Here is a 134,666-nt window from a genome sequence, read left to right on the forward strand (position 1 = left end):
CAAGCCTGGACGAGGGAGATTACATGGTATCGCTGGACATCAAGGATGCTTACCTACATGTCCCCATTTACCATCCTCACCAGGAGTACCTCAGGTTTGTGGTACAAGATTGTCATTACCAATTCCAGACGTTGCCGTTCGGTCTCTCCATGGCTCCGAGGGTCTTTACCAAGGTAATGGCGGAAATGATGATACTCCTTCGAAGGAAGGGAGTTTTAATTATCCCGTACTTGGACGATCTCCTGATAAAGGCGAGGTCCAGAGAGCAGTTGTTGGTAGGGGTAGCACTATCTCGGGAAGTGCTATAACAGCACGGCTGGATTCTAAACATTCCAAATTCACAGCTGGTCCCTACGACACGCCTGCTGTTCCTAGGGATGGTTCTGGACACAGAACAGAGAAAAGTGTTTCTCCCGGAGGAGAAGGCCAAGGAGCTGTCATCTCTAGTCAGAGGCCTCCTAAAACCAAAACAGGTGTCGGTGCATCACTGCACGCGGATCCTGGGAAAAATGGTAGCTTCCTATGAAGCGATTCCATTCGGCAGGTTTCATGCAAGAACCTTTCAGTGGGACCTGTTGGACAAGTGGTCCGGATCGCATCTTCAGATGCATCGTATGATAACCCTGTCTCCAAGGACAAGGGTGTCTCTGCTGTGGTGGCTGCAGAGTGCTCATCTTCAAGAGGGCCGCAGATTCGGCATACAGGACTGGGTCCTGGTGACCACGGATGCCAGCCTTCGAGGCTGGGGAGCAGTCACACAGGGAAGAAACTTCCAAGGACTATGGTCAAGTCAGGAGACTTCCCTGCACATAAATATTCTGGAACTAAGGGCCATTTACAATGCCCTAAGTCAGGCAAAACCCCTGCTTCAAAACCAGCCGGTACTGATCCAGTCAGACAACATCACGGCAGTCGCCCATGTAAATCGACAGGGCGGCACGAGAAGCAGGACGGCGATGGCAGAAGCCACAAGGATTCTCCGATGGGCGGAAAATCACGTGTTAGCACTGTCAGCAGTGTTCATTCCGGGAGTGGACAACTGGGAAGCAGACTTCCTCAGCAGGCACGACCTCCACCCGAGAGAGTGGGGACTTCATCCAGAAGTCTTTCAAATGATTGTAAACCAGTGGGAAAAACCACAGGTGGACATGATGGCGTCCCTCCTAAACAAAAAGCTAGAAAAATATTGCGCCAGGTCAAGAGACCCGCAGGCGATAGCTGTGGACGCTCTGGTAACACCGTGGGTGTACCGATCGGTTTATGTGTTCCCTCCTCTTCCTCTCATACCAAAGGTACTGAGGATAATAAGGAGAAGAGGAGTAAGAACTATACTCATTGTTCCGGATTGGCCAAGAAGAGCGTGGTATCCGGAACTTCAAGAAATGATGTCAGAGGACCCATGGCCTCTACCGCTCAGACAGGACCTGCTGCAGCAGGGGCCCTGTCTGTTCCAAGACTTACCGCGGCTGCGTTTGACGGCATGGCGGTTGAACACCGGATCCTGAAGGAAAAGGGCATTCCGGAGGAAGTCATTCCTACGCTGATAAAAGCTTGGAAAGTAGTAACCGCGAACCATTATCGCCGCATATGGCAAAAATATGTTGCGTGGTGTGAGGCCAGGAAGGCCCCAACGGAAGAATTTCAGCTGGGCCGGTTCCTGCACTTCCTACAATCAGGGGTGACTATGGGCCTTAAATTGGGATCCATTAAGGTCCAGATTTCGGCTCTATCGATTTTCTTCCAGAGAGAATTGGCTTCACTTCCTGAAGTTCAGACTTTTGTTAAGGGAGTGCTGCATATTCAGCCCCCTTTTGTGCCTCCAGTGGCACCTTGGGATCTCAACGTGGTGTTGGATTTCCTAAAGTCACATTGGTTTGAGCCACTGAAAACCGTGGATTTAAAATATCTCACGTGGAAAGTGGTCATGTTGTTGGCCTTGGCTTCGGCCAGGCGTGTTTCAGAATTGGCGGCTTTGTCATGTAAAAGCCCTAATCTGATTTTCCATATGGATAGGGCAGAATTGAGGACTCGTCCCCAGTTTCTCCCCAAAGTGGTATCAGCTTTTCATCTGAACCAACCTATCGTGGTGCCTGCGGCTACGAATGACTTGGAGGCTTCCAAGTTGTTGGATGTAGTCAGGGCCCTAAAAATGTATGTTTCCAGGACGGCTGGAGTCAGGAAGACTGACTCGCTTTTTATCCTGTATGCGCCCAACAAGTTGGGTGCACCTGCTTCTAAGCAGACTATTGCTCGCTGGATCTGTAGTACGATTCAGCTTGCACATTCTGCGGCTGGACTGCCGCATCCTAAATCAGTAAAAGCCCATTCCACGAGGAAAGTGGGCTCTTCTTGGGCAGCTGCCCGAGGGGTCTCGGCTCTTCAACTTTGCCGAGCTGCTACTTGGTCAGGGGCAAACACGTTTGCTAAATTCTACAAATTTAATACCCTGGCTGAGGAGGACCTTGAGTTCTCTCATTCGGTGCTGCAGAGTCATCCGCACTCTCCCGCCCGTTCGGGAGCTTTGGTATAATCCCCATGGTCCTTACGGAGTCCCCAGCATCCACTTAGAACGTTAGAGAAAATAAGAATTTACTCACCGGTAATTCTATTTCTCATAGTCCGTAGTGGATGCTGGGCGCCCATCCCAAGTGCGGATTGTCTGCAATACTTGTATATAGTTATTGCTTAACTAAAGGGTTATTGTTGAGCTATCTGTTGAGAGGCTCAGTTGTTATCATGCTGTTAACTGGATATTGTATCACGAGTTATACGGTGTGATTGGTGTGGCTGGTATGAGTCTTACCCGGGATTCAAAATCCTTCCTAATTGTGTCGGCTCTTCCGGGCACAGTATCCTAACTGAGGTCTGGAGGAGGGTCTTAGTGGGAGGAGCCAGTGCACACCAGTAGTCTAAAAGCTTTCTTTATAGTTGTGCCCAGTCTCCTGCGGAGCCGCTAATCCCCATGGTCCTTACGGAGTCCCCAGCATCCACTACGGACTATGAGAAATAGAATTACCGGTGAGTAAATTCTTATTTTATGTATCATATGATTGCGTTTTTCTACTTATAGGATTGAGATGGATGATTACCACATATATGTGGAAATTTTATATTGAATTTTGTTGTGTATATACTTAAATGAATTGTAAATGAAGGTGGCTCCTCCCAGCAGACCACCACATATGCCTTGACAAAAATCAGAGGACTGATAGAAACGCATTGGTTAAAGGAGGACAAGTGGCCCTTTGACCCGACTGGTAGAAGACCGGTGTCCATGTGGAGTTGATGTTTTCCCGGGACGTGAAAGAACTACCCAGTTTTCTATAGGCACCTCTCCAATCCATAATGTATTAGGAGGCCACCCTCATTAAGTTCTGGATTGTTTTATAGTTTTTATGTGATGTCCTTGCATGAAACTATTTCTGAATTTTTATAAAAAAAATTCTGAATACAATTTATCAATCTCACCTGTTGAATTAAACATATGAATTGCTATAATTACACTTTGATGGTAATTAAGCTTGATATTTGCCTGTTATGAACATGCTGCACTAGATTATTTTATTTATATTTTAACATGTCCTACAGATTGGGTAAACTCTCCCTACCATAGCAAATAACTGCGAGGATTACAACTGATAGCAACAAATTCAACAGAATACACAATCACAAGATAAGTGTTTGTTCTGCTTTGATTATTTTTAGTTTGAGGCGCAGATGTCGGAGATACCCCATAAAATATTTTTGAAAATCTGTTTGGGTGAGGATAACACCCTTGGGGTTTTTTTACCCTTCAGCATCTGTGCGTGATTTGTCTAGTGCGCAATTATAAATATTCACCCACCATTGATGTTGCACATTGTTCCAGTTTGCAGTTGTTGTCTCTACCATTGTTTAACAAAACACATGTTTTTTTCCCTAAAAAAGCCAAAATTAATGTTTAACATATTTACATATGTAATTTTTTCTAGAAAACATAGATTACTTACTTATAATGTTTATGTTGTAGGACCATCATGTCCACAACCACTCAGACCACCAGTTGAAGAGTGACAAGAAGCAGCTGCTGACTAAGTCCTGGTGTTGACTCCCATCGACACGCTTGATCTTCCAGATGTGGGTAATGTTGATATCCAACAGCAACAACAAACAACAAGACCAACCACACCTACACCACACCGCACTACATCTGTGGAGGAATTTACGCTGTCATTATACTCTTTTAGGAACTCACAGTTGCAATTCATGCAGAGGCAAACTGGCCAAATTGACTGCACGATGCACCACATGAGGAACCAAATTATCATTGTTTGAGTAGCCCAGGGTACTAGTATGCAAGTGGGCCATAATATAGAGATGTAAACACAGAGCCTTAACTAAAATCTAACAGGCCAACTACAAAATCTGACCCAAGCTATTCAGGCCCAAAGTCATGCCCTGGTCATACTGAATTAGTGGCACAGAGGCTTAGATCTGAGGCAGCTTCAAGAAACACAATTAGTAGTGGGCCAACATCATCTGTGTCATTGTCATCAACTATTTACCCACTAGCCGCTGACTACACACCTGTGATAGGGAAAGTTAAGGGCCAGGGTAGAGGGAGAGATAATGCAGGCCAAAATGCGTAATGTTTTTGTTTATGTATTGTGAATTTTGTTATTGGTCATTTTTTGATAATTACATAATGTTGAAATGTTATATATTCAATACACATACCCAAAAACTTTGCATACTTTACTGCAGAAACTGACATATTTCAGTAAAAATTTATGACAGACAAAAAAATGTGTTTTGATATTCTTTAATATAGACACAACAAAGTATAAAATTATTAATTGGTGTTGATGTCAATCGCTGGACCAGACAGGAACCAGTAATACTAGAGCCAGGCTGGAATCGGAAATGCTTGATCAGTCTGGAACTGGTATTTTCTGAACCGGGCTGGAACTGGCAATGCTGGACCAGACTGAGACCAGTATTATTAGAGCTGGGCTGAAACCAGAATTGCTGGACCAGACTGGGGCCGGTATTCCTTGAACCAGGCTGGAACCGCTATAACTTGAACCAGCCTGGAACCAGTATTACTGTGACCACACTTGAAATGGAATTACTTGGACTGCACTGGAACCGGAATAGCTGAGACCAGACTGGAACCGGAATAACTTGAACCGGGCTGGAACCGGAACTGCAGAAGTACAGGAACTAGACTGGTACCGGAATTACTGTGATCGAACTGTAACTAGAATCACTTTGACCGAGCTGGAATCAGATCAGCTGTGACTGGACTGGAACTGGATTAAATTGAACCTGGCTGGAACTGGAATTGCTGAAGTTCTGGAACAGGGCTGAAACTGGTATTGTTAGATGTACTAGTGCCGGGCTGGGACCAGTATTGTTGGATGAACTACATCAGAGAGTATGGTAACTGTAGTTCTTTTTTTAATACCGTCGCCTCTAAGTTCTCCCCATTTAATTTGTAGGTTGCATGGTTACTTTTAGTCCCAAAGTGCATAACTTTACATTTTTCTATGTTAAACCTCATTCTCCATTTAGCTGCCCAAACCTACAGTTTATATAAGTAATTCTGTAGGGACTCTGAATCCTTATGTGAGTTAATTACCCTACAGAGTTTAGTATCATCTGCAAATATTAACACTATGCTTTCCAGACCTATTCCTAGGTCATTAATAAATATATTAAACAGTAATGGCTTAAGTACTGACCCTTGCGGTATTCCACTGAATACAGTGGCCCAGTTGGAGAACATCCCATTAACCACAACTCACTGTTCCCTGTTATCCAGCTTCCCAAGTACAAATAGCATTTCCTAGGCCGAGCTCTATTAGTTTGAAAATCAGCCTCATGTGCGGCACTGTATCGAAGGCTTTAGCAAAATCTAATTAGACCACATCAACTGCGTTTACCCGGTCAAGATTATCACTCACTTTCTCATAGAAGCTTATTAAGTTAGTTTGGCATGACATGTCCCTCCCAAAACCATGCAGATTCCTATTAATAACATTTGAGGTATCCAAGTATTCCTGTATGCTATCCCTTAATATTCCTTCCAATATTTTCCCCGTTATAAATGTTAAACTGACCAGACCTGACCAGGATGATTTTCATTCCCCTTTTGAATAACGGGATTACCTCTGCTATATGCCAGTCCTTTGGTATCATGCCTGTTTTAATTGAATTATAGAAAATCAAATATAAAGGACTTGCTAGTTTTGAGTTAAGCTCTATATGAACCCTTGGGTGTAGTCCATCCAGACCAGGAGATTTATTAATCTTAATTTTGTTTAGTCTAGTCGCTCACGGACAACTTCCTCACTCAAACAAGTACTCAGCAATGGTACATTATTATTACTTGTTATTCACTACCTCCACCATCTGGTCCCCTCAGGTATGTACTGATGAAAAAAATGTGTTCAATATTTCTGCTTTTTTCTTGTCATCATCAATAAATACTCTCCTTTGAAGGTCTTATATTTTCTTTTGTTGACCTTTTATTGTTTCTATTAGCACCACAGTCAATTTGATTTAACCTGTGCTGAGCCATAGATATATCTAAAACCTGGACTGTTTGGGTGCCTTGAGGACCGCACTTGAGAACCTCTGCACTGAGAGTATAGCAGCTTGGAATCACTATTCTCAGCAGATACTGGAGTTAGAGAATGAAGCAAAAGGCAATATGGAATTCAGAAGCAATGCTGAGTCAAATCTGGGATTACTTTGTATGTAGAAAATATGCGCTAAATGAATACATGTTACATAATAATATTGTTCATGTTTTAAGTATGTTTTTATTTTATCTGCAAAATACAATTTTTTGTGTGGGTAAACCAGACTAATTTACATTCAGACCAATCACATAAGATTATTATTTAATTTCTCTATCTGAGACTAATTTATCTAATATAACAAACTTTACCTTTTATGATTGGTAGATTATATAATTGCTGAGCAACTTCCCAAGGTTTCAGCAGGCAAATAGCACGTTGGATCTTTTTTTTGTATAAAGTGCCTGTGGTGTTTATTCTCCTTGGTTTGGTATGATGTCTGTGAGGCAAAATGGGACCTACGCCTGTTTGCAGACTGCAGCTTGTGATCATCTTTGTGGAAGTGTGACTTTTAACCCTTCCATAAAAGTTTTATAGTACTTGTGCAGCAGAGGTGGACTTGTGCACTACATGAGGCCCTAAGCAAGTCACCAATTTGAGGCCCCTTCCTCAAACAATCCATAAAACTATATATTCAGTCCTGATTTATTTTCCTTACATTATTTTTTGTTTTTCTCCTTATAGTCAACTTTTTAAATCTCCCCTGCGCAAACATCTACTGCCACATCCCCCCACCTCCCCCCCACCGATGTTGTGCATCTGCCGGTTTTAGGGTGGGCGCTGCGGCCTGAGGGCATGGCTGCATTCACTCCACCAGCGCCATTTGAATTAAGTGTGCCTGCCCACAGCACACTGACCGCATGCCACCTCCTGCTGCCTGCACCTCTGATGGCCGCAGTGCACCCCCACTACTCACTTCGCAATGTGTATAAGAGCCACTCTCTGGTGCAATGTGTGTAAGGGGTTACCTGGTGCAATGTGTATAAGAAGCTCCACCTTGTGCGAAGTGTATAAGTGTATAAGGGGCTACCTGGCACAATATGTATTATAGTCTCTTCCTGGCTCAATCTGTATAAGGGGCTACCTGTTGCAATAGGTATAAGAGGTTCTGCCTGGTGCAATGTGTTTAAGAGGCTCTACCTGGTGCAATGTGTATAAAGCACTACCTGGTGCAATGTGTATAAGAGGCTCTACCTGGGGCAGTGTGTATAAGAGGCTCTACCTGGGGCATTGTGAATAATAGGTTTTACCTGGTGCAATGTGTATAAGAGGCTCCACGTTGTGCAATGTTTCTAAGGGACTAGCTGGTGCAATGTGTAAAAGGGGCTACCTGGCGCAATGTGAATAAGAGGCACTATCTGTCGCAATGTGTATAAGGGGCTACCTGGGGCAATGTGTATGATAGACTCTTCCTGGCGCAATGTGTATAAGGGGATATCTGTTGCAATGTGTATAAGAGGATCTGTCTGGTGCAGTGTGTATAAGGAGCTCTACCTGGTGCAATGTGTATAAAGCACTACCTGGCTGGCGCAATGTGTATAAGAAGCTCTACCTGGGGCAGTGTGTATAAGAGGCTCTACCTGGGGCATTGTGAATAATAGGTTTTACCTGGTGCAATGTGTATAAGAGGCTCCACTTGTGCAATGTTTCTAAGGGACTAGCTGGTGCAATGTGTAAAAGGGGCTACCTGGCGCAATGTGAATAAGAGGCACTATCTGTCGCAATGTGTATAAGGGGCTACCTGGGGCAATGTGTATGATAGACTCTTCCTGGCGCAATGTGTATAAGGGGATATCTGTTGCAATGTGTATAAGAGGATCTGCCTGGTGCAGTGTGTATAAGGAGCTCTACCTGGTGCAATGTGTATAAAGCACTACCTGGCGCAATGTGTATAAGAAGCTCTACCTGGGGCAGTGTGTATAAGCGGCTCTACCTGGGGCATTGTGAATAATAGGTTTTACCTGGTGCAATGTGTATAAGAGGCTCCACGTTGTGCAATGTTTCTAAGGGACTAGCTGGTGCAATGTGTAAAAGGGGCTACCTGGCGCAATGTGAATAAGAGGCACTATCTGTCGCAATGTGTATAAGGGGCTACCTGGGGCAATGTGTATGATAGACTCTTCCTGGCGCAATGTGTATAAGGGGATATCTGTTGCAATGTGTATAAGAGGATCTGCCTGGTCCAGTGTGTATAAGGAGCTCTACCTGGTGCAATGTGTATAAAGCACTACCTGGCGCAATGTGTATAAGAAGCTCTACCTGGGGCAGTGTGTATAAGAGGCTCTACCTGGGGCATTGTATATAAGAGGCCCTACCTGGTGCGATGAGAATAAGGGGCTAAATGGTGCAATGTGTATAAGAGGCTCTATCTGCTGCTATGTGTTTAAGGGGCAACATAGCACAATGTGTATAAGGGCCTCTACCTGGTGCAATGTGTATAAGGGGCGACCTTGTGCAATGTGTATAAGAGGCTCTACCTGGTGCAGTGTGTATAAGGGGCAACCTGGTTCAATGTATATAAGAGGCTCTACCTGGTGCAATGTATATAAGGGGCTACCTCGTGCAGTGTATATAAGAGGCTCTACCTGGCACAATGTGTATAAGAGGCCTCCTGGCGCAATGTGTATAAAAGGCTCTACCTTGCACAATTTGTGTAAGGGGCTCTAATATAGCATAATGTCTATAAGGGATACTACTGTGTGGTGCAATGTGACTGACAGACATTACTGTGTGGTTTAATGTGAATTGGTACTATTCTGTGGCCATACCCCTTCCCTGTGAAGCCACGTCCTGATTTTAATTTGGTCGGAGCGCCAAAAGAAACATTCACTCTGGGTGCCACAAGGTCTAGAACTGCTCCTGATCTGCTCCACAATAGGTGCAGAATGTCCATCTGAGCCTGAATGTGAGCAATTAAGCCTCTAAATTCACAACCAGTTCAGAAACACACCCATGACACTCCCATATCTTGCCTATACTATGGATCATCTACAGTAAACATGTCTGAATACTCACCTTCCAGGAACATCCAGCACATTTCCAATACATTACTGATACCGTACACACAGTCGGCGCTACCTGCTCAGCGAGGGTATGCAAAGCAGGGAGGTGCCAAGCTGAAGAGGCGCTCTCCCTGCTCTGCATCCCTGCTGCTGCCAGCTGTCGCTGCACCTGTCACGCTGGATGATAGGCAGCAGCACTGACAGTGTGTAGCATGGCACCCTCCCCTCCCCAGAGAGACTACGTGTGCAGTGCTGGGTCTCAGCTCACACACAGTGCCACTGCCAAGAACATCCAGTGCTGCTTGAGAGGACTGCGGGGCCGGGTAAAATTTTTGGGGCATGGCCTATTCATAGAGATGTGTGGCCATGCCCCTTATGGAATTTTTTTTAAATTATATTTGCAGCGTCGAGCATGGTGGTGGTGGTGGTGGTGAGGTCCGGGGGCGGGGGTTTTGCCCATGAGCCCCTCAGCCAGGGTCAATTCAAGGGAGAAGTGTGATCAGTGTGATCACTTTCCCCACTACCTGAACAACAGGCAAAGACTCAGAAGTAGCAGCAGCATCTCTGCCTCACTTCAGCACAGCACACTACAGCATGTGCTGTGCTGCCAAGATGACAGATTATGCTGCTGCTGCCCAGTAAGGAGGGAGGAGGTAGGGAGTGCTGAAAACCAGGTCCCCTGCCAGGCCCCTCCATCAGTCCCAGGCCCGGGTAATTAGTACCCCATACCCCCCCTCGGCATCACTGCCGACATCCTAAAGAGCCGCTGCTGCTGGGGTAACTGAGCCCGCAAGAGACAGGAGGAGGAGAAGGCAGAGGAGGAGCAGCACCAGAGCCACAACCTCCTGCGGGTACTGGGACCATGCTGTGAAGGGAATGAGGGCTGTACCTGGCATGATTTATATTGAAAGAGACAGCATTATGCTAAGAAGCCATTTTGTATAACAGTAGCCATTTTTGAGTATATGAAGAAATGCTTTTGCTAAAAACTTATAAGTAATGTTGACATTTCATAAGTTAGAAAGAATTATCTGTTAAACACAAGGTTACTGGAACATATTGTGAGACAGTTTACAGGAGAAGTACAGACTCATTCCCAAGGACAGGAAGGATGGGGGTTACCACAAGAGCAGTTACCCAAAATCAAGGTTCCCTGTCTCTCAGAAATGATTCTTATGTTTTGTCTGTGACGTAGAAGTGCTTGTGTAACCAGCTTTTTGCCTATATAAACCCTAGACAAATAAAATAACGCAGCCTCAGTCTGCTGAACAGAACCTTGCGTGTTGTTTACTTACTGGGTTTCCCAATCGATTGGTAAAGGTATTGAACAGACAACTGAAGGAAGTTGCTACATGAGTCTATCTCCAACATATAAAGGCTGTACCTAGCATAATGTGCTTATGCGGCTCTACCTGGCAAACGTTTATAAGCTGCTCTACCTGGAATAACATGTATAAGGTGCTCTAGTGTGTGGCCTAACATTCATAAGGGGTACTACTTTGCGGTGTAATGGGAATTGGTACTATTCTGTGGGCATTCCCCTATATTTTTGGTGCACACCTTCGGCGTGCACAGTCCCTGTTTTCAGCATGGCCAGCACCAAAGGAAACTTTTGCTCTGAGTTCCTCAAGGTCTAGAACTGGTCCTGTCACCAATTTAAAAATATTTTTTTATTTTCAAATGTAACATGCCCCCACTTCAATACAGAGGAGGGGCGCTGACCTTGTTCTGGGCACCATGGCACTTAGCTACACCTCTGATAAGGGGCACTACCATTGGCTTTGTGTATAAGGGGTAGCACTGTGGGGCATAATGTGTATAATACCCTATTCACACTGCACAAATAACCCACTATCGACCAGATATTTTGCCGGGTCGACACGGGTTGCTGTGCAGCAGTGTGAATGGGTCACTACTAAATTCCCGGTTCACCTGGCCAGGTAATTCAACTCGGGAATAAAGAAGGGTTATTCCCAGGTTATTCCAGGGTCAAGGTACAGTGTGAATGGGTTACCCGGGTTGATGTGACCCAGCACCCGTTAAGAACATAGGGAGAGGCAGCGTGGAGATGATCTCATCTCCAGCGCTGCCTCCACACCCGCCCGCAATGCCGCTGTGGTTCCCACCTCTGGATGGCAACCCAACCCGGCATATTGCCAGATCAGGAAGCATGTTCTCATGGTCCAATGCCGGGTCGCAACCCGGAAGGACCCGGATCCAATTCCCGGGTGCGACCCGGCAATTGTAATCTAAACGGGGTATAAGGGACACTACTCTATTACGTCCCATGAATAAGGGGCACTACTTTGTGGTGTAACATGAATCAGGGGCACTATGTTTGGGGTAATGTGAATAAGATTGTAATACTGTGTGGCATTATTTGAATTGTGTGTACCATTGTAGCCACGCCCCTTCCTTGTGTGACCACACCCCTTTTTGCAATGCACGCTGTCCCTTTTTTATGGATGGGAGGGTGCAAATTTATCATTTGCAGGTGGCTGCCAAACACTCTAACATCGGCCCAGACCATACATCTCAAGCACAAATGCCAGAATCCCGATTGTCAGCATCCCGAACGGTAGTATGCTGGGGGGGTTAAGGTTGAACTGCGGGGGATGGGAGGGAGGTGAGGTTTAGGCACTAGGGGGTGGATTAGGGTGAGGCTTATGGGGGGGAGGGTTAGGTTTAGGCACTAAGAAGTTAGGGTGAGGACGTGAGGGATGGTGAGGGCTAGGCTGCAGGTAGGGAGGGTTAGGGAAGTAGGAGGAGATGGTTACTATACTTACTCACCAGGATCCTGACCATTGGCATGGTAAGTGCTGGGATCCCATTCCCAACATATGAGGTACACTCAGCATTCCAACCAGTAGGGCAATGCTATTATAGAACACAAAGATGAGCCTGCTCTGGTGATTCTCCTCAATTTCTGTCAAAATTCATAACTCAGCATTCAGGGAAAAAGTTGGGTACTGCATCATTATGATTTATCCCTGAGGTCTGAGGCTTCACAGCAGAATTTTGCATGGGTAGCAATCACTTCTCCCCTTATGGAGCTCACTTCATGTTTTTAATAAGCACAAGATTCTAAATGCAGATGAGGCGTAATGAAGTTCTGGGGTGAAGCGACGATTCTAGAATCTTCTACCATGTGTGATATTATGAAATACTGCATGAGGTGATACGCCAATATTTGTTCATATTTTGGAAGCCAGGCTGTGGTCATTACACACATCAACATCTAAACCAGGAAGCCACTCTTTACATGCTGTGTGCAATTCTCCACTTCCTTTTAATTTTTATGCAAATCCCGCTGTGCCTATTTCCCTAGCCAAACAATGGCAAAAATAAAAATTTTCAGAAGGTATCTCTTGCCAAAGAACGTCAAAGAAAACAGAACTCTTGGCACATTGTCATATAGAAAAAGGTATAAGTTTCAGTTCTGCAGTGGGAGACTCACAACACAAGAGACACAGAAGATACAAGATTTACTAATCTACATATTACTGCAACATCATTAACCATGAAGCTTGTCCCCGTCTTCATAACAGTCATCGCTGGATTTATTGCTACAGGTGAGTGATTAAACCATTCCATAATTTTATTGCTGGCAAATTAGTTGTCTGCCTCAGACTTTATAGCATAGATACATATATTCAAGCCAACTCTGTTTTGGTTGTGCAAAGAACACATCCATAATGGAGATCAATGCTCTCAAATATAGCTGTTCAATCAAGCAGTATTCACAGGAAGATTGCAAATAAAAGCACCAAGGACAAACATGTTTGGATAACACTGTACTGGAGAGAAGAATACAGTGACATAAGGACAGTACTGTATCTAAGTCACTACTGGTGCTACTTGAACTTGTGTTAATGCTTTACCTTAGTGTTACAATAATTTAGTGCATCAGTGACCTGTATATAGTGCTGCAGCCCTTCTCTGTGATATAAAGAATTGTAACATAAATAATACTTTCTCATTATTTTGTTTTAGGGAAAGCTCTGAGCTGTAACACCTGTAAGGCGTTTGCTCCGGACTGTATAGGGGAGTCTTGTGAATGCAATAATGGAGAAGACACCTGTGCAAAAGTGATTGAATACAACACTGTTTGTAAGTACTGAAAAACATGTGGTCTATGCAATTTTCTGACAAAACAAGTAGAAATGTACAGTAGGCATGAATGTACAGTCTATGGTGAACATAATAGCTTAGGTAATTAGGATTAAGTATTTTAAAAGCAGTCCAGACACAATAATGCCCTTTATTAAATAGTACTATGCTAGGCATCATATTGTTATCTCCCAGTTGAGGTTAAAACCAAATTGAAGGAATTGTAACCTGCTTCTTTGTTACCTGCTCTGACATACCAGCTGGGTACACACCTAAAGATTTATCTGTCCAATCTATCCGCCCTTTGCTGATAGATAAAGTCTGCCTGGTTCCGCCAAGCTGTGGATATGAGGAGGACGGACGAGGCCCCAATTGATAGAGTCAAATAATTACCTTTTAACATAAGCTATATACTAATACCGTGTAGCCGTAATGGCCGCTAAACCACGTGCACGTGCTGCGTACTTTATACGCAGTTTGCGTATAAAGAACCGTACGTGGTACGCACGTTGCGTACACACGCTGCGCTGAGTGTATGGAATACACGCAGCGAGCGTACACACAGTTGTTAACCTTTAAACCTTTTTCAATGAACACTGTAAGGGTATGCTTATACTGTAAACCTTAGTACTGTAATATTACCACAATGTAACGATGATTAACCTTTGTTATATGAAAGCTGTTTGAGCGATTGAGACGCTCAGAAACCCTCTATAATGACTGGTGAAACACACACTGCTTGCTAAGGTTCCAACACCTTTATAGATGATATTTCGTACGTAAAAAGGGGAAAACAGTTACAGCTCATACACTACAGACCTAACATTAATACCTAAAACAGAATAACTAAACAGAAATATAAACAATAGTGAACGATCACAAATACACATAAACAGAAAGAGAATAAATGGCAAACACTTAAAGGATAACAAAAAGAGAACAATTGCATACACACAGAGTAACGAAATGGCCACAGAGAAACTTACACACGTGGGAATGACTCGCAGGAGCTATCTGGAAACCAGCCCTCAGCTTTTCACCATGAAAACCTTTGTAGAGAGAAGTGAGTGCTGGTCTAGCTATGGTGGTCTTTATATACACATCCTACAGTACAATACAATGGTCCCTACAATCTCATTGTTTATTGGACACAGGAATGTGTCTCTGCATTATAACAAAAGGTCATAGGTGGATTTGAACAGGTGGGCTGTGACTATTTCAAACTGCTCAGGTGGGAGGTATCCACAGGATTCCCGCCGCATGGATAATGAACTGCAAATACAGTAATTGTCCATAAACTTCTTATAGGCATAACTATACGCAGGAGCGATTAATCTCTTCCTAACCAACACCGGAATGTTTCTAATAAAATACTCTTTAGTTAGACACTAGACACCACCGTTCAACCTTTGCCTGACCCTTCGTATCATGCAAAGAGGAATCCCTGAGTCCACGAACAATTTATACTAATTATACTCGCAGACATTATTAAGGGGACCATTATCTACAAAACGCACTATATTAGTTAACTATGCTATAAACGAGTCGCCCGCTACAAGCTCATAAACTCTACCGTAAATACGCATATACCGCGCGTAATCGCCGGAGCGAGTGTACGCAATTTGCGGACATGTGCACGTATGGCAGACTGAATGCACGAGCAGCGGGCATGTGCATTGGGGTTAGTATAAGACATTGTGGATTACGATATTTTTCGACTTTGACAGTCCACCCTTTGGCAGTCAACAATAACTGCCACTTTCTAAACAATTCAAACAGAAAAATATATATGTCATCGTGGAATACCTTATTATGATTGGGTAGAGGGAGGAGAGGAGAAGGTGGGAAAGATATGACCTAGTGAGATAGTGAAAGCATGTGTGTATGAAATCCATGTCTGAGGGGTCATGTACGTGTTCTAAATCAAGCTTCGAGGTATTGCGAAGTATACATTTGAATCCTTCTTATCCTATATTAAGGGTCTGTGGATGGGCTGTCAAACTCTACCGAGCTCTTTTCAGCTTTTGGTTACAACAAATGGGGTGCACATTAGTTGATGATACATGAAAGGGGAGAATATGTGAGTGCTAATATGTGAAAATCACCTGTTGACTATGTGGGATACTACCTGGAGGTTGTAGAGATGAAGATAAGAAACATGCGTTATAAATGCAGTCATGTATGTGTTCGCCGATTGGGGTCTTGTTGATGTCTTGTCTGATGTCTTGTCCGGATCATCGTATCTTTACTGTAGCTTTGAGGTTTATTGGCAAACAAAAAGCTTCTTCAAGTGTCCATAAAAAGAATTACAGTCTCTAAAAGCTCGTTAGGTGTCTGTGACACAGTTCATCAGTGGTCTTGTATAGGGGGTCATCAAATTCTTCTTCCAGGCGGATCTCTTGGTACCTCGGAGAAAATCAAAGGAGAAACGGGTGAAAGAAACGGACCGTGGAATCACATTTTATCACAACATCGTCTCGATTGACGGGTCATAAATTAAATTAGTTGTTGTTACAATGCCCTCACTCCTCAGACTCATCAATTTGGTACTACGCTTGCAATTTGTTAGAATCCGAACACATCTGAATACCAGACCAATCAGTACGATAACTCCCAGAATACATAGGAGGAACTTCCCTACAGTAACGATAACATTTTGAGCCCATTCTCCTAAACCTGAGAACCAATATCGTGGGTTCAACCATGATACCCAGCTGGTTAGTTCATTACCCACAGAAGCAAGGGTTAGGTTGTGCCTCCTTCGGAACTCCCACTTCAATTGCAAGATATCGTCCATCTTTTGATCTATGACCTCTGTTGGGTCCTCAGTGCTGTTTGTGATATATGTACAACATTTCACACCATACTGAGTTGCTAGGGTGAAACAATACCCTCCTGTCACTGCTGTGAGGTAATTTAGAACCATCCTGTGTTGTACCAGTTCCGTTTTGTAAGCTTGCAATTCTCTCCCGGTATACCTGAAGGTGTCATCATACATCTCGGTGATATTATCTAACAGGTTCGCTAGCGCAGTTATATACCTATAATTTATAACTCCTCTGGCGGTACGGGTGATATCTAACGCGAGTAGGAATTGAATCCCGGTGGATTCGTGAATCAAATCAGAGGCCGCATGCTCTGTCCTATCTACAAGGTGTCTCTTTACAATGTGTTCGTAATGAGTGTGAGTGTAAGGAGCTTGGGCACTGCGGTGAATGTCTTTCATTTTGTTATGGGTAATGGTCATTATTTCTGGCAACACTTTTCCAACGTAACACAATCCCTCTGAGTTTGGGGCAAGCCACTTATACGCCTTTCTCCCACATATGAAATATGAATCTCGGGGAGAACATATGGGATAGAAAATGACATAACCATATTACAAACCTTCCATGAAAACAGTCCTATCCCTAACTCTCTCATTTGTCTAGTACACGTATCAGGCTGTATGACATGTGCACAGTATCCTGGTGATACTTCTCCAACTTGCATGATCCTACTTCCTAGAGTGTACCTATACCGGAAATATTTTCCACTGTCGGCTATGTGGCGTATAAGCTCTGAATCTATGGGCATTCTGTCGGCTCTGTGTGAAAATGTCATGGTTTGGTTGTTCCATGACACCTCCCAATTTCCCGGCTTTCGGGGATTGGAAATGTTAAAACATATTAGGGACCTATCTACATGGTATTGTTGGAGCTTCAAACTAGGAGGACTAGAAATATTAAATCTCTTGTCCACCGGTCTCCCACCCTTTAACTCAAGTACCTCATCTACCGTTAAAGGATATGGCACTAGTCCTGACTTTCTATGACCTTGAGGTACTTGTGAGCATACCCAACAGTCTGTCTGATTTAACACTTTACCCACCAATGAGTGATAGTCACTCAATGGATGCCGGTCCATGTTGATATTAAAACGGGACTGACATTCCTTGATGCAACCGTCCTCAACTATGTTGTCACAATTTCTACAAATACAATTCTCTTCAGCTAACAATCCTTCACAATGTCTATTAATAACATGGCTACTAGATCGTTTTCTGATACTCGCCTTTGCTCGGTGATTGTGTTGCTCTTGGAATTCTCTGAACCATCTTGATCATCAGAACCCATTTCAGATCCCTCTTTGGCCTCTCTGGTACTCTCGCCGAAACAGACTGCTCTGGTCAACAACAGGGTCAACAGGAAAATCCGGAACACAGTCTCTTGGGGCAAGTCCATCTTAGAGGAGGGAAAGGAGAAGAATAAGAAGGGGGGAGGAGAATAGGAGGGAGATGGGAACTGGAGAAAATAACAAAAGGGAAAAAGAAATCTGGCTCGACAACGGCCTCCGATCTTATTGTTTTCAGCGCTCAGGTGTCGTTTCAACCTTCCTGGAACAGACACTCTAGTGATACAATTTCCTCTACCGTCTGTTCTTTGTCACGGGACCTCTCTGGATCAGCAACCTTCTTACAGTGAGACGAATGAACCCAAGTCTCTCTCTCGGCAACCTTTAACGCTGTTGTGCTGGTCAATAAGACTTGATATGGTCCTTCCCATCTGTCAATAAGGCAACCTGAGCGTAAAAAGTTTCGAATCATTACATAATCCCCAGGTTCAATGTCATGACAATTACTGTCTGGCAGATCAGGAATCACTAGCTTTAGATTGTCATTTTGATTCCTTAACTGCTTACTCATCTTAACCAGATATTTTACAGTTACTTCATTGTTACATTTCAAATCATCCTGGGGGTCAATTATTACATGAGGTTGTCGACCAAACAGAATCTCAAAGGGTGACAGGTTAAGAGGGGACCTGGGAGTGGTTCTGATGCTATACAATACAAGTGGCAAAGCTTCCGGCCACAACAATCCTGTTTCAGCCATCACTTTGCTCAATTTGTTCTTAATAGTGCTGTTTACTCTTTCCACTTTCGCACTCGCCTGGGGGCGGTACGGAGTATGCAGCTTACTATTAATTCCCATCAATTTACACATTACCTGAAAGACTTCACCTGTAAAATGGGTACCCCTATCGCTTTCAATTATCCTAGGGATACCATACCTGCACACAAATTCCTGCACAATTTTCTTTGCAGTAAACGAAGCGGTATTTGTGGCAGCGGGGAATGCTTCAACCCAATTTGAGAACACATCAATACAAACCAATACATACTTTAAATTTCTACAAGGTTGTAATTGTATGAAATCAATTTGTATTACCTGGAAAGGACCATCTGTAGGAGGGATATGTGATGGCTCTGTTGGTATTGCCTTTCCGATATTCTTCCTCAAGCAGGTGAGACATGTCATCGCTCTTTTACCCGCATGGGAAGAAAATCCTGGTGCGCACCAATATGCTCTTACCAACTTACACATTCCTTCTTTGCCTAGATGAGTCAGCCCATGTGCCGCTTCCGCTAGACTTGGAAGGTATGCTCTGGGTGCCACTGGCTTACCTTGTCCATCTGTCCAGAGTCCTGAGGACTCCTGGCCATATCCTTTTGACCTCCAAACTGCCTTTTCTTGTGGTGAACACAAATTTTGCATTTCATACAATTTCTGTGTGTTTACAGTATTAAATACCATCAGTTGAGTGGTGTCTGTCTGTATGGGGGTACTGGCTGCTGATTTAGCAGCTTCGTCTGCTCGGCTGTTACCAAGTGACACTGGGTCTTGGCTGTATGTGTGGGCTTTACACTTGATAACAGCCACTCTGTCAGGTTCTTGTATTGCTGCTAAAAGTCTTTTGATGTGGGTTGCATGTGCCACGGGTGTGCCAGCTGCCGTCATGAAATTTCTGAGGTGCCATAGGGCCCCGAAATCATGAACTACTCCAAAGGCGTACCTAGAATCTGTGTAGATATTGGCTGACTTACCTTTAGCCAATTCACACGCTCTGGTTAGGGCGACCAGTTCAGTAACTTGTGGTACCTTTGTCGTCTACGACTGCGTATCCAGTACACAAGTCTCCTGAGTCCGTCTGTCTGTGACAACTACCGTCAGTGTAGAAAGTAAAATCTACACCTTCTAGTGGATTGTCACTGATGTCAGGCCTTGCCGTGAAATTTTGGGTCAAATATTCCATACAATCATGTGAGTCAGTGTCTGTACTAAATCCTCCTTCGCCATCATTCTCATTCCCCACCCTTTGTACCTGTCCAGGCACAACTGGGAGATACGTTGCCGGATTTAGTGCACTGCATCTCTTTATGGTGATGTTTACAGGGGCCATTAGTGCTAATTCCCACCTTGTAAACCGTGCGGATGAGACGTGTCTGGTTTGGGCAGAATTTAATAAGGCTGACACTGCATGAGGTGTATGAATTGTGAGGTTGTGTCCTAGCACTACATCTTCGCTTTTACTTACTAGCAATGCCATTGCTGCAACACTTCGCAAGCATGTGGGGAGGGATCGCGCTACCGTGTCTAGCTGAGCGCTGTAGTAGGCTACCGGCCTGCTGGCATCACCGTGCTTCTGGGTTAAGACACCTGCCGCACATCCAGCATTGTCCGTACCGTACAGTTCAAAGGGTTTTCCATAATCTGGCATACCTAATGCTGGTGCCTGCGTTAGGCACTGCTTGAGTCTCTCAAATGCCAGTTCAGACTCATCTGTGTGCGAAATCCGATCTGGTTTGTTTGATGAGACCATTTCCTGCAAAGGTAGGGCTAGTATGGAAAATCCTGGGATCCAGTTACGACAGTACCCACACATTCCTAGGAACGTGCGAATCTGTTGCTGAGTCTGTGGCAGGGTCATGTCATGAATTGCCTGTACTCTATCAGTGGTGAGGTGTCTCAGTCCTTGTGTCAAACAATGCCCCAAATATTTTACCTTGGTTTGGCATAATTGCAACTTGTCCTTTGAAACCTTGTGTCCTGTATCAGAAAGATGAAACAGAAGCTGTTTCGTGTCTCTCAAGGACGATTCGAGTGAATCAGAACACAGCAGTAAGTCGTCTACATACTGTATTAATAGTGATCCGCTCTTAGGTTGAAAGGATTGTAAACAATCATGCAAAGCCTGCGAGAAAATACTTGGTCTGTCGATGAAACCTTGTGGTAAACGAGTCCAGGTGTACTGTACTCCTCTATATGTAAATGCAAACAAATATTGACTGTCAGGGTGCAGAGGTACCGAGAAGAAGGCGGAGCAGAGGTCAATTACAGTGAAAAATTTGTCAGTGGGAGGGATTTGCATAAGGATGACAGCTGGATTTGGCACTACGGGGAATTGGCTCTCAACTATTTTGTTGATCCCCCTTAGATCCTGCACTAACCTGTAACCCCTCCCCCCACTCTTTTTCACAGGGAAGATGGGACTATTGGCAGTGCTGGACGTTCTAACCAGAATGCCCTGTTGTAGCAATCGCTCTATTATTGGGTAGACTCCTAACTCCACCTCTGGCTTCAGAGGATACTGTGGGATTTTTGGAGCTATCCTACCATCTTTTACTTGAACTACTACAGGAGCTACATTTGCCATTAATCCAGTGTCTTGTCCATCCTTAGTCCAAAGTGATTCCGGTATCTGGGAAATCATTTCCTCTACCTTGGACGGACACCTATCTGTAACAGCAGTATGCATCATTAACCTTTGTGGGGAATCTAGCATTTCCTGTACTTCCTGAGCATGATTCTCGGGAATATCTAAGAACACACCTCCAGGAGTACAATATATGACACACCCCATCTTGCACAGTAAATCTCTCCCAAGTAGATTAGTCGGAGCCGATGCAGCTAGCAAAAAGGAATGCTTGGTCTGCAAAGGCCCTATCGTAATCTCTGCTGGTTTGCTTAAAGGGTAGTGTTGTACTACTCCTGTTACTCCCATGGCTGGAATTGTCTTACCAGTGGTCTTCATACCCACTGTTGAATTTATCACTGACTTGGCCGCCCCCGTATCTACAAGGAAAGGTAGAGATCTACCAGCTACATCAATTGTGACCTCGGGTTCACTGCCAAGGCTCGCAATTAATTTCACTGGCTGTAGACTACAGGTGTGGCCCCACCCCTATTGTATGTGGTGACCTCCCCGGAGTGCGTTGGCAGCTACAACATGTGAAGGGGGTACCTGGGCATTATCAGAGACTTGCCAGTCTCTTTTTGGTGGGTACCTTTTTTGTTTCCCCTGCATGTGGCTCATAACTCCGTCTCTGCGGTCCCTGATCCCAATTACGTGTGTCTTGTCGTTGTCTATGGGGTTGATATACCTTGTGTGTGTCTTTAAACATACAATTCCGTGCAATATGTCCCTCTTTTTGACAGTTGTAACATTTTATTACATTTGACTTACCCACAGGGGTCTGAGGCCTATACTGAGGTGGCTTTGTTGTAAGGGCTTGTATCTCACTGCCATCAGCTTATCGCCCTGTGACTCCCTGTGTCTCATGATGTTCCGATCATGATCAATAGTGGCCTCTCTCAAAGTAGCCACCGACAAACCTCGCCAACATGGTTGGGTGGTCTGTACCCTCGTCCTCAATGCTTCCTTTAAACCATCCATTAACACAGAAACTGCTACTTCCCTATGATGCACATTTGTCTTAATGTCTTCTATTCCTGTATACTTAGCCATTTCCTGCAATGCCCGATGGAAGTAATCAGAAGCCATTTCACCCTCTTTTTGTCTTATGGAGAAGATTTTGTTCCACTTGACAACAGCTGGGAAATATGTTCCTAACTGCAGGTCTATGCGTCTTACATTCTCCTGATTGTACTCATCAGTGAGGGGCATTTCTTCATCTAACCCACAATCAGTGATAAATCTCACAGAGTCAATGTTGGGGGGCAAACATGCCCTCAACACTGTTCGCCAATCTTTGTTATTGGGTTCTGCGGAGTTACCTAGTTCTCTAACAAACCTTTGACATGCAACTAGATCTTTCCTAGGATCAGGGAATTCAGACATAATTGCTCTTAATTCTGTCCGGGAAAAAGGGCAGTGCATCGCAATGTTTCTGACGGGAGTGACTCCCGAAGTGTCAGTTTTCCCATTTGGGACCGCAATTACCCTGACAGGATTAAGTTCAATAACGTCCCTCTGGGTTGATTCTACAATATGTGGTGTAATTGTTTCTGCGTAGTGTACAGTGCCGAACTTACCTGCCGACACGACCTCACCTGTCCCTCCACTAGGGGCCTTTGCTACTCCTCTTACTGGTTGGGCCGTGCCCACTGTAGTCTCTGCTATGGTGGCTGCTAGAGAGAGTGCCGATCTTGTGGTAGGCTCATCTTCCTGCTCGCAATCCTGGGGGAAGTTTAAGATGGGATACAACTTGCACGGGTTAACAGTAGTATCAATACACTTATCCACTTTACTCTTATCACTAACACATTTATTAAGTACATTTTTATCATATACCAGTGTGCCATTCTCTGCAGCCATTTTCTCTCCTGTTATGTATGGTGGTGGTGGTGCGGTAGCTATCAGTTTCCTGATAGGATTGGAACCAGCTGCTTGAGCTAATCCTCTTTGAATCTCACCTTCCTGTTGCCATAACTGTAAATAATCAGAATGTCTAATTCTTTGCTTCCCAGACTTTATTAGACATATCCTTCTTCTTAAATTGTGCAACACCTCAGGATTAAAACTGCCCACCCTGGGGAACTTTTCCCCATCGTTCACAGTCATTCGTTCCCATTCATTGCATAAAACCTCGGCGTGTGAACCATATTTCTCACACATTATGTACCTGGCCGACCCAGCTGGTCGTGGTACTGAATCAACCTGAACCTTGGTTGATCGCCCCTTACTTGAGCAACTGGCCCCCATTATTTTGCAGGTATTTGCTTTTTAGCGAATTTCCTACAAAAACAACCAAGTTCCCAGAGGTAAGGCGACGGTGAAAGTTCAACGAGTACCTTCACTCACTTCTCGCCCACGTCGACCAATATGCCCACACACTGCCTTAGCGCTGGCGTACTCAACCCAGGGCCCCTGCAACCTGAACCTCTATTTACTGGGGCGTGTGGGAGTATGCTACCCTCCCCAGTAAATATCAGTTGCTGGAGAATTCCTGTGTGATCAGCGAACCTCCCTTAAAATAAAAAAAACCTACACAAATCACGTTAGAATGTACAAATAGCGTTTATGATCCCACAAAACTGAATGGGTATCAAGGTAACCAACTAATGCACACAATTACGTGCGGTACAGTCGCACTGCGGTTAAGTAACTATTACTTATTCGCCTTACGACCAGCGGAATCGGTTGTTTAGGCTGCAAAACCTTCAGCCGGAGCGTATTCTCAACACGGGCCTATATGGGTTTTGCGTCAACCTCTCTGTGGGTTGCGCCCACTACCTCTGACCTTTCTTAAGTCAGGGTCTACCTTAGCGACCTTCTGGTCTGCTGTAACACTAATTGCTCCTTTTACCTTAAATCACTGTTAATGTGAGATGGCCTTCTCCCACGCCACCACGTGTTCACTTCACGGGTGTACTTCTACGAGATCTCGAATTCTCTAAAAGTTCACCCAATAAAAAGAAAAATTCACTTGCATACACACGCTTCTTTTACTTTGATTTTTCTGTACAGAAAATTTCTTTCATTCAGGTAACACAGATTAATCCCAGAGGAGCTGCAGCAAGAGAAGGATCTTTTTTAAACTAGTTTTGGGAACTGAAAGAACTTGTGCTATTATCACGTGGCTACTATACCACCCACACTAAAACAATGCTATCGTGTGATTTGTATCTAGTGACCGTATCTGTATGCACGTTGCGTAAACACGCTACGTGTGTACGCCTTTGCGTCGCGTACGCTTGACTCGCACTCGGTGAGAGACACGTGTACACAGGCTGGATACATCTACAGTAACACAAATAACACGCTTCTATAAATGTAAGCGATATTTCACTATAATCACTTACCGTACACCACACAGTATCTTCTATGCTGTGTGCGTGTTTTTACAATTACTCCCTTAAGTATTACTGTTTACTTTTAACTAAAATAGCAGCAAATTTTCTCAGTACGTTATCAAATGCAAATGGAAAACAGGATGGTGAGATATGCGAAAAATACACAAAATGAGAATACAGGTGTGTGCGTGTGTTGCGTATGCAATTTGCACCAATACAGAAATTTAAACCAGAATTAAAACAATAGCTGTATGTTCTTACCTTTCGGATCCGGATCCCACCAGCATTCCTGCAAACCGAGCGGAGAAGACGCTTATCTAATCAGCACTACTGTATCCCCAACCACAAACACGGATACAAGGGATACTACCTTTCCGCCCTTTGCTGATAGATAAAGTCTGCCTGGTTCTGCCAAGCTGTGGATATGAGGAGGACGGACGAGGCCCCAATTGATAGAGTCAAATAATTACCTTTTAACATAAGCTATATACTAATACCGTGTAGCCGTAATGGCCGCTAAACCACGTGCACGTGCTGCGTACTTTATACGCAGTTTGCGTATAAAGAACCGTACGTGGTATGCACATTGCGTACACACGCTGCGCTGAGTGTATGGAATACACGCAGTGAGCGTACACACAGTTGTTAACCTTTAAACTTTTTTCAATGAACACTGTAAGGGTATGCTTATACTGTAAACCTTAGTACTGTAATATTACCACAATGTAACGATGATTAACCTTTGTTATATGAAAGCTGTTTGAGCGATTGAGACGCTCAGAAACCCTCTATAATGACTGGTGAAACACACACTGCTTGCTAAGGTTCCAACACCTTTATAGATGATATTTCGTACGTAAAAAGGGGAAAACAGTTACAGCTCATACACTACAGACCTAACATTAATACCTAAAACAGAATAACTAAACAGAAATATAAACAATAGTGAACGATCGCAAATACACATAAACAGAAAGAGAATAAATGGCAAACACTTAAAGGATAACAAAAAGAGAACAATTGCATACACACAGAGTAACGGAATGGCCACAGAGAAACTTACACACGTGGGAATGACTCGCAGGCGCTATCTGGAAACCAGCCCTCAGCTTTTCACCATGAAAACCTTTGTAGAGAGAAGTGAGTGCTGGTCTAGCTATGGTGGTCTTTATATACACATCCTACAGTACAATACAATGGTCCCTACAATCTCATTGTTTATTGGACACAGGAATGTGTCTCTGCATTATAACAAAAGGTCATAGGTGGATTTGAACAGGTGGGCTGTGACTATTTCAAACTGCTCAGGTGGGAGGTATCCACAGGATCCCCGCCGCATGGATAATGAACTGCAAATACAGTAAATGTCCATAAACTTCTTATAGGCATAACTATACGCAGGAGCGATTAATCTCTTCCTAACCAACACCGGAATGTTTCTAATAAAATACTCTTTAGATAGACACTAGACACCACCGTTCAACCTTTGCCTGACCCTTCGTATCATGCAAAGAGGAATCCCTGAGTCCACGAACAATTTATACTAATTATACTCGCAGACATTATTAAGGGGACCATTATCTACAAAACGCACTATATTAGTTAACTATGCTATAAACGAGTCGCCCGCTACAAGCTCATAAACTCTACCGTAAATACGCATATACCGCGCGTAATCGCCGGAGCGAGTGTACGCAATTTGCGGACATGTGCACGTATGGCAGACTGAATGCACGAGCAGCGGGCATGTGCATTGGGGTTAGTATAAGACATTGTGGATTACGATATTTTTCGACTTTGACAGAGTATATGACAATCAACGATTTTCTCCCAAACACAGGATAATAGATGTAACCCCCCCCCCCCTTTAATCCGAGGGGTATATGGGGTACCTACAATACTGTCAATGTGCCTCCAACCAAGTATTGCAAAGTATTTATGGGCCTACTTGGGAAAACACATGTGTAATGGTACCATCGGAATGTAATGGTGCAATAAGAATTTTGTACAAGAGTACACAGTTAAAGAAACCAATAGTGGTGTTTATTTTCCACTGGCCCCTTTAGCTGACCTATTCTCAGTAACCGCTAACACGTTCATGCGAGAATCACATTAACAGGACATACAGATATTTATAATGGTTTGATGTATTCTGAGTAAATCATAAACTGCTTACTATTCATATTTGTTATGTATTCAGTATATAGCAGAATGTACTTCTATAGGTATAAAGCTTACATTTCAACACAATGAACCTCTGAAAATATAATGTTGCAATTAAACCCAGGTTTAAATTAGCCTCTATAGGTACTTTAATAACTTTAGTGCACTCGTTGGGGCCCTTCTTTTTTGTAAATCCAATATAGATGTGGCTCATGACCAATTGTCATACGACTTTAGCTGAAGAAATATGTAACATTCCCATATCTAGGGTTACTCCTGCGGGTATATTTACTAAAAGTCGATTTTGATCAATGTTTGGATGATTTTTGATTGATTTTGTCTTTAAGGGTCTAAATCGCACATTTACCAACAGATGATGTTTGACATTGTTTTAAAAAAAATTCAAAAATCATCTATAAGTAAATGTGGAATTTAGACTTTGAAAAACAAAAATCGACCAACCATCGACCAAAAATCTACACATATTTGATTTTTAGTAAATACATTGATTACCACATTTACTAACATATGCTTTTTGGCATATTTTTTTAACAGGATTTCAAAAATCATCAGTTAATAAATGTGTGATTTAGACCCTGAAACACAAAATCAATCAAAAATTAAAATGAATTAAAAAAAAAAACAATAAATAAAAATTGATCAACATCAACCCAAATTGACTTTTAGTAAGTATACCCCCTGATGTCCAGATAAGGTCTAATTCTTCAACTTTAATGCATGTTTTTGACATTCACAGAATACATTTGTGTTAAAGATTTTCTTACTCTAAGCCATTTTTTTCACTTTATATGTCTCTGGTGCTACTGAGAGTGTGAATTCCAGGAGACAGAATATGAATTTGCCATCAAAACATATTTGGATAGTGTACAAAATCTGTATTAGACATAAAAAGTTATATTAGTTGTCTACACATATGGTGGATTGGGTATGGGATCCCAAAAGTTAGAATGCCAACCAACGGTGCAAATATGCGGGTACGCTCGGCTATGGAATACCCATAAGAATTTGGCAGCGGGTACTCAGTACCACCTGCCACACACTTTGCCATAACCACAATTATAATGTGCCACAAAGCAACAAGACCATGGTGCTTGGCAGCATGACGGCACCTCCCACTTTGTCAGGGTTACTGGGAGTGCGACAGTGGCTGTATTTTACTGTTATAATGGAGGCTTTACTATCTATTGTTATTAAATTGGGGGCATTGCTATATATTTCTATTATACTGGAGGTATCACTATATATTTTTATTATACTGGAGGCATTAGTATATATGTTTAGCCTTGCCTCCAGATTTTTTAAAAAAAAGGTGCTGTCATGTGGCCACGCCGCTAGTGTCATGTAGCCACTCTCACTAGCAGCGTGTGGCCACGCCCCCTCACAACACATGACCACGCCCATTTTTCGGCACTCAGTACCACTAAGAAAATATTTCTACTTGCACCACTGATGCCAGCAGTTAGAGGACCGGCAGCGGTATCCCGACTGTCAGAATCCCAATTTTTTTTAGTAGGTACTGTATGCTATCCATACCCCTTCCCCTAACCCTCCCTGCCCACAGTCTAACCCTAACCCTCCCACAGCCTAACCCTAACCCTTGCTACCTGTAGCCTAACTCTTCCCTCCCGCAGCGTAACCCTAACCCTCCCTACCTGCAGCCTAACCCTAACCCTCCTCACCACAGCCTAACCCTAGCCCCCCCATCCCACAGCCTAACCCTATCCCTCTGACAGCCTAACCCTCCCCTCCCACAGGCTAACCCTATCCTCCCCTCTAGCTGCATATCCCTAACATTCCCATCCAGCAGCCTAATCCTAACCATCACTACCTGCAGCCTAACACTGACCCTCCCTACCTGCAGCCTAACCCTAACTCCCCCCTACCTGCAGCCTAACCCTGCCTACCTGCAGCCTAACCCTAACCCTCTTCCTACTGTCTAACCCTAACCACACAGAGCTGTTTCTTCCAATGGGCTTAATGGGTAGTTGCGCGAAGGTCCTAAGAATTTCAAGGACCCTGGCCGATACACGCCACACCCTTACACCCGACATCACAGCTGACTATAGCAAATCCACTCACTGCCCCCGCAGATTGCAGCAGCGCAGATCAGTGAGAGCTCCAATCTGTAGCGGAGGGGCCCTTTAAGGAAAGGGGTCTGGGGTACTTACCCCCAGGCCCCCTACCCTAATCCGGTTCTGGTCTGCAGCAAAAGGGCATCAGAAAAGTAAAAAAAAATGGTGTCCCTCACCCGCTGCTTTTGTAGCTCTTCTGCTACCTTCAATGTTTTCTTATGAATTATATTTTTAATATTGCGAATAAATTTGTTATCTTTTAATAACTGGCCAGCTGACCTTTTTCTGGGTGATTCTTTTTTGGTGTGAGGGAATCTCTTGCCTCTCTACCTGGTACTGGATTGGATCAGCAACATAAGAGGAATGGCATATCTATAAGGAAACCGTATATATATATATATATATATATATAAAAGAGAAATTACCATCTCTATGGATAATTAAGTGTAATTTTTTTTAAATATTTTTTAAATATAACTTAATCTCATTCTACTATTTGTATGTGCACTTTGGAAATGTGTTTGTGTCTATCTATTTTTTGGTCCCTACTAACAGAGGTTCCTCCAAGAGTTGCAGCTAACTTACTAATCAGGCACGAGATAAGGGTATTTTGTTGTGTGTGTATGTATGCAGAATATATATATATATATATATATATATATACATACATACATATACCAACATATGACTTTCTGTAATTTTACAGGCTGTGTTTCAAAGATAAAAGGATTTTTCTCATGCACTCTGTGGGCTATTAGTAACAAGAACTATATACTATATAATAATAGAAAATTTAGAGCTCTTCAGTACATATATTTTGCAAAAAATATGATAAGACTCCAGTCCACTTCACGGCGGCTCTATTGGTGGAGGGACCTCCAGCAATAGAGCCGCCGTGAAGTGGCCTGGGGGTTTATCATATTTTTTGCAAAATATATGTAACAAAGAGCTTTACATTTTCTATTATTATATAGTATACAGTTCTTGTTACTAATAGCCCACAGAGTGCGTGGGAAAAATCCTTTTATTTTTCTTGTCTAGAAGTAACCCCCTCCGGCAGCACCTGAGGAATGTTACCAGTTTGATTAGAGCAGTTTGCCATTATATATGTGTTTCAAAGATGATGGGAGCTGATTATCTCTCCCCAAGTGTGTGTTTGGTGTATGACCTGCACTAGAACTGTTTTACACATGTTGTTATATGGTGTACACGTGTCTGAGGAATGTTCCCATAGTTTCCCTTATTTTACAATTGTTACACAAAATAATGTTGCTTTTTAACAGGAAAGGAAATACAGGGCCTTATTCAGACCTGATCGATGTGCAAAATCGAACGGTGGCCATTATCAAATGACTGCGCGGGCATACAGATCGTAATGCGCAGGCGCGAGGCCAAACTGTGAAAAAATCCTGCGTCTTTTTTGATCGCTCTGCAAATGCGGTTTTATTGACAGGAAGCCAATGTCTGGGAGGGGTATCTGCCCGGTTTCTGGGAGTGTCAGGAAAAACACAGGCGTTCCCAAGCGTTTTTATGGCGGGTGTGTGATGTTATCTCTGGCCCGATCAGCTTGATTCTATCGCACTGTAGGAGTAAGTCCTGGGCTATGCACAGACTGGAAAAAACATTCGATGGTGAGTGAGTTGCGAATGGATTTGCAGCTGACCGGCGTTTGCAACGTTTTTTGCACTGCATATGCAGACATGCACAGGGCGGATTTTCACTCTGAGCGGCAACTGTCTGATCGCAAACCTCTGCAAATTCACACAACAGCGATCAGGTCTGAATTAGGCCTACAATTAGATTCAAGTTACAGAGCGATTTACAGCAGATCTACAAGATGTTGCTCTTTGTTTTTCTCCCAGATGATGACTTGATAATCACAGTGAAGAAAGGATGTTTGAATGGTAATATGACTTGCGGCAATTACTATGGTTTGGATACATATGGCTTTTACCTAGATATATACACTGAGTGCTGCACAGGAGACAACTGCAATTGTGGTTTAATTGAAGGTGAGTATTTCACTTATTCTACTCATCAATCTGTAAATCTGCTTACAGAAAAGTGGCATTAATATTACATGGGCTAATGTGTACAAAACATGTGAGGGGTCAATGGCAAATCAATAGTAGTGTGCCTCATATCTCAGTGTGCCTCATGTCTCCACAAGGGAACAATGTAGCACATAAATGTTTCAGAACTGGTAAAAATATTTTAATGATGGAGGAGAGGCAAACCTATACAGACAGGCAGCACTACACAGACAGGCAGCATTATGCAGATATACAGACAGAGAGCACTATGCGGACAAGCAGCACTATGCAGACAGGCAGCACTACACAGACAGGCAGCACTACGCAGACAGGCAGCACTACGCAGACAGGCAGCACTATGCAGTCAGGCAGCACTATGCAGTCAGGCAGCACTATGCAGTCAGGCAGCACTACACAGACAGGCAGCACTACACAGACAGGCAGCACTATGCAGTCAGGCAGCACTATGCAGTCAGGCATCACTATGCAGTCAGGCAGCACTACACAGACAGGCAGCACTACACAGACAGGCAGCACTATGCAGACAGGCAGCACTATGCAGTCAGGCAGCACTATGCAGTCAGGCAGCACTATACAGTGTTATGAGCCACGGCAGTGGCTCATTCCTGTTTTGCATTTTGGTTATGAATCACAAGCAGTGGTTCATTCCTGTCATGTATTTCATGTTAGAGTTCTCTTGCAGGCCAGGATTTCCCTTTGCTCTGGTTTAGAAGATTCTTGTTTGCTGCCGGTGGTGAGTCTGTGTAATTGCAGCCTGTTTCCATGTGTTTAGCCTCACCTGACTGTTAATTGCACCTGTCAGTTGTGCAGCAGGGCAGCTGCACAACATAATTAATTAGGTTCTCTGCAGCTATTGGAGGGCTGCCTGTTATATTCTGTATCAGTGCATTACACAGATGCCGGTGATAGTTTCTGTCCAGTTTCTGTCTAGCTGCTTCCAGCCTTGAAGCATTCTGATCCAGTGTCTGATCCAGTGTCTGATCCAGTGTCTGATCCAGCTTCTTGCCTTGAAGCGTTCCTGTCCTGAAGTCCAGTGGCTGTTCATGATCCTGATCCCGTATCCTGTTCCTTGGTGTCCACTGCTCAGTCATTGGAACTCTGCCTATCCTCCGGTCCTGAGAGCCTGTGTCAGCTACATTGGGGGTTCCTGTCCGTTTGCCAGTATTTGTACCGGTTTCGTGAGTAGCGGCTTTGCCGTGTCCGTCGGCCAAGGCCGCTGTATTCTTTAGTTATTCTAGTTACTGGTGTTTTGCAGAGGGTTCTGCATACGCTGTCACCGCCGGTACACAACAGTATTGTGTCGGCGTGTGGACAGCATTACCTTGGTTGTTGTTTATCCTGGCTGCTGTGCCGCATGGATGTTTCGTTTTAGGTCTCTTTGTAGCCCCTAGCTCTCAGTTTGGTTTAGTTAGAGGTCCCCTTGTTATCATCCCATCTCGGTTCACGCCTTGTCTCACATTAAGACCTAGGGGCATCGGAGTTGGGCAGACTTAATCCGCCCTTCAAACGCAGCTGCCGGAGGCCCAAGAAACCATAGTCTCGCAGGCGCGAACTGACCACGCGGGTGAAACAATGGAGGTAGGTTGCTAGGGGTTACCATCACACCTGGCCATTACTTCAGCGTCACATTCTGGTGCTTTGGAGTTGCTACACTACACCTCTTTGTAAAAAGAACCAAGAATGTAACATACAGAGTCAGACAGGCAGCAGCACTACACAGACAGGCAGCAGCACTACGCAGTCAGGAAGCACTATGCAGACAGGCAGCACTACACAGACAGGCAGCACTCATAATAATAATAGCACTATAATTATACATATGTTACCTTATACTGTACAGGACTATGGGGGTAATTCCAAGTTGATCGCAGCAGGATTTTTGATAGCAATTGGGCAAAACCATGTGCACTGCAGGGGAGGCAGATATAACATGTGTAGAGAGAGTAAGATTTGGGTGGGTTATTTTGTTTTTGTGCAGGGTAAATACTGGCTGCTTTATTTTTACACTGCAAATTAGATTGCAGATTGAACACACCCCACCCAAATCTCTCTCTCTCTGCACACGTTATATCTGTCTCCCCTGCAGTGCACATGGTTTTGCCCAATTGCTAACAAAAATCCTGCTGCGATCAACTTGGAATTACCCCCTATGGTGTATTTTCTACAGTGCATTTGTCATGAAGCAGTGATTGCCGCGCTTACTGCTGCATCCCTCCCTTGGTGTGCGGCGGATGTTTGGCGGCTGCAGTGGAGGTAGGCATCCTTCCTGCACCTCTGTGTTTGGGTCCGTTGGCGGCTGCGGGCCTATGTCGCAGCCATTGTCCCAGCGGTTAGCTGAACATAGAGGCCAATCACAGGGTCCAGCAGGTCATGTGACCTCCTGCTCCAATGCGAGTGGGACGGGAGGTTTAAAGGAAGTGCTGGGCAGAGCCTCGACGCCTGGATATCATCGCTCCCCAGCTACAGTCAGGCTCATGCTGGTTCTCTGTTTATCCCTGGAGGATTCTGTTGTATAATCAGTTGTATTCAATACCAGTCCAAATCTCCGTTACGCTACCAGTAATACTAGCACCCAGCACGGTTCTCAATTTGTGTTGCCAGTCATATCCGGTACCCAGCCCAGTTCACAGTACACTACCAGTAATACCGGTACCCAGCCCGGTCCACAGTTGCGTTACCAGCTGTATCCGGTACCAGCCCTGATTTCAGTACACCACCAGTAATACCGGTATCCAGTCCGGTTCCCAGTTGCATTATCAGATATACCGGCACCCATCCCGGTTCTGAAGTTGCGGTACCAGTTATATCCGGTACCAGCCTGGATTGCAGCGCACTACCAGTTATACCGGTACCCAGCCCGGCTCTCAGTTGTGTTACCAGCTATATCCGGTGCCAGCCTGGATTGTTGTGTGCTGCCAGTTATACCGGTAATCAGGCCAGTCTAGTTCTTTCCGGTGACCAGCCCTGTTCAGTCCTATCCATTAACCGGTCTTGAAAAACAAAAGGTTTGAAACTAGCGCTGTAAGGAGGCTAATGATCTATAAGAAACTTTGGATACAAAGTGGAAGAAATGATTCACACTGAAATGGAGACGTGGATTCAATTATCCTCATTACCTGCAAAACATTGTGTTCTTTTCTTATTGGAATGGAACTTACATTGCGTTCCTTCCACGAATGCACATAAAGGTATCTTTCACTCAGCTCAAAACTTCTATTCTTGGAATACAACAGGGAGATATCATAGATAGATGACACATATCATTTTTGTCACGAGTGCATGTAACAGTATCTTTGGTTTTTCTAATCACAGAAACGTTGATCCTCATAAGGATTTTTTCAAAGGAATTTAATAACAAACAGGGTTCCACATAAAATCACAAAACAGGAGCAGAGAATGTCAGTGTGTGCCAGATCCCTTGGAGCGTTTTGGGCTCACACATACGTCTTGGCTGCAGACTCATAGTGAAGATGACAAGAAAAAGTCCAAATCCTCCTGGGTATTAGTCTGATACACACGTTCCTCCTCACACGGACAGCTTCAATGCGTTTCTGGGATCACTATCCCCTATGTCAAGAAGTGCTGTCCCACTAACAGAGCAGGGATTTTATCCCTCCTCACTCCCGTCACATGTCATCCTTCAATTAAAAACACCTGATCATATTATCTCGGCACAATACAATTCTCATTTTAGCTTCTTTTCAAACCCTAGTTTGATTTAGTGCCAGTTTTAGTGACAAGCTAGAATGGAATAGTTTTTCATTAGATTAAAATGAGAAATACTCCGGAATTAACCCTTTAAAATCGTAGATACATTCCCATTCCTACTTCTAGTAAAAATAGTATACTACATCCTCCTGCATTTATAAAAGGCGGTGTAGAGGGATTTATTAATATTATTATAAAAGTTTTTTAAGAAAAGTTCTTCTTATATTTTTTTTTTTAAAGTAAGTCTGCGCAGATACCACGTGACTACTGGCAGCCAATCAACAGGCTTGAAAACAGCTTTACAGCATCAAATACAAAGTATAAATACAAGTAAAACATAATGTATCACTTTTAAACAAATTCCATTTTTTTATTTATTACACATGTATCCAAATATACACGTGTATCGAATTAAAAAACCTGCCAACATAGCAGGACTCAGGGAAGTTCATTGAGTACTCAAAACGGCCACCCGTGAGTCTCCCCTGGGCCGATAGTAACATTAGTCCCGATCCACTTTACTATTGGTATAAAGAAATACTGAATCCATATTCAAAAACAGGATATCCATACAACATAAGATGGTTTCTTTCAGATGTGTATTTAATCCACCAGTCTGCTACAAACTTAGTATGATCTTCATAATGGACATATACTGTCCCAAACAAAAAAGGGTTGATTTATAAAAAGGGGTAAAAAAAATATATGCCGTAAAAAAAAATATACAGTATTTTTGTTTCAGCTGGCTTGAGGATTACATATCCATACATGATATAGCATATACAAACATTAGCATGGATATTATATTTTCTGGATGTATGATCTTAATATCCTTTTCCAAATATGACATATCGAGTTCGCAGTCCATTAGAATGGTGCACCTGTAAACAGCTCATTTGATCATGAAAATATCGACAGACATACATATAAAGAAATTCTGTTAGTACACAGTGGTAAACTAAATTCATACAAAGGGCGGGATTCAATTCTTTTCACCCATTTCCACACCCGTTCTGTTTCTGCCCTCAGGGATGTTGTATCATTATTTCATCCTGCTACTTCCGGAGTAGCGAGGCATCCAACCCTTTACACAGCTAAACCTGATTACTATGGGCGCAATATGCGCGATAACGGAGATCATTTGAATCTCACCCAAACAATATTTTACAAGAACCATTTTGTCTCAAAATCCATGTTCAGGCCGTGCGGTGTAAGTGTCTTTAACTCATAAATAGTTCGCATTTCTAATTTGGCCAATGTTTCTTCCGAACTTTTTACCCTCCAATTCCCTTTAGCAAATCTGATTCCACAAAAACTGATTAGGTTCCAAGAATAGAAGTTTTGAGCTGAGGGAAAGATACCTTTATGTGCATTCGTGGAAGGAACGCAATGTAAGTTCCATTCCAATAAGAAAAGAACACAGTGTTTTGCAGCTAATTAAGATAATTGAATCCACTTCTCCATCTCAGTGTGAATCATTTCTTCCACTTTGCATCCAAAGTTTCTTATACATCATTAGCCTCCTTACAGCTTTAGTGTCAAACCTTTTGTTTTTCAAGTTGTTCCTAGAGTTTCGGGTGTACTCTCTTTTTGTTTGAAATCTGATGCTACTTTTTGCTATAGGGGCGCAAGGCTTTTTCCATTGTTTTTGTGATTACTCATTAACCGATCTTGTCCAGTCCTATCCAGTAACCAGTCCGGTTCAAAGTCTCCAGCTTCCTCTCCAGTGCCAAGCCACTCCGGGAAGCTCATGGTTAAGTTATATTGAGTTTCTGCATGAAGAAGACTTACATCCGACCACCCCAGTTCCGTCATGACACCAGTTCCTCTTCCCGACCATCGGAAGAATCCCAGAGTGCACTAACACTTACTCCTGTGACAGCATTGCGTTACTAATCTGGTACATTATCATGCATGCACTAGCAGTATTTACTATATGTATTTATAAAGGGGTTCAGCCCACGTACCCCAACTAGAGATTGGCCACAATCCTAAACTGGGCAGCACTATGCAGTCAGGCAGCACTACGCAGACAGGCAGAGATCATCTTAATTATTATTTTTGCTCAGTATTCACTACTGAAAGAGAGGGGAAGGGGCCACAGTTCAGTTGCTGGGATATTCAGGAAAATGAAGTACATTTACAGAGGAGAAGGTCCTAACAAAACTCTCAAAGCTGAAAGTGGACAAATCTATGGGGCCAGATAGGATACATCCAAGGATACTAAAAGAACTTAAAGAGGTGCTGGCAGCACCATTAACAGAATTATTCAACCAGTCATTAGCTACAGGAGTAATTCCAGAGTACTGGAAAAGGGTGAACATAGGGGGTAATTCAGACCTGATCGTAGCAGCAAATTTGTTAGCAGTTGGGCATAACCATGCGCACTGCAGGGGGGCAGATATAACATGTACAGAGAGAGTTAGATTTGGGTGGAGTGTGTACAAACTTAAATCTAAATTGCAGTGTAAAAATAAATCAAGCAGTATTTACCCTGCACAGAAACAATATAACCAGCCAAATCAAACTCTCTCTGCAAATGTTACATCTGCCACACCTCCAGTGCACATAGGGAGTCATTCCGAGTTGATCGCACGCTGCAACTTTTTGCAGCCCATGCGATCAACTTGACGTCACCTATGGGGGAGTGTTTTTTTGCATAGCAAGACTGCGATCTCTTGTGCAGCCCTGCTACGCAAAAAAAGTTTTGTGCAGAACAAGACCAGGGTGAGTGTTACTTACCCTGTACGATGAATCCAGCGTTGAAGGTCCCGGATTTGACGTCAGACATCCACCCTCCAAATGCTTTGACATGCCTGCGTTCGCCATACTACTCCCAGAAAATGGTCAATTTACGCCCTGGAACACCTTCCTCTTGTCAATCTTCTTGCGGTCGCTGCTGCAACTGCTTTTTTTGACAGTATAATCACTGCCCAGCACCGACCGGCTGCTGTGTATGTGCAGAAATGACCAGTACGCACCACTGCGACAAACAGCAGCGTGCAAATGGGTCAGAATGACCCCCATGGTTTTACCCAACTACTAACATTTGCTGCTACAATCAGGTCAGAATTACCCCCATAGTCCCACTGCACAAAAGAGGGAGTAAGGAAGAGGCAAACAGCTACATACCAGTGAGTCTTACTTCAGTAATAGGGAAATTCATGGAAACACTCTTCAAAAGAAAGAGTTGTAGATTATCTCAAATCCAGCAATTTACAGTATGTCATGACTGTGGTTTTTGTGAACCTGGCATGTTTATGAAGTCTGTGCGGGTAACTGGAGGACTATGTGTATATTTGGCTGGTCTGTGGGAATCAGTGAGATGAAGTAGCAAGGAGCAATCCCTGACCGGGGATCGGACCCAGGCCTCGGCAGAGGGAGCTGTATCCTGACCACTGGATCACCAGGGACTTGGTGTTGATATCAGGATGGTGAATGTATTGGTGAGAATGAACTGGATATACTGTCACAGAAGTAGGTGTTTGTGTAACTTTGAAATAGGTTATCTGGAGTTGCGCAGATCTGGGGAAAGAGCTGAAGACGAACCAGACTGGTTACCGGTGAGACTGGAACTGGGCTGGTTACTGGCCAGACTGAGAACCGGGCTGGTTACCGATGAGACTGAGAACCACATTGTGAACCAGGCTGGGTACTGGTATAACTGGAAACGCAACTGTATGTAGAACAATGGCTGTAACTTTTAGATGAGGCTGAAGATGAACTAAAGACTGTGGCTGTGTCTTTAAGACGAGACTGAAGAATACTGCAGCTGTAGCTTTAAGATGAGACTGATACTGGATATAACTGGTAACAAAACTGTAATCCAGACTGGGTATCGAAAGAGCAGAGTTTTACAGGAACTAGTACGTGACTGATCAATACTTTGGCTGTGGCTTTAAGACGAGACAGATGAATACTGCAGTTGTGTCTTTAAGACGAAACTGATGAATACTGCAGCTGTGGCTTTAAGAAGAGACTGAAGAATACTGCAGCTGTGGCTTTAAGACAAGACTGATACTGGATATAACTGGTAACACAACTGTAATCCAGACTGGGGAATGAAAGAGCAGAGTTTTACAGGAACTAGGACGTGACTGATGAATACTGTTGCTGTGGCTTCAAGACGAGACAGATGAATACTGCGGTTGTGTCTTTAAGACAAAACTGAGGAATACTGCGGCTGTGGCTTTAAGACGAGACTGAAGAATAATGCAGCTGTGGCTTTAAACCCAGGTATCCACTGCCTACAAAATTGTGACATGCCTAGAAATGCGCGCACATCTGTCTGTGTTCTAGGTAATGGATGTTTTACCATCAGCTCCACCCTCTGAGGGTCTAACTGTTTTTGGCCTGGGGCCAAGTAATGACACAAATGTTTAACTTTGTCAGTACACAGCTGAATTTTGTCCTGCGACACCTTGTGACTTGTTTCTGCTTGACACCTTTTGACTTGTGACTTGTTATCTGACACCGATGCTTCAAAATGATTTGAAGCACATCAACAGGTCATTCACATACTGGAAAAGGACTGAGACAGCTGTTGGTACAAAAGATTTCAGGTTATTTTGCAGGTATTGCGAATGCAAACTTGGGCTATCTATATAGCCTTGACTTAATCGTTTCCAGGTATAATGAACTCCCTTAAAGGTAAAAGCAAACAGGTATTGAGAATCAGTATGTACAGATGGAGCCTCCTTTATCTTTGCCTGCCAGAATGCAGGCGTGCACTCCCGGCGTGACTAGGTGATCCGTTTGCTTAGTCACACCGGGAGTGCACAGAGCCACTTTTCATTGCATTCTCATTGCTTCTCATTCTCATAGGCGCTCACGCCTGGATGGAGACTCTCTCCATTCAAGTGAATGGGGTGCATCTTTCATCTGGTCGCGCACGCCCGTCCAGACAGAGATGCTCACAGCGTAAAGGCGTGGTCGCACCTAGTCACAGACAGAGCCACGACTAGTGTGGCTCCATCTGTATTGGCACTGAAAAGGCACTACATAGATCTATAACCATGAAATACATATGGGTCCACGGTTATCTTGGCTAGTTTGCTGTGCCTAGGCACAACATGGTTTATTAACATAAACCCTTCATCTATTGTTCTCAGCTGCAATACAATACAGAGAACAATACAGCAGGGGATTAAGTCCGACTGGCCAGTCTCAGTTAATCCTATTAAAGGTCAAGATAAAAATGGACCCATCTGTATGTAGTGTCTGTGGGAATCTGCATCAAAATGGTGTCTGGATTAGGCACCACTGGAAAATGCAATTCCACCATCTTATTCAAGGCCCTTAAATCCTGAGTAAGACGCCATTTAGTTGGTTATCTCTCTACAAGTCTTCTAACATCTGCCATTATTAGTCCATGGGGTATATGCAATTGTGGTCGAATTCTGGCTGGAATTCAACCGTTTTTGGATTCGACACAATTCGACAGGCGAAACTCTCCCGCCGGGACCCGAATTCAACATATTCAGTAAATAACGAATTTGACAGTACCACTGTCAAAAAACGGACCAAATGACGAATAGTGTGTGGCTTGGATTCGACTTCATGGACGGCACAAAAGTGTTCAATAAATCCAGAAAAAAAATGCGTGGAGTCCCCCCTCCTAAGCATAACCAGCCTCGGGCTCTTTGAGCCGGTCCTGGTTGTAAAAATACGGGGAAAAAATGACAGGGGTTCCCCCGTATTTGAACAACCAGCACCAGGCTCTGTGCCTGGTCCTGGTGCCAAAAATACAGGGGACAAAAGACGTAGGGGTGCCCCATATTTTTAACACCAGCACCGGGATCCACTAGCCAGAGAGATAATGCCACAGCCGGGGAACACTTTTATATTGGTCCCTGCGGCCGTGGCATTAAATCCCCAACTAGTCACCCCTGGCCGGGGTACCCTGGAGGAGTGGGGACCCCTTAAATCAAGGGGTCCCCCCCTCCAGCCACACAAGGGCCAGGGGTGAAGCCCGAGGCTGTCCCCCCCATACAAGGGTGGCGGATGGGGGGCTGATAGCCTTTTGTGTCAAAAAAAAGAATATTGTTTTTTGTAGCAAAAATACAAGTCCCAGCAAGCCTCCCCTGCAAGCTGGTACTTGGAGAACCACAAGTACCAGCATGCGGGGGGAAACGGGCCCGCTGGTACCTGTAGTTCTACTATAAAAAAAAATACCCAAATAAAAACAATACACACACTGTGACAGTACAACTTTAATACATACATGCACACCAACATACATACATACATACATACTTACCTATGTTGACACGAAGAGTCGGTCCCCTTCTCCACGTAGAATCCATGGGGTACCTGTAAATAAAATTATACTCACAACAATCCAGTGTAGATTGGTCCTCTTCTTGTTTGTAATCCACGTACTTGGCAAAATAAAAAAATTAAAAACACGATCCATGCACTGAAAGGGGTCCCATGTTTACACATGGGACCCCTTTCCCCGACTGGCGGGACCCCCCGTGACTGCTGTCAAAGAGGGTCCCTTCAGCCAATCAGGGAGCGCCACGTCATGGCACTCTACTGATTGGCTGTGCGCGTCTGAGCTATCAGTCAGGCGGCGCACTCGAGATACAATGTAGCGCATAGGCGCTCCATTGTATCCAATGGTGGGAACTTTGCGGTCGGCGGTAGACCACAAGAGTGACCCCACATAACCTTGCGGTCTACCGCTGACTGCAAAGTTACCACCATTGGATACATATTGTATCTCGAGTGCCCCGCCTGACAGCTCAGATGCGTGTCAACATAGGTAAGTATGTATGTATGTATGTATGTTGGCGTGCATGTATGTAATAAAGTTATGCTTTCACGGTGTGTGTGTGTATTGTTTTTATTTGGGTATTTTTTTTGTAGTAGAACTACAGGTACCAGCGGGCCCGTTTCCCCCCCGCATGCTGGTACTTGTGGTTCTCCAAGTACCAGCTTGGGGGGGAGGCTTGCTGGGACTTGTAGTTCTGCTACAAAAATTTTTTTTTACGCAAAAGGCTACCAGCCCCCCATCCGCCACCCTTGGATGGGGGGGACAGCCTCGGCCTTCACCCCTGGCCCTTGGGTGGCTGGAGGGTGGGGCCTTGATTTAAGGGGTCCCCACTCCTCCAGGGTACCCGGACAGGGGTGACTAGGTGGGGATTTAATGCCACGGCCACAGGGACCAATATAAAAGTGTCCCCCGGCTGTGGCATTATCTCTCTGGCTAGTGGAGCCCGGTGCTGGTATTAAAAATATGGGGACCAATACGTCTTTTGTCCCCCGTATTTTTGGCACCAGGACCAGGCGCAGAGCCCGGTGCTAAAATACGGGGGAACCCCTGTCATTTTTTTCCCGTATTTTTAAAACCAGGACCGGCTCAAAGAGCCCGAGGCTGGTTATGCTTAGGAGGGGGGACCCCACGCATTTTTTTTCTGGATTTTTAACCATTTCACACCCCTTCCAACTGAAAACATGCACTGATCTCTCCATATTATTGTACTTAGTAAAAAAATATATATATTCTTTTAAAAATCGATTAAATAATACTTGTGGCTCTCAAATAGACAAACCAAGTAGATAATCCCTTCAAATATAAATAGATATGCTATTAGCAATAAAAAAGCACCAAAAAATACATGTTTTTAACAAATTTTATTAGATCACGACAGAAAAATAAGGCGGAATGAAATTGACGAAATGACTGTCGAAAAGCACTGTTGTCAAATCGACATTCTTCAACTGAATATACTTTTGTCGAAAAGCCGCATTTTAACATTGCAGACATGTCGAATTGAAAAAATGTCGAATTGCCAAAAGTCGAAAATGAAACGGCAGGTTTTTTGTCGAAAAGTACTGTATTGAATTGTCGAATCAAATTCAACAGTTTTTTTGTGTCGAAAATGACCCGTTTTTCGACATTTTCGGCAATTCGACCGCAATTGCATATACCTGTACCCCAGTGATCTTTCCAATCTCACATATTATTGGCTTTGACATACACTGGTTGTCCAAACAAGTACTGTGTTGAAACATGATCCAGGTTGATGGGATCAAAAGTGCTATTATTTGTGATAATTTGTCAGGTAATTAATATGTAAATCTATAGAAAGAGTCTAGACAATTCTTATGTACAGCAATTTTTGTTAAATATTGATATATAATCAGAGACTCATTTTTCATATTATTGCCTGTATTAGACAAAAGTAGCTGCATATTTTTTAAAATTTATGTTGTTTTCACACTACATGGAGTAAAATTAAACAGAGCTGTAAGTAGACATTTTAGTGCCCTTTGCCAGAAGAATTGGTTCCACACACACCCCATATTTAAAATAGTGACTGTATGGAGAAGATGTGTGGCCACAGAATAGTAGCAATTCACATTACAGTAAATTGCATAGTAGTGTCCATTATTCCCATCACACCTCACAGTAATGTCCATTAGTCACATTACACTGCACAGTAGTGTCCGCTATTCACATTACACTGCACAGTAGTGTCCATTATTCACATTACATCACACAGTAGTGTCTCTTCTTCATAGCACACCTCACAGTAGTGTCCGTTATTCACATCACACCGCACAGTAGTGTCCGTTATTCACATTACATCACACGGTAGAGTTCGTTATTCACGTTACACCGCACAGTGGTGCCCGTTATTCACATTACATCGCACAGTAGAGTTCGTTATTCACATTACATCGCACAGTAGAGTCCGTTATTCATATTACACCACACTGTAGTATATGTTATTCACATTACACTGCACAATAGTCTTTGTTATTCACATTACACTTCACAGTAGTGTCTATTGTCTATTATTCACATTACACCATACAGTAGTGTCTCTTCTTCATATCACACCTCACAGTAGTGTTCATTATTCACATCACACCTCACAGTAGTGTCTGTTATTCACATTACACCTCACAGTAATGTCCATTATTCACATCACACCTCACAGTAGTGTCTGTTATTCACATTACGCCTCACAGTAATGTCCATTATTCACATTACACCACACAGTAGTGTCAATTATTTATATTACCTCCTCCTCATTCATCATCAACCCCGCCCCCCCAAATTTGCTGTGCATAACCATCATCATCACCTTACCTGTGGCATTATAACATGGAACTGCTCCACAGCTATATCTGATGGCAGTCACTCCTTTCAGAATAAGGGAGTGGGGGGGTGGGAGGTGGAGCTTGACTTACACAGGCACAACTGAGGTTGCAAACAAAAAGAAGGTGCTGGACGCACGCTGCTGAGAAGTACAGTATATTAGTAATATACATCATAGCGGGTGCTGAGCAAAATGACGTAGCAGCCGCCTCCAACAATAGTGCACCTGCATTGTGGGCAGAGCACCGCTTGTACCACTCTAGTGAAGGCAGAGGCGTAGTGTGAAGCTATGGCTCCTGGCGCAAGCTCACGTCATGGCGCTCCTTCTCCTGCCCTGGACAAAAATAGGTGGGGCAGATCCTGAGAAGAGGGGAGGCAGATGCTGGGAAGAGAAAGAGGGGGGGGGGCAGATGCTGGACAGAGAGAGGGGGGAAACAGAAAGTGGTCAGATAGAGGGGGACAGATGTTGGGCAGAGAGAGGATGGGGCAGAGAAAGGGGGGTCGATACTGGGCAGAGAAAGGGGGGCAGATGCTGGGCAGAGAGAGGTGGGGACTGATGCTGGAAAGAGAAGAGGGCAGATGCTGGAAAGAGAGGGGGGTAGGTAGATGCTGGGGAAAGAGGTGGCAGATGCAGGTGGCAGAGAGGAGGGGGGGTGATGCAAAGCAGAGAGGAAGGGGGCAGATGCTGTGGAGAGAGAATAGGTGGGCAGATTCTTGGCAGAGAGGGGGGCAGATGCTGGGGAGAGAGGGGCAGATGATGGGCAGAGAGATGCTGGGGAAAGGGGGGCAGATGCTGGGCAGAGAGAGGGGGGACAGATGCTGGCCAGAGAGAGAAAGGAGAGGGGGAGTAGATGCTGGCCAAAGAGAGGAGGGGCATCAGATTCTGGGGAAAGAAAGCAAGGGGGGCAGATATTGGGGAGAGAGGGGGCAGATGATGGGCAGTGAGGGGGGCAGATACTGTGCACAGACTTTACATAGAATGAAACATGTACAGTAGCAGTGAGAGAGAGGCAGAGGCTGCATAGAGAGGTGGCAGAGTTAGGCAGAAGCTATGGAGACAGGAGCAGTTACTGTGGAGACAGAGGAGGTAGGCTTAATACTCACAGACAGGGGCCATGCTGTGAGATCCTCCGTGTTCCAGCAGGGGTCAGAGGAGCATGTGACAGCTCCTCCAATCAGGGGCTCTTCTAATCAGCATGTGCCGAGTTCCTCCAATCACAGCTCGGCACATGATCTTCTGACCCCTTTGCTGAGATCAGGGAGGAGGAGACTGAGGCTCGGCACCACTGTGAGTTGTAGGGACTTCCCCTGCTGCTGCTTGTTTGCTCACAGTGAGTCATATAGGTTATAATTCCCCCTCTCATCCCTCTGCTGCCAGCGCCGCTGCTTGTCATGCAGTGTGACAGGCGTAGCGGCAGCAGAGCAGGGAGAGCACCCGTCATTGCGCCTCCCTATTTTGCAGACTGTGCTAAGTGGGTAGCGCCGGGCCTGCCCGCAGCGCTGCTAGGCGCCCTCTGAAGTTTCCGGTGCCTGGAGCTTGCGCTCCACCGGAACGTCCCTCGCTACGCCCCTGAGTTAAGGCCCTGATACTACAGTAACTTTATGCTATAGAACATGTATACCACATCACAAATTGTTCTCACTTTTCCTTTTAAGGATATAGAAATAAAAGTAAACTTTCACAGTTGATAATCATTTCACAGTATACTGTAGGTTATGTGTACCCGCAAGAGTGTTTGTTGTTTTGCCTTCACAAAAACTCTTTTGTTCAAATCCGCTCCAAAATAGTATTATTATTATTATTATTATTATTATTATTATTATTAGAATTTCTATTTGGAGACACAATGAGGCAGATGTATTAAGCCTGGAGAAGGCATAAGGAAGTGATAAAGCAATGGTAAGTACAAGGTGATAACGCACCAGCCAACCAACTCCAATATGTAAATTGGCAGTTAGGAGCTTATTGGCTGGTGCATTTATCACCTTGCACTTATCACTGCTTTATCACTTCTTTATCCCTTCTCCAGGCTTAATACATCTGCCCCCCAATATCTTTAGCTGCTTTTGGTATTTGCAATACTTTGTAATAATTGCTTGTCTCCCAATGACTAGTGCCCTGGAAAAATATGACAGAGAATGGATATCAGTGTGACTCCTGTTTTGCTCAGGATAGTCTTAACTGTACACAGAAACCCATGAAGTGCACCGGTAACAAAACCTCGTGCCTCAGTTATAATGGAAAAGCATCTCGGCCAGGTATTGTCATTGCTCACTGATAACTCTCTAATACCCCTTTCACACATGTTTGGTATGGGATCCCAGCGGTCAGCATACCAACGCTGGGATCCCAGCCGCTAGATTGCCGCTTGCCACAGGTTCTATACGCACTGTATGGGTGGGGTGTAGTATGGTATGCTGGCGGCTGGGCTCCCGGTGGCCAGAATACCGGTGCGAGAATCCCGACCGCTGGCATACCGACAGCTTGTTAAGCACAAATGAGCCCCTTGTGGGCTCGCTGCGGGCACGATGGCGTGCTATGCGCGCCATGCTATCTATTCTCCCTCCAGGGGGGTCGTGGATCCCCAAGAGTGAGAAAAGGTGTCGGTATGCCAGGTGTCGGGATTCCGGCACTGGTATACTGTGCGCCAGGATCCCGACAGCCAGCAAACTGAAGACCACCCTATGGGTGTTGTGGACACTCGCGAGTGGGAATAGCCCCTGTTAGCCGGGATTCTGGCTGGCGGCATTGTCAGTGGTTGGGATTCCGGCATCAGTGTCCTGACCGCTAGGATCCTGAGTGCCAGCACTGTAACTACATCCCCGTTCACACATGCATCTAAAGCCAGACTTTTGGCACGTGATCATGCCTCATCTCGGGATTTCTGCACATGTGACTGTGGAGCCAGTGTTACAGTATTTCTTACCTACAACTTTGTGCAATAAACTGGGCTGTTGGGGTGAGAACAATCAGGATCATATATGTGTGTGTAAAGCTGACTCTTATACCAGCCAGTGCCCCCCAGCAATTGATCTCGCAGCACCTCACTGCCCCATACTGGATAAAAGCTTTATTAAACAAAAAACAATTATACAAAAAATCTGCCTCTAAGTTCAACTCCTAGCAATGCGTAATTTCCGAGAATGTGCATATACCACATCCACTCTGGAATTCCCCAGTGACTTTGTTAGATTCTTCATTCCTTCATATCAGCAGTGTCTCCCCTTTGTTTGTTTTTTTAAACTAATTCACTCCATAGGCCGGATGTAATGGCTTTCGAGACGGCCGGCCGGAGGCGGATTTAGACCTAATGAGGCCCTAAGCAAGGCACCAATTTGGGGCCCCCTTCCTCATACAATCCATAGCACTATATCCTGTCATCACCACCCCTGGCTGTGCCTGTTGTGCTTGTGACTCCTTCCCTCACTTATCAATGAGGCAGTCGCAGCACCGCAGATCCTCTTTTCATGCAGCATGAGAACCGATACTGCTCTCTCCCAGCAGCTGCGCTGCTGCTGGGAGAGCTGCTGCTACTGGTGGAGGGTGGAGACCGCCGGCATCCCAGCTGCAGATATCCCTTACCCAACCCGCTGGCAGTGGACATGTACCCCCCACTGTGAGAGGTTTGTGTTGCAGTTTCAGAGAGAGAAGGAAGCCAACAACAAAGAGGAGAGAGAAAGACTATGAACAGGTGCAAGAAGCCGGCGGTAGATGTTTAGAGAGAGAGGGAGAGAGAATAAGAGAGGCAGAGAGGTAGAAAGGCAGAGAGAGGGACAGAGAGAGAAGAGAAAGAGAGACACACAGAGAGGAGAGAGAGCACAAGAGAGGCAGAGAGATAGAAAGGCACAGGGTGGGGCAGAATGAGAGAGGCAGAGAGAGGAAAAAGAAAGGGGCAAAGAGAGAGGAGAGGGGGTAAAGAGGAGAGAGTGCAAGAGAGGCGGAGAGATAGTAAAGGTAAAGAGTGGGGCAGAAAGAGAGAGGCAGAGAAAAAAGAGAGGGGCAAAGAGACAAGAAAAAGAGAGACACAGAGGAGAGAGGGGTAAAGAGGAGAGAGAGCACAAGAGAGGCGAAGAGATAGAAAGGCACAGAGTGGGGCAAAACGAGAGAGGCAGAAAGAGGGGCAAAGAGAGGAGAGAAAGAGAGAAAAGGGTGGAACATAGTTGAGCCAGCTGTACAGAGATACGACTAATATTGCAATGTAAAAAAAAAAAAATTATATATATATATATGGATGTGGTGTAGACCCAGTTCTGCGCTAAAAGTGAGCTACAACCTTAAGACGTGCTCTCTGTTAGTTGGAGTACAGAAAATAGAATACAATACACAGAATGTCTAAGGGAGCTGTATGTGTTGTTAAATAGGAATACTCTAGCAAATTTTGACCACAATATAATAAAAAAACGTTCAATTCATTCACATATTATCCATGCACAGTGCACTTTAGTGAACATAAATTGCCACATACAATTCGAGCAACAAACATGTTTAAAATACAGATTCCAATTTTGTAGAAGACATGATACAATCAGTGTATTCCATCCAATAGTATCTTATACAGGATGTCTGATGTTCTCACAGCTAAAACAATACCCTTTTTTAGCTGTGAGAACATCAGACGGCTCCGGCCGAATATTAAGCCCAGGGAGGGGCAAGCCACCGGGGACGGTAGGACCAGGGGAGAGGCCCCTCCGCCGACCCACCCGGCCGGCGGAGGCGCTGACCCTCGTGCCGAATGTATTGTCCCCGGCCAAGTCCCCGGGACGGGACACTGCACGCGCCGCCAGCCCTGCCGGCCGGCGAGTAGTCCCCGGCTGTTCAGCCCTGGGGAAGGGGCAGCCCACCTACGACTATTAAGCCCGGAGAGCGGGGGATCCGGATGAAAATTAAGCCCAGGGAGGGACCAGCCACCGGGGACAGGAGGACCAGGGGAGAGGTTCCTCCGCCGACCCACCCGGCCGGCGGAGGCGCTGACCCTCGTGCCGAACGGATTGTCCACGGCCAAGTCACCGGGACGGGACACTGCACACACCGCCGGCCCCCGACTATTAAGCCCGGAGAGCGGGGGCTCCGGCCGAATATTAGGCCCAGGGAGGGACAAGCCACTGGGGACGGGAGGACCAGGGGAGATGCCCCTCCGAAGACCCACCCGGCTGGCGGAGGCGCTGATCCTCGTGCAGAACGGATTGTCCCCGGCCAAGTCACCGGGACGGGACACTGCGCGCGCCTCCGGCCCCCTACTATCAAGCCCGGAGAGCGGGGTCTCCGGCCGAATATTAAGCCCAGGGAGGGACAAGCCACCGGGGACGGGAGGACCAGGGGAGAGGCCCCTCCGCCGACCCACCCGGCCGGCGGAGGCGCTGACCCTCGTGCCGAATGTATTGTCCCCGGCCAAGTCCCCGGGACGGGACACTGCACGCACCGCCAGCCCCGCCGGCCGGCGAGTAGTCCCCGGCTGTTCAGCCCTGGGGAAGGGGCAGCCCACCTCCGACTATTAAGCCCGGAGAGCGGGGGCTCCGGACAAATATTAAGCCCAGGGAGGGACCAGCCACCGGGGATGGGAGGACCAGGGGAGAGGCTCCTCCGCCGACCCACCCGGCCGGCGGAGGCGCTGACCCTCGTGCCGAACGGATTGTCCCCAGCCAAGTCCCCGGGACGGGACACTGCGCGCGCCGCCGGCCCCCGACTATTAAGCCCAGGGAGCGGGGGCTCCGGCCGAATATTAAGCCCAGGGAGGGACAAGCCACCGGGGACGGGAGGACCAGGGGAGAGGTTCCTCCGCCGACCCACCCGGCCGACGGAGGCGCTGACCCTCATGCCGAACGGATTGTCCCCGGCCAAGTCCCCGGGACGGGACACTGCGCGCGTTGCCAGCCCCGCCGGCCGGCGGGTGGTCCCCGGCTGTTCAGCCCTGGGGAAGGTAGAACAAAGATTTTTTTGGGAGTGTCCCAGGACAGGCGCCAAGCAGCTACTGATATAACAGATACCAAGAGGTGTCACCACACCTCAAAAACAACTCTCAAAAACACAAATTTGAAATCTGTATATACACCAACAGCGCTTTTGTAGAATAAAAATCAATTATAATGTAAATGTCACCATTACATCCCTTATTGTCAGTTTTCTGTAGTAGATCCTTCAATGGATTTTGACTGATGTGGTCTCTCCGGGATATAACAACATGTGGGGAAATATAAGAACAAGACACCAATGTGTAGTATGTTCCTTCTATTCAATCTTTTTATACAAGGACTAGTAGTGATTATGTGCGTACCCCACTCACACTATAGTCAGATATTTTTAAGCTCATCAAGGTTTCTTTTCTAGTACCAAGGCTTGATTCACTTGAACTACGCCTGGTACAATAGATATAATCAAATGATATACTGATGGAGCGTACCCCAAAACTCACACTCGCAAGCGGGGTGGTAAACACATCAAGGTATCTTTTCAAGACTTGTAAATGTCTAGGTGGAGCGTACCGAAAGACTCACACTCATAGGGGCGATAATACACACATCAAGGTATCTTTAAGGTAACAGGAAAAATCTATGGATCCATTCATGCGTACCCAAACTCACAGTTCTTAAAATCTTCGTACTCCCATCAAGGTATCTTTAAGGTTCAACTTCCCTGTCCAGTATTCTTAGTGGTGACGTTCTTGCCTCCCCAGGTAAAGGAACTCAATCTCCTCAGATTTTATATAGGGGGGTACAGAATTTTATTGACAGTCACGAACATAGACAGATTTGTCTTAAAACCATGAAGACACACAATGTACAAAAATAAAATAGTTCCTGAGCAGAACCGGCAAGAAGAAAGCTGGAGGGGTTCCCAAAAAGCAACGGGATACCCCCTTTAGATAGAATATAAAATCAAGAATAAAAATTCAATATATTTTTGTACATTGTGTGTCTTCATGGTTTTAAGACAAATCTGTCTATGTTCTATTGTACCAGGCGTAGTTCAAGTGAATCAAGCCTTGGTACTAGAAAAGAAACCTTGATGAGCTTAAAAATATCTGACTATAGTGTGAGTGGGGTACGCACATAATCACTACTAGTCCTTGTATAAAAAGATTGAATAGAAGGAACATACTACACATTGGTGTCTTGTTCTTATATTTCCCCACATGTTGTTATATCCCGGAGAGACCACATCAGTCAAAATCCATTGAAGGATCTACTACAGAAAACTGACAATAAGGGATGTAATGGTGACATTTACATTATAATTGATTTTTATTCTACAAAAGCGCTGTTGGTGTATATACAGATTTCAAATTTGTGTTTTTGAGAGTTGTTTTTGAGGTGTGGTGACACCTCTTGGTATCTGTTATATCAGTAGCTGCTTGGCGCCTGTCCTGGGACACTCCCAAAAAAATCTTTGTTCTATTATCCCTCTTTCACCAAGGGTGTGGACTAGAACGGCTGCCAACAAAAATACATCCTTTTCGGTACCATCATGTTTTCATGTCGAGAACAAAGAAACACAATGTTTGAAAAAACTTTCGGTGAAAACATGATTGAGACGGAATTATTGGATGATGATTTGTATGGAATAATGAATAAGTTAGAAAGTATACTAATGAAAGAATGTAAACTATGGTGGGAAGTCGCCACGTTGGAACGATATTTAGCACACGAAATCATTCCACGTGGTTTAAAAATCTTAAAAACCTCCACATTTGAGACTGCTAGAGAGGATTTCAAAAAAGAGTGGGAGAGCACCATTGATGCATGCTCTTTTTCACTAATAAAACTCATTATCTCAGAAAGAAAGAGAGAACTGAGTAAACTTGATGATGAGATTGCAGTCTTCAAATCTTTAACATCACCATATATTAGTTCTGAAGAGTATAAGTCCCTAGATAAAGAAATAGAGTTAAAACTAAAGAGGGCCCAAAGACAACTAATGGAAAGAAAGCTAAAAAAATTCAATAGAGACAAGCTAGAAAAGGAAGACACAACAGAAAGGGAGTTATTATTGAAGGCCACTCACGGTAACAAACCCCGTGGATTCAGAAAGAATCCCTATATACACAATAGGGATCTACCAAAAAATCCCTCCTATAAATATGGGAATAATAGGGAAAGAACTATTTACCATTCTGAACGGGGAGTACCTGGCACCACCCATCAAAGGCCAAGGTTTAGACCTGAGAGTGGACGTGATGCCAGATACTATTATCAGAGAGACCAGACTCCAGAATGGAGAAACAGAAAATTCACAGATAAAAGAAATCTGAGATTCCAAAGAGAGCCAACAAAATGGGAATCCGACTTGAGAGAACCTATACTTCAATATAGGTCCCCGATACCTAAGAAAAACTACCCTTCTAGACATACATATCTATTGTACCAGGCGTAGTTCAAGTGAATCAAGCCTTGGTACTAGAAAAGAAACCTTGATGAGCTTAAAAATATCTGACTATAGTGTGAGTGGGGTACGCACATAATCACTACTAGTCCTTGTATAAAAAGATTGAATAGAAGGAACATACTACACATTGGTGTCTTGTTCTTATATTTCCCCACATGTTGTTATATCCCGGAGAGACCACATCAGTCAAAATCCATTGAAGGATCTACTACAGAAAACTGACAATAAGGGATGTAATGGTGACATTTACATTATAATTGATTTTTATTCTACAAAAGCGCTGTTGGTGTATATACAGATTTCAAATTTGTGTTTTTGAGCCCTGGGGAAGGGGCAGCCCGCCTCCGACTATTAAGCCCGGAGAGCGGGGGCTCCGGCCGAATATTAAGCCCAGGGAGGGACCAGCCACCGGGGACGGTCGGACTAGGGGAGAGGCCCCTCCACCGACCCACCCGGCCAGCGGAGGTGCTGACCTTCGTGCCGACCGGATTGTCCCCGGCCAAGTCCCCGGGATGGGACACTGCACGCGCCGCCGGCCCCCGACTATAAAGCCCGGAGAGCGGGGGCTCCGGCCGAATATTAAGCCCAGGGAGGGACCAGCCACCGAGGATGGGAGGACCAGGGGAGAGGCCCCTCCGCCGACCCACCCGGCCGGCGGAGGCGCTGACCCTCGTGCCGAACGGATTGTCCCCGGCCAAGTCCCCAGGACGGGACACTGTGCGTGCTGCCGGCCCCCGACAATTAAGCCCGGAGAGCGGAGGCTCCGGCCGAATATTAAGCCCAGGGAGGGACCAACCACCGGGGATGGGAGGACCAGGGGAGAGGCCCCTCCGCTGACCCACACGGCTGGCAGAGGTGCTGACCCTCGTGCCGTACGGATTGTCCCCGGCCACGTCCCCGGGACGGGACATTGCGCACCGCAGGCGAGCAAGAAGCTTCGGGTGCGAGGACACGGGATGCCCCATATGCCCACCCCCGCAGTCAGCCAAATTTTGACTGATTTTGTGGTGTTTGGTCATAATATCAGAGATGGTAGCTCAGGCTCCTCTAGTTTCTCAGTTTTACACGTGCAGCAAATGTCTGATCTTATAGTTACTCTCTTATAGAGAATTTCAATGGTGACAACACATCATCAGTAGGCCAACACAAACTTAACCACCAGCGCCCAATATCTCAACCTGACACCAAAGTGAGAAATGATGACAGCGGACCCCCCCACCTCCAAGGTGAAGGGGTAACGAAAACCTCGCACAGCGATGACGTTCAACCATGGCCAATAAGTAAAGGAACCAGCATACCTCAGAACCCTGCAGTCACCATCACCAACCTGCAGGGCCTGTCACACACCCCACCACCTAAGTGGGGAAAGCGGTAGCTATCACTCCTCTCCAGAACAGAGAGGAGTACGGACAACCTCAATCGAGAGCCCCCTACCATGCCACTCACCCACAAGCAGGCATCGGGGAATCCAGCAGCCCTCTGGATCCTGCAGTGATGCGGGAGGAAGCTTCAGACGGGGCGTAGGAGCGGCCAGTGGAGGTGACACCTCTGGCCAACATCACCCCACCTCCGAGATGGAATAGGAACTGACAACCTCCCGCAACAGCCCCCAGCCATACCGCTCACTCAGCCTCGAGCAAGCATCGGGGAATCTGGCAGCCCTCCGGATCCTGCAGTGATGCGGGGGGAGACTGCAGGCGGTGCAACGGCCAGTGGAGGATACCCCTCCGGCCGACATCACCGCCCTGCGGAGCCTGTCCCGCACCCCACCGCCTAAGGTGGACGAGGGTCGCTGTCACCTCCCCCCTTCCGGGATGGAGGGGGGGCAGACATCCTCAATCCATCCCCAACCAGTACTGCTCGGCCGCCAGCAAGCATTGGGGAATACGGCAGCCCTCCGGATCCTGCGGTGATGCGGGGAGAGGCTGCAGACAGGGCGGAGCAGCGACCGGTGGAGTTGACCCCTCCGGCTGACATCACCACCCTGCAGAGCCTGTCCCGCACCCCGCCGCCTAAGGTGGACGAGGGTGGCTGTCACCTCCCCCCCTCCGGGATGGAGGGGGGGCAGACATCCTCAATCCATCCCCGACCCGTGTCACTCAACCACCAGCAAACATTGGGGAATCCGGCAGCCCTCCGGATCCTGCGGTGATGCGGGGGGAGGCTGCAGACAGGGCGGAGCAGCGACCGGTGGAGTTGACCCCTCCGGCCGACATCACCGCCCTGCAGAGCCTGTCCCGCACCCCCGCCACCTAAGGGGGGACGAGGGTGGTTATCACCCCACCTCCGAGATGGAATAGGAACTGACAACCTCCCGCGACAGACCCCAGCCATACCGCTCACTCAGCCTCGAGCAAGCATCGGGGAATCCGGCAGCCCTCCGGATCCTGCAGTGATGCGGGGGGAAACTGCAGGCGGTGCAACGGCCAGTGGAGGATACCCCTCCAGCCGACATCACCGCCCTGCGGAGCCTGTCCCGCACCCCGCCGCCTAAGGTGGACGAGGGTGGCTGTCACCTTTCCCCCTCTGGGATGGAGGGGGGGCAGACATCCTCAATCCATCCCCGACCCGTGCCGCTCAGCCACCAGCAAGCATTGGGGAATCCGGCAGCCATCCGGATCCTGCGGTGATGCGGGGGGAGGCTGCAGACAGGGCGGAGCAGCAACTGGTGGAGTTGACCCCTCCGGCCGACAGAACCACCCTGCGGAGCCTGTCCTGCACCCCGCCGCCTAAGATGGATGAGGGTGGCTGTCACATCCCCCCCTCCGGGATGGAGGGGGGGCAGACATCCTCAATCCATCCCCGACCCGTGCCGCTCGGCCGCCAGCAAGCATTGGAGAATCTGGCAGCCCTCCGGATCCTGCGGTGATGCAGGGGGAGGCTGCAGACAGGTCGGAGCAGCGACTGGTGGAGTTGACCCCTCCGGCCGACATCACCGCCCTGCAGAGCCTGTCCCGCACCCCCGCCGCCTAAGGGGGGACGAGGGTGGTTATCACCCCACCTCCGAGATGGAATAGGAACTGACAACCTCCCGCGACAGCCCCCAACAATACCGCTCACTCAGCCTCGAGCAAGCATCGGGGAATCCGGCAGCCCTCCGGATCCTGCAGTGATGCGGGGGGAGACTGCAGGCTGTGCAACGGCCAGTGGAGGATACCCCTCCAGCCGACATCACCGCCCTGCGGAGCCTGTCCCGCACCCCGCCGCCTAAGGTGGACGAGGGTGGCTGTCACCTTTCCCCCTCTGGGATGGAGGGGGGGCAGACATCCTCAATCCATCCCCGACCCGTGCCGCTCAGCCACCAGCAAGCATTGGGGAATCCGGCAGCCATCCGGATCCTGCGGTGATGCGGGGGGAGGCTGCAGACAGGGCGGAGCAGCAACTGGTGGAGTTGACCCCTCCGGCCGACAGAACCACCCTGCGGAGCCTGTCCTGCACCCCGCCGCTTAAGATGGATGAGGGTGGCTGTCACCTCCCCCCCTCCGGGATGGAGGGGGGGCAGACATCCTCAATCCATCCCCGACCCGTGCCGCTCGGCCGCCAGCAAGCATTGGGGAATCTGGCAGCCCTCCGGATCCTGCGGTGATGCAGGGGGAGGCTGCAGACAGGTCGGAGCAGCGACTGGTGGAGTTGACCCCTCCGGACGACATCACCGCCCTGCAGAGCCTGTCCCGCACTCCCGCCGCCTAAGGGGGGACGAGGGTGGTTATCACCCCACCTCCGAGATGGAATAGGAACTGACAACCTCCCGCGACAGCCCCCAGCAATACCGCTCACTCAGCCTCGAGCAAGCATCGGGGAATCCGGCAGCCCTCCGGATCCTGCAGTGATGCGGGGGGAGACTGCAGGCTGTGCAACGGCCAGTGGAGGATACCCCTCCGACCGACATCACCGCCCTGCGGAGCCTGTCCCGCACCCCGCCGCCTAAGTTGGACGAGGGTGGCTGTCACCTCCCCCCCTCCGGGATGGAGGGGGGGCAGCAGACATCCTCAATCCATCCCCGACCCGTACCGCTCGGCCGCCAGCAAGCATTGGGGTATCCGGCAGCCCTCCGGACCCTGCGGTGATGCAGGGGGAGGCTGCAGACAGGGCGGAGCAGCGACCGGTGGAGTTGACCCCTCCGGCCGACATCACCGCCCTGCGGAGCCTGTCCTGCACCCCGCCGCCTAAGGTGGACGAGGGTGGCTGTCACCTCCCCCCTTCTGGGATGGAGGGTGGGCAGACATCCTCAATCCATCCCCGACCCGTGCCACTCGGCCGCCAGCAAGCATTGGGGAATCCGGCAGCCCTCCGGATCCTGCGGTGATGCAGGGGGAGGCTGCAGACAGGGCGGAGCAGCAACCGGTGGAGTTGACCCCTCCGGCCGACATCACCGCCCTGCGGAGCCTGTCCCGCACCCCGCCGCCTAAGGTGGACAAGGGTGGCTGTCACCTCCCCCCCTCCGGGATGGAGGGGGGGCAGACATCCTCAATCCATCCCCAACCTGTGCCGCTCGGCCGCCAGCAAGCATTGTGTAATCCAGCAGCCCTCCGGATCCTGCGGTGATGCGGGGGAAGGCTGCAGACAGGGCAGAGGAGCAGCCGGTGGAGGTGACGCCTCCAGCCAACATCACCACCCTGCAGAGCCTGTCCCGCACCCCCGCCGCCTGAGGGGGTACGAGGGTGGTTATCACCCCCCCTCCACAATGGAGGGGGACCTGAAAACCTCCCGCGACTGCCCCCAGCTGTGCCACTCAGCTAAGGGCAAGCATTTTGGGTTACAGCAGCCCTCCAGATTCTGCGTTGATGCGGAAGGCTACTTGCAGGATCAACAAGGTAGCTCTCGGTAGCCAGCGGTGACAGGGGGTGAGCCAGCCGCCATCTCGATAGCAGCAGGAAACCCCACAGAGAAGAAGGAGCCACACACCAAGCAGGCACCAGCGAGAGGAGTAGGCCCGGTGGATGGCCATCAGTGCGGGCCAAGTGAGAAGTTCAGAGTCAGATGGACAGTGGGGCCCGCTCTGCGTGGTGCCCAGGCGCCAGTGCACATTGAACAGCCCCCAGATAAAGGGGGACAGCACCCAATCGATCTCACATTTTTCTCCTCACCCGACAACCCGTTCACTAGGAAACCAGTGCAAGCCGCCCTGGGGGACAGTTTGGGTAAGCAGCGATTTAAAATGGTCACCTCAGGCCTCACGACCCAGATCCCCGCCAGTCGAGGCGAGGGTGAGCCGTACGCCCCCAGGGAACCCCGCTGCCCCCAACCCACCACATCCCGTTCTACACCTGACTGGTTTCATCTTGTCCCGGGGGGGTGAAAGGGTGTAAAAGGTTCATATCGTAAAGGGCTGTGCCACTCTCCGGGATACCGTCAATGATACATGCGTAGTCCCAGGCCCACTCAGTGCGCAGCTTCCACTGGATCCCTCCAAAGGGGCCTCCCACTCTCCCTTTTTCTACTGACGGATTCCAGCCAGCTTTGCTCAGAGCCTGTGCTTCTCTCTCACGCCATACGAGACTCCCCTTTCTCGCACACTTTCTATCTCACTCTACCTCCATCCTGTCTGGCTCTTCTCTCCGCAGGGCCCCACAGCTGAACCCTTCCGTGCAACCACCTGCGGCCATTGACAGACCACATCATTGGTTCATGGTGGCACTTGTGCAGTTCCCAGGAAATCATGTGCTCCACCAGGGTCCAATGGTGAGCTTTGCTAGGTGATGGGGACACTTCCCCAGCACCCCTGGTGTTGTCAGGCACCTGCTGGGCTGATAGACAGAGCAGACCATACTGACTGGAGTCAGAAACAAAGCCCACCCAGCTCTGGCCAAGAGCACTTGGCGGACATTTGGGGACTAGTAAACCCTTACAGTGGAGGGTTTCCAGGCACGCCGTGGGCAGAAGGAGGGCCTTGTTCGCCTGGAGCTGGCCGGGACCCCTGGGTTCCGGCCAAGCGAATGGCCCTCCCCGCCGGGGCGCAGGGAGCCACATTGATCGGGTTTGCAGGACAAAGAAAAGAGGATCTTCTATTGAGTACCCATCTTTTCCTGGCTGGACTCTGTTCTCATCCTGTGAATCTCTCAGCTGGGTTCTCTTGGACGTAGCAGGACAGGTGATGTGCGCGACACATTTGCAGTACACTCTCCTATTTTCCCCAGGCTCTTGGAACCACTCCCAGCCTGAGGGTTCAGCCTTACACACTCCGATGCCAGGAGGAGCCCCATTTTGGCCTCGGAGGGGAGGTCAGAGGAACGGGAGACTGGAAGTCCCGGTGGGACTGCGCTTCCCCTGTCTGCCACAGGGGGCGCTGCACCATGCGAGAAGGAGCTGGGCCAAGCCCAGTCCGCAGGCTCCAACCGATGCCCGGAGGAGCCCCATTTCAGCCTTGGAGGGGCGATTGGAGGAACGGGAGACTGGAAGTCCCAGTAAGACTACGCTTCCCCCGTCTGCCACAGGGGGGCGCTGCGCCAGGGGAGAGGTAGCCGGCCCAAGCCCAGTCCGCAGGCTCCAACCGAAGCCCTGAGGAGCCCCATTTCAGCCTCGGAAGGGAGATCGGAGGAACGAAAGACTGGAAGTCCCGGTGGGACTGCGCTTCCCCCGTCTGCCACAGGGGGGCGCTGCGCCAGGGGAGAGGGAGCCGGTCCAAGCCTGGTCCGCGGGCTCCAACCGATGCCCAGAGGAGCCCCATTTCGGCATCGGAGCCCTGGCTGGGTTGCCTCTGAAAGGGAAGACCTCTCTCTATTGTTCAGCCTGTATTCAGTCTCTGAGCTCCAAGGCATTTTTGTCACAGATCCTTATCTGCAGTTCCAGCCTCTCAGCCACATCACCATTCCCTGAGGATCTGGCCATATCAATATGCCCGAGGGGTTCTTTTCAGGGTAGCAGATCGGGTGGAGCGCGCGTCATTCTTGTGGGCCATGCTCAGATTTTACCCTAGCTCCTGGAAACGTGTCCAGGCACGAGGGATACAAACTCATTTGGGGGAGTTCCAGAATGGGAAATTCAACACTTTTTATCGAGATAAGTCGAATAGCTCCTCTCCAGTGCCCGTGAAAATTATAAGAAGGGCCCTGGCTAGAGCCCGTACTGGGGAAAGTGGGAGGGAGCACGTGCGGCGCCCCCCGTTGGCTGCCGGGCGGAACTGCAGCGGGGCCCCAAAATTATTGGAAGGCGCCTCGGGTCTCCAAAATTATGTGGAGGCGCCCTGTCTGCTGCTCCTGCAGGGGGGCAGATGGAGGGGGCACGCGCGGCACCCCCCGGTGGCCGCTGGGCAGAACTGCAGCGGGGCCCCAAAAATTATGGGAATGCACCCTGGGTCCCCAAAATTACGGTGAGGCGCCCTGACTGCTGCTCCTGCAGGGGGCAGAGGGAGGGGGCACGTGCGGCGCCCCCGGTGGCTGCCGGGTGGAACTGCAGCGGGGCCCCAAAATTAATGGAAGGCGCCCCGGGTCCCCAAAATAATGGGGAGGGGGAGGCTCCCTGTCTGCTGCTCCTGCAGGGGGCAGATGGAGGGGGCATGCACGGCACCCCCGGTGGCCGCTGGGCAGAACTGCAGTGGGGCCCCCAAAATTATGGGAATGCACCCCGGGTCCCCAAAATTACGGTGAGGCGCCCTGACTGCTGCTCCTGCAGGGGGCAGAGGGAGGGGGCACGTGCGGCGCCCCCGGTGGCTGCCAGGTGGAACTGCAGCGGGGCCCCAAAATTATTGGAAGGTGCCCCGGGTCCCCAAAATTATGGGGAGGTGCCCTGTCTGCTGCTCCTGCAGGGGGCAGATGGAGGGGGCACGTGCAGCGCCCCCCAGTGGCCGCTGGGCATAACTGCAGCGGGGCCCAAAAAATTATGGGAATGCACCCGGGTCCCCAAAATTATGGAGAGGCACTCTGGCTGCTTCTCCTGCAGGGGGGAGATGGAGGGGGCATGTGCGGTGCCCCCCGGTGGCCACCGGGCAAATCTGCAGCAGAGCCCCAGAATTATTGGATGGCGCCCCGGGTCCCCAAAATTACAGGGAGGCACACTGTCTGTTGCTCCTGCAGTAGCACACATGGTGCCCCCTGGTGGCCACCAGGTGGAACTGCAGTGGGGCCCCAAAATTATTAGAAGGCCTCCCGGGTCCCCAAAATTACAGGGAGGCACCCTGTATGCTGCTCCTTAAGGGAAAGGGGGAATGCGCAGCACCCCCGGTGGCTGCCTGGTGGAACTGCAGTGGGCCCCTAAAATATATAAATCTATATTTTTTTAGAGAGCCAATCAGTTGCTTTAACACATAATCTGCATTGCACACACATACACACAGTATGGTCTGGCAAATGTGATTCTCGAGGACATGCCCGATTTTGATGCTGGGTAGTTGGGACATGCCCTTACTATCACCTCATGGGGTCTGACTTGTGGGGACCTCATTTCAGGTCCCCACCATGTTGAAAGTCCCACCAGTGTTGGTGTGCTGTCCGGTCTGTGTCCCCATAAGGATAGGAATACGAGTGCACACACACACACACACACAACACATTTCTCTTCCGACACTTACCTAGTCTGGCTGGCCGTCACTGCAATGCTTACGCTCCCACTGTTCAGCTGCCTGGTTCCGTGTAGCTCCACCCCTCTTTCCTGTGTAGCTCCACCCTCATGTTGTCATAGCTCCTCCCCTTCTTCAGGACCCACACTGCACACACATAGCCGCTGTCATAGGTGATGGGGGGGGGGAGAAGGCTTTTCGTGCTGCCGGCGCTGCTGCCTGTCATACAGTCACAGGCACAGCAGCCGGCAGCAGCAGCAGGGGGGATAGGGTGGCGCAGTAGTGGGGAAGCAAAGCAGGGAGAGCGCCTCTCTCTAGCCTAGCACCTACCTGCTTTGCATCCCTTCGCTGAGCGGGTAGCGTCAGGCCTGTTCTCACATAATAGTCAGGTAGCAGCACACACTCCTCCGTCTCATTCCTATTTACAGCTTCCCCTAACTTACTCCATACAGTGTGTTACACTGGCCAGTACCATGCTCTGGTACAATAGCCTCTCCCCGCCGCCAATATCAACTGCCCACCCTTTGACTGTCAGCTCCTCAGAGAAAGCTGATCAATGGCCCTAAGCTCCTCTCTCAGTTATGAGGAGCCATCAGCAGGTTCCATCAGAACTCCCTGCTCTCCAGCTGTGCCTGCCACTGCATCACCTTGAGCTTGTTCCATCAGTGACAGGATACTGCGGGTAACCATAAGGAGGGTGTGCGATCCTGAAATGCCAGCTCCCCCTCCCACTCTGGTGCATTTCTATTGGTCCGTGTGACCACAACCCGCTTCTTCCAGTTTCTCCTCAGCCACACAAACCCGGCAGGGCCACTGCCAGTTGAAAAAAATATACATCCTGTCTGCGGGCCCCTGGGACCCACCGGGTCCTAGGCACCCGCCTAGGTAGCCTAGCAGTAAATTTGCGTCTGCGGCTGGAGCTCCAAGCCTCCGGCCAAATTCACACTTTTTTTAAAGCAGCAAATGTTTACAAGGCAAAACCGGCTCGCAAGCCATTACATCCGGCGCCACATATGGATTTTCTGTGTCCCTGTGTATTAGGTTGCGAAACCTGTTTAGGAACTCAATGCAAGGGCAACTAGTAGACTGTATCAATGTACCCAACTAGGAGACCAAAGTAAGTACTGTATTCTACAGGTATGTAGATATAGCAGAGTCACCAAGCCTTACCCTAACTTAACTTCATCAGAGGGCCGTCTTTAGTGACATTTCCCTTCAGATAAATAGCTGGCACCATCTTACCAGTAATATATTCAGAAAGATGGCGCCCACACATCGAAAGAGAAGACTCTGGCACTGTGCTCTCTAGTGCACATGCACCAGCTTCCCAAATATCACTGGAAGATGGCACTGGCTGAAGAGGAGGGACCCGCATCTAACAAGTAAGGTAGGAAGTGGGTGCCCCCCTCCCCTGATTAGAATGGTGCCCCATGTGGAGCGCACCATTTTCTTACTTTTTAGGGGGTCATGCCCCCATTCATTACCGGGGCTTGGCATGGCTGTCATCACCCCTGTCTTTAAGGACTAGACTGTCTCCACCACCTCAGCTCCCATGGGTGCTACACTTTGGGCTTTGGGATGAAATTATGAAGACTGTTACATACCCAAAAGAGACAGCTGGACTATCTGTCAACACATATAATTATGTGTGGTCCATAGATGGAGGATGACAGTGACTTTGACGCAGGCATGTCCGGAACATAGGCGGGGTGGGCCACGGTGGCTGTGATGTCACATGCATCCGCTGCACCCCAAAACATGGCGGTCGGGCATCTTCCTTCACAGCTAGACTGCAAAGGCAGAGGGATACCCTTATCATGCAAGCGCTTCGTTGTATAGCGAAACACTCACATTTTAGTGTAAAGAGTTGTAGTTGTGCAATTTTTCGCACAACTACAACTCATGCTGAATCAGGACCTAAGTTAGATGTAGAGTCACAGTGTCCTCAGTGACACAAGGATGTCTGGATCTGGGTCCTTCCCCTCACTTGGCTTATGGCTGGATATAAATCAGGAATTTGCAGATGCCTGATGTGATAATCCTACAAATGCCTTGTTGCAGTCCTTTGTAATTATTTTATTTCATTTTGTTAGTGTGTTATTATACTTTAGTTGTTGTTACTGTGATGTTTTATTACTCTATTGTAGCTACCATTTTACTGTAACACCTGACATCTAAATACTGTGTCTTTACAGTACATCTAAAAGATGGCTTGTGGGGTTGGGTAAATTAACAAGATTGGGTCTTTGCAAATGTACCTATAATTAGCGGTGGCTCCTAAATATGCGGAAGAGGGGGGCTGCCGCTGCCGGGTCCGCCCGCCGGTGGAGGCGGAGAGCCCCTGCTGCAGCCTCCACTGACTGGATCCCAGCACCTTCAGAATGAACCTGATAGGAGTGAGTACCACGCATGCACACAAGCGACCGCTTGGCTGCGCTTGTGCAAAACCATGGCTTCTATGACCTGCATCGGCTGCAGTTCATAGAAGCTGGCTAGGGCTGATGAGGCAGGGAGCTGGCTTCCTAAAGGATGCCAGCTCTCTGCCTATCACAACCCGGTCTGGCAGTCCCGGAGGGAGGAAACACCTCCCAATGGGACTGCCTGTAGTATCTGTGACTTGCAGTTAGGACTTCCAATAGAAAGTCACTACCGGTCACAGTGAAGCCAGTGCAGTCTCACGGGCTGCATTTGGCTTCACTGACAGTAAGCTGGGTGCCGGATTTTACCTGGGGGGCTACAGTCCTGCAGCCCACAGGTAAAAATCGCCACTGTGGCTATAATTTAAGTCACACCATGACACTCACTATGTTGTGGTAAGAGGTCAGTTAATGGAACACATATACAGTAACTTGAAAATAGTATTTTCCTTTATGACAAGTGAGATATATTTTAAAGTGGCTTTTACTAGGTATTTGATACATATTGATAATAATTGTTTTTGTTTTTTCATCTTGATCTCTTTTTGCAGGAAAAGCAATAAGGGATTATGCTTTCTCTGGCTGTGCCACGCCGGAATTATGTGAAGTTGCGATGCGTTATTTAATAGGATCTGTGGCATATAATCCAAATGGGCTGAGTTGTAAAGATGCATTGAAAATCTGAGATGCAATTGCAGTAAAATAAAAAGAATTGCACATCAAACATGCACAGTTGTGTAGCTGCGTCTTCATTGCTAATCTGTTACTAACACAACTGACCACAGAACTGGCTGTTCCACAATTTAGTCATTTTTGAAAGATCAGAGCACCCCAAACATAAAGTTGTATATAGGGATCAATCAGATTCTAGCTATCATTACGTAGTGCATTCTATGAAATTATAGCTAGAATGAGATTGGATGATATGGGCAACATCTCTACTTGCCCACTTTTTGAAGGTTTGATACATATCCCAGTTAGTACCTAAAGCTAACAGCAAACATGATCCATTTACTAGGCCACATTGGTCTGTTCAATGGGGCAAATTTGTCATGTGTAGTGAACATGACCTAAGATATGAGATCAGGACCAAGCAGTATGAGCTTCCACACCATGGGAACAGTAAGGTCCAAATGCCTCAAGCTGGTCTTCACTGTCATGACATGAGACCAAAATCATTACCAATTTGTGGGCAGAGTAGTAGACCTGAGGATAGCACATAAACTTGACAATCGGCTACATGCTAATGTAATAGACAAAAACAGACAACATTTTTACTCAGTGTAATAGATAAATATACAGTGGGGCAAAAACGTATTTGGACAGCAACCGTGTGATGTTATTTCCATCATAGATACACTTCAACTGTGAGAGACAGAATCTGAAAAAAACAAAAAAACAGGAAATCACATTGTATGATTTTTAAACAATTTATTAGTATATTCTTGCGGAAAATAAATACTTGGACAATCAAAAAGTTTAACTCAATAATATAACCTTGGTTGGCAATTACAGAGGTCAAACGTTTCCTGTAGTTCTTGACCAGGTTTGCACACACTGTAGCAGGTACAGTATTTTGGCCCACTCTTCCATGCAGATCTTCTCTAGATCTGTCATGTTTTGGGGCTGTCGCCGGGCAACACGGACTTTCAACTCCATCCACAGATTTTCTATTGGGTTGAGGTCTGGAGACTGGCTAGGCCACTCCAGAACCTTGAAATGCTTCTTACGGAGCCACTCCTTAGATGCCTGGATGGTGTGTTGGGGTCATTGTCATGCTGGAAGACCAAGCCACATTCCATCTTCAATGCTCTTACTGAAGGAAGGAGGTTTTTGCCGAAAAGCTCACGATACATGGTCCCATTCATCCTCTCCTTAATATGGATCGCCCTGTCCCCTTTGCAGAAAAGCAGCCCCAAAGCATGATGTTTCCACCATGCTTCACAGTGGGTATGGTGTTCTTGGGATGCCATTCATCATTCTTCTCCCTCCAAACACGGCGAGTGGAGTTTATACCAAAAAGTTAAATTTTGCTCTCATCTGACCACATTACATTCTGCCAATCCTCCTCTGGATCATCCAGATGGTCACTGGCAAACTTTAGACGGGCCTGGACATGTGCTGGCTTAAGCGGGGGGACCATTCGGGTGCTGCAGGATTTCAATCCATGACGACATAGTGTGTTACTAATGATAACCTTTGTGACTGTGGTCCCAGCTCTCTGGAGGTCATTGACCAGGTCCCCACGTGTAGTTCTGGGCTGATTCCTCACCGTACTCAAAATCATTGATACCCCACGAGGTGAGATCTTGCATGGAGCCCCATGTCGAGGGAGATTGTCAGTGATCTTGTATGTCTTCCATTTTTTAATAATTGCACCAACAGTTGATCTTTTCTCACCAAGCTGCTTGCCTATTGTCGAGTAGCTCATCCCAGCCTTGTGCAGCTCTACAATTTTGTCCCTGGCATCCTTAGACAGCATTCTGGTCTTGGCCATGGTGGAGAGGTAGCAGTCTGAGTGTGTGAGGGTGTGGACAGGTGTCTTTTATACAGATAACCAGTTCAAACTGGTGCCATTAATACAGATAACGAGTGGAGGATAGAAGAGCTTCTTAAAGAAGAAGTAACAGATCTGTGAGAGTCAGAAATCTTGCTGCTTGGTAGGTGTCCAAATATTTATTTTCCACAAGAAAATACAAGTAAATTGTTTAAAAATCATACAATGTGATTTCCTGTTTTGTTTTGTTTTTTGTGTTTTTTTTTTTTTTTTTTTCAGATTCCGTCTCTCACAGTTGAAGTGTACCTATGATGGAAATTACAGACATCTCTCATCTTTTTAAGTGGGTGAACTTGCACAGTCGGTTGCTGTCCAAATACTTTTTTGTCCCACTATATATGGATATATAGATATATAGATATAGATATATATACAGGTTGAGTATCCCTTATCCAAAATGCTTGGGACCAGAGGTATTTTGGATATCGGATTTTTCCGTATTTTGGAATAATTGCATACCATAATGAGATATCATGGCAATGGGACCTAAATCTAAGCACAGAATGCATTTATGTTTTATATGCACCTTATACACACAGCCTGAAGGTAATTTTAGCCAATATTTTTTATAACTCTGTGCAATAAACAAAGTGTGTCTACATTCACACAATTCATTTATGTTTCATATACACCTTATACACACAGCCTGAAGGTCATTTAATACAATATTTTTAATAACTGTGTGTATTAAACAAAGTTTGTGTACACTGAGCCATCAGAAAACAAAAGTTTCACTATCTCACTCTCGCTCAAAAAAGTCCGTATTTCGGATATTTGGATATGGGATACTCAACCTGTATATAGATATAGAGAGAGAGAGAGAATTGCTGTCTTATTAAGTTGCTGAATTAAAGTTTCATTTTAAAGATAATTTTCTTAATATATGTTGATTTGTGCATGGCAATGCTGCCTCTTTCTTTCATGTCATACAATCTGCTGGATTCTACAAGAAAGTAGAGGTAGCGGTCTCCAATTGCATGAAAAGAGATTTTTGATAGCAAAAAGCCTAAGGGTCCCATTTATCATGGATTACATATTGAATGCGATCTGCGTGGAATCTTACCACCCAGGATCGTATTGCAATATGCGATCCAATCAGATGAATGTATCACCTGGCATCCGCACGGGCAGGGGCACCGGAAGGAGCCCGCCCGTGCAATGTTCTCTGCGTGAAACCTGTGTATATGTGGTCACACGTGAGTGCGATGCACTGAGGCATTTCCGGTGGAGGATTTCTGGGGAACCCAGCCGGATCTACTTTCCCAGATCTGCAGCCCATTGGCTACAATAGACTTCCGCAGTTAAAAGGTTGCAGTAGTTGTGGGAAACAGTAACGGGAATCAGGGGCCTGGATGCAGTGGGCAACGCCATCTTCAGATGGTATTTTCCTATAGAAGCCTATGGATTTCTTTCACATTTCACTGCTGAGAGAGAGCCAACCGGAGCCCTCCTAGTGCCAACTGCAGCGCACGCATCACTCTTACTGCAAGAGCTGTCCTTCATGATGTTCTTCACGCATACGGCGTTAGTAAACACTGCTATGCATATGGAGAGTAGTGGGATACATCGCAAGCAATATGCGATACTTGCTGCATCCACCCAGTGAATCAAGATCATAAATCTATTCTATACACAATTTGATAATTAAAAGAAATCAAGAGTTTTGGTGACATATCTGGAAGAAATGCTTCATACGGTTAACAAACAGACAAACTGTACTGTGTGTGTGTGTGTGTGTGTGTGTGTGTGTGCGTGTGTGTGTGTGTGTGTATATATATATATATATATATATATATATATATACACACAAATATCCTTTGTTAGTTTTTTATTTTAAGATTGTACTGTATGTTGAATACAACCTACCTCTTGCAGCACTTTACATTCTCTCAACACAAGAAGATTAGCAACTTAAATACAATCGTGTCGGGGAAAGCTCAGCTTGGTGTGGTCGTATCTGAAGCAACCAGGCCAGATGATGGATTAGATATATTTTTAAGACTGGTGGAACTACAGAACTCAGGAGATCCATGGAGAGGAGAGATCCTAAGGGGTCTACAGAGGAACTGAGGGCCTAATTCATATTTGTACATAAACCCGATGGCTAGTTTCAGCTATTGTCGGTACACCTCGATAGTTTGCTAGAACCTTGTGATTGGCTGCCATAATTATCTTCTTGACACTGCTGCATTAATAAACAGGTTGAATGCGATCCCTGAGATTCCCCTGAATAGCTTTTTATGCAGTGTTGACATTTCACGTTTGTACACTGTTCCAAATGCTGATGGTCTCCATGCGGTGTATAAATTGATTTCTGATAATGTACTGTACGCAGCGCCTGATGTGAGACTTGTTACTGCATTATTAGAGATGATAATAACTCATATTTACTTTATGTACAATTTATGTAGGATGGTACATTTTTCCTCCAACTGGCAGGCTGTGCGATGGGTCAAATGTGTCCGCATCATATGCCAATTCATATAAGTTCCAGGCTGAGAGTGAGATCTGTTTTGAAAATGTGGAGGTGTCTAGTCACACAGCCTTATATGTAAGGTACATTGATGATTTACTGGTGATATGGATAGGTACCAGGGACCAATTTATCACATTTGTTGATACACATAATTCATTTGTTAGTCCCATTAAAATCATCTACACTATTGGATGCCAGTATACTAGATTTTCTGGATGCACAAATTACATTGAATGAGGGTGTCACTAGTACGAGCCTCAGCCATAATCCTACAGATAGAAACACTATCTTACACATGGGTAGTTTCCATCCTAAACTGCTGAAATATGGCCTTCCTTACTCCCAATGTACAGAGAATTTGCAGTGATTTGGGGATGGCTGAGAATCATATTGATGATTTGATTAAAAAACTATTGTTTAGGGGTTATGAAGTTCGGTTTCTACAGAAAGCCAAAGCTCGGGTTATTTCAATACCTAGGGAACAACTACTTAAATAGAAGGTCAAAAATGTTAGTTCTAATCATATGCCATTGATGAATGTGGCCAGTGGCATTATCAGAAGTTACTAAACAACTACGGCCTATGTTGAAATCTGATAGTGACCTTAATTTGCCCACTTCTGATATATCTGGTACTCCAAAAACACCAGGAATTGGGTTGTCAAAACTGACATTATAAATCTTATCCAGAGTGAGTCCACTAATTTTCTTGACCTTTAGAATGGCTGTTATACATGTCTGAATTGTACCATATGTACTGTAGGTACACGCACCATTCATTGACTAGATTCACGTTACAAAATGGTGATAGCGGCCCACATGTGGTGGACCATTTCCAACAGGCAGGTCTTGGTATGTCTACCCTTAGATACATGATCATTGATCAAATCCCTTCTTCTATTAGGGGACACAATTAGAATCTCATATATAGAAAAAGATGAGAAATTGGGCGCACCTTTATAAAGTGATCAAATCTATTAATATGGTCACCTTGATTATATAAATTAGCAGCTCTTATAGGACAATCTGGGTGTGTATTAAATTAAGCACAGCAATTGTTACTTCATCTATACAGCAACAAGGAAGAAGCACTTTAAAGCATAATAGTGTTTATTTACATAGAAAATTATAATTACACACCAATTTTAACAAGTCAAATATGATAAAATAAAGAAATATCAGCAATTTAAAGCAAATAAAAGCTGCAGCATTTGTTTAAAACTATTGGTGTCCGAGTTGTTTATTTGTAACTGATTAATGTCCGTTTGAATACCAAACAACTTTGTATCAGTCTTGTTTAATCAAAGTCCCGGACTTTCAAAAGACATCCCGCAAGGAACGCTATGCTCAAGCCCCCAGTAATGCTTGAATGTATCTCTCCACAGTGGCTGATCAGAGCTGCAGTCAAGCAGACCTTGCGCCGAGCGCTTAGATTTAGTTCACTGCCGCCTCAATTGCGCTGATGTTACAGTAAGTCATCTATTAAGCGTCTATAGAGGCTGGTGGCCGGTGTTATTGTGACTTATGGTCCTGACTCAGCTCGTTACGGGCGGAGGGCGTATCTAAACTAAAAAACGCTCAATATATTATCCACGGACAGACATACACACACACGCTCTCTAAGCATTTCTCCGCTGCAACAAATCTGCAGTTTCCTCAGGAGTTGTATAACGGTATCCTACTTGGGTAGATATTTATACTGGCTGCAGCCAATCATTATCTTTCTTACGGAGAGTCACCTGTGGTGATTACTAATGAGCCCAGCACTAATAATCAAATGATGGATTATTCACACACATATATTATAATGATATATAAAAGGCTGACATATATTTAACATACAAATATATACAGTATAGACCTAAGAGCAGCAGCAAATTTGTTAGCTAATGTGCAAAACCATGTGCAGTGCAGGTGGGGCAGATGTAACATGTGCAGAGAGAGTTAGATATGGGTGGGCTATATTGATTCTGTGCATGGTAAATACTGGCTGCTTTATTTTTATACTGCAATAGATTTCAGTATGAACCCAAATCTAACTCTCTCTGCACATGTTATATCTGTCCCGTCCCCCCCGCAGTGCAAATGTTTTTGCCCATTTGCTAACAAATTAGCTGTTGCGATCAGGTCTGAATTAGGCCCTATGTAGACATGCATACATTGGCATCACAGAGAAATTTTTATTTGCATTTATTTAACAAATATTTCTATATAGATATAAACATACCTCCCAAGATCTGGAGGCTGCGACCCGGGACTCCATGCCAAAAGGGGCGTAGTCTACCAAAAGGGGGCGTGGCTTCATGTGAATGACATGATCGCGAGCCATGTCTCCCATTTCCGTCACAGTGGGGGCACGGCCAGCACTCTGTGAGCTGCTGCCTCACTGGAATAGATGCTGCGTACATGTGCACAAAGTCTATTCACCACTGCTCTGCTCTGAACTGAGAAGAGCACCGAGTGATAAGGAGCCTCCCAACTGCCAGGTGACATCTTACTCCCCGCGTTAGGGATTACCGTGCCACAAACCCCCCACAAAATAAAATAGTATAGGAAATATAGATATTGTTACATAGACTGTTTTCACCAAAAACAAGTGGAACAATAATAGAATGATGGAATAGAAGATATACAGGATTACAAGAAGTCAACTCACATGGGACTTCCCAATCACAATGTAAAATGGGATTTCCCAATCACAGTGTCACCCTCTAAACATATATAATTAAGTTTAAGTCATGAATACACAGCTTTCTGTAAAGCCATACATATTACTTGTAAACGTCATTTTTAGAGGAGAGCTACCATAGCTCTCGTAATCAGGCTCCAGACCATCAAAGCACAGATCACAGGATTGAGACCCAGGGCCTAATTCAAATCTGATCGTAGCAGCAAATTTGTTAGCAGATGGGCAAAACCATGTGTACTGCAGGTGGGGCAGATATAACATGTGCAGAGAAAGTTAGATTTGGGTGGGTTAATAGGATTTTGTCTTTTCTCGTAGTCTGTAGAGGATACTGTGGTCCACATTAGTACCATGGGGTATAGACGGGTCCACCAGGAGCCATTGGCACATTAAGAGTTTGAGAGTGTGGGCTGGCTCCTCCCTCTATGCCCCTCCTACCAGACTCAGTCTAGAAACTGTGCCCGAGGAGATGGACATCTTCAAGAGAAGGATTTTACACAGATAGTGGCGAGATTCACACCAGCTCACACATACAAGGCACATCAAGCTAACTAGCTTAAAACTCAGCAACTGCTGGAACATTACTTACCAAGTAACAATGCAGTACTTAACTAAAATGAAGTTGAACTGAACCAAATATCGAAAGCAGGAAAACGAAGCGCTGGGCGGGCGCCCAGCATCCTCTATGGACTACGAGAAAAGGATTTACCGGTAGGTAACCAAAATCCTATTTTCTCTTACATCCTAGAGGATGCTGGGGTCCACATTAGTACCATGGGGATGTACCAAAGCTCCCAGAACGGGAGGGAGAGCGCGGAGGCTCCTGCAGAACTGATAGACCAAACTTCAGGTCCTCAGAGGCCAAAGTATCGAACTTGTAGAACTTTGCAAACATGTTCGACCCAGACCAAGTTGCTGCTCAGCAAAGCTGTAATGCCGAGAAATACCGGGCAGCCGTCCAGGAAGACTCCACCTTACGAGTAGAGTGGGCCTTAACAGACGTAGGACACGGCAATCCTGCCGTAGAATACGCATGCTGGATAGTGAACCTGATCCAGCAAGAGATCATCTGCTTAGAAGCAGTACACCCCATTTTTTTGGGATCATACAGGACAAACAGAGTCCAATCTTCTGTGACGAGCAGTCCTCTTCACATAGATTTTCAGGCCCTGACAACATCCAAGGACTTCGATGAAATTGAGGAGTCAGTAGCAACTGGCACCACAATAGGTTGGTTGATATGAAATGTCTACACAACCTTTGGAAGGAACTGCTGACGTGTCCGGAGTTCAGCTCTATCTTCGTGGAAGATCAAGTATCGGCTTTTACAGGACAAAGCCCCTAACTCCAACACACGTCTAGCAGAAGCTAAGGTCAACAAAGTGACAGCCTTCCATTTAAAGAAACTTGACATCAACCTCCTATAGAGGCTCAAACCAGTCCGACTGGAGGAACTGCACCACCACAATAAGATACCAAGGCACTGTCGGCGGTACAAAGGGAGGTTGGATGTGCAGAACTCCCTTCAAAAAAGTCGGAACCTCAGGGAGGGCAGCCAACTGTTTCTGGAAGAAAATGGATTGGGGACCGAAATTTGCAGGTGGCTGCCAAACACTCTAACATCGGCCCTGACCATACATCTCAAGCACAAATGCCAGAATCCCGATTGTCAGCATCCCAAACGGAAGTATGCTGGGGTGGTTGAACTGTGGGGGATGGGAGGGAGGTGAGGTTTAGGCACTAGGGGGTGGATTAGGGTGAGGCTTATGGGGGGAGGGTTAGGTTTAGGCACTAAGAAGTTAGGGTGAGGACGTGGGGGATGGTGAGGGCTAGGCTGCAGGTAGGGAGGGTTAGGGAAGTAGGAGGAGATGGTAACTATACTTACTCACCAGGATCCTGACCATTGGCATGGTAAGTGCTGGGATCCCATTCCCAACACATGAGGTACACTCAGCATTCCAACCAGTAGGGCAATGCTATTATAGAACACAAAGATGAGCCTGCTCTGGTGATTCTCCTCAATTTCTGTCAAAATTCATAACTCAGCGTTTAGGGAAAAAGTTGGGTACTGCATCATTATGATTTATCCCTGAGGTCCGAGGCTTCACAGCAGAATTTTGCATGGGTAGCAATCACTTCTCCCCTTATGGAGCTCACTTCATGTTTTTAATAAGCACAAGATTCTAAATGCAGATGAGGCGTAATGAAGTTCTGCAGTGAAGCGACGATTCTAGAATCTTCTACCATGTGTGATATTATGAAATACTGCATGAGGTGATACGCCAATATTTGTTCATATTTTGGAAGCCAGGCTGTGGTCATTACACACATCAACATCTAAACCAGCAAGCCACTCTTTACATGCTGTGTGCAATTCTCCACTTCCTTTTAATTTTTATGCAAATCCCGCTGTGCCTATTTCCCTAGCCAAACAATGGCAAAAATAAAAAATTTCAGAAGGTATCTCTTGCCAAAGAACGTCAAAGAAAACAGAACTCTTGGCACATTGTCATATAGAAAAAGGTATAAGTTTCAGTTCTGCAGTGGGAGACTCACAACACAAGAGACACAGAAGATACAAGATTTACTAATCTACATATTACTGCAACATCATTCACCATGAAGCTTGTCCCCGTCTTCATAACAGTCATTGCTGGATTTATTGCTACAGGTGAGTGATTAAACCATCCCATAATTTTATTGCTGGCAAATTAGTTGTCTGCCTCAGACTTTATAGCATAGATACATATATTCAAGCCAACTCTGTTTTGGTTGTGCAAAGAACACATCCATAATGAAGATCAATGCTCTCAAATATAGCTGTTCAATCAAGCAGTTTTCACAGGAAGATTGCAAATAAAAGCACCAAGGACAAACATGTTTGGATAACACTGTACTGGAGAGAAGAATACAGTGACATAAGGACAGTACTGTATGTAAGTCACTACTGGTGCTACTTGAACTTGTGTTAATGCTAGAGATGAGCGCCTGAAATTTTTCGGGTTTTGTGTTTTGGTTTTGGGTTCGGTTCCGCGGCCGTGTTTTGGGTTCGAACGCGTTTTGGCAAAACCTCACCGAATTTTTTTTGTCGGATTCGGGTGTGTTTTGGATTCGGGTGTTTTTTTCAAAAAACACTAAAAAACAGCTTAAATCATAGAATTTGGGGGTCATTTTGATCCCAAAGTATTATTAACCTCAAAAACCATAATTTACACTCATTTTCAGTCTATTCTGAATACCTCACACCTCACAATATTATTTTTAGTCCTAAAATTTGCACCGAGGTCGCTGTGTGAGTAAGATAAGCGACCCTAGTGGCCGACACAAACACCGGGCCCATCTAGGAGTGGCACTGCAGTGTCACGCAGGATGTCCCTTCCAAAAAACCCTCCCCAAACAGCACATGACGCAAAGAAAAAAAGAGGCGCAATGAGGTAGCTGTGTGAGTAAGATTAGCGACCCTAGTGGCCGACACAAACACCGGGCCCATCTAGGAGTGGCACTGCAGTGTCACGCAGGATGGCCCTTCCAAAAAACCCTCCCCAAACAGCACATGACGCAAAGAAAAAAAGAGGCGCAATGAGGTAGCTGTGTGAGTAAGATTAGCGACCCTAGTGGCCGACACAAACACCGGGCCCATCTAGGAGTGGCACTGCAGTGTCACGCAGGATGTCCCTTCCAAAAAACCCTCCCCAAACAGCACAACGCAAAGAAAAAAAGAGGCGCAATGAGGTAGCTGTGTGAGTAAGATTAGCGACCCTAGTGGCCGACACAAACACCGGGCCCATCTAGGAGTGGCACTGCAGTGTCACGCAGGATGTCCCTTCCAAAAAACCCTCCCCAAACAGCACATGACGCAAAGAAAAAAAGAGGCGCAATGAGGTAGCTGACTGTGTGAGTAAGATTAGCGACCCTAGTGGCCGACACAAACACCGGGCCCATCTAGGAGTGGCACTGCAGTGTCACGCAGGATGTCCCTTCCAAAAAACCCTCCCCAATCAGCACATGATGCAAAGAAAAAGAAAAGAAAAAAGAGGTGCAAGATGGAATTGTCCTTGGGCCCTCCCACCCACCCTTATGTTGTATAAACAAAACAGGACATGCACACTTTAACCAACCCATCATTTCAGTGACAGGGTCTGCCACACGACTGTGACTGATATGACGGGTTGGTTTGGACCCCCCCCAAAAAAGAAGCAATTAATCTCTCCTTGCACAAACTGGCTCTACAGAGGCAAGATGTCCACCTCATCTTCACCCTCCGATATATCACCGTGTACATCCCCCTCCTCACAGATTATCAATTCGTCCCCACTGGAATCCACCATCTCAGCTCCCTGTGTACTTTGTGGAGGCAATTGCTGCTGGTCAATGTCTCCGCGGAGGAATTGATTATAATTAATTTTAATGAACATCATCTTCTCCACATTTTCTGGATGTAACCTCGTACGCCGATTGCTGACAAGGTGAGCGGCGGCACTAAACACTCTTTCGGAGTACACACTTGTGGGAGGGCAACTTAGGTAGAATAAAGCCAGTTTGTGCAAGGGCCTCCAAATTGCCTCTTTTTCCTGCCAGTATAAGTACGGACTGTGTGACGTGCCTACTTGGATGCGGTCACTCATATAATCCTCCACCATTCTATCAATGTTGAGAGAATCATATGCAGTGACAGTAGACGACATGTCCGTAATCGTTGTCAGGTCCTTCAGTCCGGACCAGATGTCAGCATCAGCAGTCGCTCCAGACTGCCCTGCATCACCGCCAGCGGGTGGGCTCGGAATTCTGAGCCTTTTCCTCGCACCCCCAGTTGCGGGAGAATGTGAAGGAGGAGATGTTGACAGGTCGCGTTCCGCTTGACTTGACAATTTTGTCACCAGCAGGTCTTTCAACCCCAGCAGACTTGTGTCTGCCGGAAAGAGAGATCCAAGGTAGGCTTTAAATCTAGGATCGAGCACGGTGGCCAAAATGTAGTGCTCTGATTTCAACAGATTGACCACCCGTGAATCCTTGTTAAGCGAATTAAGGGCTCCATCCACAAGTCCCACATGCCTAGCGGAATCGCTCCGTGTTAGCTCCTCCTTCAATGTCTCCAGCTTCTTCTGCAAAAGCCTGATGAGGGGAATGACCTGACTCAGGCTGGCAGTGTCTGAACTGACTTCACGTGTGGCAAGTTCAAAGGGCATCAGAACCTTGCACAACGTTGAAATCATTCTCCACTGCGCTTGAGACAGGTGCATTCCACCTACTATATCGTGCTCAAATGTATAGGCTTGAATGGCCTTTTGCTGCTCCTCCAACCTCTGAAGCATATAGAGGGTTGAATTCCACCTCGTTACCACTTCTTGCTTCAGATGATGGCAGGGCAGGTTCAGTAGTTTTTGGTGGTGCTCCAGTCTTCTGTACGTGGTGCCTGTACGCCGAAAGTGTCCCGCAATTCTTCTGGCCACCGACAGCATCTCTTGCACGCCCCTGTCGTTTTTTAAAAAATTCTGCACCACCAAATTCAAGGTATGTGCAAAACATGGGACGTGCTGGAATTTGCCCATATTTAATGCACACACAATATTGCTGGCGTTGTCCGATGCCACAAATCCACAGGAGAGTCCAATTGGGGTAAGCCATTCCGCGATGATCTTCCTCAGTTGCCGTAAGAGGTTTTCAGCTGTGTGCGTATTCTGGAAAGCGGTGATACAAAGCGTAGCCTGCCTAGGAAAGAGTTGGCGTTTGCGAGATGCTGCTACTGGTGCCGCCGCTGCTGTTCTTGCGGCGGGAGTCCATACATCTACCCAGTGGGCTGTCACAGTCATATAGTCCTGACCCTGCCCTGCTCCACTTGTCCACATGTCCGTGGTTAAGTGGACATTGGGTACAACTGCATTTTTTAGGACACTGGTGAGTCTTTTTCTGACGTCCGTGTACATTCTCGGTATCGCCTGCCTAGAGAAGTGGAACCTAGATGGTATTTGGTAACGGGGGCACACTGCCTCAATAAATTGTCTAGTTCCCTGTGAACTAACGGCGGATACCGGACGCACGTCTAACACCAACATAGTTGTCAAGGCCTCAGTTATCCGCTTTGCAGTAGGATGACTGCTGTGATATTTCATCTTCCTCGCAAAGGACTGTTGAACAGTCAATTGCTTACTGGAAGTAGTACAAGTGGGCTTACGACTTCCCCTCTGGGATGACCATCGACTCCCAGCGGCAACAACAGCAGCGCCAGCAGCAGTAGGCGTTACACGCAAGGATGCATCGGAGGAATCCCAGGCAGGAGAGGACTCGTCAGAATTGCCAGTGACATGGCCTGCAGGACTATTGGCATTCCTGGGGAAGGAGGAAATTGACACTGAGGGAGTTGGTGGGGTGGTTTGCGTGAGCTTGGTTACAAGAGGAAGGGATTTACTGGTCAGTGGACTGCTTCCGCTGTCACCCAAAGTTTTTGAACTTGTCACTGACTTATTATGAATGCGCTGCAGGTGACGTATAAGGGAGGATGTTCCGAGGTGGTTAACGTCCTTACCCCTACTTATTACAGCTTGACAAAGGGAACACACGGCTTGACACCTGTTGTCCGCATTTCTGGTGAAATACCTCCACACCGAAGAGCTGATTTTTTTGGTATTTTCACCTGGCATGTCAACGGCCATATTCCTCCCACGGACAACAGGTGTCTCCCCGGGTGCCTGACTTAAACAAACCACCTCACCATCAGAATCCTCCTGGTCAATTTCCTCCCCAGCGCCAGCAACACCCATATCCTCCTCATCCTGGTGTACTTCAACACTGACATCTTCAATCTGACTATCAGGAACTGGACTGCGGGTGCTCCTTCCAGCACTTGCAGGGGGCGTGCAAATGGTGGAAGGCGCATGCTCTTCACGTCCAGTGTTGGGAAGGTCAGGCATCGCAACCGACACAATTGGACTCTCCTTGTGGATTTGGGATTTCGAAGAATGCACAGTTCTTTGCTGTGCTGCTTTTGCCAGCTTGAGTCTTTTCATTTTTCTAGCGAGAGGCTGAGTGCTTCCATCCTCATGTGAAGCTGAACCACTAGCCATGAACATAGGCCAGGGCCTCAGCCGTTCCTTGCCACTCCGTGTGGTAAATGGCATATTGGCAAGTTTACGCTTCTCCTCCGACAATTTTATTTTAGGTTTTGGAGTCCTTTTTTTTCTGATATTTGGTGTTTTGGATTTGACATGCTCTGTACTATGACATTGGGCATCGGCCTTGGCAGACGACGTTGCTGGCATTTCATCGTCTCGGCCATGACTAGTGGCAGCAGCTTCAGCACGAGGTGGAAGTGGATCTTGATCTTTCCCTAATTTTGGAACCTCAACATTTTTGTTCTCCATATTTTAATAGGCACAACTAAAAGGCACCTCAGGTAAACAATGGAGATGGATACTAGTATACAATTATGGACTGCCTGCCGACTGCAGACACAGAGGTAGCCACAGCCGTGAACTACCGTACTGTACTGTGTCTGCAGCTAATATAGACTGGTTGATAAAGAGAAGATGTCTATGTAACTATGTATGTATAAAGAAGACTGAAAAAAATCCACGGTTAAGTGGTATACAATTATGGACGGACTGCCTGCCGAGTGCAGACACAGAGGTAGCCACAGCCGTGAACTACCATACTGTACTGTGTCTGCAGCTAATATAGACTGGTTGATAAAGAGAAGATGTCTATGTAACTATGTATGTATAAAGAAGAATGAAAAAAAACCACGGTTAGGTGGTATACAATTATGGACGGACTGCCTGCCGAGTGCAGACACAGAGGTAGCCACAGCCGTGAACTACCGTACTGTACTGTGTCTGCAGCTAATATAGACTGGTTGATAAAGAGAAGATGTCTATGTAACTATGTATGTATAAAGAAGAATGAAAAAAATCCACGGTTAGGTGGTATTACAATTATGGACGGACTGCCTGCCGAGTGCAGAGACACAGAGGTAGCCACAGCCGTGAACTACCGTACTGTGTCTGCTGCGACTGGATGATAAATGATATAAAAAATATATATATATCACTACTGCAGCCGGACAGGTATATATTATATATTATATAATGACGGACCTGCTGGACACTGTCTGTCAGCAGAATGAGTTTTATTTTTATAGAATAAAAAAAAAAAAACACACAAGTGAAGTCACACGATGAGTGTTTAACTTTTTCAGGCAATCACAATATAAGTATACTACTAACTATACTGGTGGTCAGTGTGGTCAGGTCACTGGTCAGTCACACTGGCAGTGGCACTCCTGCAGCAAAAGTGTGCACTGTTTAATTTTAATATAATATGTACTCCTGGCTCCTGCTATAACCTATAACTGGCACTGCAGTAGTGCTCCCCAGTCTCCCCCACAATTATAAGCTGTGTGAGCTGAGCAGTCAGACAGATATATAATATATATAGATGATGCAGCACACTGGCCTGAGCCTGAGCAGTGCACACAGATATGGTATGTGACTGACTGAGTCACTGTGTGTATCGCTTTTTTCAGGCAGAGAACGGATATATTAAATAAACTGCACTGTGTGTCTGGTGGTCACTCACTATATAATATATTATGTACTCCTGGCTCCTGCTATAACCTATAACTGGCACTGCAGTAGTGCTCCCCAGTCTCCCCCACAATTATAAGCTGTGTGAGCTGAGCAGTCAGACAGATATATATAATATTATATATAGATAATAGATGATGCAGCACACTGGCCTGAGCCTGAGCAGTGCACACAGATATGGTATGTGACTGACTGAGTCACTGTGTGTATCGCTTTTTTCAGGCAGAGAACGGATATATTAAATAAACTGCACTGTGTGTCTGGTGGTCACTCACTATATAATATATTATGTACTCCTGGCTCCTGCTATAACCTATAACTGGCACTGCAGTAGTGCTCCCCAGTCTCCCCCACAATTATAAGCTGTGTGAGCTGAGCAGTCAGACAGATATATATAATATTATATATAGATAATAGATGATGCAGCACACTGGCCTGAGCCTGAGCAGTGCACACAGATATGGTATGTGACTGACTGAGTCACTGTGTGTATCGCTTTTTTCAGGCAGAGAACGGATATATTAAATAAACTGCACTGTGTGTCTGGTGGTCACTCACTATATAATATATTATGTACTCCTGGCTCCTGCTATAACCTATAACTGGCACTGCAGTAGTGCTCCCCAGTCTCCCCCACAATTATAAGCTGTGTGAGCTGAGCAGTCAGACAGATATATATAATATTATATATAGATAATAGATGATGCAGCACACTGGCCTGAGCCTGAGCAGTGCACACAGATATGGTATGTGACTGAGTCACTGTGTGCTGTGTATCGCTTTTTTCAGGCAGAGAACGGATTATAAAGTAAACTGCACTGTCCTCACTAGTAAACTCTCTCCACTCAGTCTCTACACTTCTACAGTAACAGTACTCCTCCTAGTCAGCTCCAGTAAATCTCTCTCAGTCTCTTATAATCTAAATGGAGAGGACGCCAGCCACGTCCTCTCCCTATCAATCTCAATGCACGTGTGAAAATGGCGGCGACGCGCGGCTCCTTATATAGAATCCGAGTCTCGCGATAGAATCCGAGCCTCGCGAGAATCCGACAGCGTCATGATGACGTTCGGGCGCGCTCGGGTTAACCGAGCAAGGCGGGAAGATCCGAGTCTGCTCGGACCCGTGAAAAAAACCATGAAGTTCTGGCGGGTTCGGATTCAGAGAAACCGAACCCGCTCATCTCTAGTTAATGCTTTACCTTAGTGTTACAATAATTTAGTGCATCAGTGACCTGTATATAGTGCTGCAGCCCTTCTCTGTGATATAAAGAATTGTAACATAAATAATACTTTCTCATCATTTTGCTTTAGGGAAAGCTCTGAGCTGTAACACCTGTAAGGCGTTTGCTCCGGACTGTATAGGGGAGTCTTGTGAATGCAAAAATGGAGAAGACACCTGTGCAAAAGTGATTGAATACAACACTGTTTGTAAGTACTGAAAAACATGTGGTCTATGCAATTTTCTGACAAAACAAGTAGAAATGTACAGTAGGCATGAATGTACAGTCTATGGTGAACATAATAGCTTAGGTAATTAGGATTAAGTATTTTAAAAGCAGTCCAGACACAATAATGCCCTTTATTAAATAGTACTATGCTAGGCATCATATTGTTATCTCACAGTTGAGGTTAAAACCAAATTGAAGGAATTGTAACCTGCTTCTTTGTTACCTGCTCTGACATACCAGCTGGGTACACACCTAAAGATTTATCTGTCCAATCTATCTGATGGGAACAAAACACTGGTAATGTATGGGAGCATATGACAATCAACGATTTTCTCCCAAACACAGGATAATAGATGTTCTCCCCCCCCCCCCTTTAATCCCAGGGGTATATGGGGTACCTACAATACTGTCAGTGTGCCTCCAACCAAGTATTGCGAAGTATTTATGGGCCTACTTGGGAAAACACATGTGTAATGGTACCATTGGAATGTAATGGTGCAATAAGAATTTTGTACAAGAGTACACAGTTAAAGAAACCAATAGTGGTGTTTATTTTCCACTGGCCCCTTTAGCTGACCTTTTCTCAGTAACCGCTAACACGTTCATGCGAGAATCACATTAACATGACATACAGATATTTATAATGGTTTGATGTATTCTGAGTAAATCATAAACTGCTTACTATTCATATTTGTTATGTATTCAGTATATAGCAGAATGTACTTCTATAGGTATAAAGCTTACATTACAACACAATGAACCTCTGAAAATATAATGTTGCAATTAAACCCAGGTTTAAATTAGCCTCTTTAGGTACTTTAATAACTTTAGTGCACTCGTTGGGGCCCTTCTTTTTTGTAAATCCAATATAGATGTGGCTCATGACCAATTGTCATACGACTTTAGCTGAAGAAATATGTAACATTCCCATATCTTGGGTTACTCCTGCGGGTATATTTACTAAAAGTCGATTTTGATCAATGTTTGGATGATTTTTGATTGATTTTGTCTTTAAGGGTCTAAATCACACATTTACCAACAGATGATGTTTGACATTGTTTTAAAAAAAATTCAAAAATCATCTATAAGTAAATGTGGAATTTAGACTTTGAAAAACAAAAATCGACCAACCATCGACCAAAAATCTACACATATTTGATTTTTAGTAAATACATTGATTACCACATTTACTAACATATGCTTTTTGGCATATTTTTTTAACAGGATTTCAAAAATCATCAGTTAATAAATGTGTGATTTAGACCCTGAAACACAAAATCAATCAAAAATTAAAATGAATTAAAAAAAAAAAAACAATAAATAAAAATCGATCAACATCAACCCAAATTGACTTTTAGTAAGTATACCCCCTGATGTCCAGATAAGGTCTAATTTTTCAACTTTAATGCATGTTTTTGACATTCACAGAATACATTTGTGTTAAAGATTTTCTTACTCTAAGCCATTTTTTTCACTTTATATGTCTCTGGTGCTACTGAGAGTGTGAATTCCAGGAGACAGAATATGAATTTGCCATCAAAACATATTTGGATAGTGTACAAAATCTGTATTAGACATAAAAAGTAATATTAGTTGTCTACACATATGGTGGATTGGGTATGGGATCCCCAAAGTCAGAATGCCAACCAACGGTGCAAGTATGCGGGTACGCTCGGCTATGGAATACCCATAAGAATTTGGCAGCGGGTACTCAGTACCACCTGCCACACACTTTGCCATTACCACAATTATAATGTGCCACAAAGCAACAAGACCATGGTGCTTGGCAGCATGACGGCACCTCCCACTTTGTCAGGGTTACTGGGAGTGCGACAGTGGCTGTATTTTACTGTTATAATGGAGGCTTTACTATCTATTGTTATTAAATTGGGGGCATTACTATATATTTCTATTATACTGGAGGTATCACTATATATTTTTATTATACTGGAGGCATTAGTATATATGTTTAGCCTTGCCTCCAGATTTTTTTAAAAAAAGGTGCTGTCGTGTGGCCACGCCGCTAGTGTCATGTAGCCACTCTCACTAGCAGCGTGTGGCCACGCCCCCTCACAACACATGACCACGCCCATTTTTCGGCACTCTGTACCACTAAGAAAATATTTCTACTTGCACCACTGATGCCAGCAGTTAGAGGACCGGCAGCGGTATCCCGACTGTCAGAATCCCAATTTTTTTTAGTAGGTACTGTATGCTATCCATACCCCTTCCCCTAACCCTCCCTGCCCACAGTCTAACCCTAACCCTCCCACAACCTAACCCTAACCCTTGCTACCTGTAGCCTAACTCTTCCCTCCCGCAGCGTAACCCTAACCCTCCCTACCTGCAGCCTAACCCTAACCCTCCTCACCACAGCCTAACCCTAGCCCCCCATCCCACAGCCTAACCCTTTCCCTCTGACAGCCTAACCCTCCCCTCCCACAGGCTAACCCTATCCTCCCCTCTAGCTGCATATCCCTAACATCCCATCCCGCAGCCTAATCCTAACCATCACTACCTGCAGCCTAACACTGACCCTCCCTACCTGCAGCCTAACCCTAACTCCCCCCTACCTGCAGCCTAACCCTGCCTACCTGCAGCCTAACCCTAACCCCCTCCCTACTGTCTAACCCTAACCACACAGAGCTGTTTCTTCCAATGGGCTTAATGGGTAGTTGCGCGAGGGTCCTAAGAATTTCAAGGACCATGGCCGATACACGCCACACCCTTACACCCGACATCACAGCAGACTATAGCAAGTCCACTCACTGCCCCCGCAGATTGCAGCACCGCAGATCAGTGAGAGCTCCAATCTGTGGCGGAGGGGCACTTTTAGGAAAGGGGTCTGGGGTACTTACCCCCAGGCCCCCTACCCTAATCCGGTTCTGGTCTGCAGCAAAAGGGCATCAGAAAAGTAAAAAAAAATGGTGTCCCTCACCCGCTGCTTTTGTAGCTCTTCTGCCACCTTCGATGTTTTCTTATGAATTATATTTTTAATATTGTGAATAAATTTGTTATCTTTTAATAACTGGCCAGCTGACCTTTTTCTGGGTGATTCTTTTTTGGTGTGAGGGAATCTCTTGCCTCTCTACCTGGTACTGGATTGGATCAGCAACATAAGAGGAATGGCATATCTATAAGGAAACCGTATATATATATATATATATATATATATATATATATATATATATATATATTTAAGAGAAATTACCATCTCTATGGATAATTAAGTGTAATTTTTTAAAAATATTTTTTAAATATAACTTAATCTCATTCTACTATTTGTATGCGCACTTTGGAAATGCGTTTGTGTTTATCTATTTTTTGGTCCCTACTAACAGAGGTTCCTCCAAGAGTTGCAGCTAACTTACTAATCAGGCACGAGATAAGGGTATTTTGTTGTGTGTGTATGTATGCAGAATATATATATATATATATATATATATATACATACATACATACATACATATACCAACATATGACTTTCTATCATTTTAAAGGCTGTGTTTCAAAGATAAAAGGATTTTTCTCATGCACTCTGTGGGCTATTAGTAACAAGAACTATATACTATATAATAATAGAAAATTTAGAGCTCTTCAGTACATATATTTTGCAAAAAATATGATAAGACTAGTCCACTTCACGGCGGCTCTATTGGTGGAGGGACCTCCAGCAATAGAGCCGCCGTGAAGTGGCCTGGGGGTTTATCATATTTTTTGCAAAATATATGTAACAAAGAGCTTTACATTTTCTATTATTATATAGTATACAGTTCTTGTTACTAATAGCCCACAGAGTGCGTGGGAAAAATCCTTTTATTTTTCTTGTCTAGAAGTAACCCCCTCCGGCAGCACCTGAGGAATGTTACCAGTTTGATTAGAGCAGTTTGCCATTATATATGTGTTTCAAAGATGATGGGAGCTGATTATCTCTCCCCAAGTGTGTGTTTGGTGTATGACCTGCACTAGAACTGTTTTACACATGTTGTTATATGGTGTACACGTGTCTGAGGAATGTTCCCATAGTTTCCCTTATTTTACAATTGTTACACAAAATAATGTTGCTTTTTAACAGGAAAGGAAATACAGGGCCTTATTCAGACCAGATCGATGTGCAAAATCGAACGGTGGCCATTATCAAATGACTGCGCGGGCATACAGATCGTAATGCGCAGGCGCGAGGCCAAACTGTGAAAAAATCCTGCGTCTTTTTTGATCGCTCTGCAAATGCGGTTTTATTGACAGGAAGCCAACATCTGGGAGGGGTATCTGGCCGTTTTCTGGGAGTGTCAGGAAAAACACAGGCGTTCCCAAGCGTTTTTATGGCGGGTGTGTGATGTTATCTCTGGCCCGATCAGCTTGATTCTATCGCACTGTAGGAGTAAGTCCTGGGCTACGCACAGACTGGAAAAAACATTCGATGGTGAGTGAGTTGCGAATGGATTTGCAGCTGACCGGCGTTTGCAACGTTTTTTGCACTGCATATGCAGACATGCACAGGGCGGATTTTCACTCTGAGCGGCGACTGTCTGATCTCAAACCTCTGCAAATTCACACAACAGTGATCAGGTCTGAATTAGGCCTACAATTAGATTCAAGTTACAGAGCGATTTACAGCAGATCTACAAGATGTTGCTCTTTGTTTTTCTCCCAGATGATGACTTGATAATCACAGTGAAGAAAGGATGTTTGAATGGTAATATGACTTGCGGCAATTACTATGGTTTGGATACATATGGCTTTTACCTAGATATATACACTGAGTGCTGCACAGGAGACAACTGCAATTGTGGTTTAATTGAAGGTGAGTATTTCACTTATTCTACTCATCAATCTGTAAATCTGCTTACAGAAAAGTGGCATTAATATTACATGGGCTAATGTGTACAAAACATGTGAGGGGTCAATGGCAAATCAATAGTAGTGTGCCTCATATCTCAGTGTGCCTCATGTCTCCACAAGGGAACAATGTAGCACATAAATGTTTCAGAACTGGTAAAAATATTTTAATGATGGAGGAGAGGCAAACCTATACAGACAGGCAGCACTACACAGACAGGCAGCATTATGCAGATATACAGAAAGAGAGCACTATGCGGACAAGCAGCACTATGCAGACAGGCAGCACTACACAGACAGGCAGCACTACGCAGACAGGCAGCACTATGCAGTCAGGCAGCACTATGCAGTCAGGCATCACTATGCAGTCAGGCAGCACTACACAGACAGGCAGAACTACACAGACAGGCAGCACTACGCAGACAGGCAGCACTATGCAGTCAGGCAGCACTATGCAGTCAGGCAGCACTATACAGTTTTATGAGCCACGGCAGTGGCTCATTCCTGTTTTGCATTTTGGTTATGAATCACAAGCAGTGGTTCATTCCTGTCATGTATTTCATGTTACAGTTCTCTTGCAGGCCAGGATTTCCCTTTGCTCTGGTTTAGAAGATTCTTGTTTGCTGCCGGTGGTGAGTCTGTGTAATTGCAGCCTGTTTCCATGTGTTTAGCCTCACCTGACTGTTAATTGCACCTGTCAGTTGTGCAGCAGGGCAGCTGCACAACATAATTAATTAGGTTCTCTGCAGCTATTGGAGGGCTGCCTGTTATATTCTGTATCAGTGCATTACACAGACGCCGGTGATAGTTTCTGTCTAGCTGCTTCCAGCATTGAAGCATTCTGATCCAGTGTCTGATCCAGTGTCTGATCCAGTGTCTGATCCAGCTTCTTGCCTTGAAGCGTTCCTGTCCTGAAGTCCAGTGGCTGTTCATGATCCTGAACCCGTATCCTGTTCCTTGGTGTCCACTGCTCAGTCGTTGGAACTCTGCCTGTCCTCCGGTCCTGAGAGCCTGTGTCAGCTACATTGGGGGTTCCTGTCCGTTTGCCAGTATTTGTACCGGTTTCGTGAGTAGCGGCTTTGCCGCGTCCGTCGGCCAAGGCCGCTGTATTCTTTAGTTATTCTAGTTACTGGTGTTTTGCAGAGGGTTCTGCATACGCTGTCACCGCCGGTACACAACAGTATTGTGTCGGCGTGTGGACAGCATTACCTTGGTTGTTGTTTATCCTGGCGGCTGTGCCGCATGTACATTTCGTTTTAGGTCTCTTTGTAGCCCCTAGCTCTCAGTTTGGTTTAATTAGAGGTCCCCTTGTTATTATCCCGTCTCGGTTCACGCCTTGTCTCACATTAAGACCTAGGGGCATCGGAGTTGGGCAGACTTAATCCGCCTTTCAAACGCAGCTGCCGGAGGCCCAAGAAACCATAGTCTCGCAGGCGCGAACTGACCACGCGGGTGAAACAATGGAGGTAGGTTGCTAGGGGTTACCATCACACCTGGCCATTACTTCAGCATCACATTCTGGTGCTTTGGAGTTGCTACACTACACCTCTTTGTAAAAAGAACCAAGAATGTAACATACAGAGTCAGACAGGCAGCAGCACTACACAGACAGGCAGCAGCACTACGCAGTCAGGAAGCACTATGCAGACAGGCAGCACTCATAATAATAATAATAGCACTATAATTATACATATGTTACCTTATACTGTACAGGACTATGGGGGTAATTCCAAGTTGATCGCAGCAGGATTTTTGATAGCAATTGGGCAAAACCATGTGCACTGCAGATATAACATGTGTAGAGAGAGTAAGATTTGGGTGGGTTATTTTGTTTCTGTGCAGGGTAAATACTGTCTGCTTTATTTTTACACTGCAAATTAGATTGCAGATTGAACACACCCCACCCAAATCTCTCTCTCTCTGCACACGTTATATCTGTCTCCCCTGCAGTGCACATGGTTTTGCCCAATTGCTAACAAAAATCCTGCTGCGATCAACTTGGAATTACCCCCTATGGTGTATTTTCTACAGTGCATTTGTCATGAAGCAGTGATTGCCGCGCTTACTGCTGCATCCCTCCCTTGGTGTGCGGCGGATGTTTGGCGGCTGCAGTGTAGGTAGGCATCCTTCCTGCACCTCTGTCTTTGGGTCCGGTGGCGGCTGCGGGCCTATGTCGCAGCCATTGTCCCAGCGGTTAGCTGAACATAGAGGCCAAGCACAGGGTCCAGCAGGTCATGTGACCTCCTGCTCCAATGCGAGTGGGACGGGAGGTTTAAAGGAAGTGCTGGGCAGAGCCTCGACGCCTGGATATCATCGCTCCCCAGCTACAGTCAGGCTCATGCTGGTTCTCTGTTTATCCCTGGAGGATTCTGTTGTATAATCAGTTGTATTCAATACCAGTCCAAATCTCCGTTACGCTACCAGTAATACTAGCACCCAGCACGGTTCTCAATTTGTGTTGCCAGTCATATCCGGTACCCAGCCCAGTTCACAGTAAACTACCAGTAATACCGGTACCCAGCCCGGTCCACAGTTGCGTTACCAGCTGTATCCGGTACCAGCCCTGATTCCAGTGCACCACCAGTAATACCGGTATCCAGTCCGGTTCCCAGTTGCATTATCAGATATACCGGCACCCATCCCGGTTCTGAAGTTGCGGTACCAGTTATATCCGGTACCAGCCTGGATTGCAGCGCACTACCAGTTATACCGGTACCCAGCCCGGCTCTCAGTTGTGTTACCAGTTATATCCGGTGCCAGCCTGGATTGTTGTGTGCTGCCAGTTATACCGGTAATCAGGCCAGTCTAGTCCTTTCCGGTGACCAGCCCTGTTCAGTCCTATCCATTAACCGGTCTTGAAAAACAAAAGGTTTGAAACTAGCGCTGTAAGGAGGCTAATGATCTATAAGAAATTTTGGATACAAAGTGGAAGAAATGATTCACACTGAAATGGAGACGTGGATTCAATTATCCTCATTACCTGCAAAACATTGTGTTCTTTTCTTATTGGAATGGAACTTACATTGCGTTCCTTCCACGAATGCACATAAAGGTATCTTTCACTCAGCTCAAAACTTCTATTCTTGGAATACAACAGGGAGATATCATAGATAGATGACACATATCATTTTTGTCACGGGTGCATGTAACAGTATCTTTGGTTTTTCTAATCACAGAAACGTTGATCCTCATAAGGATTTTTTCAAAGGAATTTAATAACAAACAGGGTTCCACATAAAATCACAAAACAGGAGCAGAGAATGTCAGTGTGTGCCAGATCCCTTGGAGCGTTTTGGGCTCACACATACGTCTTGGCTGCAAACTCGGATTCATAGTGAAGATGACAAGAAAAAGTCCAAATCCTCCTGGGCAGGGGTTAAAGTGAGCCGGAACGGGGCGGAACTGCGTTCCGTCAGTTCCACCAGGAGACGGAATGCAGTTCCGCCTCCCCCGGCTCACCTAACCCGATGTCCCGGGCGGCGCTGCAGGGAGATGCCGGGCGCCCGCTGAGATCGCGTTACCAGCGGGCGCCCGTCTCCCTCTCCGCAGCGGCAGCCATAGCTCAGTACTGAAGAGGCTTCCGGCTCTGTCAGTGCGCGCTATGGGAGAGACGTCATGACGTCTCTCCCATAGTGCCGAGGAGCGGGCGGCGAGAGAGGTCTGCGGCGGGAGCGGGGCTTGGTAAGTATGATGCTCCCCCCCCCCTCCCTCCCCCCCCTCCCTCCTATATGTGTACCACTAGCGGCGTTTCTACTGGGGGCTAGTTACTGGGGGGCTTTTACTACTGGGGGGCTTTACTACTGGGGCAAACTACAGAGGGGCAAAACTACTGGGGGGATTTACTACTGGGGCAAACTACAGAGGGGCAAACTACTGGGGGGCTTTACTACTGGGGCAAACTACAGAGGGGCAAACTACTGGGGGGCTTTACTACTGGGGCAAACTACAGAGGGGCAAACTACTGGGGGGCTTTAGTATTGGGGGCAAACTACTGGGGGGCTTTACTGCTGGGGAAAACTACAAGGGGCAAACTACTGGGGGGCTTTAGTACTGGGGGCAAACTACAGAGGGGCAAATTACTGGGGGGTTTTAGTACTGGGGGCAAACTACTGGGGGGCTTTACTGCTGGGGCAAACTACAATGGGCAAACTACTGGGGGCATTACTACAAGGGGGCAAGCTACAAAGGGGCAAACTACTGGCAGCATTACTGGCAGCATTACTACTGGGGGCTAAACTACAAGGGGGCATAATTACAGGAGCTAAACTACTGGGGGTATAACTACAAGGGGGCAAACTACTGGGGACATTACTAACTTTGGCAAACTACATGGGGGCTAAACTACAGGGGCTAAACAACTGGGGGCACAACTGCAGGGGGCATTACCACTGGGGGATAAACTACATGGGGCAAACTACATGAGGGCAAAACTACTGGGGGCATTACCGGCTAAACTAAAGGGGGGGGGGAGTAAATTGCTGGGGTCATAACTGCAGGGGCATTACCAGTATGGGCATGACTACTGGGGCTAAACTACAGGGGCTAAACGACTAGGGGCAATACTACACAGGGGCATTACCATTAAGGGCATTACTGATGGGGTGCACAGCTAATGAGGGCATTGTAAAGGGGGCACTTCATAAGGGACACTACTGTTGGGGGCATTGCATAAGGTGCACTACTACTGTGGGCATTGTATAAGGGGTGCTACTGCTGGGGGCATTACTGTATGGGCCGACAAAGAAGCTGCGTTCCCGGTCCGCCCTCCGTCGCTCCACCCCTACCATCGCCGCCGCACTGGAAGCCCAGGTTCCAGACTCCCAGCTGCAGCGGATCTGGGACCAGGCCGGCTTTATTATCCCTGCCGCTGCATCGAGCTCCTGTGACCGCGGCGCTACTAGTTCAAATCTGTCGCTGATTGGCTGCCGGTCCGCAGCAGTTTTGGACCTCTGCGCACCCACAGCCTCCTCCGCCGCACTGTCTCCGAGGCCCACAGCCTCCTCCACGTCACGCCTACCACAGCCTACTCATCCACAGCACCGCAGACCACCGCCGCTGCTAAACAGGTAATCTAACCTGCTGCCTTTCTCTCTCCCTAGTCCCTACTGTATTCCCTTGCTGTCACTTTCCATGTCCCTGCTGTCACTTTCCATGTCCCTGCTGTCACTCTCCCTGTCACTCTGTAATGTGAATTTTGGCTCATACCGTGTGCTATTATGTGAATTTCGGCTCATACCGTGTGCTATAATGTGAATTTCGGCTCATACTGTGTGGTGTAATATGAATTTCGGCTCATACCGTGTGCTATAATGTGAATTTCGGCTCATACTGTGTGGTGTAATGTGAATTTCGGCTCATACTGTGTGGTGTAATGTGAATTTGGCTCATACTGTGTGGTGTAATGTGAATTTGGCACATACTGTGTGGTGTAATATGAATGTGGCTCATACTGTGTGGTATAAATGTGAATTTCGGCTCATACTGTGAGGTATAATGTGAAAGGGGTCCTACTATTGTGGTGCATAATGTGTATAAGGGGTATATGGTGTGGTAAACTACACTGAAGGGCATGCCCCATTTTGCGTGGCCACGCCCCCTTGTCAGGAGTGCGCGCGCCTTCGGAGTGCACATAATTGCACCCTTCACTTTTCCATACCCCCACTTCAAAATTTCCACTTCAAAATTTCCACTTGGGTACTACTACTGTGGGCATTATTACTATTGTGTGACCACGCCCTTTTTTGAGGCCACCCCCCCCTTTTTGCTGCGCGTGCCTACGGCGCGCGCAATACCTTTATTACATGGGCACCGTGGGGAGGGGGGTGAGTTCCACCACCTCTCTAGGACCACTTTAAGCACTGCTCCTGGGTATTAGTCTGATACACACGTTCCTCCTCACACGGACAGCTTCAATACGTTTCTGGGATCACTATCCCCTATGTCAAGAAGTGCTGTCCCACTAACAGAGCAGGGATTTTATCCCTCCTCACTCCCGTCACATGACATCCTTCCATTAAAAACACCTGATCATATTATCTCGGCACAATACAATTCTCATTTTAGCTTCTTTTCAAACCCTAGTTTGATTTAGTGCCAGTTTTAGTGACTAGCTAGAATGGAATAGTTTTTCATTATTTTAAAATGAGAAATACTCCGGAATTAACCCTTTAAAATCGTAGATACATTCCCATTCCTACTTCTAGTAAAAATAGTATACTACATCCTCCTGCATTTATAAAAGGCGGTGTAGAGGGATTTATTAATATTATTATAAAAGTTTTTTAAGAAAAGTTTTTCTTATATTTTTTTTTTAAAAGTAAGTCTGCGCCCGATATAATGCTCGGGAGCAGATACCACGTGACTACTGGCAGCCAATCAACAGGCTTGAAAACAGCTTTACAGCATCAAATACAAAGTATAAATACAAGTAAAACATAATGTATCACTTTTAAACAAATTCCATTTTTTTATTTATTACACATGTATCCAAATATACACGTGTATCGAATTAAAAAACCTGCCAACATAGCAGGACTCAGGGAAGTTCATTGAGTACTCAAAACGGCCACCCGTGAGTCTCCCCTGGGCCGATAGTAACATTAGTCCCGATCCACTTTACTATTGGTATAAAGAAATACTGAATCCATATTCAAAAACAGGATATCCATACAACATAAGATGGTTTCTTTCAGATGTGTATTTAATCCACCAGCCTGCTACAAACTTAGTATGATCTTCATAATGGACATATACTGTCCCAAACAAAAAAGGGTTGATTTATAAAAAGGGGTAAAAAAAAATATATGCCGTAAAAAAATATATATTTTTGTTTTAGCTGGCTTGAGGATTATATATCCATACATGATATAGCATATACAAACATTAGCATGGATATTATATTTTCTGGATGTATGATCTTAATATCCTTTTCCAAATATGGCATATCGAGTTCGCAGTCCATTAGAATGGTGCACCTGTAAACAGCTCATTTGATCATGAAAATATCGACAGACATACATATAAAGAAATTCTGTTAGTACACAGTGGTAAACTAAATTCATACAAAGGGCGGGATTCAATTCTTTTCACCCATTTCCACACCCGTTCTGTTTCTGCCCTCAGGGATGTTGTATCATTATTTCATCCTGCTACTTCCGGAGTAGCGAGGCATCCAACCCTTTACACAGCTAAACCTGATTACTATGGGCGCAATATGCGCGATAACGGAGATCATTTGAATCTCACCCAAAGAATATTTTACAAGAACCATTTTGTCTCAAAATCCATGTTCAGGCCGTGCAGTGTAAGTGTCTTTAACTCATAAATAGTTCGCATTTCTAATTTGGCCAATGTTTCTTCCGAACTTTTTACCCTCCAATTCCCTTTAGCAAATCTGATTCCACAAAAACTGATTAGGTTCCAAGTATAGAAGTTTTGAGCTGAGTGAAAGATACCTTTATGTGCATTCGTGGAAGGAACGCAATGTAAGTTCCATTCCAATAAGAAAAGAACACAGTGTTTTGCAGCTAATGAAGATAATTGAATCCACCTCTCCATCTCAGTGTGAATCATTTCTTCCACTTTGCATCCAAAGTTTCTTATACATCATTAGCCTCCTTACAGCTTTAGTGTCAAACCTTTTGTTTTTCAAGTTGTTCCTAGAGTTTCGGGTGTACTCTCTTTTTGTTTGAAATCTGATGCTACTGTTTGCTATAGGGGCGCAAGGCTTTTTCCATTGTTTTTGTGATTACTCATTAACCGATCTTGTCCAGTCCTATCCAGTAACCAGTCCGGTTCAAAGTCTCCAGCTTCCTCTCCAGTGCCAAGCCACTCCGGGAAGCTCATGGTTAAGTTATATTGAGTTTCTGCATGAAGAAGACTTACATCCGACCACCCCAGTTCCGTCATGACACCAGTTCCTCTTCCCGACCATCGGAAGAATCCCAGAGTGCACTAACACTTACTCCTGTGACAGCATTGCGTTACTAATCTGGTACATTATCATGCATGCACTAGCAGTATTTACTATATGTATTTATAAAGGGGTTCAGCCCACGTACCCTAACTAGAGATTGGCCACAATCCTAAACTGGGCAGCACTATGCAGTCAGGCAGCACTACGCAGACAGGCAGAGATCATCTTAATTATTATTTTTGCTCAGTATTCACTACTGAAAGAGAGGCGAAGGGGCCACAGTTCAGTTGCTGGGATATTCAGGAAAATTAAGTACATTTACAGAGGAGAAGGTCCTAACAAAACTCTCAAAGCTGAAAGTGGACAAATCTATGGGGCCAGATAGGATACATCCAAGGATACTAAAAGAACTTAAAGAGGTGCTGGCAGCACCATTAACAGAATTATTCAACCAGTCATTAGCTACAGGAGTAATTCCAGAGTACTGGAAAAGGGTGAACATAGGGGGTAATTCAGACCTGATCGTAGCAGCAAATTTGTTAGCAGTTGGGCATAACCATGTGCACTGCAGGGGGGCAGATATAACATGTACAGAGAGAGTTAGATTTGGGTGGAGTGTGTACAAACTTAAATCTAAATTGCAATGTAAAAATAAATCAAGCAGTATTTACCCTGCACAGAAACAAATCTTACTCTCTCTGCAAATGTTACATCTGCCACACCTCCAGTGCACATAGGGAGTCATTCCGAGTTTTTGCAGCCCATGTGATCAACTTGACGTCACCTATGGGGGAGTGTTTTTTTGCATAGCAAGACTGCGATCTCTTGTGCAGCCCTGCTACGCAAAAAAAAGTTTTGTGCAGAACAAGACCAGGGTGAGTGTTACTTACCCTGTACGATGAATCCAGCTTTGAAGGTCCCGGATTTGACGTCAGACATCCACCCTCCAAATGCTTCGACATGCCTGCCTTCGCCATACTACTCCCAGAAAATGGTTAGTTTACGCCCCGGAACACCTTCCTCTTGTCAATCTTCTTGCGGTCGCTGCTGCAACTGCTTTTTTTGACAGCATAATCACTGCCCAGCACTGGCCGGCTGCTGTGCATGTGCAGAAATGACCAGTTCGCACCACTGCGACAAACAACAGCGTGCAAATGGGTCAGAATGACCCCCATGGTTTTACCCAACTGCTAACAAATTTGTTGCTACAATCAGGTCTGAATTACCCCCATAGTCCCACTGCACAAAAGAGGGAGTAAGGAAGAGGCAAACAGCTACATACCAGTGAGTCTTACTTCAGTAAAAGGGAAATTCATGGAAACACTCTTCAAAAGAAAGAGTTGTAGATTATCTCAAATCCAGCAATTTACAGTATGTCATGACTGTGGTTTTTGTGAACCTGGCATGTTTATGAAGTCTGTGCGGGTAACTGGAGGACTATGTGTATATTTGGCTGGTCTGTGGGAATCAGTGAGATGAAGTAGTAAGGAGCAATCCCTGACCGGGGATCGAACCCAGGCCTCGGCAGAGGGAGCTGTATCCTGACCACTGGATCACCAGGGACTTGGTGTTGATATCAGGATGGTGAATGTATTGGTGAGAATGAACTGGATATACTGTCACAGAAGTAGGTGTTTGTGTAACTATGAAATAGGTTATCTGGAGTTGCGCAGATCTGGGGAAAGAGCTGAAGACGAACCGGACTGGTTACCGGTGAGACTGGAACTGGGCTGGTTACTGGCCAGACTGAGAACCGGGCTGGTTACCGATGAGACTGAAAACCACATTGTGAACCAGGCTGGGTACCGGTATAACTGGAAACGCAACTGTATGTAGAACAATGGCTGTGACTTTTAGATGAGGCTGAAGATGAACTAAAAACTGTGGCTGTGTCTTTAAGATGAGACTGAAGAATACTGCAGCTGTAGCTTTAAGATGAGACTGATACTGGATATAACTGGTAACAAAACTGTAATCCAGACTGGGTAACGAAAGAGCAGAGTTTTACAGGAACTAGTATGTGACTGATCAATACTTTGGCTGTGGCTTTAAGACGAGACAGATGAATACTGCAGTTGTGTCTTTAAGACGAGACTGAAGAATACTGCAGCTGTGGCTTTAAGACAAGACTGATACTGGATATAACTGGTAACACAACTGTAATCCAGACTGGGGAATGAAAGAGCAGAGTTTTACAGGAACTAGGACGTGACTGATGAATACTGTTGCTGTGGCTTTAAGACGAGACAGATGAATACTGCGGTTGTGTCTTTAAGACGAAACTGAGGAATACTGCGGCTGTGGCTTTAAGACGAGACTGAAGAATAATGCAGCTGTGGCTTTAAACCCAGGTATCCACTGCCTACAAAATTGTGACATGCCTAGAAATGCGCGCACATCTGTCTGTGTTCTAGGTAATGGATGTTTTACCATCAGCTCCACCCTCTGAGGGTCTAACTGTCTTTGGCCTGGTGCCAAGTAATGACACAAATGTTTAACTTTGTCAGTACACAGCTGAATTTTGTCCTGCGACACCTTGTGACTTGTTTCTGCTTGACTCCTTGTGACTTGTGACTTGTTATCAGACACCGATGCTTCAAAATGATTTGAAGCACATCAACAGGTCATTCACATACTGGATAAGGACTGAGACAGCTGTTGGTACAAAAGATTTCAGATTATTTAGCAGGTATTGCGAATGCATACTTGGGCTATCTATATAGCCTTGACTTAATCGTTTCCAGGTATAATGAACTCCCTTAAAGGTAAAAGCAAACAGGTATTGAGAATCAGTATGTACAGATGGAGCCTCCTTTATCTTTGCCTGCCAGAATGCAGGCGTGCACTCCCGGCGTGACTAGGTGATCCGTCTGCTTAGTCACACCGGGAGTGCACAGAGCCACTTCTCATTGCATTCTCATTGCTTCTCATTCTCATAGGCGCGCACACCTGGATGGAGACTCTCTCCATTCAAGTGAATGGGGTGCATCTCCATCTGGTCGCGCACGCCCGTCCAGACAGAGATGCTCACAGCGTAAAGGCGTGGTCGCACCTAGTCACAGACAGAGCCACGACTAGTGTGGCTCCATCTGTATTGGCACTGAGAAGGCACTACATAGATCTATAACCATGAAATACAGATGGGTCCACGGTTATCTTGGCTAGTTTGCTGTGCCTAGGCACAACATGATTTATTAACATAAACCCTTCATCTATTGTTCTCAGCTGCAATACAATACAGAGAACAATACAGCAGGGGATTAAGTCCGACTGGCCAGTCTCAGTTAATCCTATTAATGGTCAAGATAAAAATGAACCCATCTGTATGTAGTGTCTGTGGGAATCTGCATCAAAATGGTGTCTGGATTAGGCACCACTGGAAAATGCAATTCCACTATCTTATTCAAGGCCCTTAAATCCTGAGTAAGACGCCATTTAGTTGGTTATCTCTCTACAAGTCTTATAACATCTGCCATTATTAGTCCAGGGGTATATGCAATTGTGGTCGAATTCTGGCTGGAATTCGACCGTTTTTGGATTCGACACAATTCGACAGGCGAAACTCTCCCGCCGGGACCCGAATTCAACATATTCAGTAAATAACGAATTCGACAGTACCACTGTCAAAAAACGGACCAAATGACGAATAGTGTGCGGCTTGGATTCGACTTCATGGACGGCACAAAAGTGTTCAATAAATCCAGAAAAAAAATGAGTGGGGTCCCCCTCCTAAGCATAACCAGCCTCGGGCTCATTGAGCCGGTCCTGGTTGTAAAAATACGGGGAAAAAATGACAGGGGTTCCCCCGTATTTTAACAACCAGCACCAGGCTCTGTGCCTGGTCCTGGTGCCAAAAATACAGGGGACAAAAGACGTAGGGGTCCCCCATATTTTTAACACCAGCACCGGGATCCACTAGCCAGAGAGATAATGCCACAGCCGGCGAACACTTTTATATTGGTCCCTGCGGCCGTGGCATTAAATCCCCAACTAGTCACCCCTGGCCGGGGTACCCTGGAGGAGTGGGGACCCCTTAAATCAAGGGATCCCCCACTCCAGCCACACAAGGGCCAGGGGTGAAGCCCGAGTCTGTCCCCCCCATCCAAGGGTGGCGGATGGGGGGCTGATAGCCTTTTGTGTCAAAAAAAAGAATATTGTTTTTTGTAGCAGAAATACAAGTCCCAGCAAGCCTCCCCCGCAAGCTGGTACTTGGAGAACCACAAGTACCAGCATGCAGGGGGGAAATGGGCCCGCTAGTACCTGTAGTTCTACTACAAAAAAAATACCCAAATAAAAACAATACACACACTGTGACAGTACAACTTTATTACATACATGCAAATCAAATATACATACATACTTACCTATGTTGACACGAAGAGTCGGTCCCCTTCTCCACGTAGAATCCATGGGGTACCTGTAAATAAAATTATACTCACAACAATCTAGTGTAGATCGGTCCTCTTCTTGTTTGTAATCCACGTACTTGGCAAAATAAAAAAATGAAAAACACGATCCGTGCACTGAAAGGGGTCCCATGTTTACACATGGGACCCCTATCCCCGACTGGCGGGACCCCCCGTGACTGCTGTCAAAGAGGGTCCCTTCAGCCAATCAGGGAGCGCCACGTCATGGCACTCTCCTGATTGGTTGTGCGCGTCTGAGCTATCAGTCAGGCGGCGCACTCGAGATACAATGTAGCGCATAGGCGCTCCATTGTATCCAATGGTGGGAACTTTGCGGTCGGCGGTAGACCACAAGAGTGACCCCACATAACCTTGCGGTCTACCGCTGACTGCAAAGTTCCCACCATTGGATACAGATTGTATCTCGAGTGCGCCGCCTGACAGCTCAGATGCATGTCAACATAGGTAAGTATGTATGTATGTATGTATGTTGGTGTGCATGTATGTAATAAAGTTATGCTGTCACGGTGTGTGTGAATTGTTTTTATTTGGGTATTTTTTTTGTAGTAGAACTACAGGTACCAGCGGGCCCGTTTCCCCCCCGCATGCTGGTACTTGTGGTTCTCCAAGTACCAGCTTGCGGGGGAGGCTTACTGGGACTTGTAGTTCTACTACAAAAAATATATATTTTCAAACACAAAAGGCTATCAGCCCCCCATCCGCCACCCTTGGATGGGGGGGACAGCCTCGGGCTTCACCCCTGGCCCTTGGGTGGCTGGAGGGGGGGGGGCTTGATTTAAGGGGTCCCCACTCCTCCAGGGTACCCCGGCCAGGGGTGACTAGGTGGGGATTTAATGCCACGGCCACAGGGACCAATATAAAAGTGTCCCCCGGCTGTGGCATTATCTCTCTGGCTATTGGAGCCCGGTGCTGGTGTTAAAAATATGGGGGACCAATACGTCTTTTGTCCCCCGTATTTTTGGCACCAGGACCAGGCGCAGAGCCCGGTGCTGGTTGTTAAAATACGGGGGAACCCCTGTCATTTTCCCCCCGTATTTTTACAACCAGGACCGGCTCAAAGAGCCCGAGGCTGGTTATGCTTATGAGGGGGGACCCCACGCATTTTTTTCTGGATTTTTAACCGTTGCATACCCCTTCTAACTGAAAAACATGCACTGATCTCTCCATATTATTGTACTTAGTAAAAAAATATATATATTCTTTTTAAAATCGATTAAATAATACTTGTGGCTCTCAAATAGACAAACCAAGTAGATAATCCCTTCAAATATAAATAGATATGCTATTAGCAATAAAAAAGCACCAAAAAATACATGTTTTTAACAAATGTTATTAGATCATGACAGAAAAATGAGGCGGAATGAAATTGACGAAATGACTGTCGAAAAGCACTGTTGTCAAATCGACATTCTTCAACTGAATATACTTTTGTCGAAAAGCCGCATTTTAACATTGCAGACATGTCGAATTGAAAAAATGTCGAATTGCCAAAAGTCGAAAATGAAACGGCAGGTTTTTTGTCGAAAAGTACTGTATTGAATTGTCGGATCAAATTCGACATTTTTTTTGTGTCGAAAATGACCCGTTTTTCGACATTTTTCGGCAATTCAACCGCAATTGCATATACCTGTACCCCAGTGATCTTTGCAATCTCACATATTATTGGCTTTGATATACACTGGTTGTCCAAACAAGTACTGTGTTGAAACATGATCCAGGTTGATGGGATCAAAAGTGCTATTATTTGTGATAATTTGTCAGGTAATTAATATGTAAATCTATAGAAAGAGTCTAGACAATTCTTATGTACAGCAATTTTTGCTAAATATTGATATATAATCAGAGACTCATTTTTCATATTGTTGCCTGTATTAGACAAAAGTAGCTGCATATTTTTTAAAATTTATGTTGTTTTCACACTACATGGAGTAAAATTACACAGAGCTGTAAGTAGACATTTTAGTGCCCTTTGCCAGAAGAAATGGTTCCACACACACCACATATTTAAAATAGAGAGTGACTGTATGGAGAATATGTGTGGCCACAGAATAGTAGCAATTCACATTACAGTAAATTGCATAGTAGTGTCCATTATTCCCATCACACCTCACAGTAATGTCCATTAGTCACATTACACTGCACAGTAGTGTCCGCTATTTACATTACACTGCACAGTAGTGTCCATTATTCACATTACATCACACAGTAGTGTCTCTTCTTCATATCACACCTCACAGTAGTGTCCGTTATTCACATCACACCGCACAGTAGTGTCCGTTATTCACATTACATCGCACAGTAGAGTTCGTTATTCACGTTACACCGCACAGTAGTGTCCATTATTCACATTACATCGCACAGTAGAGTTAGTTATTCACATTACACCTCACAGTAGTGTCCGTTATTCACATCACACCGCACAGTAGTGTCCGTTATTCATATTACATCGCACAGTAGAGTTCGTTATTCACGTTACACCGCACAGTAGTGTCCGTTATTCACATTACATCACACAGTAGAGTTCGTTATTCACATTACACCGCACAGTAGAGTCCGTTATTCATATTACACCACACTGTAGTGTACGTTATTCACATTACACTGCACAGTAGTCTTTGTTATTCACATTACACTTCACAGTAGTGTCTATTATTCACATTACACCATACAGTAGTGTCTCTTCTTCATATCACACCTCACAGTAGTGTTCATTATTCACATCACACCTAACAGTAGTGTCTGTTATTCACATTACACCTCACAGTAGTGTCCGTTCTTCACATTACGCCTCACAGTAATGTCCATTATTCACATTACACCACACAGTAGTGTCTATTATTCACATTACACCTCACAGTAGTGTCCGTTCTTCACATTACGCCTCACAGTAATGTCCATTATTCACATTACACCACACAGTAGTGTCTATTATTCACATTACACCTCACAGTAGTGTCAATTATTTATATTACCTCCTCCTCCTCATCATTCATCATCAACCCTTCCCCCCCAAAGCTGCTGTGCATAACCATCATCATCACCACCTTACCTGTGGCACTATACCATGGAACTGCTCCACAGCTATATCTGATGGCAGTCACTCCTTTCAGAATAAGGGAGTGGGGGGGGAGGTGGAGCTTGACTTACACAGGCACAACTGAGGTTGCAAACAAAAAGAAGGTGCTGGACGCACGCTGCTGAGAAGTACAGTATATTAGTAATATACATCATAGCGGGTGCTGAGCAAAATGACGTAGCAGCCGCCTCCAACAACAGTGCACCTGCATTGTGGGCAGAGCACCGCTTGTACCACTCTAGTTAAGGCAGAGGCGTAGTGTGGAGCTATGGCTCCTGGAGTAAGCTCATGTCACGGCGCTCCTTCTCCCGCCCTGGGCAAAAATAGATGGGGCAGATCCTGAGAAGAGGGTAGGCAGAAGCTGGGCAGAGAGAGAGGGGGGGGGGGCAGATGCTGGACAGAGAGAGGGGGGAAACAGAAAGTGGGCAGATAGAGGGGGACAGATGTTGGGCAGAGAGAGGATGGGGCAGAGAAAGGGGGGCCGATACTGGGCAGAGAAAGGGGGGCAGATGCTGGGCAGAGAGAGGTGAGGACTGATGCTGGAAAGAGAAGAGGGCAGATGCTGGAGAGAGAGGGGGGTAGGTAGATGCTGGGGAAAGAGGTGGCAGATGCAGGTGGCAGAGAGGAGGGGGGGGTGATGCAAAGCAGAGAGGAAGGGGGCAGATGCTGTGGAGAGAGAATAGGTGGGCAGATTCTTGGCAGAGAGGGGGGCAGATGCTGGGAGAGAGGGGCAGATGATGGGCAGAGAGATGCTGGGGAAAGGGGGGCAGATGCTGGGCAGAGAGAGGGGGGACAGATGCTGGCCAGAGAGAGAAAGGAGAGGGTGAGTAGATGCTGGCCAGAGAGAGGAGGGGCATCAGATTCTGGGGAAAGAACGCAAGGGGGGCAGATATTGGGGAGAGAGGGGGCAGATGATGGGCAGTGAGGGGGGCAGATACTGTGCACAGACTTTACATAGAATGAAACATGTACAGTAGCAGTGTGAGAGAGGCAGAGGCTGCATAGAGAGGTGGCAGAGTTAGGCAGGAGCTATGGAGACAGGAGCAGTTACTGTGGAGACAGAGGAGGTAGGCTTAATACTCACAGACAGGGGCCATGCTGTGAGATCCTCCATGTTCCAGCAGGGGTCAGAGGAGCATGTGACAGCTCCTCCAATCAGGGGCTCTTCTAATCAGCATGTGCCGAGTTCCTCCAATCACAGCTCGGCACATGATCTTCTGACCCCATTGCTGAGATCAGGGAGGAGGAGACTGAGGCTCGGCACCACTGTGAGTTGTAGGGACTTCCCCTGCTGCTGCTTGTTTGCTCACAGTGAGTCATATAGGTTCTAATTCCCCCTCTCATCCCTCTGCTGCCAGCGCCGCTGCTTGTCATGCAGTGTGACAGGCATAGCGGCAGCAGAGCAGGGAGAGCACCCGTCATTGCGCCTCCCTATTTTGCAGACTGTGCTAAGTGGGTAGCGCCGGGCCTGCCCGCAGCGCTGCTAGGCGCCCTCTGAAGTTTCCGGCGCCTGGAGCTTGCGCTCCACCGGAACGTCCCTCGCTACGCCCCTGAGTTAAGGCCCTGATACTACAGTAACTTTATGGTATAGACCATGTATACCACATCACAAATTGTTCTCACTTTTCCTTTTAAGGATATAGAAATAAAAGTAAACTTTCACAGTTGATAATCATTTCACAGTATACTGTAGGTTATGTGTACCCGCAAGAGTGTTTGTTGTTTTGCCTTCACAAAAACTCTTTTGTTCAAATCCGCTCCAAAATAGTATTATTATTATTATTATTATTATTATTATTAGAATTTCTATTTGGAGACACAATGAGGCAGATGTATTAAGACTGGAGAAGGCATAAGGAAGTGATAAAGCAATGGTAAGTACAAGGTGATAACGCACCAGCCAACCAACTCCAATATGTAAATTGACAGTTAGGAGCTTATTGGCTGGTGCATTTATCACCTTGCACTTATCACTGCTTTATCACTTCTTTATCCCTTCTCAAGGCTTAATACATCTGCCCCCCAATATCTTTACCTGCTTTTGGTATTTGCAATACTTTGTAATAATTGCTTGTCTTCCAATGACTAGTGCCCTGGAAAAATATGACAGAGAATGGATATCAGTGTGACTCCTGTTTTGCTCAGGATAGTCTTAACTGTACACAGAAACCCATGAAGTGCACCGGTAACAAAACCTCGTGCTTCAGTTATAATGGAAAAGCATCTCGGCCAGGTATTGTCATTGCTCACTGATAACTCTCTAATACCCCTTTCACACATGTTTGGTATGGGATCCCAGCGGTCAGTATACCAACGCTGGGATCCCAGCCGCTAGAATGCCGCTTGCCACAGGTTCTATACGCACTGTATGGGTGGGGTGTAGTATGGTATGCTGGCGGCTGGGCTCCCGGTGGCCAGCATACCGGTGCCGGAATCCCGACCGCCGGCATACCGACAGCTTGTTGAGCACAAATGAGCCCCTTGTGGGCTCGCTGCGGGCACGATGGCGTGCTATGCGCGCCATGCTATCTATTCTCCCTCCAGGGGGGTCGTGGATCCCCAAGAGGGAGAAAAGGTGTTGGTATGCCTGGTGTCGGGATTCCGGCACTGGTATACTGTGCGCCAGGATCCCGACAGCCAGCAATCTGAAGACCACCCTATGGGTGTTGTGGACACTCGCGAGTGGGAATAGCCCCTGTTAGCCGGGATTCTGGCTGGCGGCATTGTCAGTGGTTGGGATTCCGGCATCAGTGTCCTGACCGCTAGGATCCTGAGTGCCAGCACTGTAACTACATCCCCGTTCACACATGCATCTAAAGCCAGACTTTTGGCACGTGATCATGCCTCATCTCGGGATTTCTGCACATGTGACTGTGGAGCCAGTGTTACACTATTTCTTACCTACAACTTTGTGCAATAAACTGGGCTGTTGGGGTGAGAACAATCAGGATCATATATGTGTGTGTAAAGCTGACTCTTATACCAGCCAGTGCCCCCCAGCAATTGATCTCGCAGCACCTCACTGCCCAATACTGGATAAAAGCTTTATTAAACAAAAAACAATTATACAAAAATCTGCCTCTAAGTTCAACTCCTAGCAATGCTTAATTTACGAGAATGTGCATATACCACATCCACTCTGGAATTCCCCAGTGACTTTGTTAGATTCTTCATTCCTTCATATCAGCAGTGTCTCCCCTTTGTTTGTTTTTTTAAACTAATTCACTCCATAGGCCAGATGTAATGGCTTTCGAGACGGCCGGCAGGAGGCGGATTTAGACCTAATGAGGCCCTAAGCAAGGCACCAATTTGGGGCCCCCTTCCTCATACAATCCATAGCACTATATCCTGTCATCACCACCCCTGGCTGTGCCTGTTGTGCTTGTGACTACTTCCCTCGCTTATCAATGAGGCAGTCGCAGCACCGCAGGTCCTCTTTTCATGCAGCATGGGAACCGATACTGCTCTCTCCCAGCAGCTGCACTGCTGCTGGGAGAGCTGCTGCTACTGGTGGAGGGTGGAGACCGCCGGCATCCCAGCTGCAGGTATCCCTTACCCAACCCGCTGGCAGTGGACATGTACCCCCCACTGTGAGAGGTTTGTGTTGCAGTTTCAGAGAGAGAAGGAAGCCAACAACAAAGAGGAGAGAGAGAGACTATGAACAGGTGCAAGAAGCCGGCGGTAGATGTTTAGAGAGAGAGGGAGAGAGAATAAGAGAGGCAGAGAGGTAGAAAGGCAGAGAGAGGGACAGAGAGAGAAGAGAAAGAGAGACACACAGAGAGGAGAGAGAGCACAAGAGAGGCGAAGAGATAGAAAGGCACAGGGTGGGGCAGAATGAGAGAGGCAGAGAGAGGAAAGAAAGAAGGACAAAGAGAGAAGAGACTGAGAGGAACAGAGAGGAGAGAGGGGGTAAAGAGGAGAGAGCACAAGAGAGGCACAGAGATAGAAAGGCACAGGGTGGGGCAAAACGAGAAAGGCAGAAAGAGGGGCAAAGAGAGGAGAGAAAGAGAGAAAAGGGTGGAACATAGTTGAGCCAGCTGTAAAGAGATACGACTAATACTGCAATGTAAAAAAAAAAAATGTATATATATATATATATATATATATGGATGTGGTGTAGACCCAATTCTGCGCTAAATGTGAGCTACAACCTTAAGACGTGCTCTCTGTTAGCTGGAGTACAGAAAATAGAATACAAAACACAGAATGTCTAAGGGAGCTGTATGTGTTGTTAAATAGGAATACTCTAGCAAATTTTGACCACAATATAATAAAAAAAACGTTCAATTCATTCACATATTATCCATGCACAGTGCACTTTAGTGAACATAAATTGCCACATACAATTCGAGCAACAAACATGTTTAAAATACAGATTCCAATTTTGTAGAAGACATGATACAATCAGTTTATTCCATCCAATAGTATCTTATACAGGATGTCTGATGTTCTCACAGCTAAAACAATACCCTTTTTTAGCTGTGAGAACATCAGACGGCTCCGGCCGAATATTAAGCCCAGGGAGGGATAAGCCACCGGGGACGGTAGGACCAGGGGAGAGGCCCCTCCACCGACCCACCCGGCCGGCGGAGGCGCTGACCCTCGTGCCGAATGTATTGTCCCCGGCCAAGTCCCCGGGACGGGACACTGCACGCGCCGCCAGCCCCGCTGGCCGGCGGTAAGTCCCCGGCTGTTCAGCTCTGGGGAAGGGGCAGCCCACCTCCGACTATTAAGCCCGGAGAGAGCGGGGGCTCCGGACGAATATTAAGCCCAGGGAGGGACCAGCCACCGGGGACGGGAGGACCAGGGGAGAGGTCCCTCCGCCGAACCACCCGGCCGGCGGAGGCACTGGCCCTTGTGCCGAACGGATTGTCCCCGGCCAAGTCCCCGGGACGGGACACTGCGCGCGCCACCGGCCCCCGACTATTAAGCCCAGAGAGCGGGGGCTCCGGCCGAATATTAAGCCCAGGGAGGGACAAGCCACCGGGGATGGGAGGACCAGGGGAGAGGCTCCTCCGCCGACCCACCCGTCCGACGGAGGCGCTGACCCTTGTGCCGAACGGATTGTCCCCGGCCAAGTCACCGGGACACTGCGCATGCCGCCGGCCCCCGACTATTAAGCCCAGGGAGCGGGGGCTCCGGCCGAATATTACGCCCAGGGAGGGACAAGCCACCGGGGATGGGAGGACCAGGGGAGAGGCTCCTCCGCCGACCCACACGTCCGACGGAGGCGCTGACCCTCATGCCGAACGGATTGTCCCCGGCCAAGTCCCCGGGACGGGACACTGCGCGCGTCGCCAGCCCCGCCGGCCGGCGGGTGGTCCCTGGCTGTCTGCCCTGGGGAAGGGGCAGCCCGCCTCCGACTATTAAGCCCGGAGAGCGGGGGCTACGGCCGAATATTAAGCCCAGGGAGGGACCAGCCAATGGGGATGGGAGGACCAGGGGAGAGGCCCCTCCACCGACCCACCCGGCCGGCAGAGGCGCTGACCTTCGTGCCGAACGGATTGTCCCCGGCCAAGTCCCCGGGACGGGACACTGCACGCGCCGCCGGCCCCCGACTATTAAGCCCGGAGAGCGGGGGCTCCGGCCGAATATTAAGCCCAGGGAGGGACCAGCCACCGGGCATGGGAGGACCAGGGGAGAGGCCCCTCCGCCGACCCACCCGGCCGGCGGAGGCGCTGACCCTCGTGCCGACCGGATTGTCCCCGGCCAAGTCCCCGGGACGGGACACTGCGCACGCCGCCGGCCCCCGACTATTAAGCCCGGAGAGCGGGGGCTCCAGCCGAATATTAAGCCCAGGGAGGGACAAGCCACCGGGGATAGGAGGACCAGGGGAGAGGCCCCTCCGCCGACCCACACGGCCGGCAGAGGCGCTGACCATCGTGCCGTACGGATTGTCCCCGGCCAAGTCCCCGGGACGGGACACTGCGCGCCGCAGGCGAGCAAGAAGCTTCGGGTGCGAGGACACGGGATGCCCCATATGCCCACCCCCGCAGTCAGCCAAATTTTGACTGATTTTGTGGTGTTTGGTTATAATATCAGAGATGGTAGCTCAGGCTCCTCTAGTTTCTTAGTTTTACACGTGCAGCAAATGTCTGATCTTATAGTTACTCTCTTATAGAGAATTTCAATGGTGACAACACATCATCAGTAGGCCGACACAAACTTAACCACCAGCGCCCAATATCTCAACCTGACACCAAAGTGAGAAATGATGACAGCGGACCCCCCCACCTCCAAGGTGAAGGGGTAACGAAAACCTCGCACAGCGATGACGTTCAACCATGGCCAATAAGTAAAGGAACCAGCATACCTCAGAACCCTGCAGTCACCATCACCAACTTGCAGGGCCTGTTACACACTTCACCACCTAAGTGGGATAAGCAGTAGCTATCACTCCTCTCCAGAATAGAGAGGAGTACGGACAACCTCAATCGAGAGCCCCCTACCATGCCACTCACCCACAAGCAGGCATAGGGGAATGCAGCAGCCCTCTGGATCCTGCAGTGATGCGGGAGGAAGCTTCAGACGGGGCGTAGGAGAGGCCAGTGGAGGTGACACCTCTGGCCAACATCACCGCCCTGCGGAGCCTGTCCCGCACCCCGCCGCCTAAGGTGGACGAGGGCGGCTGTCAGCTCCCCCCCTCCGGGATGGAGGGGGGGCAGACATCCTCAATCCATCCTCGACCCGTGTCGCTAGGCCGCCAGCAAGCATTGGGGAATCCGGCAGCCCTCCGGATCCTGAAGGGATGCAGGGGGAGGCTGCAGACAGGGCGGAGGAGCGGCCGGTGGAGGTGACACCTCCGGCCGACATCACCGCCCTGCAGAGCCTGTCCCGCAACCCCGCCGCCTAAGGGGGGGATGAGGGTGGTTATCACCCCACCTCCGAGATGGAATAGGAACTGACAACCTCCCGCGACAGCCCCCAGCCATACCGCTCACTCAGCCTCGAGCAAGCATCGGGGAATCCGGCAGCCCTCCGGATCCTGCAGTGATGCGGGGGGAGACTGCAGGCGGTGCAACAGCCAGTGGAGGATACCCCTCCGGCCAACATCACCGCCCTGCTGCGCCTGTCCCGCACCCCGCCGCCTAATGTGGACGAGGGTGGCTGTCACCTCCCCCCTTCCGGGATGGAGGGGGGGGCAGACATCCTCAATCCATCCCCAACCCGTGCCGCTCGGCCGCCAGCAAGCATTGGGGAATCCGGCAGCCCTCCAGATCCAGCGGTGATGCGGGGGGAGGCTGCAGACAGGGTAGAGCAGCGACCGGTGGAGTTGACCCCTCCGGCCGACATCACCACCCTGCAGAGCCTGTCCCGCACCCCGCCACCTAAGGTGGACGAGGGTGGCTGTCACCTCCCCCCCTCCGGAATGGAGGGGGGGCAGACATCCTCAATCCATCCCCGACCCGTGCCACTCAGCTACCAGCAAACATTGGGGAATCCGGCAGCCCTCCGGATCCTGCGGTGATGCGGGGGGAGGCTGCAGACAGGGCGGAGCAGCGACCGGTGGAGTTGACCCCTCCGGCCGACATCACCGCCGTGCAGAGCCTGTCCAGCACCCCTGCCCCCTAAGGGGGACGAGGGTGGTTATCACCCCACCTCCGAGATGGAATAGGAACTGACAAACTCCCGCGACAGCCCCCAGCCATACCGCTCACTCAGCCTTGAGCAAGCATCAGGGAATCCGGCAGCCCTCCGGATCCTACAGTCATGCGGGGGGAGACTGCAGGCGGTGCAACGGCCAGTGGAGGATACCCCTCCGGCCGACATCACTGCACTGCGGAGCCTGTCCAGTACCCCGCCACCTAAGGTGGACGAGGGTGGCTGTCACCTCCCCCCCTCTGGGATGCAGGGGGGGGCAGACATCCTCAATCCATCCCCGACCCGAGCCGCTCGGCCACCAGCAAGCATTGGGGAATCCGGCAGCCCTCCGGATCCTGCGGTGATGTGAGGGGAGGCTGCAGACAGGGCGGAGCAGCGACCGGTGAAGTTGACCCCTCCGGCCGACATCAGCACCCTGCGGAGCCTGTCCCGCACCCCGCCGCCTAAGGTGGATGAGGGTGGCTGTCACCTCCCCCCCTCCGGGATGGAGGGGGTGGCCGACATCCTCAATCCATCCACGGCCCGTGCCGCTCGGCCGCCAGCAAGCATTGGGGAATCTGGTAGCCCTCCGGATCCTGCGGTGATGCAGGGGGAGGCTGCAGACAGGGCGGAGCAGCGAACGGTGGAGTTGACCCCTCCGGCCAACATCACCACCCTGCAGAGCTTGTCCCGCACCCCCGCCGCCTAAGGGGGGACGAGGGTGGTTATCACCCCACCTCCGAGATGGAATAGGAACTGACAACCTCCCGCGACAACCCCCAGCAATACCGCTCACTCAGCCTCGAGCAAGCATCGGGCAATCCGGCAGCCCTCCGGATCCTGCAGTGATGCGGGGGGAGACTGCAGGCGGTGCAATGGCCAGTGGAGGATACCCCTCCGGCCGACATCACCACCCTGCAGAGCCTGTCCCGCACCCCGCCGCCTAAGGTGGATGAGGTTGGCTGTCACCTCCCCCCCTCCGGGATGGAGGGGGGGCAGACATCCTCAATCCATACCCAACCCGTGCCACTCAGCCACCAGCAAACATTGGGGAATCCGGCAGCCCTCCGGATCCTGCGGTGATGCGGGGGGAGGTTGCAGACAGGGCGGAGCAGCGACCAGTGGAGTTGACCCCTCCGGCCGACATCACCGCCCTGCAGAGCCTGTCCAGCACCCCTGCCGCCTAAGGGGGACGAAGGTGTTTATCACCCCACCTCCGAGATGGAATAGGAACTGACAAACTCCCGCGACAGCCCCCAGCCATACCGCTCACTCAGCCTCGAGCAAGCATCGGGCAATCCGGCAGCCCTCCGGATCCTGCAGTGATGCGGGGGGAGACTGCAGGCGGTGCAATGGCCAGTGGAGGATACCCCTCCGGCCGACATCACCGCCCTGCGGAGCCTGTCCCGCACCCCGCCACCTAAGGAGGACGAGGGTGGCTGTAACCTCCCCCCCTCCGGGATGCAGGGGGGGGGCAGACATCCTCAATCCATCCCCGACCCATGCCGCTCGGCGACCAGCAAGCATTGGGGATTCCGGCAGCCCTCAGGATCCTGCGGTGATGTGGGGGGAGGCTGCAGACAGGGCGGAGCAGCGACCAGTGGAGTTGACCCCTCCGGCCGACGTCACCGCCCTGCAGAGCCTGTCCCGCTCCCCCGCCACCTAAGGGGGGACGAGGGTGGTTATCACCCCACCTCTGAGATGGAATAGGAACTGACAACCTCCCGCAACAGACCCCATCCATACCGCTCACTCAGCCTCGAGCAAGCGTCGGGGAATCCGGCAGCCCTCCGGATCCTGCAGTGATGCGGGGGGAAACTGTAGGCGGTGCAACGGCCAGTGGAGGATACCCCTCCAGCCGACATCACCGCCCTGCGGAGCCTGTCCCGCACCCCGGCACCTAAGGTGGACGAGGGTGGCTGTCACCTCCCCCCCCCTCCAGGATGGAGGGGGGGCAGACATCCTCAATCCATGCCCAACCCGTGCCGCTCCGCCGCCAGCAAGCATTGTGGAATCCAGCAGCCCTCCGGATCCTGCGGTGATTCGGGGGAAGGCTACAGACAGGGCATAGGAGCAGCCGGTGGAGGTGACGCCTCCGGCCAACATCACCACCCTGCAAAGCCTGTCCCGCACCCCCACCGCCTAAGGGGGGACGAGGGTGGTTATCACCCCCCCTCCACAATGGAGGGGGACCTGAAAACCTCCCGCGACTGCCCCCAGCTGTGCCACTCAGCTAAGGGCAAGCATTTTGGGTTACAGCAGCCCTCCAGATTCTGCGTTGATGCGGAAGGCTACTGGCAGGATCAACAAGGTAGCTCTCGGTAGCCAGCGGTGACAGGGGGTGAGCCAGCCGCCATCTCGAAAGCAGCAGGAAACCCCACAGAGAAGAAGGAGCCACACACCAAGCAGGCACCAGCAAGAGGAGTAGGCCCGGTGGATGGCAATCAGTGCGGGCCAAGTGAGAAGTTCAGAGTCAGATGGACAGTGGGGCCCACTCTGTGTGGTGCCCAGGCACCAGTGCACATTGAACAGCCCCCAGATAAAGGGCGACAGCACCCAATCGATCTCACATTTTTCTCCTCACCCGACAACCCGTTCACTAGGAAACCAGTGCAAGCCGCCCTGGGGGACAGTTTGGGTAAGCAGCGATTTAAAAAGGTCACCTCAGGCCTCCCGACCAAGATCCCCACCGGTCGAGGCGGGGGTGAGCCGTACGCCCCCAGGGAACCCCGCTGCCCCCAACCCACCACATCCCGTTCTACACCTGACTGGTTTCATCTTGTCCCGGGGGGGTGAAAGGGTGTAAAAGGTTCATATCGTAAAGGGCTGTGCCACTCTCTGGGATACCGTCAATGATACATGGGTAGTCCCAGGCCCACTCAGTGCGCAGCTTCCACTGTATCCCTCCAAAGGGGCCTCCCACTCTCCCTTTTTCTACTGACGGATTCTAGCCAGCTTTGCTCAGAGCCTGTGCTTCTCTCTCACGCCATACGAGACTCCCCTTTCTCGCACACTTTCTATCTCACTCTACCTCCATCCTGTCTGGCTCTTCTCTCCGCAGGGCCCCACAGCTGAACCCTTCCGTGCAGCCACCTGCGGCCATTGACAGACCACATCATTGGTTCATGGTGGCACTTGTGCAGTTCCCAGGAAATCATGTGCTTCACCAGGGTCCAATGGTGAGCTTTGCTAGGTGATGGGGACACCTGGTGTTGTCAGGCACCTGCTGAGCTGATAGACAGAGCAGACCATACTGACTGGAGTCAGAAACAAAGCCCACCCAGCTCTTGCCAAGAGCACTGGGCGGACATTTGGGGACTAGTAAACCCTTACAGTGGATGGTTTCCAGGCACGCTGTAGGCAGAAGGAGGGCCTTGTTCGCCTGGAGCTGGCCGGGACCCCTGGGTTCCGGCCAAATGAATGGCCCTCCCCGCCGGGGCACCGGGAGCCACATCGATCGGGTTTGCAGGACAAAGAAAAGAGGATCTTCTATTGAGTACCCATCTTTTCCCGGCTGGACTCTGTTCTCATCCTGTGAATCTCTCAGCTGGGTTCTCTTGCACGTAGCAGGACAGGTGATGCGTACGACACTTTTGCAGTACACTCTCCTATTTTCCCCAGGCTCTTGGAACCACTCCCAGCCTGAGGGTTCAGCCATACACACTCATCAGCATTACTTCCACGAATTGCAGTGCCCAGTTCAGCACACTGGGGGCGCTGCTCCCAGGCATAGGGAGCCAGGCCAAGCCCGGTCCGCAGGCTCTAACCGATGCCCGGAGGAGCCCCATTTTAGCCTCGGAGGGGAGATCGGAGGAACGAAAGACTGGATGTCCCGGTTGGACTGCACTTCCCCCATCTGCCACAGGGGGGCGCTGCACCAGGTGAGAGGGAGCCGGGCCAAGCCTGGTCCCCAGGCTCCAACCGATGCCCGGAGGAGCCCCATTTTGGCCTCGGAGGGGAGGTCGGAGGAACGGGAGACTGGAAGTCCCGGTGGGACTGCGCTTCCCCTGTCTGCCACAGGGGGCGCTGCACCATGCGAGAAGGAGCTGGGCCAAGCCCAGTCCGCAGGCTCCAACCGATGCACGGAGGAGCCCCATTTCAGCCTCGGAGGGGAGATCGGAGGAACGGGAGACTGGAAGTCTCGGTGAGACTGAGCTTCCCCCGTCTGCCACAGGGGGGCGCTGCGCCAGGGGAGAGGGAGCCGACCCAAGCCCAGTCCGCAGGCTCCAACCGATGCCCTGAGGAGCCCTTTTTCAGCCTCGGAAGGGAGATCGGAGGAACGAAAGACTGTGGAAGTCCCGGTGGGACTGCGCTTCCCCCGTCTGCCACAGGGGGCGCTGCGCCAGGGGAGAGGGAGCCGGTCCAAGCCTGGTCCGCGGGCTCCAACCGATGCCCAGAGGAGCCCCATTTCGGCATCGGAGCCCTGGCTGGGTTGCATCTGAAAGGGAAGACCTCTCTCTTTTGTTCAGCCTGTATCCAGTCTCTGAGCTCCAAGGCATTTTTGTCACAGATCCTTATCTGCAGTTCCAGCCTCTCAGCCACATCACCATTCCCTGAGGATCTGGCCATATCAATATGCCCGAGGGGTTCTTTTCAGGGTAGCAGATCGGGTGGAGCGCGCGTCATTCTTGTGGGCCATGCTCAGATTTTACCCTAGCTCCTGGAAACGTGTCCAGGTACGAGCGATACAAACTCATTTGAGGGAGTTCCAGAATGGGAAATTCAACACTTTTTATCGAGATAAGTCGAATAGCTCCTCTCCAGCGCCCGTGAAAATTATAAGAAGGGCCCCGGCTAGAGCCCGTACTGGGGAAAGTGGGAGGGAGCACGTGCGGCGCCCCCTGTTGGCCGCCGGGCGGAACTGCAGCGGGGCCCTAAAAATTATGGGAAGGCACCCCGGGTCCCCAAAATTACGGGGAGGCGCCCTGACTGCTGCTCCTGCAGGGGGCAGAGGGAGGGGGCACGCGCGGCGCCCCCCGGTGGCCGCCGGGTGGAACTGCAGTGGCGCCCGAAAATTATTGGAAGGCGCCTCGGGTCCCCAAAATTATGTGGAGGCGCCCTGTCTGCTGCTCCTGCAGGGGGGCAGATGGAGGGGGCACGAGCGGCACCCCCCGGTGGCCGCTGGGCAGAACTGCAACGGGGCCCCAAAAATTATGGGAATGCACCCCGGGTCCCCAAAATTCCGGAGAGGCGTCCTGGCTGCTGCTCCTGCAGGGGGGAGATGGAGGGAGCACGTGCGGTGCCCCCCGGTGGCCGCCGGGCAGAACTGCAGCAGAGCCCCAGAATTATTGGATGGCGCCCCGGGTCCCCAAAATTACAGGGAGGCGCACTGTCTGCTGCTCCTGCAGGGGCACACATGGCGCCCCCTGGTGGCCACCGGGTGGAACTACAGTGGGGCCCCAAAATTATTAGAAGGCCTCCCGGGTCCCCAAAATTACAGGGAGGCACCCTGTATGCTGCTCCTTAAGGGAAAGGGGGAATGTGCGGCACCCCCGGTGGCTGCCTGGTGGAACTGCAGTGGGCCCCTAAAATATATAAATCTATATTTTTTTAGAGAACCAATCAGTTGTTTTAACACATAATCTGCATTGCACACACATACACACAGTATGGTCTGGCAAATGTGATTCTCGAGGACATGCCCGATTTTGATGCTGGGTAGTTGGGACATGCCCTTACTATCACCTCCTGGGTCTGACTTGTGGGGACCTCATTTCAAGTCCCCACCATGTTGAAAGTCCCACCAGTGTTGGTGTGCTGTCCGGTCTGTGTCCCCATAAGGATAGGAATACGAGTGCACACTAGAGATGAGCGCCGGAAATTTTTCGGGTTTTGTGTTTTGGTTTTGGGTTCGGTTCCGCGGCCGTGTTTTGGGTTCGACCGCGTTTTGGCAAAACCTCACCGAATTTTTTTTGTCGGATTCGGGTGTGTTTTGGATTCGGGTGTTTTTTTCAAAAAACCCTAAAAAACAGCTTAAATCATAGAATTTGGGGGTCATTTTGATCCCAAAGTATTATTAACCTCAAAAACCATAATTTCCACTCATTTTCAGTCTATTCTGAATACCTCACACCTCACAATATTATTTTTAGTCCTAAAATTTGCACCGAGGTCGCTGTGTGAGTAAGATAAGCGACCCTAGTGGCCGACACAAACACCGGGCCCATCTAGGAGTGGCACTGCAGTGTCACGCAGGATGTCCCTTCCAAAAAACCCTCCCCAAACAGCACATGACGCAAAGAAAAAAAGAGGCGCAATGAGGTAGCTGTGTGAGTAAGATAAGCGACCCTAGTGGCCGACACAAACACCGGGCCCATCTAGGAGTGGCACTGCAGTGTCACGCAGGATGTCCCTTCCAAAAAACCCTCCCCAAACAGCACATGACGCAAAGAAAAAAAGAGGCGCAATGAGGTAGCTGACTGTGTGAGTAAGATAAGCGACCCTAGTGGCCGACACAAACACCGGGCCCATCTAGGAGTGGCACTGCAGTGTCACGCAGGATGTCCCTTCCAAAAAACCCTCCCCAAACAGCACATGACGCAAAGAAAAAAAGAGGTGCAATGAGGTAGCTGACTGTGTGAGTAAGATAAGCGACCCTAGTGGCCGACACAAACACCGGGCCCATCTAGGAGTGGCACTGCAGTGTCACGCAGGATGGCCCTTCCAAAAACCCTCCCCAAACAGCACATGACGCAAAGAAAAATAAAAGAAAAAAGAGGTGCAAGATGGAATTGTCCTTGGGCCCTCCCACCCACCCTTATGTTGTATAAACAAAACAGGACATGCACACTTTAACCAACCCATCATTTCAGTGACAGGGTCTGCCACACGACTGTGACTGATATGACGGGTTGGTTTGGACCCCCCCCCAAAAAAGAAGCAATTAATCTCTCCTTGCACAAACTGGCTCTACAGAGGCAAGATGTCCACCTCATCATCATCCTCCGATATATCACCGTGTACATCCCCCTCCTCACAGATTATCAATTCGTCCCCACTGGAATCCACCATCTCAGCTCCCTGTGTACTTTGTGGAGGCAATTGCTGCTGGTCAATGTCTCCACGGAGGAATTGATTATAATTCATTTTAATGAACATCATCTTCTCCACATTTTCTGGATGTAACATCGTACGCCGATTGCTGACAAGGTGAGCGGCGGCACTAAACGCTCTTTCGGAGTACACACTTGTGGAAGGGCAACTTAGGTAGAATAAAGCCAGTTTGTGCAAGGGCCTCCAAATTGCCTCTTTTTCCTGCCAGTATAAGTACGGTCTGTGTGACGTGCCTACTTGGATGCGGTCACTCATATAATCCTCCACCATTCTTTCAATGTTGAGAGAATCATATGCAGTGACAGTAGACGACATGTCCGTAATCGTTGTCAGGTCCTTCAGTCCGGACCAGATGTCAGCATCAGCAGTCGCTCCAGACTGCCCTGCATCACCGCCAGCGGGTGGGCTCGGAATTCTGAGCCTTTTCCTCGCACCCCCAGTTGCGGGAGAATGTGAAGGAGGAGATGTTGACAGGTCGCGTTCCGCTTGACTTGACAATTTTCTCACCAGCAGGTCTTTCAACCCCAGCAGACTTGTGTCTGCCGGAAAGAGAGATCCAAGGTAGGCTTTAAATCTAGGATCGAGCATGGTGGCCAAAATGTAGTGCTCTGATTTCAACAGATTGACCACCCGTGAATCCTTGTTAAGCGAATTAAGGGCTCCATCCACAAGTCCCACATGCCTAGCGGAATCGCTCCGTGTTAGCTCCTCCTTCAATGTCTCCAGCTTCTTCTGCAAAAGCCTGATGAGGGGAATGACCTGACTCAGGCTGGCAGTGTCTGAACTGACTTCACGTGTGGCAAGTTCAAAGGGCATCAGAACCTTGCACAACGTTGAAATCATTCTCCACTGCGCTTGAGACAGGTGCATTCCACCTCCTATATCGTGCTCAATTGTATAGGCTTGAATGGCCTTTTGCTGCTCCTCCAACCTCTGAAGCATATAGAGGGTTGAATTCCACCTCGTTACCACTTCTTGCTTCAGATGATGGCAGGGCAGGTTCAGTAGTTTTTGGTGGTGCTCCAGTCTTCTGTACGTGGTGCCTGTACGCCGAAAGTGTCCCGCAATTCTTCTGGCCACCGACAGCATCTCTTGCACGCCCCTGTCGTTTTTTAAAAAATTCTGCACCACCAAATTCAAGGTATGTGCAAAACATGGGACGTGCTGGAATTTGCCCATATTTAATGCACACACAATATTGCTGGCGTTGTCCGATGCCACAAATCCACAGGAGAGTCCAATTGGGGTAAGCCATTCCGCGATGATCTTCCTCAGTTGCCGTAAGAGGTTTTCAGCTGTGTGCGTATTCTGGAAACCGGTGATACAAAGCGTAGCCTGCCTAGGAAAGAGTTGGCGTTTGCGAGATGCTGCTACTGGTGCCGCCGCTGCTGTTCTTGCGGCGGGAGTCCATACATCTACCCAGTGGGCTGTCACAGTCATATAGTCCTGACCCTGCCCTGCTCCACTTGTCCACATGTCCGTGGTTAAGTGGACATTGGGTACAACTGCATTTTTTAGGACACTGGTGAGTCTTTTTCTGACGTCCGTGTACATTCTCGGTATCGCCTGCCTAGAGAAGTGGAACCTAGATGGTATTTGGTAACGGGGGCACACTGCCTCAATAAATTGTCTAGTTCCCTGTGAACTAACGGCGGATACCGGACGCACGTCTAACACCAACATAGTTGTCAAGGCCTCAGTTATCCGCTTTGCAGCAGGATGACTGCTGTGATATTTCATCTTCCTCGCAAAGGACTGTTGAACAGTCAATTGCTTACTGGAAGTAGTACAAGTGGGCTTACGACTTCCCCTCTGGGATGACCATCGACTCCCAGCAGCAACAACAGCAGCGCCAGCAGCAGTAGGCGTTACACGCAAGGATGCATCGGAGGAATCCCAGGCAGGAGAGGAATCATCAGAATTGCCAGTGACATGGCCTGCAGGACTATTGGCATTCCTGGGGAAGGAGGAAATTGACACTGAGGGAGTTGGTGGGGTGGTTTGCGTGAGCTTGGTTACAAGAGGAAGGGATTTACTGGTCAGTGGACTGCTTCCGCTGTCGGCCAAAGTTTTTGAACTTGTCACTGACTTATTATGAATGCGCTGCAGGTGACGTATAAGGGAGGATGTTCCGAGGTGGTTAACGTCCTTACCCCTACTTATTACAGCTTGACAAAGGGAACACACGGCTTGACAAATGTTGTCCGCATTTCTGGTGAAATACTTCCACACCGAAGAGCTGATTTTTTTGGTATTTTCACCAGGCATGTCAACGGCCATATTCCTCCCACGGACAACAGGTGTCTCCCCGGGTGCCTGACTTAAACAAACCACCTCACCATCAGAATCCTCCTGGTCAATTTCCTCCCCAGCGCCAGCAACACCCATATCCTCCTCATCCTGGTGTACTTCAACACTGACATCTTCAATCTGACTATCAGGAACTGGACTGCGGGTGCTCCTTCCAGCACTTGCAGGGGGCGTGCAAATGGTGGAAGGCGCATGCTCTTCACGTCCAGTGTTGGGAAGGTCAGGCATCGCAACCGACACAATTGGACTCTCCTTGTGGATTTGGGATTTCGAAGAACGCACAGTTCTTTGCTGTGCTTTTTCCAGCTTGAGTCTTTTCATTTTTCTAGCGAGAGGCTGAGTGCTTCCATCCTCATGTGAAGCTGAACCACTAGCCATGAACATAGGCCAGGGCCTCAGCCGTTCCTTGCCACTCCGTGTGGTAAATGGCATATTGGCAAGTTTACGCTTCTCCTCCGACAATTTTATTTTAGGTTTTTTAGTCCTTTTTTTACTGATATTTGGTGTTTTGGATTTGACATGCTCTGTACTATGACATTGGGCATCGGCCTTGGCAGACGACGTTGCTGGCATTTCATCGTCTCGGCCATGACTAGTGGCAGCAGCTTCAGCACGAGGTGGAAGTGGATCTTGATCTTTCCCTAATTTTGGAACCTCAACATTTTTGTTCTCCATATTTTAATAGGCACAACTAAAAGGCACCTCAGGTAAACAATGGAGATGGATGGATACTAGTATACAATTATGGATGGACTGCCGAGTGCCGACACAGAGGTAGCTACAGCCGTGGACTACCGTACTGTACTGTGTCTGCTGCTAATATAGACTGGTTGATAATGAGATGTAGTATGTATAAAGAAGAAAGAAAAAAAAACCACGGGTAGGTGGTATACAATTATGGATGGACTGCCGAGTGCCGACACAGAGGTAGCTACAGCCGTGGACTACCGTACTGTACTGTGTCTGCTGCTAATATAGACTGGATGATAATGAGATGTAGTATGTATAAAGAAGAAAAAAAAACCACGGGTAGGTGGTATACAATTATGGACGGACTGCCGAGTGCCGACACAGAGGTAGCTACAGCCGTGGACTACCGTACTGTGTCTGCTGCTAATATAGACTGGTTGATAATGAGATGTAGTATGTATGTATAAAGAAGAAAGAAAAAAAAACCACGGGTAGGTGGTATACAATTATGGATGGACTGCCGATTGCCGACACAGAGGTAGCTACAGCCGTGGACTACCGTACTGTACTGTGTCTGCTGCTAATATAGACTGGATGATAATGAGATGTAGTATGTATAAAGAAGAAAGAAAAAAAAACCACGGGTAGGTGGTATACAATTATGGATGGACTGCCGAGTGCCGACACAGAGGTAGCTACAGCCGTGGACTACCGTACTGTACTGTGTCTGCTGCTTATATAGACTGGATGATAATGAGATGTAGTATGTATAAAGAAGAAAAAAAAACACGGGTAGGTGGTATACAATTATGGATGGACTGCCGAGTGCCGACACAGAGGTAGCTACAGCCGTGGACTACCGTACTGTACTGTGTCTGCTGCTAATATAGACTGGATGATAATGAGATGTAGTATGTATAAAGAAGAAAGAAAAAAAAACCACGGGTAGGTGGTATACAATTATGGACGGACTGCCGAGTGCCGACACAGAGGTAGCTACAGCCGTGGACTACCGTACTGTACTGTCTGCTGCTAATATAGACTGGATGATAATGAGATGTAGTATGTATAAAGAAGAAAGAAAAAAAAACCACGGGTAGGTGGTATACAATTATGGATGGACTGCCGAGTGCCGACACAGAGGTAGCTACAGCCGTGGACTACCGTACTGTACTGTGTCTGCTGCTAATATAGACTGGATGATAATGAGATGTAGTATGTATAAAGAAGAAAAAAAAAACACGGGTAGGTGGTATACAATTATGGATGGACTGCCGAGTGCCGACACAGAGGTAGCTACAGCCGTGGACTACCGTACTGTACTGTGTCTGCTGCTAATATAGACTGGATGATAATGAGATGTAGTATGTATAAAGAAGAAAAAAAAACCACGGGTAGGTGGTATACAATTATGGACGGACTGCCGAGTGCCGACACAGAGGTAGCTACAGCTGTGGACTACCGTACTGTGTCTGCTGCTAATATAGACTGGTTGATAAAGAGATGTAGTATGTATGTATAAAGAAGAAAGAAAAAAAAACCACGGGTAGGTGGTATACAATTATGGACGGATTGCCGAGTGCCGACACAGAGGTAGCTACAGCCGTGGACTACCGTACTGTACTGTGTCTGCTGCTAATATAGACTGGATGATAATGAGATGTAGTATGTATAAAGAAGAAAAAAAAAACCACGGGTAGGTGGTATACAATTATTGATGGACTGCCGAGTGCCGACACAGAGGTAGCTACAGCCGTGGACTACCGTACTGTACTGTGTCTGCTGCTAATATAGACTGGTTGATAATTAGATGTAGTATGTATGTATAAAGAAGAAAGAAAAAAAAACCACGGGTAGGTGGTATACAATTATGGACGGACTGCCGATTGCCGACACAGAGGTAGCTACAGCCGTGGACTACCGTACTGTACTGTGTCTGCTGCTAATATAGACTGGATGATAATGAGATGTAGTATGTATAAAGAAGAAAGAAAAAAAAACCACGGGTAGGTGGTATACAATTATGGATGGACTGCCGAGTGCCGACACAAAGGTAGCTACAGCCGTGGACTACCGTACTGTACTGTGTCTGCTGCTTATATAGACTGGATGATAATGAGATGTAGTATGTATAAAGAAGAAAAAAAAACACGGGTAGGTGGTATACAATTATGGATGGACTGCCGAGTGCCGACACAGAGGTAGCTACAGCCGTGGACTACCGTACTGTACTGTGTCTGCTGCTAATATAGACTGGATGATAATGAGATGTAGTATGTATAAAGAAGAAAGAAAAAAAAACCACGGGTAGGTGGTATACAATTATGGACGGACTGCCGAGTGCCGACACAGAGGTAGCTACAGCCGTGGACTACCGTACTGTACTGTCTGCTGCTAATATAGACTGGATGATAATGAGATGTAGTATGTATAAAGAAGAAAGAAAAAAAAACCACGGGTAGGTGGTATACAATTATGGATGGACTGCCGAGTGCCGACACAGAGGTAGCTACAGCCGTGGACTACCGTACTGTACTGTGTCTGCTGCTAATATAGACTGGATGATAATGAGATGTAGTATGTATAAAGAAGAAAAAAAAAACACGGGTAGGTGGTATACAATTATGGATGGACTGCCGAGTGCCGACACAGAGGTAGCTACAGCCGTGGACTACCGTACTGTACTGTGTCTGCTGCTAATATAGACTGGATGATAATGAGATGTAGTATGTATAAAGAAGAAAAAAAAACCACGGGTAGGTGGTATACAATTATGGACGGACTGCCGAGTGCCGACACAGAGGTAGCTACAGCCGTGGACTACCGTACTGTACTGTGTCTGCTGCTAATATAGACTGGTTGATAATGAGATGTAGTATGTATAAAGAAGAAAGAAAAAAAAACCACGGGTAGGTGGTATACAATTATGGATGGACTGCCGAGTGCCGACACAGAGGTAGCTACAGCCGTGGACTACCGTACTGTACTGTGTCTGCTGCTAATATAGACTGGATGATAATGAGATGTAGTATGTATAAAGAAGGGAAAAAAAACCACGGGTAGGTGGTATACAATTATGGATGGACTGCCGAGTGCCGACACAGAGGTAGCTACAGCCGTGGACTACCGTACTGTACTGTGTCTGCTGCTAATATAGACTGGATGATAATGAGATGTAGTATGTATAAAGAAGAAAGAAAAAAAAAACCACGGGTAGGTGGTATACAATTATGGATGGACTGCCGAGTGCCGACACAGAGGTAGCTACAGCCGTGAACTACCGTACTGTGTCTGCTGCGACTGGATGATAAATAATGATATAAAAAATATATATATATCACTACTGCAGCCGGACAGGTATATATTATATAATGACGGACCTGCTGGACACTGTCTGTCAGCAGAATGAGTTTTTTATAGAATAAAAAAACACCACACAAGTCACACGACGAGTGTTTAACTTTTTCAGGCAATCACAATATAGTATACTATACTGGTGGTCAGTGTGGTCAGGTCACTGGTCAGTCACACTGGCAGTGGCACTCCTGCAGCAAAAGTGTGCACTGTTTAATTTTAATAATATGTACTCCTGGCTCCTGCTATAACCTATAACTGCTCCCCAGTCTCCCCCACAATTAAACTGTGTGAGCACAGTCAGATATTATACATAGATGATGCAGCACACTGGGCTGAGCACAGATATGGTATGTGACTGAGTCACTGTGTATCGTTTTTTTCAGGCAGAGAACGGATTATATTAAATAAAACTGCACTGGTGGTCACTGGTCAGTGGTCAGTCACTAGTAAACTCTGCACTCTCTAGTACTCCTAAGCTCCAGTAAATCAAGTGTCTCTGTCTCAATCTCACTCTCTCTCTTCTAATCTAAATGGAGAGGACGCCAGCCACGTCCTCTCCCTATCAATCTCAATGCACGTGTGAAAATGGCGGCGACGCGCGGCTCCTTATATAGAATCCGAGTCTCGCGATAGAATCCGAGCCTCGCGAGAATCCGACAGCGTCATGATGACGTTCGGGCGCGCTCGGGTTAACCGAGCAAGGCGGGAAGATCCGAGTCGCTCGGATCCGTGTAAAAAAAGCTGAAGTTCGGGCGGGTTCGGATTCCGAGGAACCGAACCCGCTCATCTCTAGTGCACACACACACACAACACATTTCTCATCCGACACTTACCTAGTCTGGCTGGCCATCACTGCAATGCTTACGCTCCCACTGTTTAGCTGCCTGGTTCCGTGTAGCTCCACCCCTCTTTCCTGTGTAGCTCCACCCTCATGCTGTCATAGCTCCTCCCCTTCTTCAGGACCCACACTGAACACACATAGCCGCTGTCATAGGTGATGGGGGGGGAGAGAAGGCTTTTCGTGCTGCCGGCGCTTCTGCCTGTCATACAGTCACAGGCACAGCAGCCGGCAGCAGCAGCAGGGGGGAGAGGGTGGCGCAGTAGAGGGGAAGCAAAGCAGGGAGAGCGCCTCTCTCTAGCCTGGCACCTACCTGCTTTGCATCCCTTCGCTGAGCGGGTAGCGTCAGGCCTGTTCTCACATAATAGTCAGGTAGCAGCACACACTCCTCCGTCTCATTCCTATTTACAGCTTCCCCTAACTCACTCCATACAGTGTGTTACACTGGCCAGTACCATGCTCTGGTACAATAGCCTCTCCCCCGCCGCCAATATCAACTGCCCGCCCTTTGACTGTCAGCTCCTCAGAGAAAGCTGATCAATGGCCCTAAGCTCCTCTCTCAGTTATGAGGAGCCATCAGCAGGTTCCATCAGAACACCCTGCTCTCCAGCTGTGCCTGCCACTGCATTACCTTGAGCTTGTTCCATCAGCGACAGGATACTGCGGGTAACCATAAGGAGGGTGTGCGATCCTGAAATGCCAGCTCCCCCTCCCACTCTGGTGCATTTCTATTGGTCCGTGTGACCACAACCCGCTTCTTCCAGTTTCTCCTCAGCCACACAAACCCGGCAGGGCCACTGCCAGTTGAAAAAAATATACATCCTGTCTGCGGGCCCCTGGGACCCACCGGGTCCTAGGCACCTGCCTAGGTAGCCTAGCAGTAAATTTGCGTCTGCGGCCGGAGCTCCAAGCCGAAGGCCAAATTCACACTTTTTTCAAAGCAGCAAATGTTTACAAGGCAAAACCGGTTCGCAAGCCATTACATCCGGCGCCACATATGGATTTTCTGTGTCCCGGTGTATTAGGTTGCGAAACCTGTTTATGAACTCAATGCAAGGGCAACTAGTAGACTGTATCAATGTACCCAACTAGGAGACCAAAGTAAGTACTGTATTCTACAGGTATGATATAGCAGAGTCACCAAGCCTTACCCTAACTTAACTTCATCAGAGGGCCGTCTTTAGTGACATTTCCTTTCAGATAAATAGCTGGCACCATCTTACCAGTAATATATTCAGAAATATGGCGCCCACACATCGAAAGAGAAGACTCTGGCACTGTGCTCTCTAGTGCACATGCACCAGCTTCCCAAATATCACTGGAAGATGGCACTGGCTGAAGAGGAGGGACCCGCATCTAACAAGTAAGGTAGGAAGTGGGTGCCCCCCTCCCCTGATTAGAATGGTGCCTCCTGTGGAGCGCACCATTTTCTTACTTTTTAGGGGGTCATGCCCCCATTCATTACCGGGGCCTGGCATGGCTGTCATCACCCCTGTCTTTAAGGACTAGACTGTCTCCACCACCTCAGCTCCCATGGGTGCTACACTTTGGGCTTTGGGATGAAATTATGAAGACTGTTACATACCCAAAAGAGACAGCTGGACTATCTGTAAACACATATAATTATGTGTGGTCCATAGATGGGGGATGACAGTGACTTTGACGCAGGCATGTCCGGAACATTGGCGGGGTGGGCCACGGTGGCTGTGTGATGTCACATGCATCCACTGCACCCCAAAACATGGCGGTCGGGCATCTTCCTTCACAGCTAGACTGCAAAGGCAGAGGGATACCCTTATCATGCAAGCGCTTCGTTGTATAGCGAAACACTCACATTTTAGTGTAAAGAGTTGTAGTTGTCAATTTTTCGCACAACTACAACTCATGCTGAATCAGGACCTAAGTTAGATGTAGAGTCACAGTGTCCTCAGTGACACAAGGATGTCTGGATCTGGGTCCTTCCCCTCACTTTGCTTATGGCTGGATATAAATCAGGAATTTGCAGATGCCTGATGTGATAATCCTACAAATGCCTTGTTGCAGTCCTTTGTAATTATTTTATTTCATTTTGTTAGTGTGTTATTATACTTTAGTTGTTGTTACTGTGATGTTTTATTACTCTATTGTAGCTACCATTTTACTGTAACACCTGACATCTAAATACTGTGTCTTTACAGTACATCTAAAAGATGGCTTGTGGGGTTGGGTAAATTAACAAGAGGGGGGCTGCCGCTGCCGGGTCCGCTGGTGGAGGCGGAGAGCCCCTGCTGCAGCCTCCACTGACCGGATCCCGGCACCTTCAGAATGAACCTGATAGGAGTCAGTACCGGCGCATGCACACAACCGACCGCTTGGCTGCGCTTGCGCAAAACCATGGCTTCTATGACCTGCATCGGCTGCAGTTCATAGAAGCTGGCTAGGGCTGATGAGGCAGGGAGCTGGCTTCCTACAGGAAGCCAGCTCTCTGCCTATCACAACCCGGTCTGGCAGTCCCGGAGGGAGGAAACACCTCCCAATGGGACTGCCTGTAGTATCTGTGACTTGCAGTTAGGACTTCCAAGAGGAAGTCACTACCAGTCACAGTGAAGCCAGTGCAGTCTCACGGGCTGCATTTGGCTTCACTGACAGTAAGCTGGGTGCCGGATTTTACCTGGGGGGCTACAGTCCTGCAGCCCACAGGTAAAAATCGCCACTGTGGCTATAATTTAAGTCACACTATGACACTCACTATGTTGTGCTAAGAGGTCAGTTAATGGAACACATATACAGTAACTTGAAAATAGTATTTTCCTTTATGACAAGTGAGATATATTTTAAAGTGGCTTTTACTAGGTATTTGATACATATTGATAATAATTGTTTTTGTTTTTTCATCTTGATCTTTTTTGCAGGAAAAGCAATAAGGGATTATGCTTTCTCTGGCTGTGCCACGCCGGAATCATGTGAAGTTGCGATGCATTATTTAATAGGATCTGTGGCATATAATCCAAATGGGCTGAGTTGTAAAGATGCATTGAAAATCTGAGATGCAATTGCAGTAAAATAAAAAGAATTGCACATCAAACAAGCACAGTTGTGTAGCTGCGTCTTCATTGCTAATCTGTTACTAACACAACTGACCACAGAACTGGCTGTTCCACAATTTAGTCATTTTTGAAAGATCAGAGCACCCCAAACATAAAGTTGTATATAGGGACCAATCAGATTCTAGTTATCATTACGTAGTGCATTCTATGAAATTATAGCTAGAATGAGATTGGATGATATGGGCAACATCTCTACTTGCCCACTTTTTGAAGGTTTGATACATATCCCAGTTAGTACCTAAAGCTAACAGCAAACATGATCCATTTACTAGGCCACATTGGTCTGTTCAATGGGGCAAATTTGTCATGTGTAGTGAACATGACCTGAGATATGAGATCAGGACCAAGCAGTATGAGCTTCCACACCATGGGAACAGTAAGGTCCAAATGCCTCAAGCTGGTCTTCACTGTCATGACATGAGACCAAAATTATTACCAATTTGTGGGCAGAGTGGTAGACCTGAGGATAGCACATAAACTTGACAATCGGCTGCATGCTAATGTAATAGACAAAAACAGACAACATTTTTACTCAGTGTAATAGATAAATATACAGTGGGGCAAAAACGTATTTGGACAGCACCCATGTGATGTTATTTCCATCATAGATACACTTCAACTGTGAGAGACAGAATCTGAAAAAAACAAAAAAAACAAGAAATCACATTGTATGATTTTTAAACAATTTATTAGTATATTCTTGCGGAAAATAAATATTTGGACAATCAAAAAGTTTAACTCAATAATATAACCTCGGTTGGCAATTACAGAGGTCAAACGTTTCCTGTAGTTCTTGACCAGGTTTGCACACACTGTAGCAGGTACAGTATTTTGTCCCACTCTTCCATGCAGATCTTCTCTAGATCTGTCATGTTTTGGGGCTGTCGCCGGGCAACACGGACTTTCAACTTCATCCACAGATTTTCTATTGGGTTGAGGTCTGGAGATTGGCTAAGCCACTCTAGGACCTTGAAAAGCTTCTTACGGAGCCACTCCTTAGATGCGTGGATGGTGTGTTTGGGGTCATTGTCATGCTGGAAGACCCAGCCACATTCCATCTTCAATGCTCTTACTGAAGGAAGGAGGTTTTTGCCGAAAATCTCACGATACATGGTCCCATTCATCCTCTCCTTAATACGGATCGTCCTGTCCCCTTTGCAGAAAAGCAGCCCCAAAGCATGATGTTTTCACCATGCTTCACAGTGGGTATGGTGTTCTTGGGATGCCATTCATCATTCTTCTCCCTCCAAACACGGTGAGTGGAGTTTATACCAAAAAGTTAAATTTTGCTCTCATCTGACCACATTACATTCTGCCAATCCTCCTCTGGATCATCCAGATGGTCACTGGCAAACTTTAGACGGGCCTGGACATGTGCTGGCTTAAGCGGGGGGACCATTCGGGTGCTGCAGGATTTCAATCCATGACGACGTAGTGTGTTACTAATGATAACCTTTGTGACTGTGGTCCCAGCTCTCTGGAGGTCATTGACCAGGTCCCCACATGTAGTTCTGGGCTGATTCCTCACCATACTCAAAATCATTGATACCCCACGAGGTGAGATCTTGCATGGAGCCCCATGTCGAGGGAGATTGTCAGTGATCTTGTATTTCTTCCATTTTTTAATAATTGCACCAACAGTTGATCTTTTCTCACCAAGCTGCTTGCCTATTGTCGAGTAGCTCATCCCAGCCTTGTGCAGCTCTACAATTTTGTCCCTGGCATCCTTAGACAGCATTCTGGTCTTGGCCATGGTGGAGCGGTAGCAGTCTGAGTGTTTGAGGGTGTGGACAGGTGTCTTTTATACAGATAACCAGTTCAAACTGGTGCCATTAATACAGGTGCCATTAATACAGATAACGAGTGGAGGATAGAAGAGCTTCTTAAAGAAGAAGTAACAGGTCTGTGAGAGCCAGAAATCTTGCTGCTTGGTAGGTGTCCAAATATTTATTTTCCACAAGAAAATACAAGTAAATTGTTTAAAAATCATACAATGTGATTTCCTGTTTTGTTTTGTTTTGTTTTTTGTGTTTTTTTTTTTTTTTTCAGATTCCGTCTCTCACAGTTGAAGTGTACCTATGATGGAAATTACAGACATCTCTCATCTTTTTAAGTGGGTCAACTTGCACAGTCGGTTGCTGTCCAAATACTTTTTTGCCCCACTATATATGGATATATATATATATATATATATATATATAGAGAGAGAGAGAGAGAGAGAGAGAGAGAGAGAGAATTGCTGTCTTATTAAGTTGCTGAATTAAAGTTTCATTTTAAAGATAATTTTCTTAATATATGTTGATTTGTGCACGGCAATGCTACCTCTTTCTTTCATGTCATACAATCTGCTAGATTCTACAAGAAAGTAGAGGTAGCGGTCTCCAATTGCATGAAAAGAGATTTTTGATAGCAAAAAGCCTAAGGGTCCCATTTATCATGGATTACATATTGAATGCGATCTGCGTGGAATCTTACCACCCAGGATCGTATTGCAATATGCGATCCAATCAGATGAATGTATCACCTGGCATCCGCACGGGCAGGGGCACCGGAAGGAGACCGCCCGTGCAATGTGCTCTGTGTGAAACCTGTGCATATGTGGTCACACGTGATTGCGATGCACTGAGGCATTTCCGGTGGAGGATTTCTGGGGAACCCAGCCGGATCTACTTTCCCAGATCTGCAGCCCATTGGCTACAATAGACTTCCGCAGTTAAAAGGTTGCAGTAGTTGTGGGAAACAATATCGGGAATCAGGGGCCTGGATGCAGTGGGCAACACCATCTTCAGATGGTATTGTCCTATAGAAGCCTATGGATTTCTTTCACATTTCCCTGCTGAGAGAGAGCCAACCGGAGCCCTCCTAGTGCCAACTGCAGCGCACGCGTCACTCTTACACTCTTACTGCAAGAGCTGTCCTTCACGATGTTCTTCACGCATACGGCGTTAGTAAACACTGCTATGCATATGGAGAGTAGTGGGATACATCGCAAGCAATATGCGATACTTGCTGCATCCCAACCAGTGAATCAAGATCATAAATCTATTCTATACACAATTTGATAATTAAAAGAAATCAACAGTTTTGGTGACATATCTGGAAGAAATGCTTCATACGGTTAACAAACAGACAAACTGTACTGTGTGTGTGTGTGTGTGTGTGTGTGTGTGTGTGTGTGTGTGTGTATATATATATACACACAAATATCCTTTGTTAGTTTTTTATTTTAAGATTGTACTGTATGTTGAATACAACCTACCTCTTGCAGCACTTTACATTCTCTCAACACAAGAAGATTAGCAACTTAAATACAATCGTGTCGGGGAAAGCTCAGCTTGGTGTGGTCGTATCTGAAGCAACCAGGCCAGATGATGGATTAGATATATTTTTAAGACTGGTGGAACTACAGAACTCAGGAGATCCATGGAGAGGAGAGATCCTAAGGGGTCTACAGAGGAACTGAGGGCCTAATTCATATTTGTACTTAAACCCGATGGCTAGTTTCAGCTATTGTTTATTGTCGGTACACCTCGATAGTTTGCTAGAACCTTGTGTGATTGGCTGCCCTAATTATCTTCTTGACACTGCTGCATTATTAAACAGGTTGAATGCGATCCCTGAGATTCCCCTAAATAACTTTTTATGCAGTGTTGACATTTCACGTTTGTACACTGTTCCAAATGCTGATGGTCTCCATGCGGTGTATAAATTGATTTCTGATAATGTACTGTACGCAGCGCCTGATGTGAGACTTATTACTGCATTATTAGAGATGATACTAACTCATATTTACTTTATGTACAATTTATGTAGGATGGTACATTTTTCCTCCAACTGGTAGGCTGTGCGATGGGTCAAATGTGGCCGCATCATATGCCAATTCATATAAGTTCCAGGCTGAGAGTGAGATCTGTTTTGAAAATGTGGAGGTGTCTAGTCACACAGCCTTATATGTAAGGTACATTGATGATTTACTGGTGATATGGATAGGTACCAGGGACCAATTTATCACATTTGTTGATACACATAATTCATTTGTTAATCCCATTAAAATCATCTACACTATTGGATGCCAGTATACTAGATTTTCTGGATGCACAAATTACATTGAATGAGGGTGTCACTAGTACGAGCCTCAGCCATAATCCTACAGATAGAAACACTACCTTACACATGGGTAGTTTCCATCCTAAACTGCTGAAATATGGCCTTCCTTACTCCCAATGTACAGAGAATTTGCAGTGATTTGGGGATGGCTGAGAATCATATTGATGATTTGATTAAAAAACTATTGTTTAGGGGTTATGAAGTTCGGTTTCTACAGAAAGCCAAAGCTCGGGTTATTTCAATACCTAGGGAACAACTACTTAAATAGAAGGTCAAAAATGTTAGTTCTAATCATATGCCATTGATGAATGTGGCCAGTGGCATTATCAGAAGTTACTAAACAACTACGGCCTATGTTGAAATCTGATAGTGACCTTAATTTGCCCACTTCTGATATATCTGGTACTCCAAAAACATCAGGAATTGGGTTGTCAAAACTGACATTATACATCTTACCCAGAGTGAGTCCACTAATTTTCTTGACCTTAAGAATGGCTGTTATACATGTCTGAATTGTACCATATGTACTGTAGGTACATGCACCATTCATTGACTAGATTCGCGTTACAAAATGGTGATAGTGGCCCACCTGTGGTGGACCATTTCCAACAGGCAGGTCTTGGTATGTCTACCCTTAGATACATGATCATTGATCAAATCCCTTCTTCTATTAGGGGACACAATTAGAATCTCATATATAGAAAAAGATGAGAAATTGGGCGCACCTTTATAAAGTGATCAAATCTATTAATATGGTCACCTTGATTCTATAAATTAGCAGCTCCTATAGGACAATCTGGGTGTGAATTAAATTAAGCACAGCAATTGTTACTTCATCTATACAGCAACAAGGAAGAAGCACTTTAAAGCATAATAGTGTTTATTTACATAGAAAATTATAATTACACACCAATTTTAACAAGTCAAATATGATAAAATAAAGAAATATCAGCAATTTAAAGCAAATAAAAGCTGCAGCATTTGTTTAAAACTATTGGTGTCTGAGTTGTTTATTTGTAACTGATTAATGTCCGTTTGAATACCAAGCAACTTTGTATCCGTCTTGTTTAATCAAAGTCCCGGACTTTCAAAAGACATCCCGCAAGGAACGCTATGCTCAAGCCCCCAGTAATGCTTGAATGTATCTCTCCACAGTGGCTGATCAGAGCTGCAGTCAAGCAGACCTTGCCCGAGCGCTTAGATTTAGTTCACTGCCGCCTCAATTGCGCTGATGTTACAGTAAGTCATCTATTAAGCGTCTATAGAGGCTGGTGGCCGGTGTTATTGTGACTTATGGTCCTGACTCAGCTCGTTACGGGCGGAGGGCGTATCCAAACTTAAAAACGCTCAATATATTATCCACGAACAGACATACACACACACGCTCTCTAAGCGTTTCTCCGCTGCAACAAATCTGCAGTTTCCTCAGGAGTTGTATAACGGTATCCTACTTGGGTAGATATTTACACTGGCTGCAGCCAATCATTATCTTTCTTAAGGAGAGTCACCTGTGGTGATTACTAATGAGCCCAGCACTAATAATCAAATGCTGGATTATTCACACACATATATTATAATGATATATAAAAGGCTGACATATATTTAACATACAAATATATACAGTATAGACCTAAGAGTAGCAGCAAATTTGTTAGCTAATGTGCAAAACCATGTGCAGTGCAGGTGGGGCAGATGTAACATTTGCAGAGAGAGTTAGATATGGGTGGGCTATATTAATTCTGTGCAGGGTAAATACTGGCTGCTTTATTTTTATACTGCAATAGATTTCAGTTTGAACCCAAATCTAACTCTCTCTGCACATGTTATATCTGTCCCCCCCCCCCCCCCCCCGCAGTGCAAATGTTTTTGCCCATTTGCTAACAAATTAGCTGTTGCGATCAGGTCTGAATTAGGCCCTATGTAGACATGCATACATTGGCATCACAGAGAAATTTTTATTTGCATTTATTTAACAAATATTTCTATATAGATATAAACATACCTCCCAACATCTGGAGGCTGCGACCCGGGACTCCATGCCAAAAAGGGGCGTAGTCTACCAAAAGGGGGCGTGGCTTCATGTGAATGACATGATCGCGAGCCATGTCTCCCATTTCCGTCACAGTGGGGGCACGGCCAGCACTCTGTGAGCTGCTGCCTCACTGGAATAGATGCTGCGTACATGTGCACAAAGTCTATTCACCACTGCTCTGCTCTGAACTGAGAAGAGCACCGAGTGATAAGGAGCCTCCCAACTGCCAGGTGACATCTTACTCCCCGCGTTAGGGATTGCCGTGCCACAAACCCCCCACAAAATAAAATAGTATAGGAAATATAGATATTGTTACATAGACTGTTTTCACCAAAAACAAGTGGAACAATAATAGAATGATGGAATAGAAGATATACAGGATTACAAGAAGTCAACTCACATGGGACTTCCCAATCACAATGTAAAATGGGATTTCCCAATCACAGTGTCACCCTCTAAACATATATAATTAAGTTTAAGTCATGAATACACGGCTTTCTGTAAAGCCATACATATTACTTGTAAACCTCATTTTTAGAGGAGAGCTACCATAGCTCTCGTAATCAGGCTCCAGACCATCAAAGCACAGATCACAGGATTGAGACCCAGGGCCTAATTCAAATCTGATCGTAGCAGCAAATTTGTTAGCAGATGGGCAAAACCATGTGCACTGCAGGTGGGGCAGATATAACATGTGCAGAGAAAGTTAGATTTGGGTGGGTTAATAGGATTTTGTCTTTTCTCGTAGTCTGTAGAGGATACTGTGGTCCACATTAGTACCATGGGGTATAGACGGGTCCACCAGGAGCCATTGGCACTTTAAGAGTTTGAGAGTGTGGGCTGGCTCCTCCCTCTATGCCCCTCCTACCAGACTCAGTCTAGAAACTGTGCCCGAGGAGATGGACATCTTCAAGAGAAGGATTTTACACAGATAGTGGCGAGATTCACACCAGCTCACACATACAAGGCACATCAAGCTAACTAGCTTAAAACTCAGCAACTGCTGAAACATTACTTACCAAGTAACAATGCAGTACTTAACTAAAATGAAGTTGAACTGAACCAAATAACGAAAGCAGGAAAACGAAGCGCTGGGCGGGCGCCCAGCATCCTCTATGGACTACGAGAAAAGGATTTACCGGTAGGTAACCAAAATCCTATTTTCTCTTACATCCTAGAGGATGCTGGGGTCCACATTAGTACCATGGGGATGTACCAAAGCTCCCAGAACGGGAGGGAGAGCGCGGAGGCTCCTGCAGAACTGATAGACCAAACTTCAGGTCCTCAGAGGCCAAAGTATCGAACTTGTAGAACTTTGCAAACATGTTCGACCCAGACCAAGTTGCTGCTCAGCAAAGTTGTAACGCCGAGACACACCGGGCAGCCGCCCAGGAAGACCCCACCTTACGAGTAGAGTGGGCCTTAACAGACGTAGGACACGGCAATCCTGCCGTAGAATACGCATGCTGGATAGTGAACCTGATCCAGCGAGAGATCGTCTGCTTAGAAGCAGTACACCCCATTTTCTTGGGATCATACAGGACAAACAGAGTCCAATCTTCTGTGACGAGCAGTCCTCTTCACATAGATTTTAAGGCCCTGACAACATCCAAGGACTTCGATGAAATTGAGGAGTCAGTAGCAACTGGCACCACAATAGGTTGGTTGATATGAAATGTCTACACAACCTGTGGAAGGAACTGCTGACGTGTCCGGAGTTCAGCTCTATCTTCGTGGAAGATCAAGTATCGGCTTTTACAGGACAAAGCCCCTAACTCCAACACACGTCTAGCAGAAGCTAAGGTCAACAAAGTGACAGCCTTCCATGTAAGAAACTTGACCTCAACCTCCTATAGAGGCTCAAACCAGTCCGACTGGAGGAACTGCATCACCACGTTAAGATACCAAGGCACTGTCGGTGGTACAAAGGGAGGTTGGATGTGCAGAACTCCCTTCAAAAAAGTCTGAACCTCTGGGAGGGCAGCCAACTGTTTCTGGAAGAAAATGGATAGGGACGAAATTTGCAGGTGGCTGCCAAACACTCTAACATCGGCCCTGACCATACAACTCAAGCACAAATGCCAGAATCCCGATTGTCAGCATCCCAAACGGAAGTATGCTGGGGGGGTTAGGGTTGAACTGTGGGGGATGGGAGGGAGGTGAGGTTTAGGCACTAGGGGGTGGATTAGGATGAGGCTTATGGGGGGAGGGTTAGGTTTAGGCACTAAGAAGTTAAGGTGAGGACGTGGGGGATGGTGAGGGCTAGGCTGCAGGTAGGGAGGGTTAGGGAAGTAGGAGGAGATGGTTACTATACTTACTCACCAGGATCCTGACCATTGGCATGGTAAGTGCTGGGATCCCATTCCCAACATATGAGGTACACTCAGCATTCCAACCAGTAGGGCAATGCTATTATAGAACACAAAGATGAGCCTGCTCTGGTGATTCTCCTCAATTTCTGTCAAAATTCATAACTCAGCGTTTAGGGAAAAAGTTGGGTACTGCATCATTATGATTTATCCCTGAGGTCCGAGGCTTCACAGCAGAATTTTGCAAGGGTAGCAATCACTTCTCCCCTTATGGAGCTCACTTCATGTTT

At 47.1% G+C, this 134,666-nt stretch overlaps 2 protein-coding genes across 2 annotated transcripts; both read left to right on the forward strand.

Moving 5' to 3' along the window:
- The first annotated feature begins 13,090 nt into the window (after positions 1-13,090).
- Positions 13,091-63,739, forward strand: LOC134967024 (phospholipase A2 inhibitor and Ly6/PLAUR domain-containing protein-like). The gene is made up of 5 exons (XM_063944016.1): positions 13,091-13,197; positions 13,619-13,735; positions 30,709-30,858; positions 45,836-45,979; positions 63,563-63,739. The coding sequence occupies exons 1-5, from the start codon at positions 13,146-13,148 to the stop codon at positions 63,694-63,696; spliced, it is 597 nt and encodes a 198-aa protein (XP_063800086.1). The 5' UTR covers positions 13,091-13,145; the 3' UTR covers positions 63,697-63,739.
- Positions 63,740-80,618: 16,879 nt separating this feature from the next.
- LOC134965197 (phospholipase A2 inhibitor and Ly6/PLAUR domain-containing protein-like) lies at positions 80,619-125,867 on the forward strand. Its single transcript, XM_063941709.1, has 4 exons — positions 80,619-80,736; positions 85,411-85,560; positions 103,103-103,246; positions 125,734-125,867. Exons 2-4 carry the CDS (start codon positions 85,458-85,460, stop codon positions 125,865-125,867), a joined length of 381 nt encoding a protein of 126 aa, XP_063797779.1. The 5' UTR covers positions 80,619-80,736; positions 85,411-85,457.
- The last annotated feature ends 8,799 nt before the right edge of the window (positions 125,868-134,666 follow it).

Source organism: Pseudophryne corroboree, chromosome 10, assembly GCF_028390025.1.
Source record: "Pseudophryne corroboree isolate aPseCor3 chromosome 10, aPseCor3.hap2, whole genome shotgun sequence".
Taxonomy (NCBI): domain Eukaryota; kingdom Metazoa; phylum Chordata; class Amphibia; order Anura; family Myobatrachidae; genus Pseudophryne; species Pseudophryne corroboree.

Bases quoted from the DNA above. Each gene is read 5' to 3' on its own strand.
- LOC134965197 (XM_063941709.1), top strand. From the start codon at position 85,458: ATGACTTGCGGCAATTACTATGGTTTGGATACATATGGCTTTTACCTA. The intron at 85,561-103,102 runs GTGAGTATTTCA...TCCAATGACTAG, and splicing joins CAATTGTGGTTTAATTGAAG to TGCCCTGGAAAAATATGACA. The intron at 103,247-125,733 runs GTATTGTCATTG...TCTTTTTTGCAG, and splicing joins TGGAAAAGCATCTCGGCCAG to GAAAAGCAATAAGGGATTAT.
- LOC134967024 (XM_063944016.1), top strand. From the start codon at position 13,146: ATGAAGCTTGTCCCCGTCTTCATAACAGTCATCGCTGGATTTATTGCT. The intron at 30,859-45,835 runs GTGAGTATTTCA...CCCAATGACTAG, and splicing joins CAATTGTGGTTTAATTGAAG to TGCCCTGGAAAAATATGACA. The intron at 45,980-63,562 runs GTATTGTCATTG...CTCTTTTTGCAG, and splicing joins TGGAAAAGCATCTCGGCCAG to GAAAAGCAATAAGGGATTAT.